The following is a 110,710-nucleotide window of genomic DNA, read 5'->3' on the forward strand; positions in this document are numbered from 1 at the left end:
GGGTCAGCGGGGCCGGAGGTCATCATGCAGCTCCGAAGGCGGCAATACCTGTAAATGAATGGGGGGGGGGGGGGGGAGCAGAAAAACTGCACAAGAATCAGCATAACTAGTCTGCTTGATGAGGAGGAGAGGAGAGGAGAGGAGAGGAGGAGAGGAGAGGAGAGGAGAGGAGAGAGAGGAGAGGAGAGGAGAGGAGAGGAAACCATGACCCAGTGGGGTGACAGAGGCCTGTCAGGTGATCATGTTTCCGGACCCCGGCAGCCTTGGCCTATAACAGCATAGCTAAGATGTGACCTAACGATTAGACAACCCCTTAAGTATGATAATTTGTCTATCTATGATAGTAACTGGAACTACAGAATTAGTAACAATAAGCTTTTTCATAGAGGTAGGTTTTAAGTCTGATCTTAAAAGTAGCGATGGAGTCAGCCTCCCGTACCTGGACAGGGAGCTGGTTTCATAGCAGGGGGGCTGGTAGCTAAATGCTCAGCCCCCCATTCTACTCCTAGAGACTCTGGGGACCACAAGTAGACCAGCATTCTGAGAGCGGAGCGGTCTATTGGGCTGGTAAGATGTCACTTGCTCCTACAGGTAGGATGGAGCTAGGCCTCTGAGGACCTTGTAGGTCAAAAGAAGGGTTTTAAAAATTATTCTAAATTTAACGGGCAGCCAATGAAGTGACGCCAGTACAGGAGTTATGTGATCTCTTTTGTCAATACCTGTCAGAACTCTGGCTGCAGCATTTTGGATCAGCTGGGGGCTTCTTAAAGAGTTGTTTGGACACCCTGATAATAAAGAATTACAATAGTCCAGCCTGGAAGTAACAAATGCATGGACTAACTTTTCAGCATCATGCCACGTCAGTAGCTTCCTGATCTTTGTGATGTTCCTCAGGTGAAAAAAGGCACTTCTAGGGACTAATTTAATGTGTGAGTTGAAGGAGAGATTTTGGTCAAAAGTTACTCCAAGATTCCTCACAGAGAGACTAGATGTTAATGAGATACCATCTAGAGTGATCATGTGATCTAATCTATCCCTGAGAGGTTCAGGACCAAACACCATGACCTCAGTTTTTCCTGGGTTAAGGAGGAGGAAATTTGAAGACATCCAGGACTTTGTGTCTTGAAGACAGGTCTGAAGCTTCACTAACTTCTCGGTCTCCTCTGGTTTCATGGATAAATAAAGCTGAGTGTCATCAGAATAACAATGAAAATTTATCCCACGCTGCCGAATAATGTTCCCCAAGGGAAGCATGTACAAGGTTAAGAGGATTGGTCCAAGTACAGAACCTTGAGGAACCCCATGGCTAACCCTACTGTATGGGGAGGGAACACCATGGACATGAGCAACCACCACCTTCTCAAGAATTTTAGAGTTAAAAGGAAGGTTGGATATCGGCCTGTAGTTTGCTAATACGTCAGGATCCAGTGATGGTTTTTTAAGCAACGGCTTAATCACTGCCACCTTGTAGGACCAGGGTACATAACCTGTTACTAAAGAACCATTGATCTGGTCCAGGATAGAGCTGCCTATCAATGGTAAAACATCCTTCAACAGGTGTGTTGGCATGGGATCTAAGAGACACGTGGTGGACTGGGATTTCTGAATTAGCGATGACGCCTCAGAAAAATATATAGGGCTGAAGGAGTTTAAGGGCTCGTTGGAGACCCTGTATGTTCCCACAGTCAGCACATCTGGTGATGGTCCAGTTGTTGGGATGGCCTGGTTAGCTTTCTCTCTGATAGCTAGAACTTTATCAGTGAAGAAGCTCATGAAGTCTTCACCACTAAGGGAAGAAGGGATACGTGGATCTAAAACACTGTGACTCTTGGTTAATTTGGCCACAGTTCTAAAAAAGAAACCTGGGATTGTTCTTATTTTCTTCAATTAAAGAAGAAAAATAAACTGTTCTAGCCTTACGGAGGGCCTTTTTGTAAACTAATAGACAGTCTTTCCAGGTTCATGATAGTTGTCTATTTTACAAGAATGCCACTTCCTTTCTAGTCTTCACACTTTCTACTTGGGGGTCCTGATATGTGAATTATACCAGGGGGAACACCTCCTCTGATTTACTACTTTCTTTTTCAGGGGGGCAACAGAATCAAGAAGCTGCCATTGACAACATCTACAATCTGGTGGTTTACTTTAATTTTATTGTTTCGACATCATAGATCCAAACATAGAACATAAACAATGATTATACTGTAAAATAAAATTGATAAAGACAGGATGCTCTAAGGAACGGTACAGGAAGTCATTCCTGCCGTCCGCCATTAAACTCTATAATTCATCCAAACCCACCCAATAACAATAATTGTAATATTTATGTTGTAATTTCATTTCTATTTTATTCTATATTTATGTATATATGCTTATAATGCTTATAATATGTATATATTATATTATGTATATATTGTATATATTCTTATAATATATGCTGTATATATCCTTATAACGTTCTAATCTTCTTATTTGTATTTATTTATTCTATTTCTATACTTTGTGAATACAAAACCGGCACTACAGTTATATTAATCCACGTTAGGCTGCTTCTACAATTCAATTTCCCTATGGGGATGAATAAAGTAAATCTTCAATCTTCAATCTTGAATGTGACGCTGTGGAAGTCAGGATGTAGAGAAGGAGGAGGAGGAGGAGGAGGAGGAGGGCTTTGGGAGCTCTGGAATTGTTCTTTACTTCAGCTTTTCCAGAACTTCATCTTTTTGGAGATCCATCTACAGAAGCTTTTATTCTTCTTTTTCTTTGACACCTGAAGCTGCAGACAAGAGAGATTGTGTTTTAGATTTCACTGAACATCATCTGAAATCTTGTGGAAGAGGAACAAAGGCGAAAGCATCTCACCTCAAGTTGGAGGATCGCTTCAGAGAGCCTCTGGAGCTCCTCTTTGGTCTTCTCCTGCTCCTCTTGCCTCAACCGTTGGCTCTCCTGGATCTTCTGCTCCAGCTCTTCCCTCATCTCTCCCACCGCTGACAAACATCAGCCAGCATCTTGTTATGGGTCTCTTCTTTAGTCAACAGCTGCTGCTTTATTGACTCTTCTTTTTCAATGATCTTCTCATTATATTTGTGTTCCTCATTTTCTAGGAGTTTGTTGAACTTTTTTTCTTGTAGAAAGAGCTGCTGCCTCAAGGCCTCTTTCTCTTCATTAAATTTGTGCTTCTCTTCCTCCAGCTTCCTCTCAAATTTATCCTCGATCACAAGGAGCTTCTGATTGAAACCTTCCTCCTGCTTCATCAGCTCTCTCCTGTGTCGCTCCTCTATCTCCTGCTGCTGACTGTGGAGGGTTTCCTCCAGAGAAGCACATTTGAGGTTGCTCTCCTTCAGAGCAGCTTGTGTGTTGTTCAGCTGGGTCAGGGTCTCCACATGGGTCACAGTCCTCATCACTGCCCTGCTGAGCTGCTCCTCCTTCTCTGCCAGGGCTTCTCTGAGGTGCTGGACCTCTTCCCTCCAAGTCTCCATGGATGATTCCAGTGGTTCTTGCTCTGCCTTCAGCTGCTGGGTTCCTCTCTGTGCCATTGATGCGTCTGCTGGTCACCAGTGTGGTACAAGAGTGTTGAGCTCCTCAGGCGTGTGCTGAAAGAGGTAGAGCTGATGTGTTTGATATAAAGGAGATCAAAGACTAAAATGCCAACTTAAGATCAAAGAGAAAAATGCCAAGTGACTAAACCAACTGACTCAAGTAATGAAATGAAGTCATTTCTAAAGCTTTCATTTACAATGTGTACATGCATATTAAAGTCTCCAATGATAATGACTTTATCTGATCTAAGGACCAAGTCAGATAAGAAGTCAGAACGCAGATAGGAACTCTGAATGTGGCCCAGCAGGGGGCCGATATACAACTACAAACAAAAGTGGCTTTTCTGTCCTCCAGTTCAAATGGGTGATGCCAAGAGTCAGGCTTTCAAATGAACTGGAGCCATGTTTTGGTCTAGGATTAATTAATAACTTGCAGTGATAGATTGCTGCCACTCCCCCTCCTCGACCAGTAACACCAGGAATATGATAATTAAGATGGGTAGGAGCAGTAGATTCATTTAAGCTAACATACTCCTCCTCCTGAAGCCAGGTCTCAGTAAGACAGAATAAATCAATGTGATGATCCGCTATCAGGTCGTGTACTAACAGGGATTTACACCAAAGAGATCTAACATTTAACAGTCCACACTTAATTGTGATATTAGTTTCCCCAACTTGTGCTTTGGTATTCATTTTAATAAGATTATGGTGATTGACCGCTCCCCTGCTCTGTGCTTGGTGAACTTTTAACCGTGGAACAGAGACTACCTCTATAGCGTCAAATATGTTATTGTTGGTGGATGAGGGTTCTATGGAAGCAGCAGAGAGGTGTGTAAGACTACAACTCTGCATCCTGGTCTGGACCCTGGATTGTCAGGTCACTTTGGGTCTAATAAAATTAGCCAAATTACGAGAAATGAGAGAGGCACAATCCCGTGTGGGATGGACACCGTCTCTCCTAATCAGACCAGGTTTTCCCCAAAAAATGCTCCAATTGTCTACAAAGGCCACCTGGTTTTCGGGGCACCACCGTGACAGCCAGCGACGGAGCGACGACATGCGGCTAAACATCTCATCGCTGGCCAGATTGGGGAGGGGACCAGAGAATGCTACGGAGTCCCACATCGTTTTTGCGTAGTTACACACCGACTCTGTTTTAATTTTGGTGACCTCCGACTGACGAAGCCGGTGTCGTTCGCTCCGACGTGAATAATAACTTTACCAAATTTACGTTTACTTCTCGCCAGCAGCTTTCAATTGGCTTCTATGTCGCCCGCTTTGGCCCCCGGAATGCACTTACCTATGGTCGCTGGAGTCCTGCGAATCAAGAAGCAGGACTCCGTCACCCAGCCGCCCTGGCTAGCCGGCTGCTGGGCTGCTGCCGGCAGACAGCTAGCTGTAGCTACGCTGGGCTGCTCCGCAGCAGCTAGCTGACGCAACTCCAGCTAATTCTAAGATGCGGAACCGCGTCTCAAGCTCACTAAGTCTCGCCTCCAGAGCCATTAATAAACTCCACTTTCTGCACCTAGTCCCTTCACTAAAGGAGGCAGAGGAGTAACTAAACATTTCACACGCTGAACAGACAAAGACACCGGGTGAAACAGACGGTGAGGCCATGATAATCGGCAAAGCCCTGTTTGTTTAATATGGGTTGTTTCTCACTGTTGTTATCAGGTGACTAGAATGTCCCAAATGTTCAAATTTTAATCAAAGTGAATACAACACACCAAGTGTTCAATATTAAGTGAATACAACACACCGTGCACAGTGCAACCAACAACGATTGAGAAGACAGGAAGTGATGCAATATGTTACCAGGAAGCCTTTTGCCCTCCAGCAAAGATTTTATTGTGTTGAATACATGACTTGGGAGTGAGAGTTTGAAATAAATCATTTTGAACTGGATGCCTTCTTCTATCTTCTCACTCTCATTATATTATGTTGTGGTGATTTGAATTGCCCGTGCTGTGCTAGCGCGTGCAGCGCAGCTGTGACCGCTCACGTTTTCCGGCGACTCCACACAGCTGTTACTTTTGTCGCGCGCCTCTGCGAGTGCTTCCTGTTCACGCGGCACCGTAAAACCGGGAGTCACGACCGGCAGCTGGCTGATGTCACCTCCCCAGTTGTGATGTTCGGCATACCCGCAAACTTCCCACCCCCCCTCGCTCCTCCAAAGTGTCGACGTCTCACGCCCACATGGCGTGCGTAACGCGGACGAGTGGACGGGTGTTTCCCCCCTCCTCCTTTCCCACCAGCTTTTTCCCCCCCGTTTTTTTTCCCCCCAGCGCGTAGTGTCTGAGGTGGCTCGCGAGCCCACCGGCGCAAACGCACGTGAAAATTAGTTGTCGCCGAGACGGAGGAGGTGGAGGAGGGACACCGCGGTCAGAATGTGGACGCTGTCTGTGGTGCTGAACCCGCTGCTGTTCCTGCTGCTGTTCGGATACTGCCCTTCAGCGGTGAGTTCACCTCCTCCGCGCTTCTCCCGACCGAAACCCGATAAACTTCAGCGGGAGAGAAGTGCGCCATGACCGGGGACGTGCTGCTTTCAAAGTTGCGGTCATCGCAGGCTTGGTGGTGAAGCGTTGCCAGTGGCTCATGAATGCAACACCAAGATAATGGGTCACTTCAGCTTCTAGGTGTTATTATTCTATTCTTATTATGTTGTTATTTTTATTGTTTAAATCATTATTATTGTTATCACCTGCTTTTTTACCAGTGCGCAGGCCAGACTCACCGAAATAACCGAAAAACAAGGTTCTGAAGCGATGCCTCAGGATACATGATAGGAAACCTTTCTTTTTGGGGTTTTTTTTTATGTTTTATTTCCATCACGTTACTGGGGTTCGTCCTGGAATTTTTCAAGAAATCCCAGTGACCTTTATGGAAGAACGAATAATGCTGTTATGATTTGTATCTTATATTAAGCCTCAATAATAATTGATTAGGCATTTACATCGGTAATATTATGACTGCCTATTCTCTCAGTTGATACATGTTCGTCTATCAATGTGATTCATTTCTGCCGACTTCGAAGATTTAAATAAATATTTTTTAAAAGCTTGCCGATAGTAGTTCATACAAGAATGATGGTAATTTTCCCATTTCTGCAGAGGACAGAACCACACCACCTGCTCGATTTCAAGGCTGTAACTCTCACCTTGTTATCACAGTGTTGTGTCTAAAAAACATGCATGTTTTCCCTGTTAACCAGCAAAGAAGAGAAAGCTTTGAGCGTGAACCGGGTGTGAAAATGTTCAGGAGATGTGTCGGAAAGTCAAAATGGTAAAATAGAAGAAGCAGCTTAGCTTCTTTCATGAAAGAAAAAGTCCACTCCCTCTCGCTCTCCCTCTCGCTGTCTCTCTCTCATACACACACACACACACACATGCACACACACACACACCAAAAGAGAAAAAGCCTCGCTGGAGAGTGCATCTGGCTTGGCTGTGCTACAGATTCATTTTAATATGAGGAAATGTCAGAGTGAGAAGAAAGGAAAGGATGTGCCTCACAGAAGAGAAACACAGCTTAAATAGATTAGTCAAATGTGCTTCATTGTTGAACTCTTTTTCTGTGAGGCCACGGAGAGCTGGGATTGTGTGTGAGTGGGTGTGTGTGCGTGTGTGTCCGTGTGTGCATTTTCTTCCTCTTTTGTGCCCACCGGCTACAATGTCATCAGAGAGGCCGAATCCAGCGGCACGTCGAAACTACCACTCAGCATCTCTGGCTTATGGCGCTTTAGGGATATCAAAATTAAGTATTAGGTTTCAATGTTGCGCCCAGAAGAATAATCTATTGAGTGTCTTTAATGCATTTAAATGACATCAGGAACAACTCAAGGCATCACTAGAATACTGATGAAACTTTGCTCGCAAGGCAGCGGGGGAAAAAAGTCTCAGACAAAAGGTGAATTTAATGTCAAATCTGTAAAAAATGCTAATTGCACGAGCCACCCAGTGCTGTGTTGGTTTATGCGCCCTCACACTCGTAGCTGCCGTCCTCGCGTGCTCCGGTGGGGGAGATCTTTCATGGCTGATTACGAACTGTTTACCAACAGGGAAGGGCACATTTGAGACAGTCATAAAAGAGGAGCACTTCATTTTTACACCCCCGAGCGTCGCAGCTCTTGACGAAAGTCCAAGTTGGCTTTTCACATGTTTGTCATATTTATGTGTTCTTCACTGACTTCCTAAATGCCCAACCTCATCGAGTAAACAGCGGCGTATTCTGGCCCAGGCCATTGCAAGTGAAAGCAGGTTTTTGCCTGAAGGCTTGTGTTATTATCTGATGCTGATAGTAAATGTTCAGCACTGTCCAAATACCGATGCTGTACGATAAGCTATCGGCTTTTCCAGCAGTTCAGGACATTTTTATCAATATCTGAAGCAAAACCCATTTTTACCGGGACAATGGTGGCTGCTGCTGCATTCAAATACACCACAGGGGCTCCAGATACATATTCTGATGTCTTTAAGCTTCATATTCTAACGGTGAAGCATATTCGGTGCAATAAAGAGGGGAAAGCACGTCTACAAATCAGGTTTATTTGCATCCTTCAGTGTGGCTTCCAGTAATGGAACTGGCCTCCGAGTACAGAGAAGTTGAGGAAATGATTTCATCCAGGGAAATAAACACTATTTATTGTTAAGTGGGTCCTCAGTACTGATACACTGTGGTGTCATCGGCATGAACGCACCACAGCTGTGCAATTTCACCACTGTGACATCACCTGCTAACTGTTGGCTGCATTCAGGGTCTCTGACTTTTTATCACGCTTTTGTGGCTGTGTGCAGACCATCCGGCCAAAAGAGGGGTGGCAGGTGTACAGCTCAGCTCAAGATGCGGATGGACGCTGCATCTGCACGGTGGTGGCACCGGAGCAGAATCTCTGCTCCAGAGACGCCAAAGGACGTCAGCTTCGCCAGCTCCTGGAGAAAGTAGGCACACACATCAGCCACGAGCATAAACTGCTTTTCTGTAGACACCCTTTACGCTCACAACATTGTGATCTAAATGGTGCTCATTTCCTTAATTTATCTCAGTTTGCACCAGCAGTAAGTCAATGTAACCTATGATTCATCAATGCATATTGTACAGCAGACCATTTAATCTATTGTTGATGTTTTATTTGTTATCTGGTTTCAAGGGTGAGTGTTACTGCTGTTTGAAGTCCTCTTATTGCGGCGTTAAATAACCAGATATTCATATTTTTAAAGCCTATGAACCTTTTTTGTCAGTAGGAGTCCTTCACTCAGTACCATAGTTATGCAACGACCATTAATTTGGCAATATTATCACAGGAAATGCTTAGTTTAAATATTTTTAGTCACAATACCTGCTTTGAAAGAAATTTAGCTGGTTTGAATGTTCCAAAATTCCATCATCATCTTTTTTTTTTTAGAAAAAGCAAGTGAAACTGACAGTTTTGTTGCATTTTTTCCCTTTTCTTTTGCTCACTGCCCATTTTTTCTCCACAGGAAATAATCCCAAAACTGTTAAATGGCTTTTAAGCCAGGAGGAAAATATGTATCTGTGATATGGAGGATTGTGCACTTTTGAAACAGGTCCACAAAAACCTTCTACAAACTGAAGCAGGATGTGACAGAAATGATTCAGTGCACCATTTACAAACAACAAATAGACAGTACACCATATAAGGAAAGATTTTTGTACCTCACATTTTAATGTTTGATGCCGACGGGTATTTTCTGTCACTCATTGGAGCCTTTGACACTAATGCACTAAGCTGCCTCGGGGCTCCAGTGAGGCCATTTCAGGATCCCTCCGCCAGAACCAGCAAAGCATTCAGAACACAACGTGTGAGCAAGGGGCCACTTTGCTGGTGATGCTCTCAACTATTGTTGGTTAGTTACAAATTGATGCCAAAGAAAAGAGAGAAAGGCACACATCCTCTCAATGACCCACAAACCCAGAAAGCTTTTGACAGGGTGGACAGAGACAGTGCCATACTCTGTCAGACATCTACTCTGAGGTCCAGGTTCAATTCCGCGACCTCCACTGACTAAACAGGAATGTAAATGCCAAAGTTAATATGTGTTTAAAATGAGTAAAATCCATCCCAGCTTGTGTTAAAATCTATTCCAAACTTCTATTCAGATCACACACACACACACGGTTAAAAGACAATTGCGTTGGAGGTCAAAGTCTTGATTTGTTCCTTGGGAAGCTGGAGCATGGCAGGCTGCTGAGCAGCTGAACATGGAGGACATTTTAATCTCTGGTGGACAGGAAAATCAATGCTGTGCCATTTCATTCTTTTCAAAAGGTGCAGAACATGTCGCAGTCAATTGAGGTGCTGAACCTGCGGACGCAGAGGGACTTCCAGTATATCATGAGGATGGAGAGCCAGATCAAAGGACTCCGGTCAAAGTTCAGGCAGATTGAATCAGACAGGAAGACACTCGTCAACAAAAACTTTCAGGTATGAGTTCTTTTGAAGTTTAAACTGTGGGGAAACATCAGATCAATACAGATTCACCAAAGACTAAAATTGTCTCAGGGGCAGGTGGTTTATATCTAGTGTTTATCGGGAAGAGTTGCTGTTGTTATTCCTGTTATTACCAACCAACAGCAGTGAACAATAGAGAAATAAAAGGAAACCTAGGAATAGAATTCATCCTGGGATTATCCGGTCGGCTCTTTTTAGATAAACGTAAACTTGGTGTTAGTGGACTTTTGAACCTTAATATAAAGAAAGGTCACCGACCGAAAGCAGATATGACACGGACTGAAATTAAATTAAAACAGGAATATACAGGCTAATCTCTTGATTGCAATCGGTTGACTTTGGTGGATAAACTTTAAAAAATAAACCTGCCGTCCAACCCTATAGACAATTAAATGCCCTGAATCAAATCCAACAAATCTATTACAATTTCCAAAAAGTTATGAGAGGAATAATGTCTTCTACATATTAATATGTTACTATGTTACTTACACTGGGCAAATGTCATGCAGAGGCGAGCTTATTGTTGGTTACCTTGGTTATCCATCATGTGCAGATGGAGCCGCATCAGCGTTTGTTGTGATTAGTCGTGTCACCACAGCCAGTGAGACTGATGAAAACACCCTTTTACCAAGAAGGGATCAACAGTCCCAAACGTTTTCTCATTATTCTTCTTCTTAAGTGACTGAACTAGTTTGAAATTTCCTGTTCCCACTTGGTGTAGTTAAAACAAGTATCAGCTCGGGCTAAATTGAAAGTGGTCATAAGAACTTCCTCTTTTGATTCCCAAGAAGCTGCATTAAACTCTGTTAAAGCCTTTGATAACTACTGTGGTTTGGGTGATTGTAATGCGGGGGGGTTAATTATTTTCTTTTTCCTGATGTCTGTGAAACCTTCTGTAGGAGCTGATGTATAGAAATGTTATCTTACTCCCCCCAGTCCAGACCAGATTAGATAGAAACAACTTTGATATTAAACAGTCTGCACATTGAATGTAAAGAGCGATCGCCATAGTAATCATGATGATTGGAAGCTTCCAGAACTCACGCATCCTCAAAGGAACCTGAAGGCAGAATCTACAGAGACAGTGTCAAACCCTTCTCATCAGTAGGTTGCTTGTATTCAATTGCAAAAAGACAAATCTCTCGATGCATTTCGGTTCGGCACTATCTAATAAATATAGAATGAATATATTTAAGCAAACCGAATCAAAAGGGAATGTCGCCGTTATCAGAATGCTGTCACGATGGCCGTTTCTGCAGCAGCGTCTCTCTCTTTCCAGGAGCTAAAAGGAAAGATGGAGTCCCTCCAGCCACTGATTCCAGTGCTCGAGCAGTACAAGACGGACTCCAAGCTCATCTCACAGTTTAAAGAGGAAATTCGGAACCTGTCTGGCGTGCTGATGGCCATCCAAGAGGAAATGGGAGCCTACGACTATGAGGAGCTGCAACAGAAGATCCTACACCTGGAAAATCGCCTCCACAGCTGTATGAACAAACTCAGTAAGTTGACCCCGGTGTGGCTACCCCAGCTCACCATGCAGGGCTCAAAGTAGGCTTGGTACATATAAACAGTGTCACAGATTGGGTCTATTTGAGTTTCCATGATTTAGGATTAAAAACAAATTCAAAATCTGCCTTCTAGTCTCGTACGGTTGACGACCGTATTGAGATGTAACTTCTGCCTCCATCGTAACATTGGATCTGACCGATTTGGGGCTAAAAGCTTTCTGTGAGATTGGGGTGTCTCCGGCCTTCAGAGTCCATCAGCTCTGATTGATCAGGAAAATAGCAGTTTAATAAATAAGTTGCAAACTTGCATACAAGTAATAGTCTACTGTCATTGCACACAATTAAAGTGTCTGACAAGATGAATTAGGTGCTGCTCAGGCACTTCAGACATTAAATCATTAGGAATAAATTTTAGCCTTCAAAGGTATTGGGAGGGGATTTACGTGTTGATGCTTTCAGTTTGTCAACTGATTGTCTGTATTTCTATGATAAAACACGTGTTTGTGTCCAGAGCTAGAACCCCTTTTTCAGTGCTTTGTAATATCAGCCAGGAGCAGATTCAAGCAACCCAGCACTTTGTGATTCATCCCAGGTTTCCCACCAAAACATTGGCTGTAGTTTCATTAGCATCTGACTGCAGCTGTGTGATGTGTTTCGCAGCATGTGGGAAGCTAATGAAGATCACTGGCCCGCTCACAGTGAAAACTTCAGGGACCAGATTCGGAGCCTGGATGACGGACCCACAGGCATCGCCCAAAAACAACAGGGTGAGCCAAGTTAATGTGCTTTGCAGCCTGCTTTAAAGCCTCTGAAGCAGGAGAGAGCGTTTTAATGATTTACAAACAACTGCTCACCTCCTGTTTCTCAGAAGGAATGAGTGAATTAAAGCCTCTCATGCACAAAAAATAAAATCCTTCACATGTGAATCTAAAATGTAACGGTGTTATCGGGAAAAGCGACTCCTGTTCTCCAACAGGGACATTCGAGTCTGTCCAGATACACCAAGACTGATGCATCAAACACCAACAAGCAATAATGAGCAACAATCCAAACTGTTGCTTCTCTAGCCGAGCAGTTTATAGCAGAAGCTGTCAAACCACAATTACATGTCAAGTCCCCGTAATCCCAGGGCCGCTGTGGAGATTGCTCTCCATTAATACCTAATCATTAATAATTAGAATTCTTTTAGTTGGGACACTTGCACATTTCATTTACACTAAATCTATAAGATGCCTGGGATTGAACCTTAATAATTGTGCATCTTGAGACACAACTATTGAAAAATATCATGTTCAATGAAATGTTTTTATTGCTTAGATTTGTGATGTTTCTACCCCCCCCCCCCAGGCTTCATATCATTGATTTTTTTCAGGCACAAACCGACATAAAATGGGTGTCATTTATTGTAGCATTTCTGTAATATTCCAGTTTTTTAAGGGACGTTACGTAATTTATCAAAACAAAGTGCAAAACGAAATGACTGATGAGTAAACAGTTATTTACAGCCACGTTATTTTCAACCCTTGAGAGTGAATGATGGAGCACTTCTCGTGTTTTCAGGTGTGGTACATGGACAGCTACACCAACAACAATATAGTCAAAGAGTACAAGTCCATTGCTGATTTTGTAGCGGGAGTGGCGTCGCGAACCTACAACCTGCCTTTCAAATGGGCCGGAACCAACCACATGGTCTACAACGGCTCTCTGTATTACAACAAGATGCAGAGCAACATCATAGTGAGATACAGCTTCGAATTGGGCCAGGTGGTGACCCAGAGGGCTCTGGAGTCTGCCGGATTTCACAACGTGTACCCCTACACCTGGGGGGGCTTCTCCGACATCGACCTGATGGCTGACGAGCTGGGCTTGTGGGCCGTGTACGCGACTAACCAGAACGCCGGAAACATCGTCATCAGCCAGTTGAACCCAGACACGCTGCAGATCCTCAAGACGTGGAACACGGAGTACTCAAAGAGGAATGCCGGCGAGTCTTTCATGATCTGCGGGACCCTCTACATCACTAACTCCCACCTGACTGGTGCAAAGGTGTACTACGCTTACTCCACCAAAACCTCCACATACGAGTATACAGACATTCCCTTTCACAACCAGTATTTCCACATGTCCATGTTGGACTACAACGCCAGGGACCGCGCCCTCTACGGCTGGAACAACGGTCACCAGGTGCTATTTAACGTCACACTTTTCCACATCATTAAAACTGACGACGACTCTTAAGTGAAGGATCTGGGCACAACAATACATTAATGATTGATTAAAGGGAGGTTAAGCTGGTTGAGCTTGAATGTTCTAATTAACTTCAATTATTTCTCCTTGGTAGTTCCAGTATTTTTCGTCAACCTGGCTGTTTTCTTATGAATGTTTATTTAAGAAATTGTTGACATGGAAATGTGACGCTTCGCCTTTTTTTTTTTTTTTTTTTCCCAGTTTGATTGGGTGCATTATGAAAGATGCTGCTGGTTACAAATGTACCTAAATAATGGCACTTTCAGCATTTTCAGAAGCACTGAATAATGAACTTTCCCTAATTTCAGCAGCTCCTTTGAGTCTCCAAAAATGAAAGCTCCGTAATGGTTTTCTCAATCAGTGCTGCATTTATTCACGCAACCTTAATTTATTCATATTTTGACTCGGCTCAGTAATTGTTCATTTGTTTCTCTTCCTTTCTTCCCCATTTCTTCTTCCCCTTGCTAATATATTCCTTACATGTCTCCACTTAGCTTTCAAACTGTGTCGGTTCTCTTTTTTTTTTTTTTTTAAAAAAGTTTTGGTTTGACCTTTTGTCACGACGATGGAAATGCAGCGAACCACAACACGCCTGTGTAGTTACTGCTAGCTTTTTGCGTCAATGCACATTTGCCTCATGCAGATTTCTAATCTATCTTATAGCAAAGAGAAGATCTGGCTGGAGTTTACTTTATATTTGGCATTTTTGTAACTTCAGAAACAGTTTGTATGCCTTATTCACTGCGGTCTATGTTTGATAAACCCCAGGATAACGGCTGTCGTGCATGAATGTGGGCTATCAGATAGCATTTTTACTGTAGCTGTATAACTCTATGTTTTGTAACTGCACAATCCATCCTCTATACAGTAACTATGTTCATATAAGGGTCCATTTCCACAGTTGACGATGGCATAACGAGCAGCCATTTGTGTAAATAAGAAGTTAGACATGTAATAAAAGTATTGTTTTCATTAAGCCACGCTTCTCTCTGTTTGTGTGTGAGAGCTATTATATCATGACATTCAGGGTCTTTAAGCCGAGACCATCGTCTCCCCAGCCGCCTCCTGCAGGAGACCACCGAGGCTAGATGGAATCCATCATCTTTCTGGCATGTCCTGGTCTGCCCGATCACCGAATATCTGAAGTACCTCAAACGGCTTCCTGGACCCGGAGGTTCTTTGATGTCTGAGCTCCAGCCTCTCATTCTGAGCTCATTGCAGCTCATGCCAAAGATTAACTGGTGCTGTGAGACCTTCACCCAACAGCCAGTGTTGTGTGAAATGTTAACACAAGGTATTTATTGTTCCTGCACATCATTATTGATTACATTTTCAGGGTGGGGGGTAGCTTTAAGAGAGATTTTCTGCACCACACATATGAATGAATGGGAGAATAATATGGTATCACAGTTAGCTGAAAGACAACCTTAGAAATAAAGGTACACTAAGAAACAACTATAAAACCTCCAGGTGAAGGTCTGCTCTCACTACAAGATAAAAACTCACTGGCAACAGGGGTTCCTCTCTCATCTGCTACCAACACGAAGTCAATTTTTCCCATCCCAGGGGTGGTGACAAACCAATTTCCATCAAGTCGATGCCCATCAATTTGTTATTGTTGTAGCTCCGTTTCTGTCATCCTCCTCCCAAGCCTGGTTTATCTCCTTTTGCTTTAGTGGAGTCTCCACTTTATTCCATTTGTTCCTCGGTCACCTGGGGATTGAAACCAGGGAGAGCAATGCCTTCCCTTGTTTGCCTCCTCGACTGCTGTACCTCTCGGGGACCTTTGATCAAAGCTCCATGAATAGTGAAAGTGAATAAATAGTCGGTGTCATTTTCTTTACTCCAGCTGTCAACCTATAAAGAATCATGGCCCCTCCCTCCCAGATGCTTCAACACATAATGCACATGTGTTTCATATCACATGGAAACAAAAACAGATTCATTATAAAGTGATTTTACATGAAAATATAATAAGAATAAGATCCCATTTCTTTCACCACACCAAAGGATTTTTTTTATTACTTTAGACTATAAAAAGCCCCAAAAAGGTTTTCTTTCCAGACCTGTAGACTATTTGGTCTCACATCCTACAAAGTCCTTAATTAAAAATGGGTGTTTCTACTTACCAGCAAAGTCTGAAATGACTTTTATTTCAAGAAATTTGAAAGAAACTCATTAATGGTGCTGCACTATAAAAAAAAGTTTCTATGAATTACACTGTTGACTTAAAAGTGTTGAAATAAAGTTATTTATCGCTGAACTTTCTCCTCGGGCAGGCCGCTTGGTATAGCGAGAGCTTTCCGGCACAACTAATCTCCCTCCTGTGCATGTTTGTGAGGTGGAGGTGTGATTGCTCTCCCCAGTGACGTGACCTTGAGGATTGTAGCGTTATCCTCCTCTGTGTGCCTGGAGGTGCTTTCGACACTAGAGCAGGTATCCCTGCAGCTCTGGCACCACTCTACACTGTACGCACACTTCCTGTATTGATCCACTGTGAATCTCTGAGCACCCCCCCCACACACACACACACACACACACACACATGTGAGTCAGACTGATGCAGGTGCTCATCTCAGTGGTTATGGAAACGGCCACCCCAGAATCCACCATCTGAGGAAACCACATGCCGACGTCCTGATATATTCACCACCGACACAACGATTTTAAAGACACGTGTGTTTAGATGCATTCAGGATGCCGTCACTTGAGCTGTTCCTGTAAATCAGAAAGGGGAATAAACCTGGATATTCCAGCTTACTGTAAACAGCATCCTGTCACTATAAAGCAGTGAGTCAGGGCGCTACAGCCGCCCACATCCCTGCGTCTGTTGTTAGGGCACAGATCACTGAAACGCCTCCATCATTACATCAGACTAATATGTTTCAGGCAGCTCTTGACCCCGGTTGTTCATAGCATAAAAATAGTGACGCCTGCCGAAGTCATTTTTGTTGAAAAGTTATAATTGTGTCTGACAAGATTCATAGAATCACTTTTGCACGTTTGGGGGAAATTGTGAGGTTAGAAACTAGCTATCAGCAACTTAGCCCAATTTAGCTCAATCTTAAATATATGATATCAATCTTACAGTGGTATTATTCTTATGACCAAATTACCGACCGAATGCCTGCTGAGGGGTGAACGTCACGTCCACGTTCACTCAAACGGGGTTATTTTGGGCTGCTGTTTATTCCTGTCAGCTGTTGATATTATCACGCGGGGAACAGGAAATGAACTCCGACCAATTCAAAACCCGAATGGGAAACAAAGTCAGTACTCAAAGCGCAGTTCTGCTCCTTTCACAGCCATTACCCAAATGAGAAATGCAATTACTCCGGTCCATTTGGTGTCACTCGGAGCTCTTATTTAGCATGATTGTTGTAACATCTGCTGACAAAGAGTGCGGACGGCTGTAGCTGCTGTTGGTCCGCCTTTCAAAACCAGAAGAAAGTGTTCAATCAGAAACTGGGGGATTGGAAATGTTTGGGGTTTGGGTTTCTTTTTTGGTGGGGTGATGCATAAAAAATCGCAGATGTGAGCATATCTTTTAAAAGTGAAAGATCATCTTATCGACATATTTTTGAATGGAAATTGTTGCCGACCAATAAAGATAATCCCTGAAGATAAGTGCTGGATTACGGGGGGGCAGTAGGAAAGAGAGCTGGGAAACAAATCTTTCCATTTTATGCATGATGAAGGGAGGAGAAATGGCCTTCCTGAGAATTCACTTTTTCAGTTTTCCATTCTTGCAAATTGCAGGAATCCGTGGGAGGGGAAAAAGATGCTTTTGAGCATCAGTTCCGTTTCTGCCGTTCTCGTCAGCAGCCGAAGCACGTTCGAGAGCAGCAGGAAAACAGCCTGAGATCTGGAAAGAGTCACAGATTGTTTCTAAAACAAGTCGGCTGTGGTGATTGAAGCCACTGAAGTTAACAGCGTCTGGTGTCAGAGAGCAATTACACTCAACCTTTTAAGAAGGATTATAAGCACACCAGGATCAGAGCCCTACTTTTATAGGTCACTCTTTTTTAATGGGGTTTATTATTAAATGAGCCATGATGGAAACAGTATTCTCACTGCTGTGCTGTTTCTGAACATGACATTTTTCGTTAGAAAATGAAAGAACTGTCCAAATACTCATGTCTGATCACTAGTATTAGTGTAGTGATCAGACATTAGTTTAGTTCTATGTACTAAATATGTGTAGAACACATTTAAAATACACAAATTGATATTCAAATCAATAGGCAAAAGCATGTCGACATTCAGGACAGTGTATTGAAGTGCTAAAGAGGCCCTGGAGAGACTGTCTACAATGAGAAGAGCGTAAGAGAAGTAAATTAAGGTGTGAACACAGTTTAAACGGCAGTTTAAAAGTGGGACGGTCAGATATGAGTTAGATCTTTTTTCCAGGCAATTTGATGATTTTCTCTTTTTAACTGAAACATCTTCAAGACCAAATATGTTATACGTTGCCCTTGCCGTCCATAATCGTAACCTGGCTGATCCGGAAAGTATTTTTAAACAGGCCTGTCAGCCCCCCCCTCAGAAATAATGCATTAAAATGGCAGCACTTTATCTCCCGTTGAACCCTGCAGGCCACTGTGCAGGAACAGTGATGAGATTAGAGATGTCGGCCGGATAATTCGCTGACACCTCGAGATCCCACTTTAATGAATTTTTAATGTTGTAAACATATTCACGGCATGAATGCATGCAGGATTCTCTCACAACAGAAGGAATCAGATCAACTGTCTGCCTCTAAATTCTAGCACCCATATATACTGAATGATATATATTATTCAGAATAAACACAAGGACGCAGTAGCAGCCTCGTGGTGGCTCGTCTGTTTCCCTTTACCTTATTTTTGCACAACAGTATGCAAATGTCTTCTGTTCTAGATGGTACCGGGTTATTTTGTTGTGGTCTACACATCAAAGTTAGGAGTTTTTCTTTTCATTAGTGGGCATTGAGGGTCCATCAGCAGCTGGACAGGGTGAAAATAGGAGGATATGAAGGGAGAGTTGTTGTGGTGTTAGCTCTAAATGTCACTAGTTGAGGGTTCCATTTGTGCGGTTGTCTCATCTTTGATCACTGCTTATCCGTGCGCGCAGCAGCAAAGGCCTCATTTCTGAAAGAATGAGCTCAATAAAGCTGTCATAACATGTTGACTCTGTACTGACTCATGTTCCGGCCATTTGTTTGGCTCAGTGAGAGCATCGTATCCTGCCAACGGAAAACAGCACCATTACTAGGACATCGCATCCAGTTCCTCCTAATGTCGTGCCGTTGACCATGTTATCATTCATGCACATGTCACGAGTGAATTCCTTGATATGTGGTTTTATTCTTTCATGATTGATATCTGGTTTTATTGATATTACTTGTTATCTTTTTGAATAATAGAAGAGCACAGCTCTAAAAATCTGCCTGCTGAATCTCGCTCGGTGGACTGTAATGGCACATCTTGTTGTGTTCATTTCCTCCTTTGTTCATTTGACGCATACAGCAGCAGCCTGAGCTTTTTCCTTTTTTTTTCCAGGCCATCAGTATTTGTCATTTAGTTTGCTGATCCGAGGGGCTGCTTTTACCTTGTATCATCATGCAGCTCAAGTGGTCACAAGTGTCACTCAGACTACACTGAAAAATCACAAGCACGCTTTTCACAACCTGCTGCTTTCTGGTAGAATGTGTCCACTGCTATAATCTAATGACTTTGTCTGTGTGTGTACATGTGTCTGTGTTTTCACATTTGGTACATATTGAGTACCAAAATCCTCATTCTACCAGCAAAATGAGGCCGTGTTTTTCATGGCTCCCCATAATCTTCAGAAGACTATTTTATGGTGAAGATGAGCTTTTAAGGTCAAGGTTGGAATTGAGTTTTGGTCAAAGTTCGGGAATTGTGAAGGTAAAGACCTGGGTAATGTTTTATTTCAATGAAAGTCACACAAAGGTCAAAATATGAGACTGTGTGTGTGTGTGTGTGTGTGTGTGTGTGTGTGGGTTCTGGACCACAAAACCAGATTATACGTGATGCACTCTTCACAACAATACAACGCTATACTTAAACCAGTTACACCAGCATTCATTTCATTTTCTTCTTCGTGTGTGATTTACAGTTTATACACAGTCATTGTGTGTGGTTGCATCCCACTGCTACAACTACTACTAAAGGGTTACTCCCACATTTGTGATACAGTAGTGTTACATACACAGTACACGGAAATCACACCTGGAAGCACTCCTTAATAAGAAAAGTGAAAATAATCCTGTGTGATTTAGCCAGTTTTAAGATCTTCACAATTAAACTTTGTTACAATGGAGTCAACGTTTGACAAAAAGGTGTTAATATGTCCTGTTAGATCAACTGTCAGGAGCGGTTCCCTGAAATCTTTGACTTCCAGCCCAGCAGACTCTTTTAAGAGTTACTGTCTTCTGTTCAGAACTCCTGGGGCTGCTGTGGGTGTGCAGGGAGGGTGCAAGGTACAGAGCTTTAGTGCTATTCTTTCAAGAGAATGGGCCCCCAGGGTTGGTGGTAGGACGTTTGTTTGTTTGTTTGTTTGGCACATGTTGCTGCAAATTGTTCGGGAAAGGAAGAAATTGGATCTGGGCTCTGATTTGTGTCTTATTTTTGCATCCAACAATGCTCGGCGCCATTTCCACTTACTTGTGATGCACAACAATTTGTGCTAATTTTGGTCTCTTCTGTGCAGCTCATCTATAAACCCACGTCTGTCAATATCAAATTTGATGAACGAGAATAATATCTGTCATGAAGGTGTTTTTCATAAATAAACCAAGCTGTGCGCTTTCAGTCACTGCCTTTTTATCATTGTTCCATGATGCAGCACAGAACCTTTTGCACTAGATGCGTCGTGGGTGTCAGTGATCCGTGCTGGGATAGAGCGTGTTTGACTGGCAGCGGTTAGGACGGTCGTCTCTGACGTCTAATAGACGTGACATCACCTTCATTACTCTCAGCTGCAGCTGCAAGTGAGGCAGGACAATTAGCTGTCAGCCAGCTCTCCGTTTGGGAAGAATGGACGCGCTGGGTTTGCTGCGGGAACATGTGTATAAATAATGCAATTAGGAGCCAAACGGATGTGAACCTTGTGACTCGGGCCTTATGTTCTGTAAGAGCCGGACATTTGGGATAGCCGCACGTGTCTTCTCCCAGGTGCTGAGTCAATCATGCTCTGCAAATGAGGTGTGTGTGACTTTTGCAACATCCGATTATCTCTTAATCGACAGTGGTCTGATCTTCTGGGCTAATCACAGTCTAACCGAGTTTATAAATATGAAATAAGTCACAGCACAGGTGCATCACATTGAGTCTACATGTGTCCCCATGCCAAATGCTGTGGGTACTCCCATAGTCCGAAACATTAACTGAGCCCTGCGTGGGCATGTGCATGTGCATGTGCATGAGAACAAGAGTGCAAGAGAGGGAGAGAATGATTTAAAAATCAAAAGAGTGAAAACAGTCTGTAAGGGTCCTTCAGAAAAGACAAGGATCTCCTCCACAATCAGGTAAGCGACGATACAGATTTGAGGTGTTTATTACTATTCAAACGAGTTCAAAGTTTAAACACAAACTTTCCTTTTCTCTCAATAGAAAAATCAAAAAGAACATTTGTGAAGGTTTTTGGAATGGGTGCATCATATCTTTGTCTTCATAACACAGAAGTATGATGGTTAATTGGGGTCATTGTGGTCCTTGAAAACCTCAACAGTCCCTCTTTACTCATTTCTTTTGTACAAGTTTGTCTCCAAAACTTGAAAACTTTGAAAATTCTGCATTTAGGCTTGGAATTCTGCCCAGTCTGGACTCTGTGCTACCAAAACTACTTGGCTCAAGAGTTCAGAAAAGCTAATGCAGCTTGAAGGTTCCCAAATGTTTGTGAGAGTCCTGATAAAGTGCTGTGCTAAACCAAAGTTCAGGAAGTTGCACATATTTGGCAAAACAACGATGACACTGTTACTGTACTATTGATTAAACGTGGCTCACTTTTGTCCCCGAGGTGAACGGCAGCCTGCACGCGTGCACACATGACGTTAGCTCAAGTTCTGCTGATACCAACTTTACTGTTGCCTCATTTGTTCCTGGTAAATCCAAGTCAGCAGCAGAACTCTGGCTTCTCCCACCCAGTCCAGAGCGAGCTCCACATGCAAATATGCAGCCCAGCTGGATAATGCGGCAAAGACATAATGATTAAAAAATCAAAAGCATTATCCAATAAGTTACTAAGTAAATGTGCTGCCATTTCTGTGACTGGTTTGGTGCAAATTACCAAGGGACATGATTAATTCACAAGCTGTTGATCAATTCTGGAGCGAGGAAAAAGTCAACGGCAGCATAATTAATTTGCACGTTTGTAGATTTTTTTCCCCCCTCCTCAGCATGAATAATGCTGTCTGGGTATGAGACGGGTGTGTGAAGTATTTTTTTAAAGCTCCTAAAGGGTGACTCCAGCAGCACGTGTAGAGACGGGCGTGCACGGGCGTCAGGAGGAGACGATGGATGTTTCTGACGTTTGAAAAAGCGCCTCTGCTCAGTCAGTCGACCTGCTCCAGCAAGGACCACAGAGCAGCGCTCTGGACGTCATTGCTGGACTCCTGCTGCCCTCAAGTGGTTGGTTCTGGGTCACAGGACGTGCAAGAAAGACTGACAAGTTCAAACTGTGACCAGAAGGAATCTCAGGAATGTGATTCATCCTCCTGCTGCTGTCTGGAGCACAGATGTTACATAATGCGGCACCTTTTAAGGAGAACGCCTCAGATCTGCAGTGGGAAAACACCGTCACCGAGCGCCCACAATGTCCAGATTCTCCCAGTATTTCCCTACTAACATTTACAGGATGGTTATTAATGACAAAGGTTTTCAAGATTTTCAAAGATTTTGCCCATAGGCACCATCATCATCATCATCTACCTTCTAAGGAGGCTTAGCTTCAGCCAGTGTCTACGCTGTGGTCGGCTACACAGAGACAGGGGGAGGCCCGATGGACAGATCAAGTCTTGGACTGTCCCCTGAACTCAGCTAAGGTGGTGAGTGAGCAGATGTTCCTCAGGCTGATGTCCATCGTGAATAACACGTCTCACCCCTCTCTTAGCGATTTATCCCCAATGTGGGATAAAGGAAGTTGTAGCTTATTTCATCATCATTATTGGAGACGGCTGCCTGGAAAGAAATAAAAGTACAAAAAACAGACTCCAAAAATACTTTAAACAAAGGAAATATCTGTTTGAGGCGCCATCTAGCGGTGGTAAAAGCCTGATTTTCAATTGTCCTTTTCAGAAGCAGGTACTCGATGGCCCTCGTTGCTGCTGCGGACGACAGGACATGGAGCCAAAAGGAGGGACGTCCCTATCCAGCCCTCGAGAGCCGCAATCCAGTAATCTGTCCTACCAGGTAGACAAACCTTTCATTCTGAATCCCACTTGCCTTTGGTGAAAGTGTTTTCTGTCTGATAGGACAGAGAACTCTGGCTGGAGAGCAGCTCTCAAGGACCGAGTTTGGAAAACAACAAAACACTTTTGATGGCCTGACCGTCCTCACCTCTTTATGTCTACTTTAGCCAACTCCCATATTGTTTTAAGAAGAAAAAGCATTCCTCCCAGACTCTTCTGCTAGCCCAGCGTAGCGTCCATAAGCATGAAATGCTTTATTTGCATGTTGCGTGGCAAACCAGCGAAAAAGATGCATGTACAAGGTGCAATCTTTGTTGTTTTCTTGCAACTATTACAGATGGTTTCTGCTGTGGTGGTGATGATGTTTGAGAAAAACAACTTGAGAATGTATAAAATAGACATATTTGAATTACTGTAAGTGATATAAAATTGAGTTACGGTAAATGTATAGGGGGAAATATCCAACATGACATCTGGAATAAAGCAAACCTTTTTTTAAAAAAAAAAAACACTGTTTCTCTGGTGCTCAGACATTACTCATACGATGTACAACTTTTAACCTCTTAAGACCTGAACTTCTATATGTGCGTAGTGTCTCAGGAGGATACAGCTTAGACTAAAATAAAAATGAAATTCCTTTTCCATGTTTGAAATGAAACACTTGCACTTTCTTACACCGTCTCGGGTAGCGTGACTTCTACCGTAACCGTGGTGACGGATGCACAGCCAGAGGTGCGCAGCATTTCCCTGCCCCCCCAGCAGCTCTAATTGGGCAGGCAACAGCTGGAGCTGGACTGTTTTCTAAACACGGAGGACAACGTAAAAATGTCAAAAGTTGCACGGCTGCCATGCAGATTTGTGTCCAGGGGAAAGTTCATGTTTTTCTCTTCACTGGTGAAATCTTTTTCTCTTTTCTTCCTTTTCTTCCCCGTCTGTGTGTCGAAGGATCGTCATCCTCCCCTGTCTGTTGCTTGGCAAAGTTGACGAACACCTGCAATAATGAAAACAACATTATAAAGTCAACCGAACATGCTGCATTATATGGAACAACGGGGGGTGACCACCAGGGGACGCCATGTCAAGTCCTGCTGTAAATATCTATTTAAGTAGGGAATTACAGCCAAACATGATTACACTATGGAAAAAAATTAGAAAATACATTCTAAAGGTTTATGTGTGTTAGTGTGTTGTATTGTCTGTGGCTTTGTTAAGGGCTCCTCAGCCTACAGCACCCAGCAGCTGCACCAACCAGATTACATTTGTATTCTATGTTAACGGCCGATGATAAATCTTTAAAGACATCCCTGGATGCTTAACAGGGGAATTCTCACAGGCACATTCCTTAAACAGTTCCTGAACTGGTTCTGTGATCTGGTGGTACACAGAACCCTGCTGGGAGTGTGTGCCGGTGCCATCAGGACTTGATCTCCTCATTGATGCCCACATATAGATTTGTGTGTGCTGCCGGATAAGGTTAGACATCGCTTGGTGCTTGGTCAACTAGCATACTTGTGCATGTGCCGTCTGGGCCGGGCAGGGACAACAGATGGAAACATCTTATATTGGTTAAATCTCACCTGGTCCAGTGTTGTCTGGGAAACAGAGTAATCTTCAATGCTGAGCCTGTCTTTGTTCGCCACCACCAGCTGAAATATCCGGGCTAAGGAGGTGGAGGCGATCTTGTACTGTAAAGTGTTGTAGTGCTTCTCCCTCTGAACACAGCCGGGGAAACTGCTCTCCATGAAGCTCTCAACAGGCTCCAGATCTGGTGACAAACCCTCTTTAGCTGCCTTGATTTTCATGGTCACGATGTAACCATCACCAAACCTGAGTGATGAAGACAACATGAACCTATGAAGACTGTGTGCTATGATATGTACAATTTATCTATCCATCCGTCCATCCGTCCATCCATCCATCTATGCATCTTCCTACCACCTTTCCTTGATCGGTTCACGTGGGTGGAGCCTATACCAGCTCATTATCATGTTAATTATGATATAAGTGATGAACTAAATATGAAATAATAATTCATCAAAAATATGTTATATGTTACAATAGAGAGACACACGTAAACATCTTCACATTTCTATCTTTGTGAGGACTTTAGATCTAATGCTTTACTCAGCTCCTTACCCTAACCGTAACCATAACAACTAGCTCCCTAAGCTTAATTCTAACTCTAACCATAAAACCCTGTCTCAACCATCAAACTGTACTTTGAGATTGTGGGACCAAGAACATGGGAACCATTTCACAAACAATGCCCCACTTTGCTCGTAAAATGAGTCTTTTGGTACTCAATACATAGTAAATGTCAGCACACACACACACATAACACACACACAAAATCATTTACTTGTATTTGAGATGCTGGATTGTTCCCAGACACTTGAAGGTCCCATTGACCATGATTGCTAGTCGAGTACAGAGGGCCTCGCATTCTTCCATACTGGTGAAAAACAGTAATAGTGAATTTGCTGATGTTCAGAATGAATCATGCGTTCATCTGATAAAGAAAAAGCAAATGTGAGTCCGGCCCTGATGGTGTTACAGCAGATGCTGACATTTGGTCAGCTGGTGTCACCGTGAGATGTCAAACCTGTGGGATGTCAGCACCACGGCCCGGCCGTCCTGAATGATGCTCAATATGGCATTCCAGAGGAAGCGCCGTGAGTGGGGGTCCATCCCAGTTGTCGGCTCATCCTTAACACACACACACACATGAACCATGAATCCATATCTGCATATGGAAAAATATCCTTGCACTCATGCCAGCTAGTGTGTTAAAGATCTGCGGGTTTGGATGGAACCGTAAACCTGATTTATTGATAATTCTCTCTGACTCACCAGCAGCACCAGTGCGGGGCAGCCAATCATCGCGATAGCTGTGGACAGTTTGCGTCTGTTGCCTCCGCTGTAGGTTCCAGCACAGCAGCCTGCATACTCGGTCAGTCCCAGCTTCCTGATGCCCCACTCTGCCACCTATTGGACGGAATTACAGATTTATAGGACGGGAAACTCCTGCAGTCTCGCCGAGACCTTCACAGCACTGCTAGCGCAGAAATAAAACGGGGGAAAATGGCTTTGTGGAGACAAAAGAAAGCCAGAAAGGCTGCTCACTCTGGGGATCTCTGACTCAGGGACCCCCCGGAGACGAGCGTAGAGGTATAGATGCTCCCGGCCCGTCAGCAGCTCATCGAGGGCATCAAACTGTGGGCAGTAACCCATGTTCTGGTGCACGTCCAGGATCTCTGTCAGGACGCTACAACACAAAGCCGCTCATTTTCACCACAGAAAGCAGGAAAAACACTGGAAAAATGGATAATAGCTATAATCACATGAGGGATTTTTTTTTATTTGTTAAATTTTGTGGGTTAAATGTATGTTTACCCAACCTTTCACTCAACAGCATATTTGACAGGCAAGACTTGAATCTATCTTTTATGTTAGTTGGGACAAAAGCATCTGTTATCTGGAAAAGTGTGGGGAACAGGGACAGATCCGGAGCTGCTACGGCCAGATGGTCGTACCTGTACCCCGCCACAGTGGCCTCCCCAGAGCTGGCATCCGTGTCACCCGTCAGCATTTTGAAGGTGGTCGTCTTTCCAGCTCCGTTAACTCCCAGCAGACCGAAGCACTAACGGAACAAAAAGCAATTAGGCTCACACACACGCGCGGAACACACTCCAGGGTGGAGAAAAGGATGACGCGCGTTCTTGTGAACCCCTGATGTCCATTAGGAATCAAATGAATGAGACTGGGTGTAATAACATTTTTGACTTCACCTCTCCAGGAGCGACGCCGACACAGATCTGGTCAACAGCCGCCCTCTTCCTGCCCACATAGGTCTGTGCAGAGGACACAACCACAACAAGGAACTCATATCCTTGTACGAGACAACTGTTTTATCTCTATGAAACCACGGCGACGCTGCTGACATGACGGATTCACCTTGGACAGGTCTCTGATCTGCAGGATGTCTGTTGTGGGGCCTCCAACGTAAACCCTCTGCCTCTCAGCAGCCACATCATCGTCCTCATCCTGCACCAAAGTCTGTTTACGGTCTGGTAGCCTAAAAAGGGGGGCAGAAAGTTACCAGACAGATCGGTTTGCTCTGCTTTTCCGTGAATAAACGGTTCAGTTTCTCACCAGCGGTTTAAGAAGAAGCGATACTGGATCAGGAGATTGAAAGTAAAGTAGATGAAGCCTTCCGCCGCCATAAAAGCAATGTTTTTTCCCACAAAGTCCCAGCGGAAAGGGTCCTGCATGTGCTCTTCCCCTGAAAGCAGAGCGATCCACCTCACCGCCTAGTCTGTATTAAATAACCTTTACCACAGCTAAAACCCAATATATTAATACGCATTTGTTCCTCTAATTTCTAACTTTAAAAGTACTGGCTTACCAAATCTGGCATAGACATCCGTGACAGCCTGGTTCATGGCCATATCGATGAGGCCTCGCCCCAGGCAGAAGTGAGGGAGCACCAGCAGGCCTTTCTTCAGCCCCTCGTTGAACGCTAGCAGAGACTGACAGCACCAAAACACACAAGTGAGCCCACCTCACGTATCAACCACCGGATTTTGCTCATTTTGCAGCTTGGCGAGCGTGTCATGTTCCCGTTCTACAGGTCTTCTTATGTGTCAGGGGAATCCAAACAGACCATAACTTTGGTTCATTTCTGCCATCACGTGTGTCATAAAAACTTGGTTAACAAGGCCGAGAAAAGATTTGTGTCAGTGGGTTCTTTGACAGGAGATCGATGCCTCAGTCTTGCTCATTTGGCCTCTTATAAACCAAAAATAGAACCAAGAGATGCTGTCCTTACCCGGTTGTTTTCAAAAAGCTCCAGGATGAAGGTGATGGCGCTGGTGTTGATGCCTATGAACAGGTTGATGCAGGACAGCGAGACGTACGCAGTGCTCGGGATGTTAAACACGTAGGACATGGGATACATCAAGGGTGTGACCGACCATCTAAGAGGAGGAGGACTGTTAAATAATATCACTGATTCTCTCTAAATGTAGAGAACCAAACAAAGTTGTACCCGTAGAGCAGAAGCAGAGCGACTAATGCTGGTAGGTTTGATGCTGATGTGTAGCACTTTTTGTCAAATGCCACGAAAATGCCGACCACCATGGCAGCGCTGAGCGAGTAGCTCATCTGAAGAGAGAAGGAGCGGTCAGAATGGAGCCAAGAACAAGGAGGGTTGAAGAGGATGCTGAGGCAGGTACCAGGTCCCAGAAAAAGTTTGCCACCCAGTAAACCAGAGGGCTGACCCCACTGACGAACTGGAGGTGCTTGGCGGTGGTCACGCGCTCCTGGATGAGGTAGAGGACAAAGCTGGCGGGGATGAAGGACATGGCGAAGATGACACAGATCGCCACCACGGCGTCCACAGAGGTGGTCAGCCTGAAGAAACAACCAGAGAAAAGTCAGACCTGCCCGATCAGAACCGAATGGATCCTTCTGAGTATAAAAAAATGATAGATTGAGTGTAAAATGTAATTTAAGCAAATTAATTTTGATTTTAAATGAGTGGGCTTACATAAACTCCAGGGAAATCAATAAAAAGCAGCAGTTTTTCCAATATGACCAAATAAACAATCGATAAATATCAAAAATTGTCTTTTATAAAAACACACACACACTCATTCTTGTACTTGTATCTTTGTGAAGACTTTCATAGACCTAGTGCCTTATCTATCTCACTAACCTGAACCCGAACCATCCCAACTTACCCTCTAACCTTAGCTTTTATCCTCAAGCTTAAAACCACGTCTTGAAGTTATGAGAACCAGCCAAAATGCCCTCACTTCCTAAAAATGTCCCACTTTGCTAGTAAAATGAGTATTTTGGTACTCAGTATGTAGCAAGTACAAGAACACACATACACACACCACACAAATGCTCAAGTCATGAGTGGATCTAATGTATTTATGCCATATCAGTTTATTTGTTGCCGTCATTTAAACGTCTAAATAGACATTAGGTGAGTTCTTACACAGTGACTTCAGATAGCTGCTCTTTGGTGAGGTTCAGAGGGTGATTGACGGCAGTGATTCCAAACTGCACGGCCTTGGCGTGTGGCGGCAGAAAGGCTCTGAGGATGGCGTTATTGGCCACATTCATGAAGGCCACCATGGCGTGCCAGCCTTTGTTATTGTACCACACCTGACGATGGAACACACACATCAGTGGAAAGTGCATTATTGATCTCTACCTACAGGATTTTCCTGCGTCTGACCACCTTTATGTTGAATTCGCTCTCCATATATCGCAGGAACGGACCGATATCTCTCAGGGCAAGACCGGAGTAGTGGCCCTGAAAGCAAATGCTCGCTGTAAAAACTGCCCTTGATGGGCCTCAGGTGACAAAACAGAATCTAATTCACCCCTGTGATGTTGAACATTCGTCCCAGTTGGCGGAAAACCCTCTGGATGTTTGTGGGTTCCACCTCCAGGACGGGCAGCTGTCCCCCGAAGGACAAACCTCCGTATCTGAGAGAAAAGACTCACACTCAGCATCCACACCAACCTCACAGAAGGAAGGATACAGACACAGTGGGTGGTTACCTTTGCTCGTTCACCCAGTATTTGCTCCTCAAGCTGCGAAATAAAGATCAGAATTTTATTCTTGCTGGGTCATTTCTGTGCATCTTAGCTCAATTCTGCGCAGTATTTGCACCTACCTGGCTCTGATGAGGTCAGGGTAGGTTTTAACCAGGTAGTCGGAGATGTTCCTGCCCGTCAGGTTTAGCATCGTGTCTCCCGATGTCTCCACCCGCTGGTACGGCGGTGTGCCGCCCGCCCCGGCGGGACAGATGGGCATCATGGTAAGTTTCTTACTGGTGCTGCACTGGCAGGATGGAGATGGGTTTCTCGCGGTCCACTCAGGACTCTGCAGGATGTTGTCGACCACGGCAGAGACGTCTGGGCGTTCCCACTCTGAGGTGCTGTTACTGCAGGGCATCCTGGGGGGACAGCGGAGATGTCATCCCGTCAGACACATATAAGAGTGGGTCCTCAAACGGGCTGTAAAAAGTCTCAATATTCAAACCATCTTATGCAAAAGAAAATGAGGGCCTCTGAATTACTCATTTACCACTGTAATTGAGCTCCTTCCTATTCTGTTATGAGTACAATTCAAAATTCAAACCCATCATTGACAGCTGAAGCATCTAATGATGAACTAAATGTGCTTGAAATGACTCCACTGGTTCATTCAATGACAACTAATGACTCATTAATATGTGGAGGAGCTCTTAAACTGTCAGGGCCCCTGTTTGCAATCAGGACATCAAATGAGACCAATTTATAAGAGGTTTGATGCTGATACTCACTCGAGTGGCCCTCCCTCCATGCAGCAAGTCCCCAGGCCAGGACTGTTGAGTAAACGCTCCGCAAAGTGTTTCATCGTGGGGTCAAAAGGTCGCTCGTTGCTGAAAAGAGAAGATATGATACACGATAAGCGAGGTGGTGGACAGCGGACCGTTGTGGCGGTTCGTGGTGATGTCGGACCTGAAGAAGGTGAACTGCTGACCGTACATCCAGGGCGTCAGAGTCAGGCTGGGATACTCTCCGAACGGTGGGACGATCGTGGTGAAGATCAGAGCGATGAGGACAAAACTGGCAGGAAGGACGATCTGACGGCCCACAAAGAGCAGCCATTGATTTGACTTAATAGTTTTCTGTCATTATGCGATCTGGCGTTAAATTCTCCTGACTGCTTGCGTGTACCTGAGCAAGAAAGTCTTTCTGGCTTCTTATAGCATGGTGAAACCTCTTCACTAACAGAGCGTGGAACTGTTTCAGGATCAGATTGGCTCCTTTCACCTGCCGGGAGCCTTTTCCTGCACCGCTGTCTGGCGCCCCATCGGTGACGCCGTTAGGCTGCTGCGCCGCATTAAGTTCTGCAGACAAGGCACAAGCACACAGGGAGATATAGCACATAAATTATCTGCAGGGGGGGAAGTGAAGACACTAGATCCACTGATGCAAACCGTATTCGCAGTGGCGGCTGGTGCCAAATATTCTAGGTGATATTCTATGAAGTCGGTTTCAATAACCATCCCAAAACAATTGAACATTAATGGCTTGATATCAGTCATAAATGGCTGGAAATGTCATTATTTAATGACATTGATGTAGCAAGGTAGTCTCTACAAAAAATAAATAGAATATTCCACTAAACACGTTTAGACCCAAATTAACAACACATTGCATGCAACAGCGCCCCTTGTGGCACTAATATATCACCGCCGCGCTCTTTAACGGTACACTTCCGTATCTGCGTAGCTTGCGAGGGGTGATCTAAATTTGTTCGCTGACCATTTAGAGTAAACAAAGAAGCTGGTCATATACATACGAAATATTTCCTAATATAATATTTCGCCCTCTACTGACCAGCCGCCAATGCACATTTGTGCATCTTCTGCGAGCTTGAATATTTATTTATTTATTTAAAGTAACTATTACTATATTAACCATTGTTACAGTTCAGAATAAATATTCTACAATATTTATTCTGACAGATTTATTAGGTGTAGTTGGGGGAAAAAAAACCACTAAGACTCAAGTATGTCCTAAATTCTGGTCTCTGACCTTCTCCACCATCATGGCTGACGTTTTTTCTCCGCTTTAACATCCATTGTTCTTGATGTGGGAGTGCACAGACACAACACACACAACACACACTACAGGGTTAAACTTGACGAATGGGGGCACCACAATACGTGAACACAGTGGAGAGGAGGCGGTTGTATGAGCAGTTTACATCTGAGGGGATCACAGCAATAAAAAACATTTTGGAACCCAAGGGGGGGTTCAAGAACAAGTTCAACTGTGGGAATAACAGCGGCTGCTTTTACCAGGAGAGGCAGATTTATTCGCTGCTTCGCCATCTGCGGTGACCTTTATGAATATCTGGAAAGAAAAAAGGAACTTTCTCAGAATCTGAAATGTCAACGCTAAGGCTGATCTGCTCACCTGTAGCAGTGAGACTGGGATGATCTAATAGCAGGGTCTTTGTTGGACCACCAGCCAGTATAATGTTATTGTAGTGAGCTATAAAGCAGTAAAAGAGCACACAGGTGTGTTGGGGATGTTGGGCTACCTCCTCCAGTGATGTGTCAGAGATCCCAAAGCTGCTGAGGCCCATGTCAGCGAGCGTCTCCTCCAGCTCCCTGAACAGGCTGGCGTACGCTCGGTGTTTGAAGCCCTTGTTGGGGAGCAGGTAGGTCAGCTCCTGACCGATGGTCTCAATCAGTTTGGCTTCAGGGACGTGGTGGTGGATGAGGCTGCTGATGCTGTCCACATTGCCTGCAAGGACGGATGGAAAATCTCTGCTTAAAGAGGGAAGCGCGTGCAAAAATAGCAGAGCAGAGGTGAGCAGTCTTTTAATTAAGAATAAATACAACAGGGAACAAAGAAAATGAGGGAGATAAATGGGTCATTCCAGCTGAAGTATCCTCAGGCAGAGTGAGAAAAGAATGCAGAGGAAAATTGACTTCATTAGAAATGCGAATTCTGCCTCTCTTTTTCCTGGTTTTGATTTGTTATTATACTTGATGCTCTTAAATGGGACATCCATGAATGTCCTCATCGTCCAGGTCATGTGGGTCATATCAGCAATCGTTGATTACTGCAGGGAATGTCCGCACATGTCTGTGTGTGTAAAGCATAATCTTTACCGTCCAGAACCCTGTCTGGATGCAGGGACTGGTTCTGGGACTGATCTTTGTACGCCGTGCAGATGGAACAGGAACAGGAACAGTCTGAAGCACAGTCGCAGTCGTTCTGCCACAAAGGAGACACAAGAGTTAACGCCTTAAACATCCAGCAGGCGTCAACGGGTCTCACTCCGGTCTCACCTCCTTCTTCCTCAGGTCCTTCATCCGGCGGACGAGTGTCAGGTAGAAGCCGACCCCGAAACAGTTCTTGAGGAAAAGCGGCGTTCCACTGCAGTGCAGCTGCCCTTTGGAGATGATGGCGATGCGGTCGCTCAGGAGGTCGGCTTCATCCATGTGATGAGTGGAGAGAATGACTGTCCGGCCTGCACAGGAGCCCAATAAACTTTGAATAGTCTGATGTAACGTAACGTTTCCGTTTCATCTCGGTGCCTCGGGGAGTCCCGATGCCACGCCGGGTTTGTTTCCACTCTTGTTGCAGCTATTTAAAACGGGCACACTCACCAGCTCTGTATTTCAGCAGCAGGTCCCAAATGGACCTCCTGGAATAGGGGTCTACTCCTGAGGTGGGTTCGTCCAAAATGACAACCTTTGACCCGCCAACGAACGCCATGGCAACCGACAACTTCCTCTGCATCCCACCTGTGGGAGGCGTTAGGGGCAAATGAAAGCCTGGATTCAGCTCTATGCTGCTGGTTTATCTCTTTGAAAGCGGAGGAGGAGTGTTTCACCTGAGAGGTTCTGAGCCTCGTCGTCTCTCTTGTGAGGCAACGCGAGGTCCACCAACATGGCCTCAACCTCCCGCTCGGCCTCCGCCTGCGTGCGACCTTTCAGCAGCGAGTAGAAAAGGATGTGCTCCTCCACCGTGAGGCTGCAATAAACAAGAACTTTCAATACGCCTGGATGGCGACGCGAGTCAGGAAGTTCTGTTTTCCATACAGACTAGATTACTTTGGACAGTGCCAGAAGAGAAAATTGATTCAAACTAATTCACAATTCCTTTAGAAATCATTAATCCTATTGGATTTTAGCCCATGTTATGGAGAATAAACACTGTTACTGACTGTTTAAAGAGGACATTGTACTGGGGACACATCCCCAGAGAAGAGCGGATGCTATCGATGTCGGTGCGGATGTCTCGTCCATTGATGTAGGCGGTACCAGACGTAGGCGGGAAGAGACCAGTCAGGATGGACCTGGAGCAGAACAGAAGGTAACACCATGTGACATATCTTTCATTCTCTCGTTAGAGGGACTTTCAACTCAGACGATGAAGGCTTCTGAGGCTGTACGAAAGGTTGGGATTGTTGGTTACTTTTGCTTACGACTTCTGCTCAAGACTATTCAACATTTCAATTAGTTTTGCAGGAATATATTTGATTCCAAGATTTTTGCCTCGGAATTCTGACTCTGAGCTCAGAACACCTTTGCCTCTTCCAAGATGACAAGACAACATAAATGCTTTTCACAATTATAGCAAAACAAATATTGAAACAACAACGTTCAGTTTTACTCCGAATGAGGTCGGGAGAAGTCTCGCTTCACCGTACATGGTTGTAGTTTTCCCGGCTCCATTGTGTCCCAAGAAGGATGTAATCTGGCCCTCGTAGAAGTTGATACTCAGACAGTCGACCGCCGGTCGAGAACTTCCATCAAACACCTTCACCAGGTCCGTGACTTGCACCCCCAGAACCAGACCCACTGGGTCGGCCTCGAAGAACGTCTGACCTGTATTAGGATCAGAGACAAAGACAGCAATATTTGCATGAATCAAAGATCCTCTATTTGTCCCCTTCATGCTTACACATTCATAATTATCTACATCACTCTATTCTAGATTTGTTTCATCACATAAAACAATAAATTCATAAACTAACAGAAATTCCCTTTTCTAATTCTTTATCCGGTCCGAGTGGTGTCCTTCCATTGTCCACCAGATGTCCCCAGTGCGTTTCCTACACAATATTTATGTCCAGTCTGGTGTCAGATGACGTTTGTGCCCCCTCACCTTCTGCTCCTGCCTCCTCCTCCGGGTTTGGGGTGTCCTCCTGGTGTCTCAGCAGTTCCTTCTCCCTCTCTAGTAGGTCTCTCTTATTTTGGTGCTTACAGGTCTTTTTGCTGCCTGAGCCATTGCAGTTGTAGTTCTCTGGGGAGCTGTCTCCGTCCTGCTGCACCTCAGGGGGATTCTCTGCATCTGGAACTGACAGGTCTCAGAGTCAGAGTCCTTGACAGATTTGACACCAACGCTGCAAGAAACTTGAAGCAAGAGTTAAACCAGGCCTTCATCCAACCTTGATCAGCCGTCTCTGCACATGGCGGTGCAGCAGTTTGCCAGTATGAGGCTTGAAATGGGAAGTAGAATGGACGTCCAATGCCATACTGTCCTGTAAGGGGTAAAAAAAAAAATCTATAGAGCCGATCGCGTTGTCTACAGTTTGGTGTGAAACTTCATTACCGGAGCCTAACCTGGGAAAACATTGTCCAGATACCATGCAAGGACAGCATAGAGGACGGCGTCAAAGGTCATCATGAGGATGGACATGAGGAAAGAGAAGGTGTCTTTCTCTAATGGGCTGGTCTGAATGTTGTCCCACTGCAGACCCAAACCCTGCTCCTCATATCGCGAAAGGTACTCTGTCCCAAAGCCAAAGGCCACTTGGGACAGCAAGCTCTGGAGGGTCAGGAGGACACGTTCAGTAGCGAGAACAGTTATAGCTATATGGATCACAGCTATAAGATTTTTGGGTTTTACGGTAATAAATGCACTTACAGCAGCCAGCTTCATGTTCTTGGTAATGCGGTCCTGCCAGGCAAAGCAGAGGATGTGTGGAAGGTAGAGGGTGAAGTAGATGATGCCGCTGCAGGCGGCTGCCAGGTTGGCCTTATTGAAGAAGACGCTCATCAGGAAACACTGCATGATCGTGGCCATGGTGAAAGTCAGCAGGAAAAAGAAGACGAGCAAGGGGTCGCTGTAATTCAGCACCTTCCCACACTGTCAGGAAAGAAAAGATGCACATGCTGTGAGGGTTTTATCAAGGTTCTGTTTTCATATAAACAGGGCCAACAAAGCAAAGGAAGCTCTCCCAGGTCTTCCACTAGAGGGCGCCGTTACATCTACCAGAGCCAACAATTAAAAGCAAGAAGACACATCACGACACATAAGTACACACACAAATAAACGTCCTCGCTCGTGATGACATTCTCGCATTCCATCCCCCTCTCACCATGACGATGGACGTGAGCAGCACCGTGCTCGCCGTCATCATGACGAAGCTGTCGATGAAATTGGTGGACCAAATCACTCCGTTGCCCACCCCCATGGCTTTGAGGGTCTCCTTGAGGCGTAGCTCCTTCTCCAGCACGATGCCTTTCACAGTCATGGACACAGAGTAGACCCAGGCCAGCACCATGAAGAGGGGGAAGCAGCGGTTCAGCGTGATCATGAAGCTGCAGGGAAAGATAGGGAGGAAGGCCAGGCTGAGCACTGAGGAACCTCTTAATGTTGTGATATGGGTGTTCTTGCTGATCATACTGTTTGCTAACAAACAAACAGTTTTAATGTTGATCTGCTCACAGGTCATCTACGTAGCAGGGATACGGCATCTGCTGCACGTACACCCCGAGCGGCCAGTCGTTGCCCGTGTGAAGCTTGACAATGCCGTGCTCGATCATGTCCTGCAGGTAGGCAAAGCCTCCCCAGATGTACCTCTGGTCCTCCATGGGGTCTGCTCTTGGGCCGGGGTCCCAGTACCTGAGGCAGGCCATTGGTTAACACAGTGACTCGCGCAGGAATCCATTGACAGTAGTCAGAAAATCCAAACTAAAAGGTCTATGAAGGCGGACAAATCTCATGTGCGACGCTTTTACATAAGACGATAAGTGCTCAGATAATTGGATTATTCAATTGTGGAAAGGTCCAGCTCCCACTGCGTCTACCACCGCCTGCTGTTGCAGCATAAGCAGCTAACACTGCTTGTTCACCCACAGGGCTATTGATCTGTTTATGAACGGGAGAACAAAGGAGAGAAAAAATGTGCACGAGAAGGGCTCACATGCATGATTGAAAGGATGAGCATCTTGTTAACACGGAACCACAGAGAGATTCCAGAAAACAAACAGGCAGGTTCTGCTTTTGCTCCTCTGTAAAGGTGACAAATCTGTATAAATGACCTGGTTAATATGGTAACGCTGAACAAACTGATGGCAGGGAGAGTTGTTGGTGTATTTCAGCCGTACGCGCACGTGTCAATATACATTAGAAAAACATTCACAGGGTCCTTAAAGAAATGTAGCTTTTACTGGAACGTCTCCATATAGTAAAATCCATCCCACCTTTTACAGTCAACACTCACCTGTCCTTTATCTTGTTGGTGCGCTCCACCGCATCGATGTCCATGCGGATCTTGTACTTAACATGCGGCGGCACACTCGTGGTCCAGGGATACATGTCAGCGAAGACGAGCCCAGCCCAAAACTTGTTCTTCTCCAGCAGGTGCAAGGCCTGGTGGGTCATCTGCGACTCGTCCGTGAACGCTGCAAACTTATCCAGGTCGAGACACTACAACGGGAGAAGAGAGAGCTCCGGATCTTTGAGGGAAACAACATTTGTAGATACTTATATATGGTCCGGGACGCCATAATGAATGTGTCTTAACTAAACCGGACCTCACTTTTGTGCGTGAATGGTTACTGATGGCAGGTTATGATAGTCTGGAGAGATATGGAGCAGCATAATGGTCCATGAGGTCGCAGTTTATGCAGGTTTTATAGAGGAATACACTTATAGGAATGTGTAATAAAACATGCACGTTGCTCCAAATGGACTAAATCTACAGCTAATAGCGTCATACACTTGATTTTTATGGGGCTTTTTTTTGCTAGCGCCCGTACATGAAGAGAAGCAGGCATTCACACAGAACATGCATCTCAACGTCAGCAACACTGGAGCGTTTGTGTTCCGGGAGCTTTCACGCGATCCGTCGCCATGTAACATCCGTCGCCATCCTACACAGCCTCTCTGCTACATGCACTCTTCAGCGCAGCGTGCCTAATGTCTCCATTCACCGTACTGTACAATGGCCCGGGAGCACTCGAAGAAAGATGAGAGCCCACTTCCTATTCATCTTAATGGGACCATACATTCACAGCACAATCATGTGCCGCCAAAGATGGGCCGTGGAGAACGACCCTCCCTGTTTTCTATGGGTGCTCGGTGTGAGAAACATACCCCTGACAGAGTGGAAGCACCTAATGCTGGCTGCAGTACGCCCCCTCTGGCCCGATACTAGCTGACAGCTATATCTAATTGGCTGAACTGCCGGGTTTGTTTGTTGGTTCTGTGAAGGTTCTCGATGCTGAACCACGGGACAAAGGACAGATTCAGTTGCCTGTACTGATAGGGCTTCCTCCACCCCCTGCCCCCTTTAGATCACCCATAAGGGGCAGGGAAGGCATGAAGGATGCATGGAGTGATTTGCCCCTCTTTCATGTCACAGACGCGGGAGCTTGGGGGGGGGCGCCATTACACTAAAACAGCAATGAGCTCATAGTGGGGGGTTGACTCACTCCCACCTACTCTTCACTTTATCACCGGTTTCACAATGGAGGCAAAGGAAGCGTCTGGCAGGAGGTTTGTTCTTTCACCTTTCAGCCTGCTGGATGGGGGGGGGCTTTATGGTGGTGCTAAGTGGTCTGCTCAGTTTCAAAAAGAGGCCTTGTTGCAACCTCCAGGGAGCAGACCTGCAAGACTGATGCACCTGTCTGAAGAGCCAAGAGTGGCCACAACAAAGACCCCCTGCGCTGCATCCTGGGAATGTCTGGCAATCCTTGGAGACGCGTTCCTGTTGGCATTCTGTGATGTTTCTCACCTCCCCGAACTGGTTGAACACGCGCAGCAGTTGGTCAGCCACGTTAAAAATATTCCTCCAGTCAAATCTGGGCATGCCGGGCTCCCTCCACTCATCTGGGCCGGTGTACAGGAAGTTAAGGATGTTATTGGTGGTGAGGTTGGCGTCCGCCAAACTGTTGTCCATAAAATGTCTCACTGTTGGGTTCCTCAGGGTGTCCTGCAGTGAGACGGGAAGGACTATTGAGATGTCAACAGTCTAGAAACAGATTTAACAGTGATGGGTTCTATATATGTAGAGCATAACAGGTACCAATGGATCAACACAATAACAATTTATGCTAAAGAAAACATAAATGTGTTTATTTTATCAAAGTACCCTGATCATGTTGATCTGGACACTATTGTGGAAGAAAGCCCAAAGCTGAGGTCCCAGCTCCTCCCAGGCCTTGGCCATGTTTTTCAACCTCTCCAACTCTTCAAATGTAGTGTTGGCCTACACACACACACACACACACACACACACACACACACACAGTCAATGCTGGTGACATGACTGGGGGTCATAGTTCATGAGCCTTTAGAGTTTTGATAAGCTGCAAAACATTCATATCTGCACCCTCAGATCCATCTTCTTAATTATTTCTCCTCTTCCTCCCTCCCCCCATGCTGTGATCAATTATCCCCCCACTCAGCTTAGCAACGTCAACACATTCTTAAGAGGGGAGGAGATTTAGATGCATGAAAACAGATGCCGGGGGGGCAAAACATGGAAAATAGGAGGAAAAAGCGAGGCTGAAGAGGTTAGGGGGTCATGCTGGAGGTGGTCTCTCTTACGCTCTTTAATATCTTGTGGACGGCGGGGGAGTTGGGGGTGTACAGGATCTTTCCCATCAGCAGGGGCTTGACTGAATTCCACACAATTTTTGTTACTGGGTTGGACTCCAGGGTTTGCATCAGGTCATTGCAGAAGGGGGCTTCAATGACAAATGACACAGGAAGATTAGTGCAAAATTTAAAAAGAAAAGAACAAGAGACAAAGTGCTTTCTCCAAACGCGCTCAAATCTGCTTCTTATCCACTTTTTTTGTCTCCTGACTTCTTCAGTTCTCCGGTTTAGGGCAGAAGCGTCAGCATCCAGGAATGTTTATTCTGATTTACTCATTTCTTCATCATTTTTATGCATCCAAGTCTGAGTCCTCTGGGTCTTTTCTGGAAAATGCCTCCATTTTCTATAAAGCAGCAGTTCAATTTGCAGAAAAAAGGCCTAAATAATAAATAACATCTTGAGGTTAAAAGTCAGACCTTCTTTGTTTGTTATACAACCACAGACCACAATTTCAGACTGCACTGAGGTTTCTGCATCTTTCTTCTGAGTGCAAGGACATGTGTGACCCATGTGTGATCCAGAACCAAAGGTTGGTTCTGGATAGATGGCGGTCTCTTTGGACTGAGATGTTTGTGCATAACAGGTCAAATCTTTACCCAATCAGAATCAGCATGCTGAAAACATATAGATGTGTATCAGGGCAGCCGTTTCACTGTGAAATCACAGGCAAAAACCAAGTGAGGTGGACCCCACTCATGACCTTTGAACTGTAACCTTTAAGCCCTACAGACCTGGCCACAATTCTAAAAACTACATGCATAATTATCTGCTATAAAAAGCTAATAAAAAAGATTGCAGTGTTTCTTTTGATATTTATATTTTAGACTCTAATGTTCACAAAACAAGTCTGAAAAAAAGAAATAATTGACTTTTTTGTAAATCCAGCCATGTTTGTAGTTCTAAGAAAGGGGAGGGGCTACTGGTTTGAATCACACCAAACCCTCGTTGGACTACAATACCCAGCTGATCCAAAGTCAATACATTCTGAGGTGTTTTTAAAGGGTTGAATCAGATTTTGGCTGTGTAAAAACCTTTTACTGACAACATTTCAGAATGGAAAGCTTTGTTAGCTTTTGGTTGTGAGTATTTATTCGAATGTTACCAAAGTAATAGAATTCATCACTCACTGGTGGACTTGTCGTAAACGTAGCTGTGGCTCTTGGTGCCGTTGACGCCCAAGAACACCTTGTAGTTGTTGTCCTCATACCAGTTGAAGGACAGTACTCTGGAGCCCCCTCCCTCTGGGTATCCACAGAAGAGGCTGGACACGCTGGACAGCAGTTGAGTGAACGTGGGGGGTCCCCCAGCTTGAAACAGGGAGGAGACCACCCTCAGGAGCTCCTGAGAGCTGTCCCGCTGCATCAGCTGTAACATAAAACAGCAGGCCGGGTTAGGATTCCTCAACCTGTCAGACATATTAACCCAGAAGTCAAGATTCTGGTTGAATCTGAGCTCAATCAGGTGATTATTTGCTAGAAAGCCATGTTTACCTCTCTGTTGGTCTGTGAATTGCACAGCATAAACCTTCCCCAGAAAACAATAGCTGAAGGATAAGCAAAGATGTTGGATGTTGTTGGGCGAGCATATTCAGAGAGGACTAAATATCCTCCTATTGATGGAGCAAAAACAGGGCACGTCGTCTGCTTCTCGCTTCCTGCATCGGGCAATCAGCAGCCCCCCGCTGTTTACATTAAAGTTTAAAATGGTCTTAAATCTGAGAAATGGGGGGTTTAGAAAGAACGGAATGGGGCTTTAAATGGAGACTGCAACCCAAAGGTATCAGTGTCCATCTCACATTTATGACCAGCGCATGAAGTTAAATCTCGTCAACGTGCACATGCTTACACACGCCCCTGATTCGTGTTGCCTGCACTCCCTTTTCCTCCCGCTCTCATTTATGATTTCTCCCTCACTAAACTCAGAGGAAGGGGAGACGGGTAATGAGAGCATTTGGCTCGCCTCTCTGTCACCACAGTCGCACCACCGTCCCACCTACAGGATGTGTCACCTCCAAGGAATGTCTTTCTGCCCCCCCTCATCCAATCCTCTGCCCCCATCCCCCTGTCTTCCACAGCCAGGCTATGGTGAAGATGGGTTGCAACACCCCACAGGAGAAAGAGTGAACGTGCTCAAATGCACACGCACGTTTTTTTCATGTTTTTTTCATTGTGAACACACACCTGAAGTCTTATCTATGGTTAATACAGCAACTGGATAAGTATCACTAAATTGTTCAAATGTGTGTACGGGAGCGGATTCGTAGTGTTTTACACACTTGTTTTAATTGTATTATGCTACATTATGCAATATTTCCTCTGGTTCTGCTGTTGTTTTGTCAGATCATCCTCATTTTTATCTTTTATGTCCGTGTTTCTCTGAAGAAAATGACACGCTACATGTATTCAGCAATCTATTCTAGACTAAGATCGACCACAGTTGACTTTAGTAAAACCTTAAAATATCCAAACAACCTAAAAACAGCGTCTCAAAAAATAGCTGCCAGAGTATATGTGGCAGCTTTATCTTAAAGTGGCAAGCATTAGCCCATATTAGCTCACAGCTGAGCTTCTAGCAACAGATTTTAGTCATGAGGGGGCTGAAGTTATTTAAGTTAGATGTGCAAAAAGTTGACATTTAAATGAGAATTTGTAAGAGAACATCCAGTATAGATTTGAATTCATTTAATCACTTCCACATTGCAAACACATTAATATCATAATTTCCGGCAGTCACAGAAAAACTGCTTCACATATTCATTCGGGGAAGCCACAAAACCAAAATTAAGGTTAAAATATCACATGCTTGCCCATATTTATGAATGTGTGCACATGCCAATCACTGACGTAAACCTCCAAATATGTGTCAGTGCCTCGACTGTACACATGTAGGTTAACGCACACGCGTCGCGTGAACTTTATATTGTTGAAGCAACACTCGTGTTCCGTGACCGATTTGCTAACAGGGAACAACGGAAAAGGCGAATTTCCTGCGAGGCTAAAAATAAAGGTGACTCTGGAGGAACAGGGAGCAGAAGGGAGCCGACAAGGCTCAGTGGATTTGGGATCACTTACGAGTTGGATCTTTTCTGATAAGGCCTTCAGGGCCTGTCCCCAGTAGTGCAGGTCAATCCCCTGGGAGTTTTGGTTTAACACCTGAGGCATCTGGAGGGATGAGAAACACAAGAAGCTCAACAGTGTTAATACAGCTTTTATAAAGTGGAATAAAAGATTTATTTTTTTTTTAAAGCTGTTGTTCTTTTACAAGCCTTGCTCTTTTGTAATCACATCTGCTGACATATCTCAATAAATGTTACCATACAGTGCCTTAAAAACAGTTCTAATTCCAGAGTTCTTCTCATGGAAAACCGGCGTGACGCTTGAATTCCATGAACTTTTCAATACTTCAATCCTGCATTGTTGGGAAACCATTAACAAGGGCCACTGCTAAATGCTGAGGGCCAACATGCACATGCTATATCCTTCCTCTCGCATTCCTGATACTTGCATTTCAATGAACGAAGGAAAGGGGGAGGCGGCGCAGGGGAAAAGCGAAAGCGAGGGAATAGGAAGGGTGGACGGGTAGTAGCTAGCTGAGGTCACTGTGGTAATGAGCTCCTCACCACAGTTAACAGTGCCTCTGTAATGCTCATACGAGTTGAGGTGTACTTTAGATACACTTGTTTATTTAAACAGCACGAGGGGAGTCGTGCCAATGACCACAACACTGTCAACAGATGACATAAGCATACTGACATTGAGCTCTTTATTTGGTGGTTTTATTGTCCATAATATTCAAAGAATTCATTTGGAGAATAAGAGGAAAATGAGAAATGTACAAAGACCTCAGACTGCCCTCCTCTGTTCCCAAGAACGTCCCAACTGCCCCAAACATGTTTCAGGTGTATAATTTTCAGAACAATAGAGTTGCAAAACAGTTGCAACACTTGACGTATTGTCTTGGTGTTGTTTTCAAAAAGTGGAGGCTTTATTGTTCAGCCTCGGTCATCATTTGTCTAAAGAATTCCGTGAATTCTATTTTAATGGTCGTATCTGACACAATGTTTCTGTTAGGACGGGATAAAAATAGAGCACCTCAGGTTTTAAATCTCATTTAAGTACACTGAAATGTAAGCTGTGGATACTGAATCTCTCACTAAATGCTAACACAAGTTCAACTATTATTTAGCACCTCTGACAGTTGGTAGTTCTGTTTATCTTTAAGAAACCCTACACAAAACAGTGATGAGGAAATGGCCCAAAGGACATCAAAACTTTGACCTTTAGACTGGTGCATGTTGGTAATGTATTGATATAAGACGCACAATTGGGTATTATGGAATCCCTCTCAGGCAGTGGGCGGGGCTTCACTAAGCCCATTAAAAAATAAGGCCAACATGGATAATACCTACTGGCAGCCTGACTCACTCGGGTTGAACCTGAAACCATGCAGAGAAAAGTACAGGTTGTCTGGAGAAAGTTGTGAACGTACAAATATGGTTGTCAGACTCCTATGACTGTAGTCCTATTTCCTTTTAGTTTTGTGAAACTATTTGACTCATGTTCCACCAGCTCTCAGCTTTGATAGGCTGAAAGGTGTAAACGGGAAGCTGAAATTATTCAATCAGCTCTACAGAAAAAAGAGTGACAGATTACTAGAAACAGTTGTGAGTGACTGCATAATGTGGCTACTCTGAGAAGGACCTGCTAAATCCGATTATTCAAAAGTTAAATCAAAGGAATTCACTGTGTGGGTGTGCTGGGGGTTTTTTCCTGCACTGAGCGTCAGACTCCTGACTTTCGTACCAGTTCTCTTCAGAAGTTCTGTGGGTAGAACTCTCAGTGAAAGGTTCCCTTAGGATCCCGTCCCTGCTGTCTGTGGGTGACAAAGGCCCAATGGCGTCTTTCAACAGTGGCCCTTCAGCCCAGAGCGGCTTGTGGTCGAGTGAGGATGAAGTTGGGTTGAAGTTGGAAAAGAATGGACTGAGTGATTGGAGGGTGTCAATCTAACTAGGAGTTCACCTGGGGGTCCCACTTTCCTTGGTGAAAAAACCCTGATGACTCCATGACTGGGTCTGGACACCCCTGATCTAGTGATACAAAGTTCCCTGGTTTGATCCTGGGCCCCTGCGGATGATGTCTCTCCTTGCTCAGTGTCCCTGAGCAAGGTGCTGAGTCCCTGGAAGCTTTGGTTTGGTTTATGAACATGCTCGTTTGGTTCTGGAATAGTCAGTCAGGATACTGGTTTAGGTTCTCCTCCAAGTCATAGAAACTAAATGCTTCATTTCAGGGCTCCTGGATTTCTGTTGTTTTTTGGAAGATGGATGAGAACCAGAGTGGTGCAGAGGAGATTATATGTCATATCTAGCCTTGGCAGCCTTCTCCCTAGCAACCCTGGAGAAGGTAGCCCAGCTGAAATTGTTGCCCCTGGGTCACAGAACCAGATAAAGAGAGGAACAGAGACTGAGTCATCTGCATTCAACCTCCATCCATCCATCATTTACCACTCACGCCCTTAGCGTTGCACTCACAATCACACCTGTGGTCAATTTAGCTTCACCAATTCACCTGTTCCCCCAGATACTTGTCTGACAGCAGGAGGAACCCAGAGGACCCTGCGAGAACCCATGCAGAAAATCTCCTTGTCCCAGTGAGATTCAAACCAGTGACATTCATGCCTTCAAGCTAAAGTGCTGAAAATACTAATTTAACACTTAGTTTCTGCCAAATTAATGTGTTTTAAATACTCTGGATAAAGGCTTCAAGAAATTGTGAACCAAACAAGCATATGTGCAACATTGCGTATGTGATCGGTTCTTTAACTTTCAAAAGCCAAATAATCAATTATGAAGGATAAAAGTGTTTACACGTTGGGTTAGCGTAACGGAGAAAAATGAGCCCGAACTCCATGAAATCCTGACTACTGGGCGGCTGCCATCTTTGACAGTTCTACAGTCGGGTTGTTAAATAAAGTGAATCCAATCACTCCCACGTAATTGTCGGTTCTGTGAAAAGAGACAATACGCCTGGCCTTCGCTGCTGGAAAAGGAAGAGGCAGAGGAGTTTTCAACAAAAGCAGCCCGAGGATCTCTCAGTGGAAATAATGACGAACACGGCAGAAGAAAAAAAAAGGCATTTCCGAGAAAAAGCCACTGACCTTTGTTATGAGAAAGGATAGCAAGAAACAATGCATTAGGAGCCACTTTATCCCCAATAAATAATAAAACAAAGCTGACAAATTTAGAGCATATGAATGTCAGTTCACACTTTTATGCACCACTGCTGCAGTTTGTGCAAAAACTCACCAGTTTGAAGATTTTGAAGAAGTCCAGGTTGGCGTACAAAACGTCCTCGATCTTTTGCAACCTTTGCTGACTCATAGCGCACATTGCGTTGCGGACCCCGTGGAGGCCCATGCGGCTGGGAAAAATGATGAATCTTTCAAGCAAGGCCTGGCTGCAGGCTATGTCTTTCAGTTGAAGGTCCGGGATACCAAAGGCGAACTAAAGAATATGCAGGGGGGGAGGTACAGAACTGATATGTTTCAAAGAACCGTAAAATCAAAGCGCTGAAGAAGATAAATGGTAGCGTCTACGTTGGCTGCGACTCTCGCAAACGTCACCTGTTCGAGTCGAATTTTGGCATTGATGAGCTGGAAGACTACAGAATCAGAGAGCTCCGCGTCTCGCAGAAGAAAGGCGGTGAGAACCTCATCGTCCTTCAGAATGTCACCTATCTTCAGCCCGCGGCCTTCAAGAAAAACAAAAAGCCAGCTCAGAGGTACACGGGGGTTAAAACCCATAAAAAGATGATTCACAAGCCGGATGATTGGCACAGAGCTTAAACCTCAGGGAATCATCACGCAAAAGGAAGTTTATTCATCAAAAGATGAGAGCAAGTCATAGTCAGCCCTCTTCCAGTAATGCTGCTCTACACACATCTATTGTCATTGCTGAAAAGGGACACCTCTGTTTGGAAATTTACAGCTTACACTAATAAAAATCTAGTCCGTGATATTAATAAGATTTTCTTGACCTTCTGCTTCAGAGCATTAGAGTAAAAATGTGCAATTAAAACAGCATTCACCTTATTTTTTTAAACTTATTTCCTCGCTTTATAACAATTAACAACACACAAAATACTAGATTTTGGGTTTTCTGGAGTGCTGCTTTTACCTGACATAACATATGGAGTAATTCGTAGAGTTTCCATGAAGTCCGAGAAGGACGACGCATCGTCCCAGACGCGACTGAGCTTCTGGACCTCAGCCTCATTGAGCAGGAGTTCTTGGGCGTCCACGTAAAACCTCGCCAGCCTAAAACACCAACGCAGACTTGAGCGCGTGGCAGACTTTGTTGCGATGAAAACGACAGAGGATCGGGCTTACACAGAGTCGTGGTAGTTGGACACAAATCCCGGCGCCTCTCCTCTGGTCGGGTATCTGAAGCAGGGATTGTGGGCATTGCAGAAGATGCCCTGGAGCCAGGGCAGAATTCCTGCAGAGGGCATCGCCTTGTTGGGGAAATGACCTGAACAAAGCAGTTTCTTTTACGTTAAGAAGAAAAGAGTGAAGAAAAGAGGATTGAAGCAATGAGTTTTCCTACACTCATGTTGTTGGTACAGTGGGTTGGCCTTCCGGAGCCACACCAGACCGCTGAACAGCAGCAATGGCCAGAAGATCTCAACAAAGAAACGCCCCTGGACAAGGAAGGGATCAGTCCAACACGGCAAAAAACAATGCCTACTAATGACTCCATCCTAACGAGAATACCTTCTGCCTCTTCCGCAGAGTCCAGTTCTTCCACAGTAAAAGACGGACTTGGGAACCTGTCTTCATGGCTCCGTGGCGTCACCCCTGGAAGGGGTCATGAGACTGTGACAAACCTGCGGGAAGAATATCAAGAGCGATGAGCTGGAAGACGAGAATCTCTGGTCTACAGGTGTGGAAAGACCGTTTGTTTTGGTCCGTGTCCGTCATGTGACGACCGAAGGCATCCTTAAATACAGCAAACGAGCGGGAGAGGATGTTTCATGTGTATTAAGTTGTACTTGTGCACGCGTGTGGATACAAGCTCATTCCAAAAGGTTTATGCTCAGACAATGTTGAACAAAAAGAGTAATTTTGAGGGACATGTCCAACAGATTACCGTAAGATATAAAACCTCTACAGAAAAAAAAAAGACATAATGGAGAGTGGAACTGAAAATGGGCTAGGTGATAGGCTGATATTACATGTGAGTCATCTGAAAGCACCTTATTACCCAAAAGGCAATTACACCTCGGAAAAGGTCGCCGGTGTCCCACAGCAAATTTGTGGCAAACGCGTCTCCACAGGAAAAAGACAAGCAGAGCCTCAAAACATCTACTTAGAGGTCTATTTTTGCACTCTGGCTGAATTAGGCAATCTAAAAACATTAATTAACAAGCACATACCTGGCACATGCTGCATATTTTGTCAACAAACCCTTGAGGTTTGAAGCTTACCTGTTTGGGAAGGATACAACAGTCGTAGGACATCTAGGGAGAGCCGAGGTGATAGAAAACATTAAGCTGAGGAAGAGGAGCTCTGTGTGGCTCCTAGCTGCCCACACTCTCTCTCCTCTGTCTGCAGGTCAGCAGCACTCCTAATCTGATTGCTCTAATCTCCCAGCTCAACATGGGCAGGCAGAAAAAAGACAACAGCCATCCATTTTGAGGAAGAATTAGGGGGACAGTGCATGTGACTTGGGCAGCCTGAGCGCTTGCCGGCAGGATTCACACCTGCCGTCAGAACGATTGATCTCCGCGCTCGGAGCGTCTGATAAATCAGTCGCAGTCGGACACGGCTGGCAGGGTTGTTTGTGGCTTTTGTGTCACCTGCGTCTGCAACGAGTCACTCCTGTGAGCAGCTCGGCAGGGCGGAGCAGGTCACACAGGTAATTAGGTGAGGAGAATGTGAAGGCTTGACAGCTGCACAAAGGAAGCCGTGCACGCAGGCGGCGAAGTATGCGCACGGCGGATGCATCTCAATTTAAAAATAACAGCCGGGCAAGGCTAAACCCCGCTGGGCCGCAGTTATAATGACTTATTTAAGCTGTCTGAACAAAGACATGATTTTATCAGGATACACTCGGTGGATTTGAGGCAAGATTTCAGTTTAAATGCTCTGAAGATCAGATCTGACCATCAAACCACTTGTTTGAAAGAGCAAAACGAAGCCCGATCCCGGGCTGGTGTGTCTCGCTCAGAGTGTTAAAACAGAAACAACCAACATTTAAAACATGAGGAGAATTTAAAGTACATCTTTAATTTGCAGCCAGTTTGAATGTCCTTTGTCTTTAAGAGTCACTTTATACAATAAGACAAAGTTGATAAGACAATCATGCAGTGCGTATGAATGATATAACAAAGATAGTTTTTACAGAAAGAGATGTACCAATCGCACTATAATGCACTTAAAAACATAAAAATCACAAACTTGTTAAAAACTGAAAAGCTCATACAAAAAGAACTCGTCTGTTCCAGGCGGAACAAAACACGAACATTGACGAACATTGAAGGCATCGTGTCGTTAAGTGCACTGTTTGGTAGAGTCAAATGATTTAAAAACAAATCATTAACGAGGAGGACGAGGAGGGTCCAATTCTGGAGACGGTTGGCGTGGCAACAGCCGCTGACAGCGAATTGAACAGTTCCAACTTGGAATAGCATGGAATAAAAGAACTTTAGCTTGTTCTGAATGATTGGGAGACACTTTGACTTGAACATGTAAAATATAATATATTAGTAGATATAACACTTTCTGGCTTATTTTCACAGGCATATATTTTAACTCCCATGTTGAGGTTGTATAACAAAACCATCTGTTTTATACACTATGGCACAGATACATCAACATTTAAAGATAATCCTTTGATTTTTAATCCTTTGTTTGGTGTCAGACAAAATGCGCCTCTCTCTGTTCAAGCTCCTGCAGCCGCCGCGATCGCAGTCTCTGGTAGACGGGTTTAATCTCGCCGGGGCTCAGATCTTCAGGGCTGCTCGGGGGTGGAGACTGGGGTGGCGACATGGTGGAGGAGGTTGAGACCCCGGGGTCGATGGCGCTGTCGGTGGAGTCCTGTGTCTGGAGCCGCGTCTGTGGGGGGCTCGTCAGTGAAGGGGACGGCGAGACGAGCTCGGCCGGTTTAGTGGTGGAGGGAGAGGAGGCGATATTGGTGGGGGAGACGGTGCTGGTGCTGGTCACGGTGGTAGTCCAGGTTGGGAGTGTCTTGGTCCTGCTGGTGGTAGAGGCAGGCGGCTTGTAGAACGTTCCAGGAGGTGGCTGCAGAGTCCTTGGCTGCCTGAGTATTAGTGGAACATCAGAAGAACTTCTGGACTCCTTGAATGAGCCGCTCCCGTTTTCTCCTTTAGTCCAGATGGGCGGGGGCGACGCCGTGTTGGAGCTGGAGCTGATGATGCTGGTGGTCGCGGGAAGCTCATCCGCGGAGTTTAAGATTGGGCTAACAGGAAGAGGCACTGGTGACTTTACTGGTTGTGTTCCACAGCTGGTCGCTGGCAGGTTAGCTACAATCATAGCAGTTCTGGGTGTAATGTCATAGTGCTTGTATTTCTTGTCCCACGTTCTCCGTTGCATCGTCTGTGTGTCAATGAACGGCGTGATGTAGTAGGTGCTGACCCTTGACGAGCCGCCAACGCGAGCCTTTTCCATTTCAGGTGTCTCCTGTATGGTTTCAGAGACGGGGTCCAGCTCCGTGCTGCTGGTGTCGGGATAGCGGCTAATCCTCTCGCCCATCGGCACAGGCGGCATGCTGATTGGCCGAGAACTTTGCCCAGTTCGCTGGGCGCGCAGCTGGACCTTTGATGCCGCACTGATATGGCCGGCACGACTGAACGCTCTCCTCCCATCTCCTCCACTTTGGTTTCCGTCGAGTCTGTCCACATCTGAGACCTCTGTCCTGTTTGTTCCCGGCTGGACCTCGTGGACCTCATTCAGAATATGTGAGGACGGGATAACAGAGGAATATCTTTTGTACACTTTGGTACTCTGAAAGACGTAAAAAAAAAAGAAAATATTTATTAAATATCACCAATTTCCTCTTTGTGGTGTAATTATATGGACTATAAATTTTGAATCTGCATTTATATAAGACTGGTTCACTATTCAGCATTAAAGTTCTTCAGATTTAAGATTCCTGTAGAGGAATCAAACTTCCCTTAAATGTCTAGAATTTTGCTTTTAAACCTGATTAAATAATAGCTGAACACCATAACAGAACCCTGCAGCAGGAATACGAAAACATGACATTGTTCCAACTTTGGGAACATTTTAATCTTCCGCCTAGTCACCCCACTCACTCTAGTCTCACCTCTTTAATGTCCGTCATGGAGCCAGAGTGTCTATTGAGCCTCTGAATCTTCTCCTGGGGCGTGAGCCGGGGGGATGCCTGATCTGGCGCCGCGATGTCAGAGCCAGGCAGGAGCGAGATGTCAAACACTGTTTGAAAGTGGCGCACGAGCTGCTCCACTATCAGGGCCTGGTAGGGGTAGTCCACCAGGGAGGAGAGGGACACCTCAGCGTCTCTCCCTCGTGGTTTGATCAGCGTGGGACCAAAGATAATCCCCAGGTTGCTCGCAGTCATCTTGTTCTCCTCTGCTTGCTCCGTCACTCTGAAGGACGTCCATTAAAGACACTCTTAGTCGAAATGGCGACACTAACGCGTTTTGTCACATTGTCATATACAAATATAAGACCTATTTAAAAATAGTGCTTGTATTTGTTCCTCACTTAAAAGGAAACTATATGTTTCCTTCTGTGTGTTTTGAGGACGCTAGCATATCATTGCAGACAGGGACAGAATGGAATCGTTCCACTGGAGTTCTTGGCGTTACCTGTGCAGGTGCGCTATAAGGAACCGCAGAGTCCTGTAGTTGGCTGTAGGCAGCTGCCGGAGAAAGTCTCGGATCTTCAATATGACTTTGTTAAGCTGGACGTTTGGCCCCAGACTGTCGCCTGCTGGGTTATTTTGAAGTCTAACAGCCTCCTCCACGTTCGCTTGCTGGCACTCCTTGGCCAAGCCGATTAAGTCGTTGTAGCATCGATACAGGATCAGCGGTTCTGGTAACTGTAAATGGGCAGGAAGGGTCAGTCGGAAGTACCAGTAAAAACACACTTTTATTACAAAGATTTGAAGCAGCGCAACACTAAATACCGCAGGACATCTGATTCTGACCTTGCTCAAACTCAGAATATTTAAGCACGTAAGACCAACCTGTCTGAGGTAGAGTTTTAGGACGTTGCAGATGTCATGAGGTGAATGGTCCGACAGTTCAACCAAGTCCTTCCCATTTTCAAAGGCTTGGCAAAGCTTCTCCACACGAGATTTGGCGCCATTTACACGATAGATCCCCTAAGATCAAAACACGTCAGGCAAATTTCAGGCCATACGTCGGATAAATCAAAAATCCCAATAGTGGTGGGATACAAGTGAGCTCATTGCATCAATTCCACCGTGTGCGGTTTACCTTGATGTTAAGAGCTCGGCTCTCGATCTCTGATGTGCACTTCTTGATGATAAAAGGGATGCCGTCGGGGCTGTTCCGTACTGCCTGAGCAAAGTCGATCCCAAACAGCTGAAGTCTGCCCTGAAGCTTTTTATGACCACACTGGATCGCCAGTGTCTCCAGACACTTCTTATGGCAGGCCAAGGAGCACTGTTGAAAACAAGAGATGGCGACCGTTTGATGCGAGTCCAGCTTTGATGAAACAGCGATTGATAAAGTCTCACAGCCCCGAGTGCACCAACGTCTCAGCACCATACTTTTGATACTTATATAACTAAAAACTTGACAGCAAGGTCACTGTTTGCCCCTTTTACCCACTCTAAAGAGTCACAAAACAGCATTTCCCATCTGCTCCGCACCTCTCCGCATTCAGCTCCTTGGAACACCACCAGGCTGTCGCACTCCCTGCACTTCGACGGAGCTCGTAGCTTCCTCAGCTTATGAGTCAAAGCAGCTTTGGACATCTGAGCGTTTCGGAAGGGACCGGGAGAGCTCGCCGTCTCTGTGACCATTTCTGCCAGACCTGAAAAATCAAAGTAGAATTCTAAGATTGACTTTTGTCCTTAAGTTCGTGGCCATTGTGCTCAAAACGCGTCACATTTCATCTGAGACAGTATCGACTGTAAGAGTTTGAAAAGCAGATCAGTGCTTGCATACACAATGAGCGGGCCAGCTCACTGTTGATACAGGAAGTGTGAGCTGAAGCCAAAACCAACAAGATCTCACACTGTGCAGCTCCAGCGAGCGTAAAAACATTTGATGTAAGCAAAACCACCGAGGAAGGGCTTTTTTTTTAAAAAAAAGAAAAAGATTTTTATATTGCTTCTCCTGTAACCGTCCTCAAACACACACTGGGGAGTGTTACTGCAGCCGGTTATAAAGTCTGAAAAGAAAGCAGCATTTACCATTGTCTGATGGCGATGGAGGCTCCCGCTCATCAAGGTCATCGGCTGAAGACATGGTGCCAGTGGAGGGAGTCCTCGGCAACCGTCGTTTGAAGTCACCTGAGTGTATGCAGCATGCATGAGCGCAACAACAAAAACAGACTCTATCCAGGTCAATCTTCAACTATTTGGAAGATTTTTAGCAATGTTGCCAACAGTTTAACCTCAACGGGGAAGTGTGCAAAGAACTGAGCAGTGTTTGGATCGATGAGGAAGTTAAACCACAGCCCATTCGACTGCACCCTTGTTGTGACGTTGAATCCAAACCAAAACATTTCCTCCTCTAGCTTTTTCCATTAATAGCTTACTTCAAATATGTTTAAAAAAAACATAGATCTGGGCCCAGCTGTACTGTTCCCTCCACTTATTCCCTGAGATTTACCAGAGCGGATTTTTTATTCTAATGTCCTGTTAAATTCCCCTACCTGGGCTGGCGGTAGGGGAGTCCATGGACCTGGATTCACTGCTGTTCTCTGCGCTCTCCGAGTCGCTGCACATCCCACCATGGCTCCCCTGACTCCCAGAGGCCCACGGCCTCGCCGTGGTCTGACCTCTCAGAGCTACAAGACAACATGCAGACCAAAGGTCAAACACACGCAGAAATCATATCCAAAGAATGACTTTGTTTCCCCTTTACTGACACTTTGAGCAACCTTATTTTTAGAGACATGCTTGTGATGAGTAACAGAAACACAAGTTAAGCTAACTTGATTTTTTCGTAACAGAACCATGATTCACACAACCCGATCGCTGAGAGGGAAAAAACAAAAGCTAGGACCTCTAGAAACATTTTATTCTATTCTATTTTGGTTGTGAACAAAAGCACCTTGAATGTCGGCGCTGCTGTTGGACCTCTGCTTGCTGATGGCGGGAGGATGTTGTTGCGGAATGTCCACTCCGTCGCCGCTGAGCACGTCGCAGGAGGTGATGGAAGTCTGTGACAGATTGCCGTGGGAGGAATGTGCGCTGTCCACTGACCTTTTGTTGAACATGAACCTGAGGGAAATAAAGACAGCATTGATATGTGATGAATTCCCCCCCAAAAATGATTTTATTGACTCGGAGCTCGAAATCAGATTGTTGATCATCAGCGGCGATGCGGTCGTAACTTCTCTGGGCGTTGTTGGAGTTTTGCTTTTACAAAAAAACCCAACTGAAACTTAAAGTGTTTGGCAACTGTGTTTCAATTAGTGATCATCATATTTAACAGAATAGATGGCATCAGAGGTTTTTTTCCTACACATAACTTGTGATTCTCTAGTATATTTTTATGTGTTTTATCAACAAGCATTATCTAATATTTAATCTCACTGATTCAATTATCAAAGTGAACGTAAACATGCTTTGGTCCAATATTCCAGAACGTTCTAGTTCTCCCTTCAGTAACCACGACTACGAAATAGGAACAGAGACTGAAAAAAGCCACCAACAAGCGGCTAGAATCACAATAACTTAAGTGGTAGATAAAGATATTTTCCCGTTTTTTAACATCTGTGTTTTATAAATCCCACACTGATCCTTGTTATCAATGCTTATTTTGTTGTGCTTGAAGGTGAAGAATGTGTGTGTCCTCACATGGGTACCACATCCTCATTTTACTCGCAAAGTGACTAGTTGGGATGGTGAGGGTTTTGGCTATGAGTGTCCCTGCAAAAGTAGAAATGCGAGGATGTGTGTGTGTGTGTAGGAAGCTGCTTCTGACAGTGCTCTCACAATCTCAGAAGAGTTTCATGGAGAGCAGAAATCTCACGCTCACAATCTCCCCTGCTGCACTCAGTCTGTGCTACAGATATTTCCTGAGGAAGGGCAACAAATTCAACACGTATTCTGTCTCTCCTTGTTTCTCTCCCTCTCTGGCTTCCTCCCACTCTGACTCACTGTTCCCCTTTACTGAAAGACAAACTGTTCTTGACTGACTTCTTAAAAATGTTGGGAATTAACCCGGGAAAAAGTGAAACCCAACTCGAACCTGAGGCGGACTCATTATAAGGGCTATGTGAACTGTGTTAAAACAACAGGATGCCAAATGGAGGGCCGCGTGCGGATTTTGAACGCCAATCGCCACCGTAACACTGGACACAAATGTGTTGCCGAGAGTAAACACGAAGGCTGGTACCTGGTGTTGTCAGTGGCGGTGGAATCCGAGTGCAAAGGCTCTTTGTGTAGATCTTTTGGCAGGTTCCGGACAAAATCGGCATAGCATTCACCGGGTTCGTACAACTTGGCGGTGTCAGTAAGGGTCTGGTAGTGAGTGAGGAGTGAAACAGCTTGAGTCTGCTGCATCTGAAACCAGTTCACCGTCGCCTAAAACAAACAAATCAGAAAAAGACGATCGGGTTGTTGTCACTCTCCTCAACGTTTGGCCTAATTTCCTTGAACTGATTGCTAACGGCTAATGTGCGTTAATGACTCACAGCCTTGAGTGTGAGGTCGCACTGAAAGACCGTCTTCCGGATCTGTGCGAGGATGGTGCTCTTGGCGTTGGCCAGATCCATCTTCCTGACGCCTGCGTCAGCCAGGCAGCTCTGGTACTGCTCCTCGGCTTCCTCTGCCTGTCCAAAGCAACAGACACCCACAACTGTGTGAGGTATGGATGAAAAATCTGCGCTGCTACTCCTTACATGAACAAGCACAGCAGCACCGACCTTCTGGAGAGCTTCCTCCTCCAGCCTCCTCTTCTTCTCCAGCTGTTTGTTGACTGCATTGGACTGCTCCTCCAGGGAGCGGTTGGTAGATGACTGCGCCTTCTCATACTCTTCTCTCCTCAGCGACTTCAGCGCTCGTGCTTTCCGCAAGGCTGCTTCTGCTTCTTGCTGCCAAAACCCAAAATCAAAGCAGAATCGCCCACGTGGTTAAAATATGCAGATTGACAACAGCATTTTAGTGGTTGATTGACCTTTTACACGAGGTCGCGTGCAAATGTGCAGAGGCAATTTAAAAAAAAATATGGTAAATCCATTAAGAACACATTTTGTTTCCAAGCCGTCTTATGACTTTTCACTTTAATTTGACCTCAAGTGATTGCTAACATGTCTACAAGAACAGTAACATTTACTGTGGAATGCTGCCTTTTCTGGGGCGGACAGCATTCCTTCACAGTGTTTGTATGGAATAATATAGATCACTAACTGGGCTGGTAGCATACCATTTTCTTTTGCTCCTTCTGCCACTGCTCCTTGATGTCTTTCCTCAACTTGTCGAGTTCATTCTTACGGACCAGCAGCGGCTTGAAGGACAAAAAAAACCCATCAAATATGAGCAGAGACGTAATTAATGTTGTTGCCGGTGCGCTTAAAGATGCAAAAGGGACGCAGCTGGAACAGTTTGCATCTGCCTTTAGTAAAAGTCACGCTAATCCACTGTACCCTTCGGTACACACCCTCCCTTTCTTCATTGACAGCCATTGACCAAATTGCTGAAATGTATCCAACACCTTGAGGTTGGCTTAACTGGTCTGAAGTGAAATCAGGTTAAATGCACGTGTCTCTCTCTCACCTGCATGAATTTGTTTGTTTGGAGAGCCGTGGCGGTCTGAATGAGAAGCTGCCTGTACTCCGCCTCATTCTTGAAGGTGGAATTGTAGATGTCACTGAATGGCATGTAATCCTTAAGGAAACAAAACGATACTTTCAGTAACAGCTTCATACAAACTTCATACAGAAAGGCTGCTATCGTACCCGTTGACTGGCGATCATTTTGGAAGACTCGGCCATTTTTGCATAATATTTGGCATATTCAATATCTGAAAGAAAAAATAATATTGTTACCTCGCAATTTATAATAAAATTGTAATATATTTGACCTGATAATATGAACTCCTGACAATATCTTTTATTAGTACAAAATAAATAACTAAAAATCTAGTTACTATAGTATCAAGTCACACTTAGAAAGCAATAATAATAATAATAACAACAATAATAGTTGTTTTAAGCTGTAAACAGGGTGCACACAGTATGTTACACCAAAATTACGCTACTTTAAGTGTAATGATCATCAATATGATCATTTTATTCATAAACATATCAATCCTTTCTTCTGCTCTTACCCATTGCCAGTCGTTTCTCCATCCAGGACAGGAGGTCTTTGAGATACCTGGACCAGGCCTTGGCGTAGAGTAGAGCCGACTCCACCCCGCTGTCATTCTTCAGCAGGGTCAAGTCAACTTCTTCCTCCCGTGACAACGGCACCTCTGGGCCTGAGGAGGAGACACAAGTGAATCCAATCGCGTGGTTCAAACCGCAACCGTTGGATAAAAGCAGATTAAATTCTACTATCCCAACAGATGTGTGTGGGAGGGAAATAAAAAAAAAATACACAGAGGTTAAAGTTGACTGTGTGGGACGATATGAAAGAGCTGGGAATCTGCTAAAATAGTCCAACAGTGTTACTTTTTTTATTTACTGCGATGCCCCTCTCCAGGCCACCCTAATCAGATTTAATAGAAACCTCATAGGTTTCCCATCCCACATGGAAATACTCCTAAACTGGCAAAGAATGTCAGATATGTAGACAGTGAGTGGTGAAACTAGCAACTTGTATGAAAAAAGCAGCAGAAATAACAGGGGTGGAAACTGAGGTTTCAAGGCGGGTCTACGTCAGGCATTCACGAGTCCAGGAGCCTAAATCACACGGCTCACAGGCTGGCCGCACACAGCCACCAAACGCTTTAACTAATAGGTCGGATTTTCCAACATTTATGTCACACCTCGCTCAGAGGTACAGAAACCGAGGAGAAAATCTCTTACCGTCAAAGACAGATTTATCTGTAACGCAGCCCTCAGGGTCCGCGGAGAGGTTGTCAAAAGACTGCGAAAAAAGACATTTAAGATTAGAACGCGGGACCAGCAGACATACAATTAAAGTCAGACATCAGAGGCAGTCGGAGCTGTGGGACCTCAATTAGGTACAAAAAGCAAGTGTCTGAGGCTTTTTTAATGTGGAGGCGTAGTAATATCTTGCTTTGAGTTTGCTCTTTTGAAAACTGCTGCGTTTGACAGCGCAGCTTTGAAAGAACAGAGCTCACCCTGCTTCTCCTGGCCTGGGAGGTCCCCAACCCTGAGCCGCTGTCCACATCTCCCATAAGGAAGTCAGAAACTCTGGGAGACAAATGTCCAGATGTCAGATTTTAACAGATACAGCTGATACAGAGATGCAAGAAAATGTGTTCACAAGGGTCAGACAGCTGAAATCTACTCTTTTCTTCACTAGAGCAATGCTAACCTGCGTTGAAAATGACCACAAATATAATACTCACACATTGCCGAATGTGAATGCCAAAATGTCAATGGATGTGTGTATCTCGCCAAATATAGCTTTTATGCTTTCTGGGGTCACTTCCTTAATGCCTGTGGAAAGCGATAAAACACAATAATGTAAGCCAAAATTGTACCACAATCAGTCTATCAATCAACAAATGTGTTTTACATGGTGGCAACAGGACTGCTTAACCACTGATAAGACTGAAATAAGAGAAGAAAATGCCAGCTGAATGTGAAAAATCACACTTGTGCTGCAGCCATTTAGTGATAGGTGACAAAATTACATGTTTGGGGTGGTTTAGCACATGCCCGAGTGTTACAGTTGTGTAACGTGAGTGTTTCCATCTCAGTGACAGACAGACAAACGGTCCTACCGCCTTAAAAAGGGTTGAAGACCAGGTCATTCACACATCTTAAACACAACGTTAAAGACAGAAGCCGTATGACACCAACGGTCTTCATATAGCTCCCAGAATGGATCGCCGATCTGTCTCCCGTTATTCCAAAGAGTTGCAGTCCCAGCAGACGTATTCCAAGTTACTCACAGAAATACGTCAACTGCCTTTTTTTCTAATTACGTGCTCCAAACCAGGTTTCGGGTAAATATCCTGCGATTGTAGAGCTCTAACAACTCAACGCGTCTTGGAGAACATGTGCGGATCTTCCCTCTTCAGGCATCTGTTCATGCAGCATGAAAACATTTGCAGAAAAGCAAAGAGGAACCAAAGAAACAGGCAGAAAAGTGTGACGAAGCCGAGTGTTTCCTGTCTTGCTTGACAGGAAACACTCACACAGCTTGAGCTCTGTGACACTGAAACGCTCCAGTCATGGCTTACCTTTTCTCTTGCAAGCCCGGGACCACAAAACATCTCAACTCAATGCTGGGGACTGAACGGTTCCTGTCTGATTTTTTTTCTGCGTCCATTTTCCTTTCATCACAGCAAATTCCATGAATCTGGTTGTTTTCCCAAGAATAAATCCCCAATCAGTGCTCAAGCAAAAACCCATCAAGGAATCACGGCCTCCTGGATGGCAGACACAGCCACATGTTCCAGGGAGACCCTCGAGGACGCCAGCATAAAGGAGGCCCAGCAGTGCAAGCCTGCCTCTGAACACCTCCCTGGTCTTTAATGTGAACGTACAACACTGCACTGACTTCTTCCTCAGGACATCCTGTGGGTCTCTAACAATGATTGCAGGGGTCTGCCCCCCCTTGTCACTACTGAAATATGGAAACGGCATCATTCAAATACTGGAGCCATTGTTTTCTCACAGATGAGGTGGAACTGGGACACAAAAAGACTCTTCTGCCAAGACACGGATAATATTCCTACAGTTTTATGGTGACAGTTTGGGGTCAGTAAACAAACAAACATGGATTCCTTCAACTGAAATACGTTTTTTCTGCAGAGGGACAGCAACACGCCGATGACACACATGTACGAGATGGATTGCAGAACACAAACTTGCTGGCAGATGTCGACATCGTCCCTGGGCGATGGGGACGTGGAACGGGGAAAGAATTTCAATAAGTTGTGGCGGGTGACACTTTTATTGCAGTGCCCTGCAGTTTTCCAGGAGGAGGAGGAGGGCAAAATGAGCACTTTCTACGTGAGCGGGACCGAGAAGCCTCGTCGGGGCCTAGTTTGAGACGGTGAAGAGGCAGCAGAAAGAAACAGAACAAGCAACAGACAAAAGGCAAATCTAAGCTGGAACAACAAAAGCCTTCACTGCCGAACATACGACAATTTCGGGTTTCTAACCGTTTGCATGGAGTCCTTCTCCTTGAAATAATACGAAGAGAAGTGCTAGTGTTTAACATTTACTTATAAATGTTGGGAACTGGTTAGACTGCTATTTGTTTGCAGAGGGAGGGAGCGACGCATGGGTTACTTTTTTGTACTAATAAATTCTGGATGTTGTCCAACTGCCCCGGGCTTCACAGGACGAGGACAAACCAACCGAAGCGGCGCAGACGAAGGTGGCCTCGTACCATCTCTGATCCACGCCCGCCACTAACCCCTGTGGTCAGCAGCGACGGCCCAGTCTGAGCCACCTGATGTCAGGCGCCCCCTTGTGGCCGGGCAGAGTTTAATGCAATTACAGCAGAGCTGAACAAGTCATGCTTTTAAATTACGCAATAACTGAACGCCGCCACAGTCAACAACATCTGCATTCCTGAATAATCTCATCAAGACATTTTCAAAATACCTGGAAATCCATATTGGTACCATGGAGACACATCTGATCATTATCTTAAATGTGATGTCGGTGCTCGGATGGTGGAAGATCCTCCAAAATGGGTACCTTATCATTTAAAACTCAGGGCGCCACAGTCATTAAGAGCATATTTGCAGATCTGTCGTTAAACCTTTGACAGCAACAGAGAACAGTAAAACCTTCTGAATATTTAAAAAGGTCAAAACTCTCCCGAATGAATCTGCTTTGCATAGTGGGAGTTCTTTAAGTGCCGTGCCAGAATGCAGCAGCCAGTTCTGTCATTTAACTTTCAACAATGGCAATAAAGCCCGACTAAAACTGGCTCTTGTCTCTTTCACAGTCTAAACACTGCAAGAGCTTTACTCAGTTACCTATAGACGCACAGATGTCTTCTGAAAACATTCTTAAGAATCAGGTGACACTTCTCACGTCTTGAGGCGCACGCATGGGCTGTCAAACAAACGCACACGCCGCTCAAGACAGGCCGAGTGCCCGACTGACAGGGAGCCCACAACACGTCTTCCACAGCCACAAAGAAAAGGAATGAAAATTACAGAACAGAATCTTGTGAAAGAATACCCCTGTGACAGGTCGTGCTTCCAGGAGCGATGGGAAATATGCTGAAAAAGGAATGAAAACATCGTGTGACCTTTAAAACCAGACATAACTGAACGGAACCACAGAATTTTGGGCACAATAACTCCAACGCCGCCACTACGGCCGCTAAAAAAATAGAACTCAAACCAACGTTGATAGGCTGTGAATGGACTTAAAGATGCTTTGTGATACTGCCGACCCTCTTTCACTGACCTTTGACCTTGGAAATGACTGCACCAGCTGCTCCCAGGATGTCCACAGAGTTGAGAGTCTGGTGTTTTCCAATGATGGCTTTAAGGACGCGAAGCAATTCTGCCAAACGTTCCTGCACCAGCGGGAGAAGGTTTTGCAGATTGTCTGTAAAAGAAGCCGCACGAGTTGGTGAATCAAACCATCAACACGCATCAGTCAAATTCAGGAACAATGAATCACATTCTGATCTACAGATTGGCCTGTGGCAAACGTATTTCTGGAATTCCTTTTGGTGTCTGACGTGACACAGATGGTTTAATGTTGTGTCTACATGTACAGTTGTCCCCCCCCAGGCCAGGTGAAGTCAGCTGTGGGGGAGTGAGAGTAGCGGAGTTGGTGGTTGCACCATGTCTATCGAGAAACTCGCTTCGTTTCCTCCCGTCACACGGTGTCAGAGCACACCGGAAGAGGTCTGCGCTCGGCAATTTCTTAGCGCGTGCGTCTCAGACAAGTGCTAATGAGGAACGCCAGAATCCCGATGGGGTTATTCAGCGTTCATTCTCGAGGCACACCCAGTATTCTTCAGAGTTGGTATTCTTAACCCAAAAGCCAGATATACATTAAATGAAACGGGCACCTTGTGTGCACGCATTTTTGATTTTGTCTTGTTTTTGTTGTGTATTTAAACTTTAATAATCACTATCCTTCTGAAGGAACACCTTAATTACACTCCAGTATGCAGCTGAGGCCAGTCTGGGATAAGGGGCTTGCTCAACGAACCAAAGTGGCAATAATAAATCGCTTTTTCTATAAATTCCATTTTGTGAACAGACTAAATGTAAAGAACACACAGTAAAAACACCATTTATACCAAGATAAGATCTACGAAGGGAAAAATGTACAGAATGCATTCAGATAACATCTCTGGCTCTATTTTAACCCAGCAGATGTCAGTCATTCTGTGATGAATGGCATGTTATTTCCACCAAACAAAGGCTACAGTTAACAAACCTTGAGTGTAATTCTATGTGCATGTATCAGCTGTACTAAACTGGAATCCAGCATACCATCTGCACGTATTAGTATTTGTACATTTATTAGCTAACATGCCGTATAAAGAAAATCTGTCTCCTGTTCTGTTGCCAGCTGATCAAAAGATACTGGCACTAGACAAGAAGTGAGCTCATGTCTTGTTTCAGAAGAAGCAAAGCCCACTGGCTGGAAACAGGAAAGTCATCTGCCTCCCCATCAAGGTTGATCCTGCAGCAGCTAGCTACAAGCAGTGACTCACTATAAGCATTGACACAAATTGCAGAGGGTGTGAAAATAACTGTTGGAAAACTGACTCCTGCCCAATTCAAATACACTCAGACACACACCGACGGCAGCACAACATCAGACAGGAGGCGTAATCCACACGTGAAGCTTAAGCCTGGACCATCTGTGGCAGTATTTCACAAGATTGACAAACACAATGCACAAATATGGATTTCAACAATTATACATGTGATTATTCAGTGGGGGAAAAAAGACTCAAGTATTTCCAGACATAGTGGCACTTTAAGGATCAGAATTTTGCTCCCGTAGGACTGATTGCCCTACGGCAAAAGATTCCTGCCCCTGAATTACTCTCTTCAAAAGGTCCCTCCTACCCCGTCTACACTGACAATTGCCTCTCATTAGAACCCCTCCCCTTCTTTGGAAACTCCCTGGGATGTCCTTGGTTAACTGGATGGTGTCTGGAAAGTTTCTTATCAGTCAAAAAACACATTATTGCCTTAATCCGACAATAACTAGATGACTGAAGTGCATGTAAACGTGTTAGTTTGACTTATATTGGAGGCCTCCTCATCCGACATGCAGATAACGCGATGGGAAATTGATATGCTCTGGCATGAATACACCTTAATCAGAGTTAAACTAGATAACACATGTGGTGTGCTTGTTCCACAACCGCCCCCCCCCACATACACACACACACACACACACACACTTGTGAACTGAAACATCCAGTCGCAGCACGCACAATAAGTAAAATTTACATTACATACAAGATGAACAAGGCTGTAGTTTTGTGAAGGGAGACATTTTCCCGTCCGTTGTTCAATATTTGGGGTGAAATTTGCATATTTGAACAGTAGCAAGGCTGAATTTTGAGCCCATCTGTTCCCGAGGCTGAAACCATGTGGGGCATTATGAAAAGGGCGGTAGCTGGCTGTTGATTGTGTTTATTCTCACCCACTGCCAACTGTTAAAGATGTTCTAAAGCACAGAGATAAACACTGTAATGGAGTGGCAAACAAATATAGCCAACAAGGAAAAACCCAGAAAATGTTGTTCGTAGTAATTTAAGAAAAAATGTTTGTTTTTGTTATTTTAAAGAAAACAACCACTTCCTCGTGTGTCAGTACAGTAGTGTGTGTGTGCAATTAGGCTACTCACAATGAAGCCTTGACCCTAAACGCTCACATTAAACTATTCCAAAACAATAAATTCAGAACTGGGAATGATATCAACCAGACAAGGTCAAATTCTGTGCGACAGCTCACACTGATCGTCAGCATTGTTGCCCTCTAAATGAGATAGTTAGAGCAGATCTGTTTTGTCACAACAACGGCCTCCAAAAACACTAAATTTGCCACCAATTGCAGGGGCCATGCCACTGTTTTGCTAGAGATAACAGCACTGAGGTATTGAGCTGGGCTGTATTGTTTAAGAGCTGCCTCTCTGCATATGTCAAAGAAGCTCAAAGCTTTTTTTGATGGAATGTGGTGGTGGTTCATGCTCAGTTTACTCATTTATTCCTTCAAGCTCAAGAGCTATCTCCTGTTTGGGTATACGTTATCTGCTGCGTCTTCATATAGAACAACAATGCATTTTCTAACACTAAAAGGATGTAGGATGTATTTGATGTAGCTTCTAACACCAAAAGAATCACAAACTGTTCCCAGCGTAACGATAGGTGGGTGTAATACTTGTTTTTACCCAACAACAAAAAAAGATTGTTCTTCCAGCGCACGTTTGACACAGATGACAAATCTGAAACCTGACAATTCCCTTTTTGACTAACAGCTCTAAAAACAAGGGGCACTCCTATCAAGCGACGCTCAAACCGTGACTTCTTTTCAAGTGTTGACAGTATGAATAAAGTTTTCTTTACTCCACAGCTGAAATAAGCATGTGTGCACTAAAAGAGCAGATGCTATTATAGGCCATTTGTCATTGCGCTTTCACTTTTGTTCTCAGTCTTCATGTCAAAAGACACAGATGATTTGACCAAATGAATATAAATGGCTCAGACTTTTCCCACACTAACCCATTTGTCTACTGTCAAGTGGAACGCTAACAGAGTTGCTATCATTTTCACTTTTCTTAGCTAAAATATAGCTAAAGATACACAGTGTAACGTTGAACGCGTCACTATTATAGACGTTTAAGTCACTTTAACACAATACAGGATCAAAACTATTTGCATTTTAAATTAATGTCTCCTGGTATATTTGTGTGTGTGTGCCTTTGTGTGTGCGGGGGGATCCTATTGTCTCCAACAAAGCTCACGGTGTCAAACGATGCAGAGGCAGACCAATCTAATCCGAACCTTCAGGTTGCCTGACAAAGGTTACAGCCCCAGCTCTCCCCCCGCTGATAACAACAGCAATCAAGTGGCCTGTCTGGACACGCGATGTGCTTGACATGAATCAAGGCTCGGCAGCCCTAGTGTCACAATTCTTCTTGGGAAACAGCTCCAGGGCTTTAGGGAAGCGGACTGAAAGGCCACGTATCTTAATCAGCATCCCTCCCACCTCCTCTGTGCGTCTTTGAGGAGCGAGGCCGACGGATTTATGCTCACAACAACGGATGACTTTCAGGCTTTTTTAAATACGGTATAAGTCTACCTCATTCCAGACCGCTGACACGCTGCTCTGTGAGTCACCCAAAATATTTTCCTCCAAGTATAAAACCTGCTTTTTTCATACCTGGAATAACACAACAAGTCCACAGAGGAACCACAAGGTCACAAATCACAGCTTTTTTTTTTTTTTGCTGAATCAGCCTCTGCTGGTATTACTGAACTTCCTGGAACCTGATGTGTGACAGGTGGATTTGTTTGGTCAGGATCCCATCTCCAAACACTACCCCCCCCCCCCATCCAAACAAATGCAGCATTGCTGGGTGCCTCGCTGTCTTTCCCAGGCCTTGTTTGGAGACGAGAGACGGCCCCAGACATCACACAGATGGTAAACAGCGGACGCTGCATAAACAGCTACCTGCTCCATTAGCGAGCTGCACTCTCTGAGGTCTTGAGCAAGTAATTCCGAGATGTTTCTGCACGTTTTGCACAAGCAGGTGCACACTGACGCAATGTATGACCCGAAACAGTAGAAACAGGAAACTAAAGAGTGCAGATCAAACCACTCGCAAACCACCAAGAAACTAAATCACCTTGTTTGAGCTCTGGTTGAAGAGTTAGAATTGTTAGCACAGTTACAGAATACTTTTTTGGAGTGTGTGTGTCCTATACAAATAGGCCAGAATTCTGTGATATCCAAATTATTATCATGCCAATAAAAACAAGCATTTGGCATTTGAGCACTTACTGAATAATACACAGCTTTTTGAAAAATGAAAGGCTAGTATTTCACCCACACTTCTGAGATGTATCCTGGGAATCCTTAACCTTGAGCGGTTGTAAGTGCAACATTTTGCTAGTGACTCACCTAAATGTGGGCTGTAGTGGAGACAGGAGCATTGTGCAAGAGAGATGACTAACAATTTCAAATGTGTGAAACAGGAGACTCGAGGAACCGCTGGGCGAGCCCGATTGTTCAAAGCTGAGAAAACATTAGCGATTCCTGTTGCTCTGAATTAAAAAACTCTTCTATCTTTCTCTCTCTTCCCACACACCTTATCCAGGCCTGATCCACTCAGGCTGTTAATTTCAGCAGGTCCATCCCATTGCTCGTGGTGAAGTCCCCCTGCCAGTGGGAGCCAAGCCGCCCCTCACCACGACCAATCTCCTACACAAACATCCAGGGCCCATAACCATAAATCCCACCCCAGGAAACACAGCCCAACCACAGGCTTGCACAAAAACATCCCTCAGCATCACAGGGAAAGTTACTGCCCAACAAATCTCTCCTTTCTTCCTCATAAGAGCAGTGAGCTATTAAACAATTATGTGCTTGAGCTCGGGTTCTTTCTCAATTGGAGGCGCCAGCAGCAAGCGGCCACTTCACTCGGGGTATGGGCACTTATGTAAGATGAGGGGATATTTGTGGAAGCCCTGAGAGGGACGGTTTTCTAAGAATGGTAGTGTTGCCTATAGCAGCTAAACTAAATTTCCAGCTAACGAGAATGTGAAAAAAACAAAACTGTCTTGTCGGACAGGTAAAAACTCCCAAATTTCAGATCAATACTTATTGAAATTGTCATCTTCTGGACAGTCCATGATACAACCAACTTTCAGCCAAATGCTTCAGTTGGAAAATAGTCCGACTATTTCACACATTTTTATCAAATGTGTCAGAGTCTCTCCGCTTCTGATAAGAGATGAGAACCAAAAATGCAAATGACAGAGTAATGTAGTTCAACTGGAATTCAGACCCTTCATACGGAGATAGCAAGAGTTAAGAAGGGCAGATTCAGAAGCGAACAATGACGTCCTGTTCAGATATGTTCCGCCTCGTTCAAAGACGTCTGAAGTACCATCCTATGCGGCTTCGTGAGCTCCCATACCATAACTGCACGCAATATATATTTCAGAGTTGGTTATCAGCTTTAAAACAACATCCCTCTCAACTCGTCTGCAAAATGTTTGTTCTTCCAGAAACAGGAATTGTGGAAAAGCTGAGACGAGGCACTTCTGTTTGTTTTTTTAACCCAAGGCTAACTCACTAAAATGAAAAACGCAACCTCCATCAGAGAAAAAGTATTCTACACACACATACAGGAATTTTACGGAAATTACTGATGATTTTATATTGAGAAATATATGCATGCATGAGGTCACATGAGGACATACGATTAGGAATCTAAAATTCCAGTCCCAACACCATCTTCATGTAGCTAAAAGGCTAAGCTAGTGGCCATGCTGATGACTAGCACTGAATAGAAAATAGCAAAGATTAGGCCAAAAAAGAGGGAAAATACTGATATCAGGAGATTTTCTATATCCCTCCACATGAGTGGAGAAAACAGCTCAAACTCTCCACTCCTCCTGAGATCCTCTACAGTCAATATAAGAAAAAGGGAGATTTTAAACTATGTTTTGAAGGCCACCAATTTCACAAAACACACATTCCTAAACAGTTCTGGGGCAAACCGCACTTTGTCTGGCTTCATCACATGATGTTTAGAGGAGTTATGTTGCAGTTTTGCCCTGAAAAAGCATAGTAAAAACAGAAGTGGTAGAAGGCTGCGAAAACATGAGCTTGTGCAACAGCAGCATTTGGTACAATGACTCTTGAAAGAATTGAACCAGCAACCTATGCCTTTAAATATACTGGTATTTTTAATTTGTTCCACAGCCTAAGACACATTGCTCAAGCTACTATAAAATTGCCAGTTTGCGCAAAGTTTAGATGTTGAAACTAAAGGCAACGCTGACTTGCATTTCCTTGTGCATTGTTATTGTTATTTATGACCACAAAAACCAAGATGGATTATTTTTAAGCGCTTTTCAGTCAATCCTCACACCTACCGGTTGGGCTATTGAAGGCACTACAGCTACAAGTGAACATTTGTTCTAAAGGAATGTAGAGTATGCAGGCGAGTGGGGGGATGGGAGGGGGGTCAGCAGCCCAACTGTGTTGGGAGGACTCCTTTTCATCCCGATTAAAAGCATTAACCAAACTGTCTTCACCAAGGGCAGCTTGACTTGGATAAATGATAACAATGAAAATGTTCTGAATTTTATCAGATACAAATTTACATATAAAACCCTGAAACTACTGTACAATCACAGGTTTTACATTACACAACATACAGAAAGTGACATAAATGTGTTGGGTTTGAGGCATTAATGTTGGTTTCAAAAAATATTCACGGTGACGAAATGCTATTAAGGTAACACAACTTGGAATTGATGTTACTGTTAACAAATGAAGTCAAAGTACGCCTGGGCAGAGTGGTAAGCTAAAGTTGTGGATAAAGAGGAATATTTTTTAGTCAAACAAGCCTAACATACTCTAACAGCAGGATCGCTGTTGAGAAATCATTCTTGCAAGCACATGGACACAGGGATCAGTTCAAATGTGTAAATCTATACCACAGCCTGACCCCTGGGGAGTCTTGAAGTGTGAAGCTGTGGGTGTGCAAAAGCAGTCAGTTAGCAAGCATGTTTACTGTCAGTGTTGGACTCCCCTCGTGGGTTACTAACAGCTTAAAAGCAGTGAGCATGCTGCGTGCACCTCCAGGAAAAGCTCTACAGGTGCTTAGAGGCGACAAATAAACGATTACGAGCTCTATCCTATCAAGACATTTAGTCAATAATATAGGCGTCAGTTTCATACAATACTCCTGTCAGACCTCCACAAATATGAAAGAAAAACAAGAGCTAGCATGTGCCTCAATAACCTCCTCCCATCTTTGTGCCTTCCACCTTCAAAAACAAGGAGGGCTGCCACCACTAAGGCAGGCACACGGCAAAAGTGAAACAGAGAGACTCTGGTTCAAGTTCCAGGTGCTGGCACATATCTGGAGTACTGCTGACGTGCCCATGAGCAAGGTACACAACCCCTAAGTGCTCAGGACGATTTCATTGCAATAGTCAAACAGTTCTTGCCAACTCCAGCACAAATCAGGTGTGGGATGAATTTTCACTTTAAACTTCTTAAGGAGGTCCTTCAATAACACCAATACTGTGGCATCAAAAAATATATATTAAACTCAGCTAATTCAGATCATATTCTATTCATGCTTTAGCATTCATAATAAAAAATGACTGTAGTGGACGGGGAATAACAGGATGGACTGAGATGTTCCCCGAGAACACTGGAACCACAGTGCCCGAGAAAGAAAAACAAATCCCCCGGAACCAAAAAACGGAAAATTGCTGAATGATGTTACGGAGCCATATGGAAATGATTGCTTACTGGGTAGCAGATAACCCAAATGTTTTTGCAACGGCTCAGAGCACCACTCGGCGTGAAGCTGGCCAAGGCTCACTCACAGGGGCCTCACTCCTCCAGCCAGAGGAATGGCTAAACAACTCACTCCCACTGCCAGGCCTGCAGCTGGACCTCAGCACATCCAAGTGGACAGTGAGTGTGACCTCGTAGCAGCAGGAGAAGCAGTGTTTTTATGGACTGGCTCAAACTCAACAAAAAAAAAAAGGTCTAACACACCGTTTGGTTACACTGCGATTGTGTGTGCAAACAAAAAAAAAAAGGTCAGAAAAACAGAAAGTATATCTGTATGACAATGTGTCCTAGAGCTGTGTGGCTATCTGGACTCAGTAATCCAGGTGACACCCCTCAGATGATTCTGGCCCTCTGCAATGACACCTTTATTCTGGCTTTGTTGAATTTTTTTACAAAACACAAGCCACACCAATGAGACTTCTCTCTACTTTTCTTTCTGCCAACATCTGAATGCAACAATGCTCCCAAAACGTATATAATAATGATATTTAGTTGGTGCCACTTGTTTTCCATTTCCCTCCAAGGATTTCAATAAGTAAATAGATTTCTCCACTAGACTGACCTCCAACACTTCTGAATTTTAACTCACCTTTACGGTTGAAAACTTCCTTGAGATTTAGCAACACATCAGCAAACCACCGCACGTCACTGACCAACTGCATTACATACTCCGGGTCCATTCCTGGTGCCCCTGCCAGGTGGGACGTTAGACCCATGGTACTCAGTGAACTGAGGTTCTTGGAGTTGCAGCCGATATTCCAGGACTTGACGGATCCTGATGACAGGGATCCGGTGTGAGGCTGAGAGAGGTGTCTTGGCAGAGCTTTACTCCCAGCACCGCTGCTGCTCTTCCGGAGCATCCCAGCGGCAAGTGCTGCTGCCTTTTACAGGGGCAACAGCAGGGCAGATAGCTAGCCCCTTGTTTTACCAGGCTGTGCTCGACTCGGGATGGCTGGAAAGAGAAAGAAGGCAGAATCATGAGCATGCTTAACAGCAAAATACACAGACAAAAACAACAAGAAAGAAACAAACCAGGAGAAAAGTAGACCAGTTAAAAATAGACTGAAGGACGCGCTGCTGTTAAATTTTTCCAGATGTTTGGATTTATTTGCCCACTTCGAGTTGATCTCGGGTTAAAGTTGGTCAACACTTTGTGGCCGATATAGAGATCTAATCCGTGGAGCAGTGCGTGTGGTAACATCAACGCCGAAGATCAAGGTAGCGAACATGAAAGCTTTTAAAAGGTAAAAGCCTTTGACCTTTGATGATCAATGTTTTTAAATGATAAAAGCGATTGATTCAATTCATGGACCAGTCAAATACTAAAATGACACTATAACAGTAAAATGAGGCTGGTAGCCCGGTTAAAAAAACTGTCCCGGGTTGTTAACTAACGTTACGAAAAGAATATTCATACATACGCGCTGTTTAAACATACCTGTTGGGTAGTTTTTGGACATTATTGCCGCGGTGTCGAAATAAAACTTCTATTCTTGGATTAAAGAAGAGATCCTTAAGGAAGACTAAACTTTACAATTGGCGAAAGCGTCCGCTTTTACGCTCACTGTACATCGAGAAGTAGCCTACAATCAACAGCTCCGGAGTCAATTGTAATTTACGTGTGGGTTTGTCACATGAGGTCATACGCGCGTTGTGATTGGTCATATGTTTTGGAGCTGTGATGCCTTCAGGAACAAAAGGACGTTTCCCTACTCTTGAAGTTTACTACTTTGTTTACGTTAATTTAGGACGTGTGGCAATATATTAGTGCATATGTGATGACTATACTTATCCTGAGCCTTTAATGAGGCCTATTTTTTACTGTTAGTTCGTGCAAGACACAATATACAAACTTTAAATGACCCGAATAGTACCGAGGTTAAATATTCGAATGTTATTTGTGCCTTAAACGTATTGAACGTGGCTACAGTCTATTAATGTGCCACGTAAAAAGAGCGGGGTAATTTTGTCTATTTACAAAAAGTACAACCTGTATTTTAACTAAATTTTTGATTGTTTGGTTTCACTCATGAAAAAATGTGTAAACAATTCTTCCCTTTCAGATTAATTGGCGATTATGCACACTTTTTTAATAGTATAGACTATGTCACTATTAAACTAATTTTCTGTTTCTACACTGCAACGAATATATATCACTCAAAACTACTTTTATAGAGCATAGACTTTCAAAGAATTGGCACAGGTAATGTAGATTGAAATATACGTGCACATTGAACGGATTTTCCTTTGAATATGTGGTTAATTGAAATGATTCATGAATTTCATTATTTTGCTTTAGACTTGTGGTTATTAGGTGTCTAATAAAAATAAACAAGTTAAATATCAAGTTGAACTGTCACCACTGCTGCCCTCTAGTGCGAACTGTTAATAATGAAGGAGAAGAGCCTGGAAATGTTATGGTTTTGGGAAATTAAATATGTGGTACCTATTACAAGCACCTTCAGTTTAAAAAAAGCTACACATCAGTATACTATAGCTTGAATGTACTGTCAAATATTTCAAAGTCAGAGCTTTATCATTAAATGGTGCTCCAAAATAATAAAAATCACGTGATTAATCAGTGTTTGTCTTTATTTTTAATATACAAAAAAGATGGATGTATTTGCATCTAGTTTATATTTCTAAACATTTCAGCTCACAGATAAAGATATCATTCATACTGTTTTAGTGAAACAAACACCTGACACATACAATTCACATAAACAGGGATTCATTCAAATAGCATCCATTCATACTATGAGAATTCAACAGTTGTCAACTGTAAAATCAAAAACTAAAATAAAATTAAAAGAAAAAAAAATCAGCTTTCACAGGATTCACACATTAAAAAGAAAATCCTTTACATTTATCAAGTAAATCTATACATAATTGGATTTTTTAAAAAATGTTATCTATTTCTTTTTTTGGAAGATGAGACCGACACTGTGTTAGGGTTACTAATGAGGTACTGCATGAGGTAACTTTTTTTTTTTTCTCAGAGGTGCTGGGTGTTAAGACAGCATTTGGAGGTAACGAACGATCGCAGCAGTTTCCTTCCCCCCCCCCTCCCCTGTGATCATCGTTTTTCTGGCACAATATGTGAAAGCACCTGGGTTGCATTAAGCTCAAGCACACAGACTCGACCCTTTTATTCCCGCTGAGAGGCTTCGACGTGCGCCTTCAGCGCAACTCCAGGTGTGATGAGATGGACTTCAATGATCCACAGAAGAAATCTGCCATGTCCCAGCACAGTGGAATTAGAGACTGAATTTCAATTTACTATTGCTGTTTAATAAATATTGCTGGACCCTTGGACCACGCACATGCCACTGTTCAATGACTCAACAATGGTCTATGTTATTAGTCTGTATTATTATTCCATTATGTGGGCAAAGACACATCGATGACTTCCATTTACACTAAAAACACTGTTCATTAGATATAGTTTATCCCCACATGCTCTTTACCACTACTGCACAGGAGCGAGCGTCAACAGACCACTGCTTAGAAAAATAAGAATCATAATTCACCATCTTTGCACAGCACTATTCAAAGCACAACAGATGATCCTGCGCGTCACCCGAAGTGGCTAAACTATAACTGAACGAGTCTGACAGCATCACATCGGTGGGTAAATATTGAGGTTATACTGTTCAAACTGGCACGTTCATTTAGCCAATCAGAGAAGCAGCCAGCAAGGAACAAACACCAATTTGTATAACATCTTCTTTTAACGATATCGAGGCAGCGCTCTAATAAAAGTGCCTCCAAATTAATAAAATTATAATACCATATTGAACTGACTTTCGAATACGCAGAGGTGGAGCTTCGGTTCAGCGACATGAGTTCGGTAATGCCCTGATTGGATCAGTGTTCTGCAACTGTGTGTACAGGTCTATTTACAAGGATCTGCCCCTCTTCTTTTAGGTTTGTACAGCATTAACACCATCACGACTAGTCGGCTCTATGTCCGCCTTTTCTTTTCCTGTTTTAAGAAATAGAAGAATCTTCACGTACAACAGAGGTCCGACCGACAATAAAATATCTCAACTACTAAAACACAATTGAAATACATAACACAACTTGATATACATGTAGAAAAAGCCTGAGGTACTTGTCAGAATATCTGAGGTCAGTCTGGAGGAGTAAGCAGCTGAGGGCTTACTCAGTCAAAAAAAAAGAAAAGAAAAGAAAAAAACCAATAACAATATTAGCCTCACATAATATCATTAGTGTTATATTAACAAAGAATACATGTACTGTACATCTACAAATCCTTGAGTATCCTGGAATAGTCACAGCAGCATAACGGACATTCAATGTATGGTATTTGTGTTATGATACAACTATGGCATTGCATTTGAGACAAAGGCAACCATTCAAGCTCTCATTGCATGATGTACAGTGACTGAGGTATCTGGGGACTTATGTCCAACTGAGTATTGTGAACAAACAACTAGCTAAAGAAAAAAGGATAAAAGAAAACAGACATGTTGCTCACTCAAGTATGGCCCTCATGAGAAATAATCCCCCCCATCTGTCCGTTCATAAGTCTTACTTTTTAAAAACACACTCGTTCTCTAGCTCTCATTTCATCACCACACACAGATGTACATAACACAAACACACACACACACAGTTAAAATCAAGAATGTGTAACATTGCAACTCCAGGCAACATCCGTCAATGCCCCTGGCACTGGCAAAGGAGTAACTCTGCATTCCTACAGCTAATAACAAAACATTTCCAGGATTATGTCCATGATAGCTAGCTGGATAGCTTGGCTCTCGACTTAGAGAAAAATGTCCCAAAGAGGCCTACTGGATACCTGAGAGGTAGTTCCCCGGGGGGGTGGGACAAAACCCATGTCCCAAATCTCCAAAAAAAGAAAAGAAAAAAAAAAAAAAAGAAAAAAAAAAGAAAAAAAGTCTAATACAACTGCTCAGCTCCACATTTTAGCTCCTTCCCTGTTGTAGAACGCGTGTGCTCCGATTACCGTTAGTTTGTCTTCCTTGTTACGATCTTCCTTTCCCCTCGTTCAGAAACATTCAGATTCTCAATAAGTGAGCACGCTTGAAGTTTAAAAATCGAGAAGCTTCGACCCCTGAGGAAGATGAATATATTTTGTCTAACAGTCACAAAACGTTTCCTCCGAGGTGTGCAGCGCGTTGTCCGAGGTCTGGAGCAAAGGTTCGTTTTCATTTGGCCGCAGACGATCGTGACCAAGACGAAAAATATAGCAACTCATGAGGTAATAAAAACAGAATAACACAGAAGATGTACATGAGGTAATGACAATGCTTAAGATCTGAAAAATGGGTGTTATTACATGTGATGATTATTTAACTTATTACTACTACAAAACTACAGCAGATTGATGTGTTAGTAAAATCTGACATTAGACAGAATAAAAAATACCAGTATTGGGATAAAGCAGCAGCTGCATTCTTTTTGCTAGTTTATATGCTTTTAAAAATTCACTGAGACCCACCGAGTTTGGATTTTAAAAAGAAGAAATAAAATAAAATCAGGATCTCAGGTGAAGGATGGTGTCACCCGTTCAGGTGCTGGACTCTTTGGGAGGTAGGTCCTCGTTAGTGAGAGACGTCACAATGGAGATGGGGCCGTCTGAGGTAGTGCTGCTGACCGTCCTGGCGATTTGACCAATGCGCTCTTCCACACAGCCCGCCGACAACCGCGCCTCTGCATCGTGGTCCCAACATTCCTCGATGGTCTCGCACATCTGGCTCAGACCCTGAAGGCAACAGGCGAAATTGAGTGACCCCTGAAGGCAAATGTATGTTTACAGCGTAACAGCGTAGCTTTTATGGGCTGCCTGTTCTAACCTGCATTCTCTGCTTCAGTAACCAGCTCTCTTTATACAAATAACTCTAATTACTACTTGTTTTTTTGTTGTTTTTTTTAAATGTATCAGAGCCAAAGTGTTGCTGTTGCCAATCTTTGACTCTGGTGGTGAGAAAAGAAGATGACGTGTGTGGGCGTATGTGTTATTGTATGTGCGACATAACGAAGACCAGAATACACCCTTTACTAGCAAAGTGAGGACATTTGGGTGGGTGCTCACAAATTAAAATGTTTGTTTGAGGGTTTAAATCGGTGTACAGTTGGGTTATGGTTCAGGTTAGTGGCTGGGGGATGACAAAAAGTGAAGATAAGAAGACAGGTCACCTTTAATAAATTCACTTTAGTCACAAAGTATCTGATAAATGTGCGTGCAGCATGAAGAAAAAACCTGGGTTTTATTAACATTTCATGTCCCAAGCGTGTGTTTGCCAGTGAAAGAACTAAATATACCTGAAAGGAAACAAGGTTTCTTCAGGAAGAGTGTTTTATGCTAACCTTTCGTCACAACAAGACCAGAGAGGATGTTTTTCTGGGGCTGTTTTCGCCCTCTCTTGGGTAAACTAAGCTAAAACCTGCGCTACGAGCCACTTGATAAGACCAACGTTGATATTTATAAATAAAATGTGAACTATGTGTGAACTTAATAAAAATGCTACAACAGTTAAATGTGAACTGGAAAAGGTTCCAGCTGAAGAGGGGGGAAAAAAGGTTCCTACGGAAGGTCATTTTCCACTGTTGCTTACCGGATGTTTGAGCCAGCAGTCCTTCATGACTGGACGCATCTTTTTGTGCACTACCACATCCTGGAGATCCTCCAGGGATGGATGCTGACCCACTTCCTCCTCGAATGGCAGCATATATTCGCCACCTAATGAGGTCGACATGGTAGCAGAATGGAAAGCGTCAGTCAGAGATAACGTCAAACTCCAAACCTGCTCTTTTTAAAACCCCTGGCAGCTTTCCCTGTGTGGCGAGATACATTCTTTCCCCGTTGGACTCACCGTCGGCCTCGGAGCAGCGAGCCACCAGCTCCCACAGCACCAGGCCCATAGCGTACATGTCTATCCTCAAGAAAGAGTCACGCTGGAAGTTGATGGCTCCCTCGAGCACCTCTGGAGCCATGTAGCGCCTTGTACCAACCTGACAGAACAAAAGATTATAGAAGAGATCCATCACTAAAACTGAAACAAAAAGGCTTTAAATTTCAAAACAAGTGGACATTTCAAGAGAATTCTGATCCACGATCACCCGGATGTTAAGTAAACGAGCCCCTACCTGACCGTGTGTATCTCCTGGAGGTTTTCCAGGTTCGAATCGAACAGCGAGTCCAAAATCTCCAATAACTGCGGTCAGATCATCGCGCAGCAATACATTCTTACTCTTGAAGTCCCTGTGGATGTCATTTTTCGCTCATTACAGTGCTCACAGGCATCACCTCTGCTACAAGATTTGAAGTCTTCGGAATCCTTACCTGTGTGCAATGGTAGGTTTGGGGCCCTCTCCCTTGTAGCTGGGAATGTCTTCATGGAGGTAGGCCAACCCACGAGACATCGTCTCCGCTATGTGACACAGCTCATTCCAGCTTATGGCGTTACCCTTCAGATGGTCCGTCAATGAGCCCTACCAGCACACAAAGGCAAATTCCAATTTAATAACATCCACAAACAAACAGGCACAAAGTTGGATATCATGCATAAGTAATATCAGTATTCACTGCGAGTGGGCGCTGCACTGTAGCATATGAATTCTGTCCGTCATGTGTAATATCATCTTTCTCACGACAGTTATTGCCTCTCAAAATACAGATAAGGATAACGGCGGGATAAAGCAATTTTAAATAAAACGTGTTAGCTGCATGTTAATGTTCCCCACTTTCCCATCTACAAATGTTAGTGATACTCTTAGAAGTTACCTTGACTATAGTAATGGTTTATATATCCTTTAAATATACGTGTTGTTTAAAGTAATCTGGTTTAGAAATAGGACTTTACAAAAATGGGTCATGTGGTGTCAAAGCGATCAGGCAAACGGAATATCAACATCAGATTGCTGCTGCAAAGATGCTACAAATTCTGCTGTACAGATGCTTCACATTCCTGCAGGTTGACCCGTCACCACAAAGCTCCTTAGTTCATCTGCAAATCTAATTTAACATCTAGATGACATCTGCAACACAAGCTGGTGGCTCCCAAACTGTTGTGCAGATAGAATTCTTTCCAATTATTAGTCAGTCGTGTTTTTTTAAACCACTGCTTGTATTATTGCTGAATCTATAATTTATCATATATCTTAATTTCTCTTTTTGTCCCTAAATTCAGAGAAAAAAATTAGGGAAACGGCCACTTTTACTGTTGGAAACTGACACCGATTTTAAAACCATGCATTAAATTAGCATTAATGCCTTCTAACATATTCCCTTAAAACTGCCTCTCTGTTCATCAAGTCCCCAAGAATAAAACAAAACCTGAACATTTTTTCCTGCTTGAATTTAACAAGTCTTGTAGCCGTGTTGGCTGGCTTTGCCCTGCTATTAAACATGACCTGACAGTGGAAACAGTGTTCACAGTAGCACCGCGGCCCCCCTTATCATTACTCTGGCCCCCCACGGGGCCGTGTCCCACACTTTGAAAACAACTACCGGTACTCCTAATGTTCTTCCGATACACTAACAAGAATTGAACCAGTGACAATTGAACAACCTGGCAGCTAAATCAGCCATTAAAACAGAAAGTTCATACCCACTAGGGTCCACATGTAGTGCTGGCACCCAAACAATAACAGTAACTAAATATGCTGCCATGAACACAATTCCCCACAAGGACAAGCCCTGAAAGCCTTCACTACATTTAATTCCACCCCACCGTTGTGCTAATGATAATTATTGTTTAATCCTGCTAATACCTTTGTAGGATGGTCGACTGAACAGGATGTTCTGGTTGCCTCAAATCATTAATACCATAAAGCATCATCTCATAAATATGAATACCTATTTTTGATGCTTGCAGGATTTGTTTTTTCACAACAACTGACACGCCAATAAAATAAACGGGCAATACTTCACAATATAGAGGAACTGGAGAGCTGCCATATTGAAATTTGTTTTGCTCTTCTGATCAGGTACACAAAAGCCATTACTGGAATATTCAGCTTTTCTACTAAATATAAAAGCTATTAAAAAAAAAAAAAAATCGCCTGACACTGTTGTATATGGGGGGGGGGGGATTTATGCTCACCCTCTCATGAAACTCGGTGATGATCCACAGCTCTGTCTCCAGGTTCGTTCCGTGTTTCTCAGCCGCAATGTAACGCAGGAGATTTTCATGCCTCATCCCCGGCGTCAGGAATATGTCCCGTTCGTTCTGCCACGACTGTTTATTCTGTTCAAAGCCATGGAGTTGTGTTAATATCATCAATTCAAATATAGATTACATAAGTTTCATGTTAATTCATGTTAAAAAAAGAAAAAAAAGTGAAGCTTCTGTTCACACACCTGGAAAGGGAAGATCTTTACAGCGACATATTTGCTCATCAGCTGGGCCTTCCAAACGCAGCCAAAGCGCCCCCTAGCTTTGATTTCCAGCAACTGCAATGGTTTAAGACCCACTAAAGGGGATGGAGGAGCGGGTCCAGGATCCTGATTGACAAAAGAAGTTCAGTTATAAACTGGATACTGGATTCAATTATCAAATAATTATTAGCAGTACATTTGCAAAACTAAAAACTGCATCAAACTTAGGACACACTCAGTAAAATTCAGTATCAAAGAAAGATTTAGCGCTTGGACTGAGCTTCTCACCTCACTCAGGTCTACGTGGCCATAGGGAGGCTTGCGATGGCGATACATCCACAAAGCCAGCAGAAGGGCCAGAGAGAGGACGCACAGAGGCAGCAGCGAGTACACAAGCACGTTGAGCAGGGATGGCACTCGAGGAGGAGGTCGGATTTTTACTAAGGAGAAAAACAGAATAATTAAAGCGGGTCAACTTTATTTCAGGTTACAGAAACAACGTAAACAACGGGTGAGACGTCCTTGAAGCAGCTAACATCACAACGTGCTCCTTCTCAATTAATCCAGGCAGGCTTGAGCTTTGATTACTACTGATTAAAAGGGAAAGCAAAGAACCAGTTCCCCTTTCATTTATTTAGAAGCAAGGCGCTCGACACTCACCTCGGTTTCCGCTGCCAATCATGTCAGGAAGGTGAGTGAATCGTTCATTGCAGTAGTTCCCCTCGCAGCAGCAGAAGAAGACCTGAGGGTTTTCCTCCATGGAGACACACTCTTGCCTAATAGATAACGACATACCTGTGTTAAGACTGTCTCAACCCAACGCTGAAACCAGCCACGTGTCAAATTCCAAAAAAGCCAAACTCAGCATTTCATTTCCAGACCGACACGTCGAGTTTTGGCTCCAACTGAACACAAAGGCCACATGAACATAGTAATATTTGTTGTGCTGGGACTTTAACCCACACAGACTTTGATATAGGTTACAGGAGATGATGCAAACGCTGCGTTAACGCCACAGTGCAGCTCAACACCAAATGAGTCACACCACTTCTGTCTTGAGGCTTTCAAATCTCACTATACAATATTTAACCACTCCAAAATTCTTTACATGGAAGCACCGTGGTTGACTGCTACAGGAGGAGAGGTTTGAGTTCAGCTTCTACTATCAAAAACTAAAACTTGCCACGAGACCAGACTAGCGTCATGTCCTCCTTTGGACGTGTATCCAAAAAAGGTAGTTAAATATTCCCGTTCTTTGCTTTTGGACATGGTGGGATGCACGTTGTATCTTTAACACGCAGTAATAAAATGTAACGTGACAAAGATTTCAAACAAATATTAGCAGTCAAAGATACTGCAGAACACAACAAATAACACAAAGACAAAACACTTGACAAAGATCCATTAACATATAAATTAAACTGCAACATATTTTGATGTGATAAATGCCAGTAGATTATAGAAAGATAAAGGCGGATTACGTCAATTTAATCATCAGGTGATGCTAGTTTGGTTTCAGTAGCAATTTCGAGTAATTCGGCACTTCTGCAAGTCGTTTCTATGACAACGTGAATGAAATCCACTGCCCAGGACTTGACATGGTATTAAACAAGTCAAACAGTATAAATGGGCATAAACTGCAATTACTCTTGCAGACGTACGCGTCACCAAGAGGATTATGTAGCGCGCAGTTGCGATTTTTCCTCTCTCGGTATTACGTGTCAACAGGTCGAGCAGCGCAACCCTCATTTTGCATCGGGGGTGAACAGACTGAGACCAATATTTGATCCAATGTTTCAGGCGAATCCTGGAGGGGAGCACTTTAATGACTATGATTCCCATCTAAACATCATCCATCCTGTAGCAGTTCACATGTTGATCGCTCTGCCTTTTCTATGCCGCCACTGTAAGAAGGGTTTCACGCAGAAATATATACATTATAACAAAACAATTTCCAGGGCACTTTGTATAAGAATCAAAGGTATAATTATAGTCAGACGCACTTCAGGCAGAAGCCATTTCCCTTGAAACCATGAAATGACTTTGTACCTGCATCTAAACCTACAATTTGTTAGGTTCTAGTTCCATTAGAGCTTTTGAAAATATGCTTGTGATTCAGTGTAGTCCTCCTGGATCAATACCAACACGCCTCTCTGTCCCTGTACCAGCCGCCATCCATCATGGTCTTTGACGCATTTTTGCACCTAATGTTTCGTTCTTTATCCACGTGCACATGCGTCACCTACAGCCTCCTGCTATAATTCTAACGGCTGCAGTTTACCCCGTGGAGCTACTGGAGCCCGTTTAGAACACGGAGGTTTAAATATTAAAAACCGGGAAGTTGATAACTGCACCCAGCTCAACGCTGACCGTTCATAATTATTCTGAGCTTCTGCCATCAAACTTCTGATTCTCAGAGATTAACAAAAGGGAGTGGATGCAGAATAAGAGGATAAATTCCAACCTAAACCAATTAAAGCAGCTAAGGGTTTATTATATATTATGAGTTTCACTGTAAGGCGTCATTTGTCAGCAGATTGTCAAATGTTGGTATGATTCTAAACAAACTACTCCACAGTTTTACACTTGAGCGTCAATTTTCCACTTGATTACTGAGAAAAGATGGTGAAATACTGCAGGTATGCAACAAAACAAGCTGCAGTGTGCTGATTTGGTCAACACCAGCACGCGCTCTTGAGCCCCCTCTCATTTTTTTTTAAAACTACGCTGAATAATATCTGTTACATTCTTCATGTAAGAGCTTATTGCCGCACTGCTTCGGCATTAAAGTGCACCGTTCCAAACTGCCCTACGCTGAGCTGGGAGGCTTTAAGTGGCATTTCAAGCAGGCGGAGCAGGTATGCACTACTCCATTTTTAGAGGCAACATTTGTTTTCCCATCTTGTGCTCTGTGTTGAGACTTGCACAGTTGAAACTCTTTCAGGAGGAAATTATTAGTGAACAAGTTACTTTTTTAATATTGTGACTCTTTGGTTGTGTTTAGGGATAACCTAAGCTGTGATTTAATCCCTCTGCCCCGCTATAAGGTCACCGCAAGAGATATAAGTGACGTAACTGGCGTCAACTGAGCGCCAAAGACAAACGGCGACGCAGAGGCTTGTGGAACCTCGCGAAAGGACCCCACCTGTCATAGCAGTTGAAGTCGTCCAGCCAGCAGCCTTTCTTCACCAGCTTGATGGTCCCTGAGGAGTTGAGCCAAGAGGCGTAGCAATGCAGCCGCTTGTCCTTTTCACCCTCGCAGCGCTCAAAGCCGCTCTGGTTGGTCCTCTCCGTGCGCCAGTTATCATTGTAGTACACACATTCCCGGGTCTCTGCTTCGCCCAGACTGTACCCTGAGACAGACAGAAGGCCTCAGTCAGCTCACAATGTAATGAAATGGATCGCAGCGGAGGAAAGGAGGACATATGGCGCCACCAAGAATCCTCTCTGCGCAGCAGAGCCTCTATCATCACTCTGGCAAAAGGCCAAGCTAAGGAGCTCTGTGTAGTAAAAAGGAGTTCCTCCAGGCTAGAAAATGAAATAGAAGTTCAGTGTAATTCCATTCATTACCAGAGCTTTTTAGACAACTACTAAAAGTGGATGAAAGTAGAATAATTTGATTATATATAAGGGGGAAAAAGACAATAGTAGGCTCTACTGTGGAAGGGACACACATGATGCAGTCATGCTGTGCAGATAACGACTTTTATACCTCAACGTGACATCTGGAAAGACAGATAAGACGTTCTTTTTAAGAGCTTTTACCGTCTGGGAAGAGTTTTCCCCCAACTACCCAAATTTAACAATAGCCCTCAGCCTCCTGCTGTTGCACGTTGGCTAATTGAAAAGCTTTATTAGGCGTACTTTAGCAACACAGGCAAGGCTAATTTTAATGAATGCTGGAGCAGATTACACACTCGTGCAATCATTCACAGCCTCGCTCGGACATTCATGCCCAATCTTTGTTCCCTGAAAAAACAGAGCATGTCTCTTTAAATCGCTGCCTATAGGAGGCTGCCCATCCCCCACTGTTACCCCCACCAGCCCATCACACACACACACACACACACACACACACACACACACACACACACACACACACAGTTGTCCAGCGGCACACAATGGCTTTCATTAAGATATATAGGGATGCAATGACCAAACATCGTGGAATTTATTAAAGATAGGAGGATATGAACTAGAGGACAAAACACAGATGCTCAACCCTCCATTCAGCAAAGATGCCATTTCTGATATCCGTGGTCACATGATCCGGCAGGACTTTTACTACAAGATGATTCCCAACCCCCTCCCCCTGTCACTTACTGAGGCTTATACCACAACATGAATTCTAGAGAAGCAGCTTACCATACAAGCCAACCCGAGCAATCATCTATGAACCACACAAGCATTAGCCGCAGCAATATTTGACACAAATACGCACAAGCTGGGCGTCAGTGAGATGTGGAGCAGAGTTAAAGGGATTTTAGGCTGCAACTACATTTCTGTTTGAACAATAGTCCCCATAATAGAGGGATGTTAAAGACACCCCCCCCTCAAACTAAAGAAAAAAAAAAGACTCCAATTCGTTTTCACGTGGTACCCAGTCACGGGTTTACACCAAATAAATCGAATTGCTCCCCGTTCAAACGGAGCAAGGGTGATTTATGGAAATACGTGTTTCCAAAGGCTCCTGGTGGAGCTGTAACCACAAACAAGAGTGCAGAGCAGAGATGTAGCCTCTTAGGTTTCAGGATGTTGATGCAGCTGCTGCTTTCTATTCCTGCCACCGGGAAGCAACAGTTTTAAATCGGGATATATGCATTTGTGTTAAGAAATGTAACGATATACCAGCGTCCCTGCTCCGGTTAGATGGTTTAACTCTGCGCTTTTGCTCTATTAATATGCGAATATTAAGTGGAAGACGTTAGACAAAGCGAGTGTAGTTAATGGGGGGGACCCCCTCAATGCTAACCGCTAATATTCCCCGACAAACTTTAAAAGAATGGATTGGAGGAAAGAAAAAACGTTACCGCACAAATATCAAAAGAGAAGTCTCAGTTCGGGACGAGCGACCCGAGAGAGAAGGGAAACAAATCCAGCGGCTCACCTGCGCATAAAGTTCCGAGAAGAAGTGAACAAGTCAGCCATGAAAAAGACATGTTCCGTTTTCGATGCGGGGCAGATTTCTCCCACTTTCCGTCGCGAGCATGAAAACTCAGCTCGTGAGAACCATCGGCGGAGGATCAAAAGGACCACAGGCCTCGCGGTCCCTCCGCAGCCTGAACCACCACCAGCGCGTGTCAATAGCCGCGACGCTGCAACAATGTTGCGCGGAAGAAGAAGAAGGAAAAAAAGACCGTCGCGATTAACTGACCGACACACGGTTACTCCGCGCGACGGTGCAGCATCTCCGGCGGGAAATTAGTCCAGAAACTAGCGCAGGGGCGTTTAAAGCGTCGGAAACGACAGCGCGGCGCGGGTTTCGGAGGTTCTTCAGTTGAGCACTAGCACCGCTGCATCGGGAGGTCGGTCGGGGTTTACATGCATGTTACTGATCTGTGTCCAAAATGGCTTCTAAATGGGGAATGGGCTGCAAACAGGGAAACCCGGATGTGTAAACACAAAGAGGGGAATTCAGGCAGCGAGCGAGTGACCTCAACGCGACACCGTCGATGCACACGCTGGGAAAAATAATAGGGGGATTTTTTTCGCTCTCTCTTATCGACGATTATCGCATAATTTCAGTCGTAAAACGCAACTGAAGGAGCTGGTGCGGGGTTTTTTATATTTATATTCACGTTTATGTTGCCTCTAACTGAGACACTCACACTTTCTGTGGCGAGAGTTGGCATTTTATCTTTAGCCTCTTTTAAAAAAAAATAAAAAACATGCTATTTATTTCTGCAATAGTTTAACACATGGTTGTTCATAGGTCTAAGATCATCATAAAATCATTTGGGGTTTTTTAAATAAAACTTTTTATGAATAATTGGTTGTCATACTTTCACACCACGTTGTAGGAAACTAAAAATTCAAACTACATTTAGCACCAGCAATTACAAATACTGATGGATAACAAAAGTATTTCAACCTAAGCGAATTGTCAATCACAAATAAATATCTTTAATGTGATATAAATGTACTGTATGTGTCAAATAGTCTGGCTGTGGAACCTTTAGATGCAATTTCTTCTAACTAATGGTGGAGTATCATAATTTGACAATTTCAGGTTATAGACTAATCCTGGACACAACATTAAAGAGTGTTTAGCCTGCTGCTGTTGCGCAGCGTGTGCTCCAACTTTGAATTCCTTAACAGCTGCAAAATGCCAATTCATAGCCTGAAATGAACCTCTTTATTTGTCTCGAAAGCATGGAGCAACAGACCACACCTGGCTCCAAGGCTATGTGACTGCCATAAAAGCCACCTTGGCAGGAATCCACAGGTAAAAACAGGTGATGTGTTTAATTTTGTGAAACGAAACCATTTGGAAATGGAATGGAAATGGACCCAGTGACTTGAGCCTTTAAGTATTAGGAACTGTGAGAGGGCTCTTTTTCTTTTCTTTTTTATCAGTATGATCATTTATGCATTTGTGGAAGTGCTATAAATAGCTGACCTATTTTTGAAATATTAAAATAATTTGCTATTTAAATGTATTCATTCTAATTAGTTCTTGCACTATCATGCAGTCTTAAATGTACAGTGTACTCCACACGGCAAACAGAGCAGCTAATGACTCATTAAACACTTTTTTTACTGTCGCACAACTGAGCAAAACAAGAAGTGGACGGGAACTTTTTTTCCTCAGTTTCTATGTCTGTTGGTTAAAAAAGCAAAATAATTTGCCGCAAGGGTAAAAGCTTCCCACTCATGGATGAATTTGGGAACTATTGACCTTCAAATGTTACGGTTCAAGTTATATCTTACGGCGTGTTGGTTATTTCTTTCTTTGCAATGCTCTATTAGAGCAACCAAGGCTCAATGGCAATGGAAAATACACGTGTAATGATAAAACGTCATTGCCAATTGTTTGCCTTTTCCCATTTAAGGCAAACTCTTAAAAAATGCAGTCCATTGTTTGAGATCCTAAATGTTTCATAATAGGAAATCAGCAGTGACGTTGTTAAAATGCCATTAAGCTTCGCTCACTGGTCCCTCCACCCATTTTCTTCAGCATTCAGACTAATGGCATGTTGGTGACATCCAGCCAATTCAAGAAGCAAATGGCTAAGGAATAAGGTTAGGCAGAGGTAATAAGCCACAAACTAGTGTTTCAGAGTGTAACTCAAGACAAGGCATTCTCTCATTAGTCTGTCCTGTATTGACCTTGTAACTGGATCGAGGCCACCAGAGAAACCTTGTAAAAGACAGGCGGCCGGTTGTCATGAGAGTTGGGAGGGAAAGCACACGGGTGCTCATTAAAGGTCCTGAAGTCACAGTCCTGGTGTGACATTGCCAGAAGAACAAAAGCATATTGTGGGAATGATGCAATGGGGCATAAGATTTATGAAACTGTGTATCATGGTATTAGAATATATTTCCAACAGGCTGGTCGCTGCTGAAAATGGATGAATACATTAAACCTGCATGTTGGGATTTTAATATGGAACAGGTAAAAAAGATATTTTGTGCTATCGACTGTACCCCAAGACTGTGCGTCATAATTAAATGATAAATAACACTAGGTGGTAGTAGAGCTCCCCCGAGGAGGGGCATTAGCAAACTACGCACAAAATATGTATGCAGACAAGATTAACAATCTCAGTTTCAATGTTACTTTTCTCCATATTGACTCGAAATGCAACATTTACATTTATAATCTTACTAATTGAACACATTTTATACCTTACTATCCTACAAGATTTATATATGCTGTATATATATTTTTTTAATTTTATGATTTAAGCAATATTGGAACAAATTGGGCCTATTTCACTGTTAACCTGTATTCCTCACTCAAATGACAGAATAGATCATTTCTTGTAACAACAAAAACATTAACTGAGGTTGAACTTATGTCAGTTTTACTTTAGCTCCTGGAAGATTATTTGCTATTAGAATTTACATTTATATTTATGGATTCTTCATTAAAAAAAAGCCTTTTGTGTTAAAGTGAATGCCTGTCTGATAACGGTCCAGCTAAGTGATCCTTTAATTACCACCCGGAGCAGCCTTGTGTTTAGTACAGCGAGCAGTAATTATAAACTTAGCTCTGCTTAGGTTGGCTCTCTTGTTGGAGGTGCAGCAGCCTCACTGCATATCGCCCCTGATCCCCTCCACCCCACCCCGACAAAGATCGTGAATCAAACCATCAATTAGAAAGCAGAGTTCGGGAAGACCATCTAGCCTGGAAGAAAAAGGCCCTTTGTCAGGATAGCACTGCCTATTATTGCTCTCTATCTGAAGAAAACAACCTCAGGTTTCTTTTCAGCTCTGTTGCCAGACTGACTAAGGGTCACAGTGATGCGGAGCCGCATTCCTCCTTTACTCTTACAAATGAAGACTCCTAGAGCGTATTCACAAATGAAATCACAACTGTCTTCAGCACAGGCTATGTAGCCCCCAGCTCTCAAGGTTGCAGTATACAGTATTCAGCTTTTAAAAAAAACTCAACTTGATCCAGATAATTAGAAAACAATGCCTATATCTAACTGCCCTCCTCTATAGTTCTTTCGAAGCTGCAAATGATCCACTTACTCTACCACCTGTAGAGAAGTCTATTTGAAATGCATATACACTCTTGTATCTTGTTATCAGGGGATCAAATAATTATTTGAGGAGCCCCAAGCTGATCCAAAACTTCTCTGGCTAGAATTCTGATCGGAATTGACAAGAGAGAATACCTGATTCCCATACAAGCTTCTCTTCCCTGTCTGCCCATAAAATGCAAAATAGAGTTTAAAATAAGAGGTCCTTAGAGGCCAAGCTCCATCCTATCCAGTGAAGCTGGTAGCGCCATTCCATCCCACTGGAACCTTTAAAAGTTGAATATGCGGCCGGGGCTTTAGCTGTTAGGGCCCCAGTTAGGCTATTCTCTTACTGTGTGTTCCTGCTGTTGTCTGCTTGTTCATCCTCTGTTCTCAGGCTGGGGGGGGGGCAACCTATTCTTGTCTCCCACTCCCAACCACGCACACCTGCAGCTCATTCAAGGCCAATCTACTCCACCTCCTATCAGTTTTAAAAGACCGGTTTATTCATCCACTCCTTGCCACCTGCATGTGGTAACGTTTGGCTCCTTGAGACCAGGACCAAAGTGTCCTTTCCAGCCCCCCTCGGTTCCCAGCCACTTCAACCAACTCAAACCCAGTATTATGTTTGGCACGTTAAATCTTTAACCCGCTTTTGTGATTCCATGTCTGTATTGTGAGCCCAGTCACCGGGATCACTTTACACCCTCCTGCTGTGGAACCAGTCCAGGTGTGAGAAGCTAAAACTGTTTCTACTTTTAAGCTCAAGCTGAAAATCTTCCTTTTTGAGAGAGCTCAGAGCCAGTAAATCTAAAGCTACAGTCATTATTCTAGCCACGCTAATGCTCATAGTTGGAATAGGGTCACCTGACTTTTATCATCATATGCTGTAGACCGGGGCGGTTAGAGGAACGTAATCCACTGCACGGTTTTGCTTTGCCCTCATTGGTTGATGGCCGCGTTAGTCCCCCCCAGGTATTTCTAGATTTACAAAGACCTCCTGCGCCACTGACCCTCTGCGTTTTAAATCTTTAGAATAATCTGTTGTCCTTCCCCTCGCATTCCCCTCTTCTGCCCGTCTCCTCCTACTTTACCTGGCCAGCCATCATCAGGGGAGTCCCCCTCCAATATGGTCCTGGTCAGTAATCTTCCTGTTAAAGGGTCTCCTTGGGTCTCTTTGTGACTGTTACTTGGTTTGGAAGGGGGGTCAGGTTCTGGGTTTCTGTAAAGCAACTAGAGACAATTGCGACTGTTACAGATATTGTATACTGTAGGTAAAGATGAGTTGACTTTTCTATGATGAAGAGGATCATCAGAATGGTTTTAAGCTGAATTACTCTCAAAGTGATTTGAAAAAAAATGGAAAAGGGTTGTTGATTATACCCGTTTAGCACAAAAATGAAACAACAGCAACTCTTTGCTCATCCTTTATTAGTTTACTAACCCATAGACCTGCTTACAGATTACTGGACAGTGAGGCTCGCTTTTCCTCAGCGGATGACTTTGTCTCTGCAGCGCCGTTGCCGGTGACCGCAGCACTTTAGAAGTAGTTTGCCACCCTGCGAACAGACTGGATGTTTGGGTTTTCCGCCTGCCACTCCGAGTGGGAGCAGTAGTTTCCCCTCTCCACGATATACATGCGGCCACGGTAGTTGGGCTCTTCATACAGCACCCACCTGTGTGGGGGAAACCCAGAATTTCTTAAAATCCAGCTTCAGTAAAGTGTATTTGTAAAGTATATTGTAAAAATGAAGGGAAAGGGTAAAAACAAATTTCAAAGAGCGTATATAGTGGTATGCAGTCTTAGTTTGCTGCAGAGAAACCTACGCGCCATCTCCATAGACCTTGATGGAGTTGATCCTGTCCTTGGTCAGGCCTCGTGCCTGCAGGAATGGACAGTCTTCGCACACCTCCACACATTGGCCTGTGAAGTTGTCTCCATCAAACAGCTCCATTCTGTAGTGCTCTCCATGCTGTGGAGGACAATAGCCCGTCAGCATTGTTCATCTTCCGAGCTCTCCTTTACATTACGCGGAGGAGTTTGCCTCAGCTCCGCAGACACTTGCTGACACCTCGGAATAAAAATCCAATTATTCAACACAAAATGAAAGCTGTAAGCTAGCTCTGACCCGTGAAGGGTCCTGTGTTGTATTAGTCAGACTTGAAATAATCTGAAAAACAGATGTGTGCTCAAAGGAGAGCACACACACACACCACTCTTAACAACCAAATATTTGTCTGTCCCTGGGGTCCCTCACACACGCAACTGTCTTACCATCCTGATTGGCCTGCAGGAACCCATGTGATCATTATGGGCATTCCAGCTCTGGTATTCAGGGTACTCTCCGTTCTCCAGGATGTACTGCTGGCCCTTGAAATCTGGGTGGTCGTAGCAAATGAAAGCCCCGCTCTCCACGCGAACAGAGTTGACCCTGCTCATGAAGCCGCGGTCCTGGAAGTTATCGCAGTCGCCGCGGATCTCCAGCTTCCTCCCAGTGAAGCATTTCCCCTCGTACAGCACGATCTGTGTTGTGCAGTGTCGCAGTCACAGAGGTGCTAAAGCAACAGCTGCAGTCGGTGCACTCAACACACAATTTTCTGACATTTGTTTGTGACTCATATGGGGAGGCTTTGGCATCACCCCCTACTCACCTTTCCCGAGTACTGAGACATTTTCCACAGTTTCCTGCCAATCAAACTACCCAGTTGTGAGGGTGAAAAAATGTGGACCCCCGGATTTATACGGCCAACGGGCAGCTGGGTGCAATTGCAAGGCCCGGGCCGAACAATGGGGGGTTTAGACGTTTTGCCACATGGACAGTTTCCCTTACATGCGTCAGTGCTGATATCGGATTTTGGCTCCAGTTGATGAAACAATAGCAGGAGCCATTTTGCTATTATTGGATTTTGGAAGCAATGGTGATGGTTGCTGAGTGAGTGGAGGGAAAACAAACATTTGGAAACTTAAAGTAAAGCAGATGTCCTGCAATGAGCGAGTACCTCTAAGCTTCGGTGCAGTATAACCTTGTTTGTTTCCTATAAATGACATTCCTCCCACGCCTCTCCATGCACAGAAGCATTAAAACAATGATTTACTGCTGTCAAGTGATTAAAAACAACAGTTGTGAGTCGTGCGTGGCTGCCACCTGTGTCTAGATTTAATCACCTGTGTGTAAATACATCTCAGCCTTTGGATTTGTGAAACTGTGACACAGCTGAAGTCTTCATTTTCATGCAAACTTAGTTCTTTTATTGTTTTTTTTTTTAAGTTGCTGCGTTTCCAGTGACCCGTCCCGTCCATTCCACACTGCGTCAATTCCTTGCTTCATGAAACACATCAAAAGCAGCGGTTATAGTTTAGTCCACGTGAGGAAATAATCAGTTTTACCTCGCAGTCGTTACCATCCAAAGGTAGCGTGAGCCACGTGCTAGTCACTTTTTGGGTGTATTCAGACTTTATACTCTGCATTGAGTCCAGTTTTGGCTTCATGCCCCAAAGCGTCTGTCAAATGGCACCTTTGCGCCACCGGTAACAAATATGCACTTTTAACCCAAAATGGAGCCAACAAAAAGGTTCTGGGTCCAATTTCTGCCAGTTGAGGCTTCTTTGTGACGGAAAGGTAAAAGACCATCAAGCTAATCCTGCTTAGACACAATTCATCATTTTAAGACAAATGACCCCTTGTCGTCCTCCTGGAGAACTTTACCTTGGCAAAAATCTTTATTTGACTCTTTGACAGATGCAACATTAATATTTACAAACGTCTCATAAATTAGAAGCGGTGTGTAAAGGGTGGACAGATGTTGCGTAATCCGTACAGAAACCTGTAACCCTTGAACACGGTGTGCCCGGGGTGAGCAAGGCACCGAGCAAATAGACTTTGGAGACACACCACTTGATGGGGTGTTGCCATGACGAGGCAGGAAGAATCAATATATAAAGCGTCAAAGTGGTCAACGGCGTCTCAGTCGTTGGTGGAAACTGAGTCGGACGAGTCGACGAGGTTTGTAAAAATGCATCCGAGCTTTTCTTCTCTCTCTGACTGAAACTACTCTTTTGTCCTGGAGGCTTTCTGACACCACATGATGTTTTCGTGCAGGATTGTACTGCAGCACTGAACATAATGAAGTTCTTGGTCTTGGCTCTCGCTGTCGCCCTGCTGTTTTCAGCCGGTGAGTCTGTCACTGATTCTCCACTGAATAAACAGAAAGAGTCCACCATGGCGGCGTGGCGGAACATCTACAACCTCCTGGTTTTCCTTTCCTGCAACATGAATTTGAAACATCTCTCTAGGTGAATGTCTCAGCTGTCACAGGTGCATCTCCAAAGTGGCCGGAGGACCATGCGAGCTCTCCGTAGAGAATTGTAAACCAGACAAGAACGGCTGCGCCGCTGTCAGGTTCCTCCGAGAGCCATGTGAGTAAAATAGCATTACATCAACTTGAAATTGGCAAACTATCTAAACGCAATAAGTTCGGCGAAAGAAAAGTATTAGCATCAGCAGAGTTGTGTGCATGGAGGAGGTGACCTTCTGATGACCTCTCGTAGTCACAGTTTGGAGCAAAAGAACATTGAGTAAAAGCATTAGATTTGCTTGTAAAATATTCATGTTGGTCGTAAACTGAGAGGCAACAGAGGGTAATTTTTAAAACTGTATCCACTTTACTGTGCCCAGTTGCCCAGTTCCAGAAATGCATGTCTCTGGAAAGCTGTGAACTGCTGAAGCTGAATGCCTACATCAATGCCAAGTGCTGCGGTGACGAAATGTGCAACACGTTCTAAAGTCCAGACAGAACAGAAACGTCCCAGAAGATGCTTCAACCTCCTGAAGTCCCTTAAAGAAGCGTTTCTCAGTTCTTTAAAAGATGAAACTGACTTAAGTTGTTCTAAAAGTTTCTTGAGGAAATAAATACATTAAAAGAAAATCAGGAAATGCCTGTTGTCATTAATTATTTTCCGTTACCATTTATGTTTGTTCAATTCAACTTTATTTATATCGTGTCTGTTACAATCAAAGTTGTTTCTAGGAGCTTTGCAGAAACCCAAAGCGTGGCGTCAAAACGAGCCATAGTGGAAGAAACCTTGAGCAGGACCAAGCTCACATGGGGGGACCCTTCCGTTAATGGTGGGCTTGTGGGGGAGGAGAATGAGGGAGACAGCAGGGGAGAGGGTGTTCATTCACCCTGGTGTTCTCAACAAAATCCCGTGCTAATGGTTGCATTACAGAAGCTAAAAAAGACCCAATTTTGGTATTTATTCTTCTGATTTCACAAGGGTGCCACTTCATTTCCCCCATTTGTGCTCCATTTTTCCTACACGAGGAACCATCATCTTTAAAATAACCACTTTTGTCAATCATTTAGCCCATAAATAAGTGTGTACAGGAGAAAATACCTAAACTACCCAAAACTCCTGCTGAAGTTGCTACTTAGATGTTTCTTTTTAAAATAAAAAGTCATAAGTAATAATTCACACTTTATATAACCACTTTTTGCTTTAATGATTACAATCAAAAACATTTGTACAACATTTTCAACATTAGAAAATGGATGCAGGGTGATGCTTTGTTGTTTTTTGTTGCAATGAAAACAAACTGAGGAACAGAGGAGCGGTGCTGCGTGGAGATGAAGTAGAAAAAGAGCTGCATAATGGAGGGAGCAAACAGCCGGGGATGTATCAGAAGAAACCTCACTTTACTCGTCTCTTTTCAGAGCGTACGCCTGGCAAAACACCATATTTCTTTCATCTCTCTCACTAGATTCGTAGTTCTTACCGGAGCTGCATAATAAAAACCTAAGAAGCGTCGACCTGGTGCTTCCTCTGACCTGTTCTGCTTGTCATCATCATCCAGCGCAGGAGACACTTTTTTTTCTGATACACCCAAGTGATGCATGTGTCTGTGTGTGTGTTTCGCGACAGTGCTGAGCACAGAGATGTAGGGGGAGGATGAATTCTGGGAAAAAGAGGACGAGAAAACCACCACTCCTCCTTTCTCGAAATCAAACGCACGGAGAAATACGAGGATGACAAGGGAATCAGAAATACTGATAAATAACAGTGGAATCAGAGCCATAAATAGACAGTGTTTGATATTTAAGACCCTGGAGGGGTGGAGTCAGCTGAGGTGGAAAACTGGCGGCTAGCCTTCAAGTAACGGGATATCCCAGTGCAGTGTCCTGTGTGTTGATTGGGCGGCTCTACATCATGGAGCAGGATGTTTTTCCCGGTTGCACGCCGCCGTCCATCTTCTCTGCCTCCAGGATCATCCTTCGGAAAACCTCCACAGCCGTCTGACGGAGAACGAAACAAACGCGCACATGTCTCGTTCAGTTTGGAATCTCCATCAGTTAACGGGACATCCAAACGTAAGATCAAATAACTTCTAAGAAATTAGGCTGAACAGGATTGAAGCCTGACCCACTGCATCTCCGTCCCCTACCTGGTTCTCCTTAGCTGAGGATTCCATGAAAGCAGCATTCCAGGATTCAGCTAATGCTTTTCCTTCTTCGCAACTGATTACCCTGATAAAACAGTTCACAAACAAGTCTGAGGTGGACAAAAGTAGCTCAGCTCCCGTTTCTGTATCACCTGCGAACTAGATCGGAGCATCTATATGTGTCAAATGTGCAAATTCTTCCATACACTGATGAGAAGGGACACAAAGATAGCTAAAGTTGTCGTGTTCTGCTGTCGTCCCCATGTGGATACTGCATGCAAATTTGCGTGTGAGCCAGCGCAACAGTGCGTTTGAACATACCGCTCCATATGTAGGTCGTTCTTATTTCCGACTAGCATAATTGGAACCCTGCATGCAAAGGAAAATATTTAGTTCTTGATGCCCTGTATATAACATCCGTCTTGGCTTTTTATGCACAGCAACGCGAGTGTACTCACTGAACTTTTCCCACCATGTCCAACAGCTTTTCGTGGATAACTTGTACAACTTCAAAGCTGGAAGAAAGTGGAGAATTCAACCTTCAGCATGTAACCACCTCAAGACATCGTCCATAAAATAATTATTTTTTTGCTTCTGCAATGTGTTTACACCAACCTTTTATTAGATGTGACTGAATAGACCAGGATGTAACCGTTGATATCTATGGAGTATGTCTGAGGGAAGATGGAGTACTCGTCCTGACAGAAGACATGAGGAGTCAGAGGCAAAGCTTTGCTGTCATAAACAACTCAAATTAAAGTGATTCGTGAGGAAGAAACAAGCCCGAATGTCATTACGCAACAACAACAGTGGCCCAATGCACACCTGTCCAGCTGTGTCTACCAGCTGAAGATGGTACTCCTGTCCGTTTATTGTGATCATCTTTGTAAATGCTGCAGAAGAAACATAAAAACACAAGTGAGGTTATCTGGATTAGGAGCTTAATAGCTTGGTGTGTATCATATAAATGCTGAAGACCTCCGATGTTCATTACAACTGATATATATATATATATATAAATAATAAATAAAAGTCTCTTTTTTAAAAACGCATCCTATAAAAACGAGACTGTTTTAAAGCAGCAGCATCATGTTGTAAAGCACATGACACAGCACATATCTGAATTTAAAGTTATCCGAGACAAAAACCAATTTTGGATTCATTTCAGCGCCAGCGGGTTCGTTCAGTGCGGAAACGTCGATATCTGCCTAAAGATGGGTCATATAATCCCAGATGGAGACGGCCTGCACCAGCCCACTAACGCTGCTGACACTTCACTTTACATGCAGAGATTATTTATAGGTGCGGACAGTGCGGCCAGCAAAGCGCAGAGCGAACAAACGCGGAAAGAGAAACAGCCCGCAGGGAAACTTCAGACTCCCGAGTGTCTGACTTTGTGCGCGTTAGTGAATTACTTCATGTTCTCTTCCACAACAAAATGTTCTTTTTATGTTCCTGGTAAGGCGGAGAGGACCGAGCGGTCCATCTGGAGACACAGCAACTGTAGCATTAGGATGTGGCGTTTGCCCACTCTTCCGCCGCACTGTGGCGCAAAGTTGGAAGAACATCATTATATTAGAATTAAAGTGGACCTATTATCATAAAACAGGATAATAAATCTGTGTTTGACAAACCTAGATTTGAATATATCCAGCTATCCCTTTAATCATGTTGTCACTTGATATTCTTGATCCAAAGGTAGACAGAAACTGGCACATACCATAATACTAAATGAGTCCAGCTCTAGTTTAGTGCATTATAAATGCTTTGTCAGTGACTGAGTCTTAATCCGTAGTTAGAAGGCATTTCCACCAGGCGAGGCCACAAGATGGAGCTGAATGCTCTGGGAATTTTGGATTGCTTTGGGTTTTGTCGTCGACATTCATTTGGATTTTGATATGAAGAGAGAGATAATCAACACATTTCTGGTAAACAGCACATACGAGGGCAATTTTTAAAAGATTTACAACCTTAACTCTGCGCAACTGAGAGCCAAACATGAGTTTACACATGAATAACTGATGAGATGACAGAGTAGCGGAGGCCAGGTGAAGGGATAATACGGCGCGCTGCCTCGCACATGCACAACAAAGAGACGTGCTGCACATTCAGGGTTTCCCAGTGTTTCACCTGCTCTGCTAAATTCACTAAAGGAAGCCTAAAAGGCAAAAAGGGCTGTTAATATTTAGCGTGGCTATTGTTGAGGCCGCCACCTGTATCTGAATGGCTGACAGCGTCCACCAAAATGGCTTCCTGGATGAAAAGCCCACTCGTGCATCAATGTGACAAAGCCTCTACTCACTGTTTTCTATTGTTGGGTCATAGGAGTCAACAAACTGGCCTTCCACGAACTGAATCGTCAGGGATGACTTTCCTGGAACACAAATTTAATTCATTAAAAAGATATGAGCGATGACTGTTTCAACATGATACACCCAATGAAATGAGAGCTTCAACAACCCACAAAATATTGATCAGACGACGTTTAGAACTGCTGTTGGACTGTTACGAAGGCCGCTGTGGCTCAGTTCAGTGGTGTGTTCACCATAGACGACAGGATATTTAATAGTAACAGCAATGCAGCGCAAACACGACTAAAACCCAAACCAACATATCAAAAAATAAATATGGTAAAAATTGATCTGCACGTGTCTCAATGGATCTGCCATCTTGATATAAAAGGTAATTTTCAATCAGTTAATGTTCAAAATGACAATTTAGTCAAATCAACATATATTTATATGTATGCACTTATGACACGCACCAAAAAAAATCCTAATCAAAATAAACTGGAAACCTTTGTCTTCGAAATGGTTTGACTGACAACAGTATAAACACATAAAGCAAGAAATGATTTTTTATCTCATCGTAACTGAAGTTATTAAATGCAGGTAATGGAGTTAAGACACAAGGAGAGTCTGAACTGCACTAAAATGGAAGTTTAAATGCCCAAAGAACCCGAAAATACCAACTTGTACCACCAAAAGTCAATAACCGATGATGCTCTTGATGTAAACAAACCATCTCTCTGGCTTTATTTATAATAAAACAACGAGGGCATGGACGCATTCCCGACGCTCGTACACAGAACCCTCGGTCTTTACGACAGAACCCGACACCGAGCCTCCCGGAGCTCCGCGCTGCGTCTGCGCCTCCACCATCAGTGGATTCCTCGGTGTCCTCCAGCTGCGCCATCAGCGCGTGCCATCTTGCCGTCACGAGCGTACTTTCAGCCCGAACCAAGTGCGCTTCTTCGCTCTTGCACGCGATCAAATGCGTCAAACGCAGCCGCTCGGGCCTTCACGCGGAGCGCGCAAATGGCTCACGCGAGACTCGGGTGGCTGAGGGGAACCGCAGCACTTAAAACGCCCAAAAGCATCTAGTTTACGCAGGGCCTCAGGTGAATAAGTCCAACCAGGCCACGTCTCACCTGGCGAGGAGAAGAATCTACTACAGATAATCAAAGTAGGCGTAAACGACTCGCTTCACACTAAAAGGCCGCTGATTTAAACGCCAGTGCCGCATCCTAAGACTATGAAGATATTTCCCAGAAACTCCTTGTCATCTCTGTTGACTCACCTACGGATCTGTACCCGAGGATGGCGATTTTTCGTGATTTCGGCTGCGGCATATCTCGTTCTGGCTATCGCATCTAGTCCTCGGGCTCTACCGCAACCTCCAACGGGATGGCATCCAAATTCAAGGGGCGCAGAGATTCGACATGCAGACCTCGGATGAACAGAATCCTTCTTCTGTGTTGTGCTTACAAAGAATTTCACGTCCGCCTATTGCAAATATATCGTTATTTTAGGCCGCATAAAGAAAGCATGAGAGTCTGTAGATGTACAATAACTGCGTCACTCCCCTTCGCCGTGTAATGAATTAATAATTACGCTTTCACCCTAATTGGCTGACAGCGGGGTAAAGGCGGACGTTGTTCGGAGTTGTAAACCTCTGATTGGTGAATATGGCTGCTTGTCAACAAACAAGTCCCGCCCTCTAGAAGATGATTGGCTGCCACGCGTTTCGCCACGTGCTGGGTGGTCAGGTGCGGTGTCATTCTTATTTGTTCCTGCTTTGACAGGTTTTGGCTACATCGCTTCAATAAAAGCTGCCTGAGTAGCCAGTTTGTTGTAATATATTAAACATATGACTTCAGAAACCTTTATAACTGTCTTATTAATATCCGCACCAATAAATAAGTGCAGATATTAGTTTGGATTAATTCGTCATGTTATCATTATCATTCAGTATCATTGTCTTTGATTTCCGGTTGCACATATTGAAACAAAAATAATTACACGCAAATAAATATTGTTCAATAACCCAACAAAGGAACAAACGGAAGCTTATAGCTTGTCTTATTTTAACTGAATGGAAATCAACAATACAGAATAATACAGTTAAGATTTGATGCTTGTTTGCAATGAATGTCATAATTCATCCCTCACATTACATCAAACCATAATAATCATTGATTGTTTTACTTTTATAGTGTAGGTTTATTGATAGATATACAACAATAACAACACTTATAGTACCAATACTCCACCCATAGTTCAGCGCAATATTGGTTTAAAAAGGGGAAATGCTCAGAATTGTCCAGTAGAGGTCGCTAAAACACTATTTATACATCAGCAGCCCGAGAGGCTTCTTGAAACCTACATTTAAGCTTCTCCCACATTGAGTGTTTGCTCTTTTCTCCCCGTGTTTTTGCCTCAAACACTGTGACTGGAAAAACACGCAGAACCTCGGTGAGTTCATCAGGCTTCAGTCAGCTTGCACACATCTTTCATTATCTGTTAAAGTGCATGTTAAATCCTTAGATCTTAATATAACTGCAGCTTTAAACCAAACCTCGGGAATGCAACAACAACATCAGAACTTTGACCACAATTAGTGGGTTAAGGCCACAGGCAGACGGTGGAATTCAAGGCAGGCTTTGCAAAGATATAATGATGGGAGCCTGGTTTGCTTTAAAAAGCTTTAAATAAAACTGGTGATGGGATGTATTAACACTTTTCTGGCAAAATGAATTAAATAATTATATGCTGTCATAACAATGGCTCATAAGCTCGAAAAGGCTGCAGTGTTGTTTCTTCTTTTTTTCTTTCTTTCTTTTTTTTTTATGCTGTGACAAGTGAAAACCCTGTCAAGTCTGGAAGTATTACCACTTAATTACAAAACTGTCCAGCTCCCCGTCAGCAGTAAGCAACTGTTTTGCCTCCACACACACTTCTTTGCACTGGAGACAAGAAATCACCAATGTCAGCAGTACTGGATTTGTTCTGCATGACATTGAGCATCAAGAAAAAAGAAACAAATGAAAGAGGGTGCTTGTTCTTTCCTTCTCTCTCTCTCTCTCACACACACACACACACACACACACACAGAGGAAATTATGATACCCAAGAATAGGTCACACTGGTAATATAGCATGATCTAGAGAGGGATTACAGTTTGCTGACATAGGCCAACAATAAATAACCCCATTCTGGAACAACAGGTGTCTGACAAGATTGTTTCGCTTTAATAAAAGGCTTAGCCAAGCAAAATAATACATTAAGCTCTTTTAAACTTGTCAGCCTTTTATTGCTCCGTCCCGTGTAATTGAAAAAAATGTCCCTTTTCCCTGACATAATTCATCTTGCAAACAAACCAAGTGCCAAGTGTCCTGGCGTGAGTGCTAACGTCATGAGATCAATATCCCTGTCATCTACGGGAACCTCATCTACGGGTTCAAAATTCTCTTTTCCACCTCCTAATTTCTTTGCCTGGGTTTGCAGCGTAGTGGACATGCAGCTGGGGCTCACATCTTTGAACGCTGGGTGTGTGTCAATGGCGGCCACCTCTTAAAACTCACTGTTGGAAGCACCCCTGGCTTTGTTAGTATGCCAGACAGAGCCAGTCAGCCACATCCTCCAGCTGGGCCCATGCCACCGACAGGCACCTGGACCCAAACCTCATGAAACGGGGCGCATGTTTAATGCAGAGGAATGCATTTGAGCGGCGTCCATCGGCAGCGTGCGGGTGTGAGAACGCCACCTTAGTCTCTCACACATTTCTTTTAACTCACTGTGCTTTTCTGAACTGCTCCTCACTGCAGGCTGCGCCTCTGCTGTTGGACCGCGTCCAGAGTCGCACAGGCCCACAAGACAGTCATCGTTATCCAAAGCTCACAAGGTGTCATTGTGAGGCTCCTGTCATTACCATATCATCGGCACATGAAACATTTATGGCTCACTGGCAGTGGAGGTCAGGCAAGAATCCTCATTTCCAAAGAAAGGCTTGGCAGAACCCTCTGATCTGGTGACACCAACAGAACTTTTGATCGAATTTAACCCTTATCTGTGCTGATCACATTAATAGATTTGTGTCTCCCCACAGCTACAGATAGTACCGACCCTGTAGTTGTGCACTGACCTACGGACAGAACCAACGACCCCATGAGCTTTAGCTATGTTTCCTCTGTGTAACTTATCTTTATATGTATGATGTATTTCTATTCTTTCCTCTTTTTTCCTTATCCCCCCCTTCTCCTTCTTTAGCCAGCCCACTAACGACCGAAGGGCCCCCCTCCCCTTATGAGTCTGATCCCGCTCAAGGTTTCTCCCTGTTTAGCATTTCCCTGCTTGTTGGGGGTTTCTGTGAAGCACTCAGAGACAATTTTGATTTTATTAATAAATTACTAAGGAAGAAGTGAATTAAAATGCACATTCAAGCCTGTTCAATAAGCTGCTTTCCTCTCTGTGCTTTCCTGCCGCTGCGTCTTTGCTAACATGCAAATCCTGTAATTCAAACTGTGGCTGCCGCCATCACCACTCACATACCATTTAATAAGCAGTCCTGGCTGTAGATAATGAGCATCGCGCTTCAGGATTAGTGTAGTAATCCGTCGTGATTTTATTTACCTTTCAAGATCCGAACGGTGGTTCAAAAGTCTGCAATCGGCCTCGGAGCCAGGAGGAGATGAGTTCAAGTCAAAGTTAGCTTTGAGAATAGCTACACGGTTTTGGTTATCTTTTGCGCAACACTGTAGCGCCTCTAGGCAGCTAATTTTGGACACTATTCTAATTTAACAGTCTATATGATGGTCATATGTGATATACAACCACACAGCAGTGCTGTAGCATTGGGGGCCGTTTGGAGGTTATTACCTTGCGTAAGCACACGTGGGTGGTAGGGGCTGAAAACCGAAGCGCCAGGAAACCAGTGAGCAATGCTGCACTCTGAAACCCGCTTCATTTGAACGCATCGTGAGGTCAGAAGTTCAACATTGGTTGAAGTTGACATGCATGTTGACAAATACCAACCTGACGAGAAGCTGATAAGTGCCCGCTGAACCCTACCACACGGGTTCAGAAGGGCCCGTTTTCTTTAGACTTGTTTCTTTTTCATTCAGAATGAGCAGTCCTTTCCTGCTGGAGGTTTTTCTAAACGTAATAAAAAAAATAATACCAAAGCCTCTACGAGCTCTGCCGCATGCCTTTTTGTTGCATGAACGCTATTGCTAACCACAACATGCAAACCACTTCTAAAGCAGTTTTACTTTGCGTCGCAAAAAAAAACCAACCCATTAATCCTGCAGATTTGCGTAAATCTCACAGCGGGTTTGGCTGTTAACAATTCCACTGATCATCCCTGGGTACTGGGAGTTGATCTAATCATGATCGGCCCGCAATCATGTCTCTCTTTACCGCTCTGTGGCCTTTTTGCAGTTGCCGTGTGCAGGTGAGGCCCACATCGGTGGTGCTTCATCACCCTGCTGCCTGTTTGTCATGGCCCCACTTAATTTGTATAGTCCCCATCCTGCTGCATCAGCAAAGTCATAATTGATTTGGTCACTTTGGAGCCCAGTAATCTCTGCTCACCGGGTTTCCCCCGTCGATTTCCGCCATCACTACAAATGGTGTTTGAGTTAACCTGGATAGTTCTCTCCCCTGGGTGCCTTTATTATCTATTCATCATGGTGTCCCAGTTTATCTCGTGATGAATCTGGCTGCCTCGCCACAGCTCTAACTACAGGAACCTGGCATGTAGCCTGGGGAAAGAGATTAGGAGATTGTGAGATATGCAGCAGAGGTGCCTCCGTTAAAAATCTGCCAGTCGGAGGAGAATATTCAAAGGTGATGCGGAATGGGTGTGAATTTAAGTCGCGTGCGCTCAGAAACGGCTTCCGACGTCAAACGGGTAACATCCACGGTGACGACTTGCCATGGGCAACCTCAGCGTGTCCAATCTGGCAAATAAATGAACGTTTGAAACTTCAAACTGATATTCCTGGCATCCGAGCTCACAGAGGATACGTTGGACTCTGCCTCAACTTTCCGCTGCGCTACTTTGTGTCTCAGAGTAGTTTCATCGCTGTCACCTGGAGCTTTGGGCAGTTTCCAGATGGTGAACCATCCCCAGTTCTAAAAACAAGTGCGTGAAACAGCGCTCCATTAGCTCGGCGGGTGCAGAAGCGCGCACATACGCAGCAGCAGCAAGGGTCCACTTGCATAAATATTCACATCCGCACCTGCTGAATGAGAGACCATTACCAGCCCAGGTGCGTCACCATTTCACCTGAGTGGAAATGCTTTCCATTTCCATCCCATGCAGCTGATTTTGGTCACGAATGCACCACCAAGCTTGTGAAATGCTTATTTCCCGCCTCAGATCTCCGTCTTATATTCTTGGAACACATTTTCAGGCAGAGTTGTAGCTCTTTGGGGAGTAATGTGTCTACAGGATAGACTCTGAGGGTCTGGGGGTCCTGGCAGGACCTCCCTACACCTCGGCAGGACAGAGATTCCTATGGTGATTCTGAGGCAGCAGAGCCATCTATCTTCTGTCATTGCCACAAGCTCCTGCAGTAATGGCACCTATCTTGGACTTGAGTCTCCAAAGGTACCTCACAGAGTCATTATGGTGCCACATGAGCTCTTTCTTTATATAAAAAATAAGAATGAAAAACACAATCACTTTTGTCACCCGGAGGATTGTTGGGAGTCCCTGTCCTAAGTAACTCTTCCTCGTCAGTTGCTAGTTGGAATCTGAATGAAGGTGTTGTGCTGATGGAGCCGAGGACAATAAATCTTGCTGGCTTGTAATTTGAATCTCAAGCTGTCTCAACACATCTGTTCTTTAAACTGTGCACCAGCGAAAACATTTAATGAAGATTCACGAGCGACAAGATCATGATGGAGTGCCAGGCAGCGGCGTGGTAACAGAGAGGCGTATCATGATGACATTGCTGGATGTTTGAAATTAGCATTAGCCTGCCTGTCCATTCGCACACCTACTTATCTTCTACCCTGTCCCTCCCTCCAGCTGTTTGTGCCTTTCAGCGTAATCCAAGTTGAACACTCAGACACGTGAATATCTAGCTACGCCACGATGTGTTGCTTCTCTGATGGCTACTGCTTCACAGAGAGGACAGCTCACATAGTTACAATCTGGTCGTGAATTCCTGTGCACACAATTAAAGCTGCAGCCACACAAGCTCGTGTGACATGGAGACGTTAATATTTACTAAAGATCTATCTCTGACATGCTGCACAAGCTGCTGCCCCCCCCCCCCCCCCCATCCCACAGAGCAGGTCCCCAATGTCCAATTCAGCAAATCTATGACGTGACCTGTCATTTATAAGTGCTGATGTAGCCGTGTCCCAGAGCTCCCAGAGTTGGATATCACTGTGAACTGTCATTACTGTTCCCAGTGCACTTTCTTGATTACCAGACTAGGGAAGGAATGATGACTAAGGCTGCTCTAAGTCCTGGTCAGACTGTGTAAGTCTGCTCCTGAAAATGGATCAGGTCCAAGGTCCCATTTACTCCCCGATGTTTATGTAACATGTTCACGCCGTGTGAATATAGACCTCTCCTGTTACATGAATCTGCTAATCACCTGACTCGCACCCTAGAAGATGACATATGGATGGAAATTGTGTTTATTTTGAGCGCAAAAGTCACTTTTGGCTAGCTCACGATCCTACGCAGCGAGCACTTGAGTAAATTTGTAATCTAAATGACTTTTCTAAACATGTAGCCAAGCTTAGCGCTCACTATATTTAATATTAAAACGTTTAGATTGCTCGTCACATGTGTACATGGTGTTACGATCAGGTTATTATAGTTTTATGAGTTTGCAACAGACAAAATAGCAACTTTACATAGTTATAGTAATAAACTGACTGAGAATTTGTGTTGATTAACAGGTTTTATTTACTCAACAACATTTTAAATCTATCAGTCATCTGTGACTTGTGATCTTCGGTAGTTTTTGGTTTCATTTGCTGTTATTTATTGCAAACAGCAGCATTATCAAAATGTAAAACACCTGTTTTGTAAAAAAAAAAAAAAGAAAAAAGAATGTGAGTGTAAATTGTAAATTGGTGTGGCCTTAATTTAAAGCATCTCAAAGAGAATTAACATTCTGTGACGGAGAATATCTCCACCACCCCATGAACTGCTTCAAGTGCAAATGATTCATGCAAATGAGGGAAAGTGGAGAAAGTTATAATTTCTTTTGCTTTTTAAGGTGGAGTTTTGAAAGGGAATGGGACAAATGGTTTCCAGTCAAGGTACCTAAAGAAGTCTGTTAAAAAACAACAAAAAAAATACATTTTACCTTGGGGTAAAAAGTTGCTGGGGGGAAAGACAAGTTCAGAAGTGAATGTGCACCAGCTGGGCTGTTACCGAAGGCGAGCTTTCCCTCTGGAGCCTGATAAATGAGATTTTGAATGAGTATAGTTTTCTAGGAATACACTGGAATGTTCTGTGTCCTTTTGCACTTGAGAGTAAACCAGCACAGGCTCGTGCATAAGTTTCCACTAATACCTCTAAGAACTGTTACTTTTTTAAGATATGATCCGGTGCCTCTACCGCTGCTAGCTTGATGCTACGTTTAAGTTCAAAGAGAAGATCGAGCACAAAGGCACAGTCAGGCTGACAAAAGAGAACGCATAGAGGCAAATGTCAAATGTCTGGGTGATTCCTAACTTTGAAAATTTGAAGGCTAGTTGAAGGTTGAAAAGTGGGTGGCAGTAACTGCGGCGATGTTCCACGTGGCAGAAACTACAGCTGGCTGAGCTTACACTGCATCCTATCCCAAGTCTGTCTCTTTGGGAGTGGGTGGAACATGAGCACAGTGCTATCTGTGGACTTGCAAAGTGACAGGACCAGCTGGGCCATGAAATCCAGTAAGACGGGTGGTTTGTCTGACAGCCGCAGACCACGAGCCCCCCAAAGTGCTCAGTTACAACAGCCCGCAACTCAACACTGTGACGGAAACTCGGGACGGCGAGTGTGTGGCTGCTGCCAAACGTTGGGAGTTCGAAAACAAATGCGCGGAGCGGATCATGTGCCGTGCGGCCCGCTTCAGAACCCAATCAGCTGCCATTCTCTTTTAAAAACCCTTTAAAGGTTGCTAGGACGCCAACCCACATGCTGACACCCCGTTACTGGCGGTAGACTCGACAGGACGATGGGGGGGAAGCATTCCCGCGGCGTCCCCAAGGAGCTGAGCGATGTGAGTCAAAGGAGAAACGGTTCCAGAGACGAGCAGTTCAGCGTGCCCTCGGCCACAGAGAGGTTCCGCAGACACACCATGATCCACTTTGGCTACAGCACCCTCAGTCTGGCCATGCAGGGTCTGAGCAGGACCCCTGCGGAGCTGTGGGAACTCAGAGAGCTGCAAAAACTCAACTTGTCCATGAACTGCCTGTGCTCCCTGCCCGCCGCCGTAGGCTCTTTGGACAACCTTGTGATCCTTAACCTGTGGGGCAACAACCTGTCCAGCCTGCCGCCTGAGATCGGCTTGCTGAAGAAGCTGCGCGTCCTCTTTGCCTGCCGAAACCGTCTGAGTGAGGTCCCGGAGGAGCTGGGCTCCTGCACCTGCCTGGAGGTTCTGAGTTTGGCCAACAACCAGATCGCGAGCCTCCCCGGCAGCTTGGCCACCATGCACAACCTGACCAAACTTAATCTCAGCTACAACCACATCGTTCACATCCCCACCTGCGTGTATAGCATGAAGGGCTTGGTCTTTCTCCACCTGGCTTGCAACCGTCTGGAGACCATTGCAGACCAGATCCAGGATTTGGTCAACCTGAAGATTCTCATTGTGGAGGGAAACAGTATCCACACCCTCCCCAAGACGCTTGCTCTATGAACTCTCTCGAACTCCTCAACGTCGACTTCAACGAGCTGCAAAATGTCCCAGTGGAAATGTATCTTCTGAGCAGACTTGGGAGACTCGCCTGCCACCCACTGGATAAAGGACTTCATATTGTTCACAACCCTCTCCTCAAACCCATCCAGGAGGTTCTACAAGGTGGACTCAGCGCCCTCTATAACTACCTCAAACCCACATGAGGCTCTGTGTTGGTGTATCAGAAGAGTATGGAGACACTTCCTGCACATAGTGGTCAGTGTTTACTGCAGCATGCTGCTGAAACTAGAGACAAATGAACCTTTTCCATTGCAACGATGAAATAAGACTGTAAATGTATTCAGTGCATCTCATCTGAGGACTTCACATGTGGCCCATAAATTCACAGGCGTCACATTTGTGGGCCGGTTAAAGGTCAGTTGATTTTTGGCCTGTGACGGCATGAAGGTCAGCCACAGGTCAGCTCACTGTCTGCTGTAGAGGGACCGTGAGATCAGTGTGGGACATGGAAAGAACCATTAAGGGAAGGTGAAAAAGCAAACAACTATGCTGACGGAAGTAAAAAATAAAAAAATAATAAATTCTGCTTTTTGCCAATATAGTGACACTATTACAAATCTGTGAGATAAATCAGTGATATGTGCAACTTTTATGGGACTAACCCTAAAATATTTCACAGTGGCTGTTTTTTATTGCAATTTATACGACCCGCATTCTTCAATTCATCTAATTTGACGTGCCAAATGTGTGAGATTTGGTGTAGATGAGGTGAATTTGTAGAACAATGCTCGTGAGACTGTGTTTGATGTCCTAAATACAGTTTATGTTCATTTTCCAATTATGTGTCTGCTTTTGTGAAGCTGTCTGTGAGTTTTATCCAGCTTGGTCGAACATGAGTGACGCTTACATGAATTTAAAACAAGGTTTTAGTCACTTGTAAGGCGCCACAGAGGGATTTATTAAGGCAGAAAAGCGACCTCTGTCGGTCGCTACTTGTTACTACAGAGGTTTACACACGCATACACATAGACACCGATTTCATGACGGCTAAGTCCCTTTTGAATAAGTCTTTGTCCTGAATAGCAATCACGGGACATATTGTCCAATAAAGCACCTATAAAGACATTAGAACAATATGAGTCACTTGACCTTAATTTACTGCATCACTATTCTAGTGACAAGACAACTAGAGTCTATCAGTTTAAAATGCATTTCTGGTCATTGTACTGACATTAAATTTAAATAGAAAAATGTGTAATAGTGAAATTAAAAGCAAGCCTGGTAAAATGCAAAAGAATAATTATTACATGGGACTTACATGGACATTGCTCATGGTCCCAGTGAACCCAGTTCTTCTGGTCCATACCTCAACAGATCAGGGCTGTTTTTACTTGACCAGTCCCTAAAGCTGTGCTGTGATATCTGGACCCTGCTCCCCTTTAATTACTGAGGAGGGTCATTTATGGGTACTTGTCTGTCCAGGACAAAACTGGGTCTACACTTCCTCTGCTGGCTTTCCTTCTTTCCATGGTCCATCCTAGGATTTCCCCCCAAACCTTAAAAGGCTGGCTCTGTGCCATTATAGGGAAATATGCACAAAATCAGTGCAGAATCAAAAAGTCCTAAATGGGTTTGCTACATTCTCACACCTTTGCTTTTGCAGGAGGTGTGGAAAAATGCTTCTCCTTTATTTTATTTGTTTAACTTTAAAAAAAAAAAACTTTTTTTATGAAGCATAACGGTTAAACATGGAGACACAGCACGGTGTGTTGGCATGCATAACACCTCCAGGGTCCCACTCCTGCACCATCCACTTATCATGGCTGCAGCCTAGTGCACGTGCACTCACTCCATCACTCAAACCAACAGGCAGCCCGTTGGCAGCCTGTTTGCAGCCATCTGGAAATATGGTTGTGCTTTCTACTGGTTGCATGGCTTTCAAACTGTGGGAGGAAACAGCCAGGATCTCCTGTTGACACCTGGACAGCATGTAGGCTGTGGAACACAGAACCTTCCTGATGAGGTGACAGTTTTCACCACGGCACCACCTGCCAAAGCTCCTGGGTTACTGTGATGGTGGTTTCCTGGAAGCTGCCCAGAAGGTCACCGGAGGAATCCGCCTAATGTCCCATCGTTGTGGTGGCATTCCACCATCTTGAACTAAGCTCCAGCTTTTGTTCTGTCCTTTCTTCTTATTCACCAAGGCTCCTGGCACCAGACCTCCAAGGGATCCTGGTAAAGGAATAAGATGTGCTAGATGTGCAGAAAGGTGTCAATTATTATTAGTTTTGCCTGGACTGGACTTAACCCCTTCAGGTTGTGTGTCTTGTTATTTTGTACTAAAATTATAGCGTATATATACACTCACCAGCCACTTTACTATTACACCAAGAAGACCAGTTTGAGATGATCTGAGCTCTGTGAGATGGTGCATCATCCTGTAGGCAGTAGCCATCAGAAGATGGAGGGGCCCCTGGTCCCCTGCTGCTGGAGCCCATCTTCTTCAAGGTTCCACGTGTTCTTCAGAGATGGTGTTCTACATCCCTTGGTCAGAACCAGTGGTTATTTGAGTAACTGTTGCCTTTCTGTCAGCTGGAACCAGTCTGCCTATTCTCCTCTGCCTCACTGGGTAGCTTCTCTTTAACCCCCCCTTTCTTCCCTATACTCTGATGCTGGTTTGAGTCGCCTTGACGACGTCTACACGCCTCCATGCGTTGAGTTGCAGCCACGTGGTTGACAATTGTGTCGGTAAGCGGTTGATCAGTTGTACCTAATAAAGTGGCCACTGAGTGCGGATAGCAAAATTCTTTTGGCCACATTTCTAATCAGTGTTTTTCAGACGCTTCCTTCACCTCCTCCAAGGATCCCCCGCCACTAGGATGACTGAGGCGGAGCCTCTCCTGAGCAACAATCGGTTCCCGCACGCCTGCCACCAGCGGCAGAATTTGTGGGATTTTCTGATCCAATTTAGTTGCTGCAAGCTCTGCTAACACAGCTCTCTAATGAGACACCGTGTGAGCGAGAGCAACTGAGTGAACACAGACTCTTAACTCTGAAGTGTTTTGCATTCGTAAGCCAAAGCTTAGGCACCAGTTAGCAGACAGAGCAACTTCCGACAATAAAGGAGGGCTAATCAATCCCGTATCGAGCCTTTTTTGACAGCCAAGGCAGGAGATAATCACAACGGAATTAAATGACAAGATCAGAGTTGTCAGGCTACCGCACGAGGAGGCATAATACCCCGAATCCTCGTCTGGAGGGCTGTCATCTATTCCATCAACCTGGGACTCCTCGCACGACGTGGGCCATTGGCATTTATTGACAAGCGGCGTTATACCAGCACTTAAAGACAATCATTGCAAAGGGGGTTTCATCTCGGCATCCGTGTGTTTGCCTGATCAACAGGGAAAGGTGAAGATGGAGAGGCGTGCTCTATAGAGCGCTCTCGCACTGGCGCCTGCTCTCCACGCTGGAACGTCAATATCTCATTCATGCAGCTGGGCTTGTTGTTCAGTCCGCCACAGAAGTCCAAGAATGTCTGAGGCCTAAATATGGAATCTTTTGGTGCCTGCCTGGCATCAATATAAGAGCCACTTACTCTCAGTTGGTGTGAAATCACAGCTTCTTACTGAGAACACCATGAAAGAATGTTCGCGAGAGGCTCCGGGCAGAACAATGAATAATAATAATAATCCCAAAGACTGTCGCCCAATTTGATGTGTTTGTGTAACACTTATTGTGTAACTAAAAATCAATAATCGTTTGTGCAATCAAAGGAAGGAGGGAAAATTCCTTCTAACATCAGCTGTTTTTTTAACTTTTACACAAAAAAACTTTTGACCTTTTCCCACTGTTTTTGTTGTTGTTAACAACTGTAATGGTGGAGAACAGCCGATACCACACACACACACACACACACACACACACACACACACACACACACACACACACCACACACATACACACACACACACACAGACCTTCCTGTCTGGGGTTTACGCGCGTCGCTCCACTCACACTTGTATTCACGCATTCCTGGCCACATTCGGGCCACAGCAGGGACAATAGACACCACAGTGACGTGTGTCTCCACTGAACGCCTCTACTGTCGTTCCAAAACCCGAGAGCAGGGCCACATATCCTTGACAACAGGAGGTCATTTTCAGACGTTGCGCAGGCCCCCGTCAATCTGGCAGCATTTTAATTAGCAGTGAAAACTGCTGCTACAAGTAAAACTCACCATATGTGTTTATGCATGCAAAGACAATAAGGGGATGTCATTGGTTGACTTTGGAATCAGTCGCTTCCCGATTCACAATGCAGCTGTTTGAATATGACAATACAGCTTGTACGTTTGTGTGTGTGTGTGCGTGTGTGTGTGTGTGTGTGGTAGCAGGGAAGAGTAATTTTGCAGTGGTTTATAAAAGTATGCCATCACTATTGATTTATCAAAGAAAAACTAAATGCAGGATGCATCATCAGACCAACTGATGATGTCCTTTTGAATGTCAGCCTGGGCTTCCCCATAATAGGATCAATGCATGAATTTGATCAGAAAGGACAAACAC

The 110,710-nt window shown here is 44.2% G+C and overlaps 7 protein-coding genes, 2 long non-coding RNA genes and 1 pseudogene across 14 annotated transcripts; 4 read left to right on the forward strand and 6 right to left on the reverse strand.

The window, feature by feature from the left end:
- Positions 1-2,131: 2,131 nt before the first annotated feature.
- LOC130538731 (uncharacterized) lies at positions 2,132-2,983 on the reverse strand. The gene is made up of 2 exons (XR_008953969.1): positions 2,863-2,983; positions 2,132-2,776 (listed from the first exon to the last, which is right to left on the reverse strand). It is a non-coding gene; the product is annotated as an uncharacterized LOC130538731 (long non-coding RNA).
- A 2,540-nt stretch (positions 2,984-5,523) lies between these two features.
- On the forward strand, positions 5,524-14,739 carry LOC130539188 (noelin-3-like). The gene is made up of 6 exons (XM_057057378.1): positions 5,524-5,995; positions 8,333-8,476; positions 9,826-9,981; positions 11,288-11,507; positions 12,177-12,283; positions 13,077-14,739. Exons 1-6 carry the CDS (start codon positions 5,927-5,929, stop codon positions 13,752-13,754), a joined length of 1,374 nt encoding a protein of 457 aa, XP_056913358.1. The 5' UTR covers positions 5,524-5,926; the 3' UTR covers positions 13,755-14,739.
- A 7,302-nt stretch (positions 14,740-22,041) lies between these two features.
- On the forward strand, positions 22,042-23,597 carry LOC130538482 (uncharacterized). 2 transcript variants are annotated; one of them, XR_008953890.1, is made up of 4 exons: positions 22,042-22,812; positions 22,878-22,961; positions 23,063-23,176; positions 23,239-23,597. It is a non-coding gene; the product is annotated as an uncharacterized LOC130538482 (long non-coding RNA). The 2 variants fall into 2 exon arrangements; XR_008953891.1 differs by having other exon boundaries at positions 22,042-22,809.
- On the reverse strand, positions 23,406-48,199 carry abca4b (ATP-binding cassette, sub-family A (ABC1), member 4b). Of its 2 annotated transcripts, XM_057056116.1 has the most exons (50): positions 48,078-48,199; positions 47,365-47,477; positions 47,198-47,291; positions 46,981-47,122; positions 46,769-46,908; positions 46,216-46,343; positions 45,899-46,096; positions 42,669-42,758; positions 40,725-40,962; positions 39,547-39,686; positions 39,089-39,205; positions 38,732-38,929; positions 37,217-37,422; positions 36,439-36,615; positions 36,089-36,311; positions 35,635-35,856; positions 35,331-35,535; positions 35,156-35,248; positions 34,873-35,064; positions 34,415-34,592; positions 33,929-34,060; positions 33,596-33,735; positions 33,369-33,506; positions 33,048-33,229; positions 32,868-32,973; positions 32,291-32,496; positions 32,046-32,100; positions 31,780-31,830; positions 30,916-31,088; positions 30,697-30,821; positions 30,519-30,617; positions 29,868-30,149; positions 29,752-29,784; positions 29,571-29,676; positions 29,426-29,500; positions 29,180-29,349; positions 28,410-28,587; positions 28,223-28,338; positions 28,004-28,151; positions 27,581-27,704; positions 27,328-27,457; positions 27,130-27,250; positions 26,964-27,026; positions 26,709-26,815; positions 26,299-26,440; positions 26,026-26,160; positions 25,778-25,881; positions 25,535-25,627; positions 24,753-25,002; positions 23,406-24,166 (listed from the first exon to the last, which is right to left on the reverse strand). In XM_057056116.1, the coding sequence occupies exons 2-50, from the start codon at positions 47,428-47,430 to the stop codon at positions 24,050-24,052; spliced, it is 6,948 nt and encodes a 2,315-aa protein (XP_056912096.1). In that variant the 5' UTR covers positions 47,431-47,477; positions 48,078-48,199; the 3' UTR covers positions 23,406-24,049. The 2 variants fall into 2 exon arrangements, with proteins under 2 accessions (XP_056912096.1, XP_056912097.1); XM_057056117.1 differs by lacking the exon at positions 31,780-31,830.
- Positions 48,200-48,858: 659 nt separating this feature from the next.
- Positions 48,859-71,093, reverse strand: LOC130538480 (rho GTPase-activating protein 29-like). 4 transcript variants are annotated; one of them, XM_057056118.1, is made up of 22 exons: positions 70,927-71,093; positions 70,078-70,440; positions 61,369-61,512; positions 58,335-58,425; positions 58,104-58,176; positions 57,826-57,886; positions 57,126-57,275; positions 56,755-56,819; positions 56,573-56,683; positions 56,223-56,303; positions 55,723-55,890; positions 55,492-55,629; positions 55,194-55,381; positions 53,904-54,073; positions 53,503-53,637; positions 53,039-53,137; positions 52,493-52,656; positions 52,095-52,283; positions 51,842-51,979; positions 51,462-51,694; positions 50,939-51,239; positions 48,859-50,616 (listed from the first exon to the last, which is right to left on the reverse strand). In XM_057056118.1, exons 2-22 carry the CDS (start codon positions 70,346-70,348, stop codon positions 49,510-49,512), a joined length of 4,077 nt encoding a protein of 1,358 aa, XP_056912098.1. In that variant the 5' UTR covers positions 70,349-70,440; positions 70,927-71,093; the 3' UTR covers positions 48,859-49,509. The 4 variants fall into 4 exon arrangements, with proteins under 4 accessions (XP_056912098.1, XP_056912099.1, XP_056912100.1 ...); XM_057056119.1 differs by lacking the exons at positions 61,369-61,512; positions 70,078-70,440; positions 70,927-71,093 and adding an exon at positions 59,175-61,325; XM_057056120.1 differs by lacking the exons at positions 61,369-61,512; positions 70,078-70,440; positions 70,927-71,093 and adding an exon at positions 58,884-59,123.
- Positions 71,094-72,062: 969 nt separating this feature from the next.
- acvr2ba (activin A receptor type 2Ba) lies at positions 72,063-84,652 on the reverse strand. Its single transcript, XM_057056122.1, has 11 exons — positions 83,969-84,652; positions 82,007-82,214; positions 79,522-79,637; positions 79,150-79,301; positions 78,844-78,987; positions 78,587-78,730; positions 76,825-76,973; positions 76,629-76,743; positions 76,355-76,493; positions 76,097-76,221; positions 72,063-75,243 (listed from the first exon to the last, which is right to left on the reverse strand). Exons 1-11 carry the CDS (start codon positions 84,018-84,020, stop codon positions 75,049-75,051), a joined length of 1,539 nt encoding a protein of 512 aa, XP_056912102.1. The 5' UTR covers positions 84,021-84,652; the 3' UTR covers positions 72,063-75,048.
- A 4,313-nt stretch (positions 84,653-88,965) lies between these two features.
- Positions 88,966-90,350, reverse strand: LOC130538845 (gamma-crystallin N-A-like). Its single transcript, XM_057056785.1, has 4 exons — positions 90,204-90,350; positions 89,827-90,075; positions 89,379-89,524; positions 88,966-89,227 (listed from the first exon to the last, which is right to left on the reverse strand). The coding sequence occupies exons 1-4, from the start codon at positions 90,222-90,224 to the stop codon at positions 89,092-89,094; spliced, it is 552 nt and encodes a 183-aa protein (XP_056912765.1). The 5' UTR covers positions 90,225-90,350; the 3' UTR covers positions 88,966-89,091.
- A 1,126-nt stretch (positions 90,351-91,476) lies between these two features.
- Positions 91,477-92,485, forward strand: ly97.3 (lymphocyte antigen 97, tandem duplicate 3). Its single transcript, XM_057056787.1, has 4 exons — positions 91,477-91,555; positions 91,652-91,724; positions 91,846-91,968; positions 92,228-92,485. The coding sequence occupies exons 2-4, from the start codon at positions 91,676-91,678 to the stop codon at positions 92,332-92,334; spliced, it is 279 nt and encodes a 92-aa protein (XP_056912767.1). The 5' UTR covers positions 91,477-91,555; positions 91,652-91,675; the 3' UTR covers positions 92,335-92,485.
- A 542-nt stretch (positions 92,486-93,027) lies between these two features.
- Positions 93,028-97,983, reverse strand: rheb (Ras homolog, mTORC1 binding). Its single transcript, XM_057056784.1, has 8 exons — positions 97,568-97,983; positions 96,291-96,362; positions 94,814-94,881; positions 94,604-94,686; positions 94,447-94,503; positions 94,310-94,357; positions 93,992-94,073; positions 93,028-93,842 (listed from the first exon to the last, which is right to left on the reverse strand). The coding sequence occupies exons 1-8, from the start codon at positions 97,617-97,619 to the stop codon at positions 93,750-93,752; spliced, it is 555 nt and encodes a 184-aa protein (XP_056912764.1). The 5' UTR covers positions 97,620-97,983; the 3' UTR covers positions 93,028-93,749.
- A 6,902-nt stretch (positions 97,984-104,885) lies between these two features.
- On the forward strand, positions 104,886-106,980 carry LOC130538761 (leucine-rich repeat-containing protein 30-like; annotated as a pseudogene).
- Positions 106,981-110,710: the final 3,730 nt, after the last annotated feature.

The sequence above is a fragment of the Takifugu flavidus genome, chromosome 15 (genome assembly GCF_003711565.1).
Source record: "Takifugu flavidus isolate HTHZ2018 chromosome 15, ASM371156v2, whole genome shotgun sequence".
NCBI classification, from domain to species: domain Eukaryota; kingdom Metazoa; phylum Chordata; class Actinopteri; order Tetraodontiformes; family Tetraodontidae; genus Takifugu; species Takifugu flavidus.

What these genes read in the sequence shown, in the direction of transcription:
- abca4b (XM_057056116.1), bottom strand. Translation starts at nt 47,430, where the DNA reads ATGAAGACAGGTTCCCAAGTCCGTCTTTTACTGTGGAAGAACTGGACT. An exon ending in CTCTGCGGAAGAGGCAGAAG is followed by an intron (nt 47,292 to 47,364) that starts GTATTCTCGTTA and finishes TTCCTTGTCCAG; the next exon opens with GGGCGTTTCTTTGTTGAGAT. An exon ending in TACTGGGTGAACGAGCAAAG is followed by an intron (nt 29,677 to 29,751) that starts GTAACCACCCAC and finishes CTTTTCTCTCAG; the next exon opens with ATACGGAGGTTTGTCCTTCG.
- acvr2ba (XM_057056122.1), bottom strand. Translation starts at nt 84,020, where the DNA reads ATGTCTTTTTCATGGCTGACTTGTTCACTTCTTCTCGGAACTTTATGC. An exon ending in GATTGGCAGCGGAAACCGAG is followed by an intron (nt 79,302 to 79,521) that starts GTGAGTGTCGAG and finishes TTTTCTCCTTAG; the next exon opens with TAAAAATCCGACCTCCTCCT. An exon ending in GCCACGTAGACCTGAGTGAG is followed by an intron (nt 78,988 to 79,149) that starts GTGAGAAGCTCA and finishes TTTGTCAATCAG; the next exon opens with GATCCTGGACCCGCTCCTCC.
- LOC130538845 (XM_057056785.1), bottom strand. Translation starts at nt 90,224, where the DNA reads ATGTCTCAGTACTCGGGAAAG. An exon ending in TGTCTCAGTACTCGGGAAAG is followed by an intron (nt 90,076 to 90,203) that starts GTGAGTAGGGGG and finishes TGCACAACACAG; the next exon opens with ATCGTGCTGTACGAGGGGAA. An exon ending in AAGGTCTATGGAGATGGCGC is followed by an intron (nt 89,228 to 89,378) that starts GTAGGTTTCTCT and finishes TCCCCCACACAG; the next exon opens with GTGGGTGCTGTATGAAGAGC.
- ly97.3 (XM_057056787.1), top strand. Translation starts at nt 91,676, where the DNA reads ATGAAGTTCTTGGTCTTGGCTCTCGCTGTCGCCCTGCTGTTTTCAGCC. An exon ending in CGCCCTGCTGTTTTCAGCCG is followed by an intron (nt 91,725 to 91,845) that starts GTGAGTCTGTCA and finishes ACATCTCTCTAG; the next exon opens with GTGAATGTCTCAGCTGTCAC. An exon ending in CAGGTTCCTCCGAGAGCCAT is followed by an intron (nt 91,969 to 92,227) that starts GTGAGTAAAATA and finishes TACTGTGCCCAG; the next exon opens with TTGCCCAGTTCCAGAAATGC.
- LOC130538480 (XM_057056118.1), bottom strand. Translation starts at nt 70,348, where the DNA reads ATGCTCCGGAAGAGCAGCAGCGGTGCTGGGAGTAAAGCTCTGCCAAGA. An exon ending in AGTCATTTCCAAGGTCAAAG is followed by an intron (nt 58,426 to 61,368) that starts GTCAGTGAAAGA and finishes CGCTTTCCACAG; the next exon opens with GCATTAAGGAAGTGACCCCA. An exon ending in GCATTCACATTCGGCAATGT is followed by an intron (nt 58,177 to 58,334) that starts GTGAGTATTATA and finishes TTTGTCTCCCAG; the next exon opens with AGTTTCTGACTTCCTTATGG.
- rheb (XM_057056784.1), bottom strand. Translation starts at nt 97,619, where the DNA reads ATGCCGCAGCCGAAATCACGAAAAATCGCCATCCTCGGGTACAGATCC. An exon ending in CCTCGGGTACAGATCCGTAG is followed by an intron (nt 96,363 to 97,567) that starts GTGAGTCAACAG and finishes TTTGTGTTCCAG; the next exon opens with GAAAGTCATCCCTGACGATT. An exon ending in TGGTAGACACAGCTGGACAG is followed by an intron (nt 94,687 to 94,813) that starts GTGTGCATTGGG and finishes GTCTTCTGTCAG; the next exon opens with GACGAGTACTCCATCTTCCC.
- LOC130539188 (XM_057057378.1), top strand. Translation starts at nt 5,927, where the DNA reads ATGTGGACGCTGTCTGTGGTGCTGAACCCGCTGCTGTTCCTGCTGCTG. An exon ending in TTCGCCAGCTCCTGGAGAAA is followed by an intron (nt 8,477 to 9,825) that starts GTAGGCACACAC and finishes TCTTTTCAAAAG; the next exon opens with GTGCAGAACATGTCGCAGTC. An exon ending in CAGCTGTATGAACAAACTCA is followed by an intron (nt 11,508 to 12,176) that starts GTAAGTTGACCC and finishes TGTGTTTCGCAG; the next exon opens with CATGTGGGAAGCTAATGAAG.